Source organism: Dermacentor andersoni, chromosome 8, assembly GCF_023375885.2.
Source record: "Dermacentor andersoni chromosome 8, qqDerAnde1_hic_scaffold, whole genome shotgun sequence".
NCBI classification, from domain to species: Eukaryota; Metazoa; Arthropoda; class Arachnida; order Ixodida; family Ixodidae; genus Dermacentor; species Dermacentor andersoni.
The window spans coordinates 14,700,743-14,844,921 of NC_092821.1; the positions used below are offsets into that span (position 1 = coordinate 14,700,743).

A 144,179-nucleotide genomic window follows, 5' to 3' on the forward strand; every position below is an offset into this window, starting at 1 on the left:
GTAGTTAACGTCCGACAGTTTTTGAACAATCCGTGCTGGGCCCTCCCACTGCACGTCGAGTTTGTTCTTTAGCGATGTGCGCAATATCATGACCTCATCGCCCACCTCAAAACGACGGGCCCTGGCTGTCCGATCATAATAAACCTTGGCCCTCTGCTGGGCCTTTGCCATTGCTTCACCTGACAACTCCTGTGCCCTTCTTAAGCGTTCGAGGAGCTTAAGCACGTACTCTACCACGACTGGGTCGTCGCCCCTGCCTTCCCATGATTCTCGAAGCATGCGAAGCGGAGATCCCAGCGAGCGACCGTACACCAGCTCAGCTGGCGAAAACCCCGTAGCCGCATGCGGCGCGGTCCTTAATGCAAACATCACTCCAGGCAGACACAGCTCCCAGTCAGTTTGATGTTCAAAACACAATGCTCTCAACACGCGCTTCATGACGGAGTGGAGCTTCTCAACGGAATTCGACTGGGGGTGGTGCACTGAGCTGTGTAACAGCCTTACCCCGCACCTTTCGAGAAAGGCTGTCGTCAAAGCGCTAGTAAACACTGTGCCCTGATCTGACTGGATTTCTGCAGGGAAACCAACTCGCGCAAATATGGACAGTAGTGCATTGACTATCTCAACTGAGCTGAGTTCTTTAAGCGGCACTGCTTCAGGGAACTTTGTCGCTGGGCAGATCACAGTCAAAATGTGTCGGTACCCCGTGGCTGTTACCGGCAGAGGTCCCACTGTATCAATAACGAGCCGTCTAAAAGGCTCCGTAATGATAGGTACCAACTTCAACGGCGCCCTCGATTTGTCCCCTGGCTTGCCCACCCGCTGACAGGTGTCGCATGTCTTCACAAAGTGGTCTGCGTCCCGAAAACACCCTGGCCAATAGTACTCTTGCAAGAGACGGTCCTTAGTTTTCTTAACTCCTAGGTGTCCGGACCACGAACCCCCATGCGACAAGCGCAACAGATCCTGACGATAGCATTGAGGCACGATCAGCTGATCGAACTCCACTCCCCTGCGGTCTAGATACTTCCGGTACAGGACCCCACCTCTTTCCACAAAGCGAGCATTTTTCTTGGCGATACCTTCCTCGACAATGCAGCGTATGTTTTCTAGGCTGCCATCCTTCTTTTGCTCGGCTATCAAAGCCGACCGGCTGACTTTTAGCAACCTGTTAAGTCCGTCTGACGTAGGCGCGATGAGCAAATCTGGAGACAGCTCTTCTAACTTTCCCGTGTCGGGATTTTCCTCTCCAGTATCTGGTGCCTTTAACGCTACAGGCTCAATTTTATTCAGTTCGGGTGTGCTCTGAATACCAGCTTGCTGCGCCTCTGACCCTTTCTCATCGTTCAACAACGTTGGCCCCGCAACTACCGCCTTTGCAGCGAGCTCCCGAACCTTCGATCTGGTTAAGGCCTGAACGCTAGCCTCACCAAACAAAAGCCCCTTCTCGCGCAGGAGGTGATCGGACCTGTTCGAAAATAGGTACGGGTACTGGGGGGGGCAGCATAGATGACACTGCGGCCTCCGTCTCAAGTGCTCCGAAAGGTCCTTCAATAAGCACTTTTGCTACCGGCAGACACACGCTATGAGCTTCCACTGCTTGCTTGATCCATGCGCACTCGCCCGTGAACATATCGGGTTCTACGTAAGAGGGGTGAACTACATCCATTGTAGCTGCGGAATCGCGAAGCACTCGGCACTCTTTCCCGTTCACGAGGAGGTCTCGCATGTAAGGCTCGAGAAGCTTCATGTTCTCGTCAGTGCTGCATAAAGACAAAAACACGACTTTTGTTTTTGTTTCTGGACACTGCGCTGAAAAGTGACCCGGCTTCTGGCACGTATAACAAACGCGCGCTTGCCTCGTCTCGAACCGCTTTCTGCGTTCGGCTTCGGTTGCCGCCGTCTCCGTACGTTCGGTCGGACTGCTTTCACTCGCATCCGAACTACGTGTGTCCCCCTTTGCTCTCATGGGTGTGAACTTTGGCCTCTCAAACTTGGAGCCAAATTCACCCTTTTGACCGTCCTTAGCTCCACGAGCCCGACGCGTCACAAACTCCTCGGCTAGCTCAGCGGCTCGAGCCACCGTACTAACGTCTGGCCTATCCAAGACCCAGTACCGCACGTTCTCAGGTAACCGACTATAAAACTGTTCTAGCCCGAAACACTGCAGAACTTTCTCGTGGTCACCAAACGCTTTCTCTTCTTTGAGCCACTCCTGCATGTTTGACATAAGCCTGTAGGCAAACTCTGTATATGACTCACTTGTGCCTTTCTCATTTTCCCGAAACTTCCGACGGAACGCCTCCGCTGACAGCCGGTACTTTTTTAGCAGACTCGATTTCACTTTGTCGAAATCCTCTGCCTCCTCTCTATTCAAGCGAGCGACTACGTCGGCCGCCTCGCCGGGTAGCAAAGTGAGCAAGCGCTGTGGCCACGTTTCCCGAGAGAACCCCTGCTTCTCGCACGTTCGCTCAAAGTTAACCAGGAACAAACCAATGTCCTCTCCAAGCTTAAACGGCCGCATCAGGTCAGTCATTTTGAACAATACTCGTTCTCCTGCACCGTGTGCCTGACTTCCATTACGAGCGCGTTCCATCTCTACCTCGAGACGCTTCATTTCCAAAGCGTGTTCGCGCTCTTCTTTTTCTTTCTGTTCTTTTCGTTCACGCTCATCTTTCTCTTTCTGTTCTTTAAGTTCACGCTCCTGTCTTTTTGCCGTCTCCCTCTCCTCAATGGTCTCAAGGCATTCCGACAGCTCGTCATCCTCAGCTTCTAACTCAAGAATAGCCCTTAGCAGTTCTGGTTTTCTGAGTTTGTCTGAGACATCCAGACCCAACTCTCTTGCAAGCTCCAGCAATTTCGGTTTGCGCAACGACTTCAAATCCATGGCTGCTCTGAATGCTGCTTTCTCTACTGCCTACTATTGTCTTGCCGCAAACTAACCCGGCAGCAACGACAACCACAATTACCAGCTCTGTTTCTGACACTAACAAAAGCCTGGCAAAACTCAGAAGAAGAAAGTCCCGCACTCACCAAACCTCGCAGCCAAGAATTCAGCGCAGTCGTTCCGCTGCAGGCAACCAGTCATCACACAGGGCTCGTTGCACTGCTCCCGGATGGTCGTTGTGCTGCTCAGCATACATTCAACCGCATCTCTTCGCTGCTGGCCTCCGTTGTCGCGATCTCACCGCTGGCAACCAGTTGTTGGGGTCTCGGTGCTGACGCCCGTTATTGATGATGGGTCGCAAGCCCCAAGGGTAGCGTTGGCCTGGCGGCCTGGGGCACTGGAAGCATCCGAAGGTCCCGGCAAAGCAAGAGAAGACTGGTAACAGAACAACTTGTTTATTCTAACATAGCAAAAGAGCGGCCGGTCAGGTCGACCGAAGTGGAGAGACGGGAGAGCACGTAACTCAACAGTACAAATCGGAGCCTCTCTCTCCTGGCGTCCGGGGGCAGCTGCTCTTATACTCTCGGCGTCGCGGGCCAGAAGGAAGGTCACGGGATGAGCCCACGCGACGGCGGAGCATGAGCCCACGACGGCGCGCACGGTCGAGCCGAGAGACATGCTGAACCGAGTGTAGTGACGCATCGCCAACCCGCCGACGGACAGACCTCCTGGCACCTCACTTGGGGAGCTCCGCTCCCCGGCTGCCGCGCTTTGACAAGCGTGGGCACACACACACACACGCACATACGAAGACACGTGGCACTGAAACACGCCTGGACACGCTTGGCGGGGAGGCGTTGCGGCGGCGTCGAACGGGCCAAAATGTCCGCCGCTTTGAACGAAGCCCCGGCGTCCGTTGCATCCGCGCCGGCATTACCGCGCGTTGTAGGCGAAACGTAACATTATCTTTATCGGGCGACCGCGTTTCGCCGCCTAACAAATGTAATCGCACAGCGCTGGACGCGCCTGCATGTATCCGAAGTTTCTGGAAAGTTATCGATGATTCTACCCGGCTGTCTGTTGTCGCCAAACCTTGTGTTCTCTGATTTCATCGCGTGACGCGAATGGTGTAGAACTTTGTGGAAGGCACGCGGGTCCGAACGATTAGTCTGGAACATTCGACGACTGCTGTATAAAAGCCGACGCGCTTGACCCGCTGATCAGATTTCCGACGATCGCCGACCGTGTTCGCCGCTATCGTTGTGCTATAAGTGTAGCCTGTTTTGTGGGCACAGGTTCGCCCAATAAAAGCTAGTTTTGTATTCCACCGCATTGCTGCTTTTCTTCACCGTCACTACCACGTGCCATCTGGTGGAGGTTCTGGGTAAGTCCGGTCATGAATGGTTATTCTTGCCGTGCACATTCCAGTCGGCGTGATGAGGTGCCCTCCAGCGGTCCGAAATTGAGGGCCTTCCCATGCAGTTTTAACTTTCTTCAACTGCGTGGCCATGGGTCCACTCATGACGCAGTAATCGGCTCCTGTGTCCACTGAAGCGGTGACTGCGTGGCCGTCGAGAAACACGTCGAGGTCGGTGGTTCTTTGTCTGGCATTGCAATTAGGTCTTGGCGTCGGATCACGGCTGCGTCATGTTGAACTGAAGCAGGAACGTCGCGTCGTCAAATCGTCTTTCGTCGGTGTAGTCTTGGCTTCCTGACTTCGTCGGCACGGCGGCGTGTCGTTACTATGTCATCGAGATGGTCTCTTCGTCGTCTTCGTCGGCGGCGGAGGATCTTCGTCAGTTCGACGAACAGCAACCGCACCTCCATCGGTTGCTGCTTTTAGTTTTCCGGATATGGGCTCGCTGACCGGCCCCGGGCTGAGCCAGTGTATGGTCGGCGCTGCGGAGACAGGTAGCGGCCTGGTGACGGCGAACGGGACGGTTGTCGAGGGCTCCACTGAGTAGCGGCGAGGTAGTCGGCGATGTCACGAGGGCGTTCACCTTCCCGAGGGCGCGATGAGTCGACGGCGAACCCTCGCAATCCCAGGTTGCGGTATGGGCATCGGCGGTATACATCGCCGGCTTCGCCGCAGTGGAAGCAGAGCGGGCGGTGGTCGGGGGCTCGCCAAATGTCCGTCTTCCTCGCGTAGCTGCGCTGGGCGACGGGTGGGCGTGCTGGCGGCGGCGGTGGCGGACGACCGAAATTGCGGCGTTACAGGGCCCTGGGCTTGTCGGGGAGGGGTACCTTGACGGCGGGCGATGGCGGCGTAGGTCATCGCTTCCGGCTGAGGTTGCGGTGATCGTGGTTGCACCTCAGGGACTCCAAGCGATCGCTGAACCTCTTCTTTAACGATTTCAGAAGATTGGATCCAGTTGGGACTGCGTCCTTGGGTAGAACTTCTGCAGCTCCTCCCGATACGACCGCTCTGATAATCTCGCGTAGATCGTCGGTAGCCAGTGATTGAAACCCGGCGTAGTTTGTAGAGTTCGTGCGGCGATCGAATTGCCGGTTTCGGATCTCTAGTGTCTTCTCAATGTTCGTCGCCTCACGAAGAAACTCTTCGACGGTCTTCGGTGGGCTTCTTACCATTCCGGCGAAAAGTTCCTCCTTTACACCACGCATCAGTAGGCGGACTTTCTTCTCCTCGGCCATATCCGGGTCGGCGTGGCGGACCAAACGGCTCATTTCTTCCGTAAAGATGGCAACGTTCTCGTTTGGTAGCTGCACTCGGGCGTCCAGCATAGCTTCAGCCCTTTCCTTGCGCACGACGCTTGTAAAGGTGCGCAGGAAGCGTCTACGGAACAAGTCCCACGTTGTCGAAGTCGATTCCCTGTTATCAAACCAAGTTCTGGCGGCGTCTTCTAAGGCGAAGTAGACATGCCGCCGCTTGTCGTCGGAGTCCCAGTTGTTGAATGTCGCGATTCGTCCGTAGGTCTCCAGCCATGATTCCGGGTCTTCAGTCGCTGCTCCATGGAAGGTTGGCGCTTCCCGAGGTTGTTGTAGGCTAACGGGGGACGCTGGGGCAGCCATTGGGGTTGTCTTGACCACGATCTTCTTTGTCGTCTCAGGTAGAAGTCCGTGCTCTGGGGGCAGTCCTTGCAGTCTGCGGCTGGCACGCTGGTCTTGGGCGATGTTGGTTCTGTCCTCGGGCTTCGGGCTTGGATCGCGGCTTTGCGGGGGCGTTCGGTACATGAAGGCACAAGCATCTCCACCAACACGGCGGTGCAAGAAACAACACAGATCACGCCGTTTAAGCTGGTTTACGGCAGGAACCCGACGACGACGCTCGACGCCATGCTGCCCTACGTCACTGACGAAGAGAATGTTGACATCGCTAGCTATCTCCAGCGCGCCGAAGAAGCCCGACAGCTCGCCCGCCTACGGATCAAGAACCAACAGAGGACCGACAGCCGACACTAGAACCTCCGACGACGCTTCGTCGAGTACCAGCCCGGCGACCGTGTTTGGGTATGGACCCCAATACGCCGACGAGGACTCAGTGAGAAGCTACTGCGACGCTATTTCGGACCCTACAAGGTCATCCGACTTATTGGCGCACTGGACTATGAGGTCGTGCCAGACGGAATTTCGCATTCACAGCGACGCCGCACACAATCTGAAGTGGTCCACGTGGTGCGTCTGAAACCCTTTTACGGACGCTGACGAACTTCCTTATTTTTTTCTTTGCTGCAGGTGTTTTTCTTTATTACTTTCATTTGTATGCAGCATCGGGTCGATGCTTTTTAAGAGGGGGGTATTGACACGTGTACTTATCTTTATCGGGTGACCACGTTTCGCCGCCTAACAAATGTAATCGCACAGCGCGGGACGCGCCTGCATGTATCCGAAGTTACTGGAAAGTTATCGATGCTTCTACCCGGCTGTCTGTTGTCGCCGAACCTTGTGTTATCTGATTTCATCGCGTGACGCGAATGGTGTAGAACTTTGTGGAAAGCACGCGGGTCCGAACGATTAGTCTGGAACATTCGACGACTGGGGGGGCTGTATAAATGCCGACGCGCTTGACCCATGATCAGATTTCCGACGATCGCCGACCGTGTTCGCCGCTATCGTTGTGCTATAAGTGTAGCCTGTTTTTGTGGGCACAGGTTCGCCCAATAAAAGCTAGTTTTGTATTCCACCGCATTGCTGCATTTCTTCATCGTCACTACCACGTGACAATATTGAGCCGCAATCATCCGCTCACCGTCGCACACTTTCACTCGCACACACAGCCCACGGCGCGCGAGGACGGCGTTAAGCCGACGCGAATCCACTACGTACGCATCGCAAAGAAAACTATTACCAACTGCTAGAGGAGGTCAACCCAGTGCATAGGAACACAGCATAACAAGAAACAACACAAATCAATCACGCCCGTCAAGTAGGATTAATGAAGGAGCCCGACGATGACTCTTCGCGCCATGCTGCCGCACGTCACTGATGAAGAAAGTGTCGACGCCGCCCATTATCTCCAGCGTGCCGATGAAGCCGATGAAGCGTGCCAATGAAGTGGGCGAGCTGTTGGCTGGCCCGCTTGTGCACTGCCGGCGCTACAATCGTCGACGACGCTAGGTCGAGTACCAGCCCAGAGACCGTGTTTGGGTTTGGACCCCGATACGACGGCGAGGACTCGGCGAGAAGCTATTGCGACGCTATTTTGGGCCCTACAATATCATCGAACGTATTGGCGCACTACTACGAGGTTGTGCCGGACGGCATTTCGCAGTCACATCGGCGCTGCGCAGAATTTGAAGTGGTCTACGTGGTGCGTCTTGAGCCCTTGTACGCCCGCTGACGAGCTTTGTTGTTTTGTCGCATTTTTACTGCGGGCATTATTGTTGTTCGTTTTTGTGGTTCTTTGCAGCATAGGGACGATGCTTTTTAAGAGGGCTTTATTCACAACAATTAAAATTATAGCGCTGGGTTGATACGGACAAGAAAGACGACAGGATAGCGCACGTCCTGTCCCCTGTCCTGTCCGGGTCAATCCAGCGCTATGACTTGAATTGCTGGTACCAACCAACTAGCCCAAGAATCTGCACTCCTTTTTCGAAACGCCCAGTCACCCCTGCATTTGGGCTATAATAATAATTCTTGGGCTATAAATAATTCCTGGGAATGGAAGAATGCTTCGAAATCAGATATTTTCTTCATAATGCATAGTGCGGCTTGGAATGATTCGGGTATGTTCGACGCCATGCATGTGAAACCGAATTCATTTTGTTTGTATTGCAGCCCTTTCACCTCTTTCGCACGTTTCCACTGTACACGCAGTATTACTATAAAGTCTAAATATCAAAATGACATGCGCTTGTAATTTACTTTTTTTTTTCAGCTGATGCCGTCCGGTGGAGTTTCGTACGGTAACCACTGCTGCCTACCTGATGCCACAACGTTGGATGAACGCGTAAAAAGCCCGCAACGAGCATTTATATGGAGCGAAATAAACATATCTTCATTCCCAAGGTCTTTTACGTGTACTTTATGAAATCGCACGTGGCACCGATTCGGTGGAGGCTTCTAAACATCGTTCGCAATCATTTTGATTAAATAAACGATTCCGCGCGACTGTGCAGCAGAAGAAGAAAACTAGCAGGCGCCGAGTAGCGCAGCCGGTGCAGCGCGTGTCAGCTTGCCTTCAAAACGCCCGCGCCAAAATCCAAAACCGGAATGAGTTAATCGCATCCGCTTGGAGCGCTACAGGCAATTCGGCCTCTGGTCTCTGTGGGAGTGTCCGCTCTTGTCCAATGTATTTCTCAATGGCTCAGCGCTGGACGCGCCTGCACGCGTCGGAAGTGTCTTGAATGTTATCGACGGTTCTATCCGCTGTCTTTCGTCACCGAATTTCGTGTAATCTGATTTGCATGTATGCGCGACGCGAACTGCATAGTACTTTCTGTGAGATACGCGGGCACCAGCGATCCTTGCGTAGTTGCGAACTTCCAGATGACTGGAAAATTGCACGCGTAATCCCCATCTTTAAAAAAGGTGATAGGTCAATCATTTCCAATTATAGGCCGATTTCTTTAACTTCTGTCTGTTGCAAGTTACTAGAGCATATTGTGGCTCACAATATTCAGGGCTTTTTAGCAGATAATAACGTCTTATCTCCTTGCCAACACGGCTTTCGGAAGGGAATGTCCACGACGACACAATTGGTAACAAGTATTCACGACTTTTTAGCAGCTCAAGATCGTTCTGGGCAAATTGATATACTTCTCTTGGATTTTTCTAAAGCATTTGATAAGGTTCCGCACTGTAAATTACTTCGAAAATTAAATAACCTACGATTGCCGCTATATCTTATCAAATGGGTTGAGGCATATTTAATTATTAGACAGCAGTTTGTTGAAATCAAATCTAGTGTATCTAGGATCAGTGTTACATCCGGTGTTCCCCAGGGGAGTGTTTTGGGGCCATTATTATTTCTTATATATGTAAATGACTTAGTTCAAGTAATCCCTGACTCGGTGTCTATTAAACTTTTTGCGGACGATTGTATAGTGTTTAAAGAAATAACCTGCCATGAAGATCATAAGCTACTACAGCGAACGCTCAGCCACATTGAATGCTGGTGCGCAGAATGGGACATGGAACTAAACGTTAACAAAACAGTGTTATTAAATTTAACGCGGAAAACTAATCCTAGCATGTTCACTTACACTATCCATGGCTTTCACATTCAAGCAGTAACTCAATATAAGTATTTAGGGATTACTCTTTCTAGTCATATGACATGGGGAGCGCACATCTCTGCAGTTTGCGCAACAGCTTTTCGCAAACTATGTTTTTTAAAAAGGAAGCTTACAAAGGCAACGGTGAATGTTAAACTTCAAGCATACAATGCCCTTGTCAGACCTAAATTGGAGTATGCATCCGTTGTATGGGATCCACACACAAAAAAGGATATACACTGCTTAGAACGCCTGCAAAGGAAAGCTATCAGATTTATATTTAATAAATATAAAAGGCTGGATTCTCCAACTAAGCTCATGATTGCGCATAACATTCCCACCCTGGCTGCACGCAGAAAAATCAGTCGACTAAAATTCTTGCATAATATTTTGTCTGGAAAAATAAATATATCCGTACCCCCATATTCAAAGTCCACCGGAAGAAGACCAACACGTAACACTCACAAACACTCCCTACAACCAATTTTTGCCAAAACAGAGGCTTTTAAGCAGAGTTTTTTCCCACGCACAGTTTCGGATTGGAACAGTCTACCTGAGTTTGTTTGTCAGGCTGAAAATTTTGACGAAGCCCTTGAACTCCACTTGTCCCAAATATCAACGTAGCCAAACTGTTATTTCTGGTGCAAGTACTGTTGTAAATTATTGATGTGCTGTTCTTTTTACGTGTGTGTATGATAAATACCATCCCAGTGAAACCGATGTATTATATTGTCGTGCAAATGTTGTTGGAAATTATTTCTGTGATGTTCTTTTCGCATTTCATTGTAATTGCACTCCTGCTTGGGCCACATTGGCCTGCAGTATTGTGAAATAAAAGAAAAAAAATTTCTCTGGAAGCTTCCATGATTCATGTATAAAAGTCGACGCGCTTTACCCGCTGATCAGATTTCAACGATCGCCGACAGGGTTAGCCGCGATCGTTTGCTTTGAATGTAGGTTGTTTCTGTGGGCACATGTTCACCGAATAAAACCTAATTTCATCGCTCACAGTTCTGCTGCTGTGTTCTTTACCGTCACTACTACGTGACCGTAAACTATGACGTCAGATCTTATAACTGATTCAAAGGCATTGACAAAATTTGTAAATGGTGTGGGAAATTCGCTGATGCAGACAAGGTCGAACAACAGTGGACTGATTCGCATGACAACGGAATCACAATAATGGCCTTTTTCCCAAGCTTCGGTATTTAGCATTGCAGTAATATAACTCGAAGTGGCAGCACCATTGATGAAATAATGATGTCCACAAGCCGGCAGTATAGGATGTACCATGATGCACTTGGTGCACCCCTGCGCTTAGCAGCATTTTTCGCCGCTTGAACACAGGTTGGATACATCACGTCCGACAGCGTTGTAGCATATTCGCGAAAGATGTAGATACCGAGCTACTGCGACGAACGAATTGCTGCGCCACTGCATCGCGTAGTAACGCAAAGCTTAGCCCCAAGCTGATTCCGGCTCGCTAGTTGCTGCCGCTCCCTGTAAACATATAATCCTTATGCCTCAAGAAACACTTCTATAAAACCGGAATAAAAACAACACTGTTACAAAAACACATCAGCAGTCTTATGTTGTCAGTAACACATGGTTAGTAAAACCGTTCTGAAATATTTAGTGTACTTGAGCCTGGTAGTTGGTGGAATATAGCTTTTCCTCAAGAACCACAAAAAAAGCAACTCTGGCTGACCAATACTTTCCGGGATTCGAGCAAATAAAAAGATTTGCTGGTATCTAGATATTCCCATCAGCATGATTTCATCCACATTTTCCTCGAACATCGAAAATAATTCATATTTTCTCACCAATAATTTTCACCTACACGGTCCCCGTGATTCTTGCCTCATTACTTAAGATGTTGCGGGACTTTAACTGAACATTACCCTTTGAGATTGCATCGAAGACGTATTTATGCATATAATAATTGCGAGCTCGATAAACCAGTCGAGAGAGAGAGTAAAACATCTTTATTAATAATATTTGAATGGCGAGAGCAGCGTGGGAGGAACCCTCAGTCCAGGGTCCCTAAGATGATTCCGGCGATGTTTCGAGCCCGTTGTATCACAGCTCGTAGGACCTCGGGAGGTCCGTCGCGGAGGGCATCGTCCCACAGCTCTTTGTTGCGTAGGAGGTAAAGGAGAATTGGCAAGGGAGGAAAAAGGTTTGCAGTGCACTCAATCGTGACGTGGAATATTGAGGGCGAGCTGCCACAGCCAGGGCAACGATCTGCTTAACAGTGTGGGTAGAATTTATTGAAAGAGACAAGATTTAGAAAAGTTGCGGTTTGTAACTGGCGTAATGCCACTGCTTCCTCCCGCGAGAAGGATGGCGGTGGTGCGGCGTGGGTGCTACGAATGCATGTATAATGACGGAGTATGTCTTTGTAACGGAGCAAGAGATCCCCCCACTCTGAACTAGTCGCCTCACCACGCCGAGTCGCCCGGAGGGAAATTTCTCGGGCAACCGCTTGTGCGCGTTCGTTACCCGGCAGCGAGGTATGACCAGGGGTCCAGAGTAAGTGGATGCGGGGAGGTGTGGTTGGTGTATTTTGCGGGATCTGTTTCAGAATTTGGTGCGCCGCTCTCGGGATGCTATGTCCTGATAGGAACGCCCGGCATGCCTGTTGCGAGTCCGTCAATATATACACTTCCTCAGGAACACGGATGGCGTATCGAATTGCAAGAGCAACACCAAGAATTTCTCCGTAAGCGGCATTTGTTCCGCGCATTGCAGCAGAGTCTCTCAGGGATTCGGTGCCATCCAAAACTACCGAGGTAAAGCCCTCTTGAGTGCGTGATGTGTCCGTGAATAAAGTATGTGTTTCCGGGATGTTTGCAAGCATGCGGCCAATGTATCGCACACGGGCTTTGCGCCGCCCTTTGTCATGCTCGGGGTGCATATTACGTGGCAATGGATGAATACTTAGTGCTTATCGTATCGCTGACGACAAGAGCGTTGGACGGGTTTCAGACTCAAGGGGTGGGACAGAGTATCCTAGCCGTGTGAAAAATGGCGGCCAGTAGGAGTGAGTAAGAGGCGCTGGCGATGGCTGACCCAATGTGCCTCTAGCAGCTCGCCTAGTGTGTTATGTGTCCCTAAGTTAAGGAGACGGTGTGTGGAAGTATAGTTCGGGAGGCCATGGGCCAGCTTCGTCGCTTTGCGAATCATTGCGTCTATGCGAAGCTGTTGCGCTTGGGTCAACCGCTGAAATGGGAGATGGTATGTAAGGCGGCTGATCACGCATGCCTCCACCAAGCGCAGCAGGTGCTCTTCTCGAAGGCCCGAGCGCCTGTTGGAGGCCCTCCGGATCACGGCCAGAATTTGCTCAATCTATCTGGATAGAAGGGAAACAGTGTAATTTGACCTGCCATCCGCTTGGACGTGTAGGCCGAGGATACGAGCACGATTAACCTGTGGTATCGGTGTGCCATCCACGTGCACAGTTATAGGGGGAGTAGAGGAACGGCTCCGGGGGCGAATGATTATGAGCTCTGACTTTTCCGGAGCACATCTTAAGCCATATTTTCTCGCGTACTCGGAGACTGTATCGACCGCTTGCTGCTGTCGGTCCTGGATGGCTCCGTCGGAACCCCGTGTCGACCAGATAGTAATGTCGTTCGCATAAAGAGCGTGGGCGACATCAGGGATCTGGTCGAGTAGCCGGGGCAGCCCTGCGAGCGCGATATTGAATAGAGTAGGGAAAAGAACTGAGCCCTGGGGTGTCCCACGTCCTACAAGGCGAATCGTACCGGATCGAGGCGGTCCCATTCCCACGGTGGCTGTGCGATCTTGAATAAATGCTCGGATATAGTTGTACATACGAATTCCACAATGTGAATGTGCAACATTGCGAAGGATGAGGTCATGTTCAACATTATCGAATGCCCCTTTTAGGTCTAAGGCGATGAGTGCTCTCGTTTGGGCGGACGACGGAGTTCCTATGACTTCCTCCCGCAATTGTAAAAGCACATCATTGGCAGACAAATGAGCCAGATATCCGAATAGAGAGTTAGAAAAGAATGATTTTTCTTCGAGGAAGGGCTGCAGACGCCGCAAGAGTACATGCTCCATGAGCTTGCCAATGCAGGATGTTAGGGAGATGGGTCGTAAGTTTTCAACCTTAACAGGCTTGCCCGGTTTGGGGATCAGTGTGATGTCGGCGTGTCGCCATGCTTGGGGAAGCATGCGCTTGCGCCAGCAATCACTGAAGATATGGGTGAGGTGGTTAATATCCGCGTCACTGAGGTTACGAAGGGTGGCGAATCGAATGTGGTCGGCTCCCGGTGCCGTGTTGCGGCGTAGGTCTTGTAGAACCACCCGCACCTCGTCAGATGTGATGTCTGCATCGAGCAATTCGTTCGACTCGCCTACATAAGTAGTCAGGGTACTGCGGCGGCGGGCCTGCTGGTATAAAATGCTTCTCTAGCTCTCTGAGGAGTGTCGAGACATCGTCCCTGTACTCGTGCATTAGGATGTGCAGCTGTTGAATTGTTTTTCCCTTTGTTGTGGTCGGATCTGTGAGTGAGCGAACAATCGACCACGTTTATGCTGTGCTCAATGTGCCTGAGAGGCGATCGCAATATCCTCGCCAGTTATTCCTCTTAAGGATCTCTGCATACTCCTGAGATTCCCGTGTAATTTGATCTATACATTTCCTAAGTTAGCGGTTGAGGCGTTGTCGTTTCCATCGTCGTGTCAACCCTCTGCGGGCGTTCCACAGATGAAGTAAATGCGGGTCTATGTCTGGTGTCTCGGTTGTGGTGCGCAGTGTGCTCGTGGTGGCCTCTAGATCTTGTGCGAGAGAGTCAAGCCAGCGTTCGTACCCTTGGCGCTCAGGTGCGTCCTGGCGACTTTCCCTGAATTTCACCCAATCCGTTATACGCAAATTTCGCTCGGGTCTGCGTGCACCCCGTAATGGCAAGGTGGTCGCCACAATGTAGTGGTCACTACCAAGGTGCTCCTCTAAAGGCCCGTGCGCAACGACTGGGCCAGCATTGCGCACGAAGGTAAGGTTAGGGCAGGTGTCACGAGATACGCTGTTGCCCATCCGAGTGGGGTGCTCTGTGTCGGTAAGCAGTGTGTATCTCATGTTACAGATGGTATTCCATAAGCGGGTTCCTTTAGCCCGCGATTTAACGTAACCCATGCAGTACGCGGAGCGTTAAAGTCGCCGGCCACCACACAAACCCGTCCAAACCTACCAAATTCTGTTAGTAGGTGCTGAAAACAGTGCGTTCGCGAACGGGGGGAACTGTATGCATTGAGTATAAACAGACTCTCGCTGCGTTTACCTTGTGTAATTATTTCCAACATTTGGTGAGGAATGTAAATGCTAGTGGTATGCATGCGACATGTAACATGTTTCGAAACTAAGGCTCCCACAAGAGGAGAGACACCCGAGAGCGTGCTGTAGCCGGATAAAGAAGGGGTGCAATTGACTTCCTGTAAGAGGATGACATCGGGAAGGTTCGTGGATGTGGCGATATACTGCTGTAGGGAACACCATTTTCGGCGGAATCCCCTACAATTCCACTGCCATACCACTAGTTGCTCCGCGTTACGCGGCGCCATCATCATCGCGAGAAGAAGCAGGCGGTCGTGCATAGGGATGCGGGCGCCGTGTGCCCACATTTGAAGGTTGCGGCCGAGAGCCTTGGTCGGAAAGCGCGCTTTCGTTGTTACCGCTAAGCTCAGGAACTTGCATGCGTGTGAAAGTGCACTCTACACACTAAACATTTTACAACTTTATGAGTGTTAAGAGGGGTGCTTTCGACATTTACACCCATGTCAACACCCTTTTAGCACCCTTTTCCGTCTAAATACCCTATCACAAGGGTGTATACTACACATAAGGTGCGACTTTGCTAGAAGAAGGGTGTTAAATCGACGACTGAAGGGTGTTGAACGCATTGATGCATAAATCTAAGTAACGTGTACACGTCCACGCATTGAGCAATGTGTGTAGGTATTGCATTTTTAATGATAAAGCATTTTATGGCCTTTCAGGCAGGAAAGATGGCGTTCTCCGCAACAACAATCCATACGGGACCCTGCTCATGCCAATCTTGTCATTTCCCTTGAAAGCATTCAGAACCGCGCCGCCCTTTTATTCTCTCGCATTATTCAAGTCATTTTAGCGTCACGTCCATGAAAAGAAGACTAGGTCAACCTGACCTTTGGTTACGTCGTAGGTACCTTCGCCTGTGTATTTTTCATAGAATATGGTACTTTAACGCTTCTCTTAAAGAAAATATTTCACCACACCAAGTTATATCTCGTCTCGCATCGACCATCAACACAAAATTGATGTGCCATTCTTCCTTTTTGCCAAGAACAGCCACTGAATGGAACCGCCGTCCCGCCTCCAGAGTCTCAATTTGTGACACCACTAATTCAACATCGCTGTTCAAAGTGTCCTACAGTATAATTTTCTATTCCTGCCCTGCACTGCAAATATTGTATACTTTCACCCCTTCTTTCTGTTGTGTCTACTAGGCCTTGAAAGTATGTATAATAAAGCAATAAAATGTGATGTCATCAGTGTCTTGTATGACGTCAGTAGTGATACAGAAAGTAGTAAATAGAACAACGTTAATTATGAGCAATTATGGGTAAATAATGTGAATTTGGATGGAATAAATTCGGTTAGGGTTCGTACAAACTGAAGCAAGGTGGATTACGGCAGATCAAGGTAGAATTGTGAAGGACACGTGACAATGTATGACGTATCACGGTCACGTGATAATTGCAAAAGTACATCCATGAAGTCATTAAGTTTTCGCATTCCTAAGTGACTGTCGATCTTTTTCTAGGATTCTGATGTTACTGGCATGACGGCCACTCCAACATGTATCATCGAGAAAATCTACGCACTTTCACTTACAATTTAATTATCACTATATTTTGTGCTCACAATTATATTATCATGCAATTAAACACTTCTAATACAAACTGCAGTAGCAGAATGCGCGCGAGCAACTTGCACAATTCTGCACGAATATTTCGGTGCCCTTAAAAGCCCAACAAAAAGTGGCGAAATTAAAGAAGGTGTCTGGATACATTGCTGAACAAACAGGGACGTGCTATTAGACGAGCCTCTGCTGTACAATAGCATCAACGTACAATTTGCTTGGTGAAGCCATAACGAAGTCATATATAGCGGCGAGATCACGCTGGAAGTTCTCAAATCCGAATCTCCACGTACCTTGCCTAAGTTATTCAGAGTTTTACTAAACTACTGGTCTGCCTTCTAAGCGCATCCTCGGACACAGTTTGTAAGGCTCAGCCTATGTATTAGGGGCTGGTGTCGTCAAAGCTGTAATTGCTTATCCGCAGCATACGCTCTTACAAACGCATTCTTCAGTCGCCTCATGCATGCTTACGCGTCGCTGTCGCACGACCAAGTTGTGAGGGTCTTTATCCAGCCAGGATATCGCTGTAACTACGCTGTGACCTCGCAAGGTTGCTTCGTTCGGACGCAGCGAATAATCTAATTGCACCAGCAGAAGAGCGCCGATCGTCTCGCTCACGGTCCCGATTTGTGTACTGTACCCTCAGTCATGCAGCACAGACTGCGCCCCCGCCCAAAAAAAAATGCTCGGCACGAAACCTAGTAGCAACTACCCGCCTCACCGCTCTAGTTGGAGACAACAACGAAGCAGCAGCAAACAGGCGGCCAGCAAGCAAACCTGCCAGAATAAACGTTCAATTTGCGCGCCCGCCCCCTGCCCAATGAAAAGCTCATGGTTATATTGCGCTCAGTTTTACAAACACGATATTAAGGAAGGACAGGACGTGGACGGATGTAGCGCAAATACAAGGAGATATGGAGCGGGGGGGGGGGGAGGGGTTACATATAAGATATGACAAGGTGACGACGTGTGATCATAGTTCGGGTCAGGCATACATTGTTCACATGCACCCGTTCGCCCTGGCAAACTCGACCTCAGCTTTGATAAGCGCGATGGACGGGGTGCTTACGCACATCTCTTTTTCTTTAGCTATCGCAAGCGCCTCCCATATTTCTCGCTCCGTTTTTGTTTTTGATGTTCCAATGACTGTGGTGCTTTCTATTAGCGGGGAGCATTTGCATTGTTTGCAATGTGCGGCCAAGTTGCTAGGTGCTGTCAGAAGCTGACACGTGTATTTGTGCTCCCGTAACCTATCATTTAGACAACGTCCAGTTTGCCTAATGTATACTTTCCCGCAATCTAGTGGGATTTGGTAAACAACTGAAGTAGCGCATTCCACGTACTTTTTCGCGTGCTTAGTCTGACAGACCGTAGCACTGGGGTTGGCCTCTTTGGATCCTGCGTTCACCCTCTTGCACATGCCTTTTAGTTTTTGCGGGGCGGAGAACAGAACTTGAACATCATGGCGTTGGGCTGTCTTTTTTATCCGATGTGACACGCCATGGATGTAAGGCAACACCACGCGTTTTTTCAATTTTTGCTGTGTTTTCTGCCTTTTCCTGTTGGCTCTGATTTCGGGCAACAAGTTTTCACAGATTTGCACCACCATGCTGTTCGGGTACCCACTGTTTCTTAAGCGGCTTACTTGCAAATCGATGCTCTCCCTCACAGCATGGTGGCATGATTTTTCAATTGCTTGACTGATGCAAGCCTTGGCGATGCCTCTTTTTATGATTTTAGAATGGCCAGAGTCATACCTCAGGATTTCTTTTTCTCCTCTAGTTTTGTAGCACCAGCAGATGTGGGAGCCTCTGATCCTAATGTTTATATCAAGGTACTGCAATCGGTTTTCGGTAGGAGTCTCGTACGTGAACTCTAAACCTTCATGCGCTTTTTTGAACATGCTGATGACAGTTTCTACGCTAAATGGATCGGTTTGGTTTGCTTGTTTTTTGGTTTGCAAATGCTCCCCGCTAATAGAAAGCACCACAGTGATTGGAACATCAAAAACAAAAACGGAGCGAGAAATATGGGAGGCGCTTGCGATAGCTAAAGAAAAAGAGATGTGCGTAAGCACCCCGTCCATCGCGCTTATCAAAGCTGAGGTCGAGTTTGCCAGGGCGAACGGGTGCATGTGAACAATGTATGCCTGACCCGAACTATGATCACACGTCGTCACCTTGTCATATCTTATATGTAACCCCTCCCCCTCCCCCCCCCGCTCCATATCTCCTTGTATTGCGCTACATCCGTCCACGTCCTGTACTTCCTTAATATCGTGTTTGTAAAACTGAGCGCAATATAACCATGAACGTTCACCAACTAGCCCCCTTCATTGCTTTACCAATGAAAAGCGACCGGAAGTGACCGGACGACGCTGTACAGTCACTTCGGCGCGCGGCACGATGGGAAGGCGGAAGCTACGCCATTATTGCATTCTTTAGCTACATGAAATGCGTTCGCGTCTCGCGCAGGCCCCGCACACTCTCAAGTTCAATGGCCACAGAGGGCGAAAAAATCGACCGCGCGCTGCTGCTAACAAAACCAGCATAGTAGAATTACTTCGGGATGCTTACGTTAGTTTGAACATTTTCCACTGGAGGCGCCGCAATAAGCGCAATTTTTTCTTGCAAACTTTCTCCTACAATTACCGAAGCACGTTTATTACATGAAAAAGAGGGCGAAATTACCATTGCTAATTTGATATTGTATTCTTTGTAAGTAAGTTTATTGTTTTTTTGTCACTATACATGCAAATAGCATTCAGCATCATCGATCTTTCACGTGACCTCTGGCCTGCATTTAAAATTTTTACCGGTATTTTCGAGTGCTGGTGGCACGGATTCATTCGTTCGTGCACTCAGACTAGTTGCTTCTTTTTTGCTAAAACTAGTTTATTGCGCTTCGAGGTCTCGCGTTATTTAACCTGGGGTGAAGTGACGTGTTTGCAAACGGACATGTAAGCCTGAAAGTTGGGTATCGGTCGTGAACCATTCGGAACACGTCTGCATCGAAACGGGAGCTGGATTCTGGTGCGGCTGACAACGGCAATAAAGGTGAGTCGTTTAACACCGCTGCTTGAATCGTTATATAATATTCCTCTCATTAACTTACAGGCGGAGACAAGTTAACGAACTAGATCCTGCACAACATATGACAGTCGGGATCCTCCGTTGCTGTTTCCTAAATAAACCGTTACTTGCGAGGCTGTCGTTATACGCACACAATCGGGAAAGAAAGAGCGATATCGGAACGCGCGCCTCATTTTTCATCTTATTGTAGTCGTGGCCATACGTGACTGGGTAGCCTTAACTATATACATAAAACTTTTTTTTCGAGTCCGCCGGCAACTACTTTCTTCCACAAAACCGAATAATCCTTTGGTAAAATGATGTGAAAGTACAAAATTTAATGTATTAAACAGTTGCAAGCGTGATAATTCACTCATATTTCGTACTTGTTGGTTCCAAATGTTCTCGCTGTTCACTTTGGTTTACCGTAGGGCATTTATTTTTGCAGTAGTGCAGCAGTACATCACGCTCGTGCAGAAAAATAATGCATCAGTTCTAATAGCTTCATGACTTTCATGCATTTGCTTGTGGAACCAGCAGTGTGATCTCTTCGAGGGTATAAATGAACGCACAAATGTTCTCATTTCTGATCTTAATAATACTTAAACTATTAACATGCATTGTACAGTTGCGCAGACATAAATTTATGGACAATAGCAATATTTATTTAACGTGCTGCTTAAGCGCCCTTGAACAGACAGGGTACATTTGCATGTGTTCTGTAGTCGCAAACCATTACAATATATATGTCACACCTTTTTGCATTTCATATTGCAAAATTGTGCTTTTTCAATTTCTGATTCAGTCAAAATTTCTGTTTCAGACATGAAGTAATGAGGATGGCACCACTATAAAGCAACACACTCCACGCACTAAACGGAAGCTGCTGCCTGCTACAACAAGGCCATTGTGTGGACATTGGCTGCTACTACAAGGTAAACAACATGTGGTTCAGAAATAAATATGCCTGATATATGCTGTATTGGCTTGCTAGTCTTGAGATACATGTCATTTGTTTGCAGCAGAAATGAATGTTTGTTCATGTTTATGGTTCAGTATAATTGGTTCGAACATAAAAGAAAACACACATGAGTTTGGCTAATCTGTGCTGTATCTCATGTGTCACCGTTCTGCCCCAACAGAGTCCATGCCAAGCATACCTTGGTCATCACAGGAGCTCCTATCCACACCAACAGAAAGGGGCTGCAGCTGAATTTGCAAGGCTTTTACACCACGAACAAAGAAGTGCATGCAGAAGAATTTGCATGAGATATCAAGTCTGCAGAGCACTGTGTCAAGACTGAAAAGAGCTTCAGCCACCATTCCACCAGCACGGACAAATCGGCTGAGTCATCCAGGTAACTCAACAAGGACTTTATAGAAATTCTTCGTGTTCAGATGCACCTGCGACTTCTGATCAACCACGGACGACGCTGGCCAAAAGAATACCGTGAGTTTGCCCTTAATCAGCTTCCTGGCCATGTCGATTCTATTTGTGCCAAGTGTAATTTTTGTTCTTTAAATGCAAGCTTTTTCATTGCCCATTCTCGTTAGAGATCATTCATGCTCATCCAAACATAAAGGTCAACTGATTCTTCGCTGATACTTAATACCAGTCACTGTCTAGTAGCATAACATATCTGTAGCAGTACCTTTTAGTGCATGTTGTCATGCACAATTCCACTCCTGAAATAGCTGATGCAACATCGACATGTGTCTTGCATTAACCTACGCACTGTTTGCTATGCACCATTTTACTTTCTTTGATGTTTTTGGCCTTCAATGCTTGCAGAGCAGAGTGGCTTCTCTCTTGAATGCAAGTTTTCTCATTTTCCATATTCCTAGTGTCGTTGATGGTTGCTCTTCTTCCTCGATAGCCTGGGTCTTTCCGCAAGCTACACCGAATGATAAATTGCAGAATCTGGTTTTGTTGCCCCACTTGGTTGTGGTCGCCGTGTTACATTTCTCAGATGTGGGGGCCTGGTCAGTTGCATTGGTAAGCAGTCTCTCGAGGTAATCATTTGCTCCGGCAGTCCGCACAGCGACATAGACTCCCAGTGTACACACACCGTAACTGGTGCTGCCCGTTCGTTTTTTCCTGCTGCAGCCATGGGCAAATTGTGCTTGTGGCCTACCTCAGAAATGATTTGCTCAAAACTGAGACCAGCATATGTGCTTACATGGTTCGAAGTGTATGAAGTTGATAGCCGTATGGGTGGAAATGCCCGCAAAATGGCTGCCAAAGGTGATGCCCACAAAAGCGACTTGTCCATGTGCTTGTCCATGCGCTCGTCCTTGTGTTGCCCCTATTCTTCGTCCCTGTTTGTTCGCGCACAAAAAGTTTTAAGATGAATTGTCCATATTGAGACAAAGTGGGACACCAAATTTGAGCCACACATTAGCGGCTCTCGACAGAAAAGAAACGTGTAGGTGGGAAAGAAGTTAACACTAAAATGCCGGATTAGTTGATGTTGGTTGCGGCAGCAGATGCCTGCGCCACCTGATTGCTTCGCAATGGAAGTTGCTCATCTTCAACGGTAACTGTCGGTTCAAACAGGTGCGACGCTCTGTCCAATCTGTTTGTACTGCTGGTCGTCGCTCGTTACCAGACCACCACATGCAACGAAGGCAAGCATTATGCCTGTAAGTAGGCGGCTGAATGTATCCTAAGAGACCCGTGTATGTGAATGCTCACTGTTGCCATATGGTGTGTAGCCAATGTATAATGTATTCTCTGAACACTATGTGGTGAATTATTGCTGTTTATTTTGCTGTTATCTCACTTGGTTACGGTCGCCGTATTATGCTTATGGGATGTGGGGGCCTGGTCAGTTGCATTGGAAAACAGTCTCTCGAGGTAAGCATTTGCTCCTGTGGTCCACACAGCGACATAGACTCCCAATTTGCGCACACCGTCATTCGTGCTACCCGTTCACCCTTTCCTGCTGCAGGCATGGGCAAATTGTGCCTCTGGCATTTCTCGGCCGCGATTAGGCATGAACGGAGACCTGCATACGTGCTTACATGGTCGGACGTGTATGAAGTTGGGTGGAAAGGCACGCAAAAGAGGCTGATGCAGGTGATGCCCGCGAAAGCGACTTGTTCATATGGAGACAATGTGGGACACCAAGTGTGAGCCACACATTAGCGGCCCCCGAAAGAAAAGAAATGTGCAGGTTGGAAAGGAGTCAACACTAAAATGCCGGGTAGTCCATGTCACTGTGTAGGCTGCAGCAGCAGATGCCTGCGTCACCCGATTGTTTCGCAATGCAAGTTGCTCATCTCTAACGGCGACTGCCGCTGCAAACAGGCGGGACACTGTCCAATCTGCATGCGCCGCTGGTTGTCGCTCGTTACTAGACCGCCATGTGCGACGACGATGGTGAGCCGTTAACGAGCTCGCGTCAAAGATTCCAGTGTATCTCGACATACAAATTTTATTTCTGCTATTTCACGAGAATGTACACACACTGCTTGTCTTGTGCCAATAAAGTCGCACGTTCTGTTCACTCACTTGTGGCTTGTTTGTATGGGCGTCAGTAGAAGCTCTTTGGTCTCCTGGCAATTAAAACGCACCGACTACGCGGCTGCCGAGGCATCGAGGCATGCTGCACAGCCGGCGGGACGAGTACGGTGCGTACGAGCGGATACAAGCGTACACGACCGGCAAAAAGCGGCCACATTGAATAGTGCTCTAAAAAAATGCGCATTTCCGCTTCCTGTTTTAGCAGCGCCATATGGCGTCCACCTAGGTAAGTTCCATGCGCTGCCGCTGCTTATTTTCGAACCACTGCGGAAGGTACAGTTTCCCTTCTCTAAGGTTGTTCTTTATTCTATGGTCTCGCGCTGTGCGAAATAATTTTAAACGTGTGATTAGTTTTGTGCGCGGTGTAGAAAATGGTGTGGCCCGTGCTTTGTGTATTACTCGTGCTCGACTTCAAAGCAAAGCGTTCGTACGCACTGGAAGATGGATCCACGGACGCTGAGACGAGCAGTTGCAACGTGCCCTGTGTCGGCGGTCGGTAGTACTGCCATAATGGAAATTTTCAGGCAAGTGCCCATTTATTTGGTATTCCTTTGGTGGGTTACATGTTTTTGTTCGCTCTAGAAGTATCTTACTGTGATCTCGTAGCATGATTCACTAATGTAAGAGCAAGAGCAGCTGCACTCATAGTAGGGCAAATTAACTACCTCGATCGCGCCCCGTCTTACATCGGGCGTGATGCGCCTGCATAGTTATGCTTTTCTCAGCGCTTGAACGTTCATAGATGTGATTATTTTGTGCGTTCAGCGCAGCTTCTTGTAATACGATCGCTCGCACTTAAGTTAAATGTGGTCGACCACTTCTGCGTCGCGTAGAAAAAGGACGACTGACTTTGCCACCTTTCGAAAGAACTGGCGCGGTATTGGTTCTCCCTGATGCGGTCGCGTGCTGCTGTTGCTGCTTGCCGGGCGCCTTTAACATGTTTTCGGCTCGCTTTGTCTGTGCGTGTGTGCGCGCTCGCGCTCGGCTCGATTCGTGTGTGTGCGTGCGCTCAGCTCAGCTCGCTTTGTGTGTGTGTGTGTGTGTGTGTTGGTTGAAAGGTTGATCACCTTTCTAGGGTTGACTACCCTTTGGCCTTAATTTCAGCCATAGTGGAACAGCTTCTGAGGGGCACAAACCGTGATGAGCCCGCTCAGTCAAGGAACCAGCCGGCTGAAAGACATAGGTTCGCAGTGCCACCGTATCTGCATGATGTCTCCGATAGGCTAAAAAGGATTCGGCAACCTCCAGGAATCACAGGCCTTTTCTCAACCCCGGAAAAGCTGGCAAAGCTCTGTAAGTGTGTAAACGCGCCCAAATCACGTCAGAGTTCTTGCTCTGTCGGGCACAGAAAACGTTTTGCGATATGTGCAACGAATTTGGTTTACCATATTCCCATATTTTGAGGCAGTAAATATGTTGGACGGACAAGCAGGTGCCTAAATGATCGTTTAAGAGAGCACTATAACGTCCATAACACTGTTCAAGGCCACTTGGGCATTCATTGCCCCGCGACTGTGACTGCGAGCCCCTCTTAGAAGATACGGAAGTTCTAGTGAGACACAGCTAACAGGTCATCCGGGAAATTATAGAAGCAAATTTCACTAGAAAACTGGGTAGTGTGTGCGTTAGTGCCCCCTCTATCACGCTGACCCTAGTGAAGTCTTGTATCTCAAGAGATAGAAATTGTAATGTTTTTTTTTTTCTTCAGGTGACCACGTCCTTAGTACAATGACTCGCTGTTAGATGCCCCTTGTGACTCATTTTCTGCGCATGCCCGCTCTTGTATACATACACACAATGTGGCAACGCAATAAAATATTATTGGAAGTCAGCGCACTCTATGTCGTCTCTCGCAGTCCTTGTAATTCACGCTGTACGTAATTTTTTCGCATTAATTGCCAACTATCCAAAGAAAGCACCTTTTTCAGTATATTTATAATGTTTGATACGACCATTTGCTGGCCAATGTTAACACTGTGATATTTAACTTGAAGTTTTACATGACTGCCTGTGCCTGTGTTCTTTTAGTAACCAGAGTATGGCTAATTTATTAAACCATATTTGCTAGTTTGCATACTCACATGCTACAGCAAGCCCTAATCTTGTATTACTGCATCTAAGTGCAAATAATTTAGAAATTTACTATGTGTTTTAAAACACTGTCCACCTTTCGTGTTCAGCAAAATTGTTTAATCAACAGTGGTTTGCTTTTATTGGGCCTTTTACTGCACCTTGCACCCACACAATAGTAAATGTGGAATACTCACTCTTGATTTATGGTAAGAAAAGAACCTATTTTCAAACTGCATATTGTATATGTACCAGTGCCTTCGGGTTACAAGACAGAAATTTATAGAAACTGGAATTGTAGTTAGAAAATCTGCTACACAGCACTTTTAGCACAGAGAACTCTCGTTTAACAAAAGCGGACAAACTATGTAGACACTAAAATTCTACATATTTTTCGTGCTCAAGTAATCTTGTTGGAAAGAGAAAATTAGCAATAATGCCGCTGGCTTAAACCTCACTTAAAGCACGTCTATGCTTGGAAAGTATTGTTTCAGTCCGAAAAATGTTGGCCAGTTATGCTTACATCGACTTTCCAAACTTTTCATAATGCTTTGCGATTACATTAGTGTACAAAGTAACAGGTGTCTTGTGCATTTGCTCTGCATTTCAATTACTCCCCTAATTCACCTTTGCAATTCCCTTTTTTTTCAAGGCATCAAAACTTGAATTTTCGTTCATTGAGCCTTATACTGAAAATTTATTCCTTTATGTGGCCCAAAACACTGCGAGGTCAACTCAGGCTCTTTCAGTGCTGCTATACATAGTTTCTTCTCTAATAACAGATTTGATCAATACATATATTTTAGATACCTTTGTGGGAAATGTACATGTTCTTGTACTTACCGATGTGTTTGGTGATTGTGCATGTTTATATTTCATGTGATTTATGTATATATTGTACTCTGTATTGCAGCATGCAATAAATATATTTACATTTTTCTTGAAAATGCAGCATATATCGTACCAGTCTGTGTTGCATGTTATGTGGATCTGGAAGTCGTGATAACCGTTGGTGTTGATATACATGCTCAAAAGTGACATTTGCTGGGTTGTATTTGTGCAGCGAAGACAGGTTTTGCAATATACACCATGAATTACTAATATGTAATGTGATCCACACGTATAGGTGTGTGTGTGCCCATCGAAGCTTCAAGGACGGCTGTTCGACGGTGCGTTTGGTAGCCGAACTTGCACCTTCTGGCACACGCGAGAGTTACGCGTGGATCGCTGTACATAGTAGTAATTGAAGGCGTGTACTGCCGAACCTGCCTTCCATACACACTAGACATAAAGGGTGTACACCCTTCCAACACCCACATAGATGGCTGTTAATATGAACTTGCACCCCTACACCCTAAATTTATTTTGCTGGACACCCTTCCTCTAGGGTGCTATAACTGCACCCCAACTGTAGGGTGTAGACAACAGCAGCCTTAGGGTGTTCGTCTGGCGACAAACTGATTTACACCCATAAGGGTGTTAAAATGTTTAGTGTGTATACATGATTTCACTTGCTCCGTAATCCCTATTTGAAGGGCCTCCATTTGGAGTTCTATCCTGTCCAGAGCCGCCTGCATACTAGTGCTCATGTCTGCCACCAGCGCGTCCATTTGTTTTTGCAGGCGCTCACAGCGCGCCTCCATGTCACGACGTAGGCGGGCTATTCCTATTAGAGGATCGGGATTTGGTAACGAATTGGTAATAGGGGAAGTGGTAGGGAGAGATTTACGGGGCGGAGCGAGCTGTGGGGGTCCCTCCGCCCGACCTACCTCCCGAGGCGCCTCCATTGCTGTTTTCTTCTCCGGGGTCCGCTGCACCCCTGAAGGGACCAGGGTCACCTTGGCTGGGGCGTTGGTCTGCAGGGCCTTCTTGTAAGGTTGTTGGGAAGATGGGGAAGGAGGGCGCTTCTCTGGGAGGCGCACCGACGCCTCGGGTGATCGGGACCAAGACTTGGAGCGGGTTCGGAACTTGCGACGGGTTCTCGAACGGTTCTCCGACCGGACTTTCCTGGTCCCCTTCGTTGGGGCGCGTGACGTTCGGGTTTCCGCCGTATGTGTGGTAGTGGTAGTGGTCGGGTCGCTGGAGGGTTGGAGTTCACGCTGCTCTTTCTCGAGAGCTTTCCGCACCCAAGCTTTGTTCAGTGTCTGCCTAGCAAGCCGCGGGCAGTTTGGATCCGCTCTAGGGTGGGTCCCGTCACAAGATCTACAGTGTGGGGTGTACGGATGTGACGGGGTGGGGTTGTCAGTCCCGCACGTCGCGCAAATGACCACGTGCGGCGTAGGACAGTAATCAGCCCAATGGCCGAGCTTGTGACATATCTTGCAAACCAGTTGGCGGGGTCGATGGGGGTAGCAGCGGAGTTCTGCACCATAGAAACGCATGTAGCGAGGCACTTTAGGTCCTTCAAATGGTGCCAACGCAACGTTGGTTTGACCCATCATTCGTGCTTTCTGAGTATTTGAGTTCCAGGAGCCACAAGCTTATCCACTAGCTTGGAAGACGGTGTACCGGGCAAAAGGCCAGGAACAATGCCCTTGCATGAATTGTCTGGGGCCGCAAAATATGTCGTGATGGGATAGACCCGCTGACCAAGGTTCAGCTTCCCTCACCTTGTACAATGCGTCGGCTACGTGTGACTGGGGTGCGCTGATGATTGCCAAGTTCTGCTGAGGTCGCAGTCGGAATATGATGTCCTGGCGATCCTCGGTGGTCAAGTCGGCTGCACTCCATAGAGCACTGGCGAGTTCTGGGCGCGTTCACTTATCGAGACAAAGTCATCCCTGAGGCTGCAGAATTATCTTTTCATCGTGCAAAGGAAGTTGAGGCAGCTTCTGATTCCGACTACGCTTGCGTACGGTAGGCTGGGAGGCGTCCGGAATGCCCAAGATGTTGTCGGAGGGTTGCGTCTTAGCGCGCGTTTGACGGATGCGTCGCTTATGTATGACTGTCTTCCAACAGCCACCTGTGTCGTCGTCAGTTTTGTCGTCGTAAATGTTCGGGGCAGCATCTTCCTCCATCCTTTCCCCGGTCGGAGTGTCCACCTCTCGCTGTTGGGAGGGAATATTGGCGACGATGGGATCGGCGGCCACTCCCGTGGTATCCACCTCCGGCGTCTTCGTTGTTGTTGAGGAACGCGCGTCGGCGTTCTCCGTCGCCAATGGCGTCTTCTGCTCGTTGGAAAATGACGTTGCGGTAGATAAATGCTCCATCGAAACAGAGCGGTGAATTGGTCGAAAGCCCTTTGCACGCCCGTTTAGAACATGGGCCTCGGAAAAGCTGGTCGCTTGGCGCTCTTGGGTCATGGTGTAGAAAACACGCCAAGGCAGCTATGGCCCCGGTAGGGGCAGCCGCGTTGGAACTGCTTCAGAGCTGTAGAGGCGCGGGGAGCGGCAACAAAGTCCCGGGAAGAAAAGGCGGTCGGTGGAAAACGGCGAGAAAGCCGCTTCCCATATGACTCCCGGAGAAAGCGGCCCGGGCAAGGGCGGTCAAGGGCGGTCGGTGAAGGTCGCGTAGTCTCGGTGGTTGCGGAGCGCGCCGACGACACGTCCGTTGTCATCTGCGGTTGAAGGCGTCGTGGTGACGCAGGCCAAGGGTGTAGCCTCACGGCTGCAGGCGGGAATCGGCGACGAAAACGGAGGGCGACTGCTTTCAACGAGAATCGTCAAAGAACTCGTTTTATATACACATTTCCAGGTCCACATGGCTAGACTGCGAGGTAGAATATAACAGAGTGCCTCAAGGTGGCACCACCCAAAGTCAGCCGAGTGAAGAAATGCGAAACCGAAGCATCTCATCACGCCACCATTCAAACGATGCGAGAGTGGGTGATGAAAATTAAAATGTCAATATACTGCTTTAATCAATATAACAAGCAAGTATTCTTAATTGTAAGCGTTATTTACAAGTATTCAATGAACGCAGCGAAATCGTAGAAGGTACAGTCGTTTTAAAACACATGTATATGTGTGATTACAAAATACCGAGTATACTGATGCTTTTTTATGGAACAATGAACAAGGAAGTAACTCATGCATCAAAAACATTTAAACTGAGCAGGACTCATTTAGCTACAGTCTTTACGATATGTTGAAGGTCAGCTACTTCGGGTGCACTTTTGAAATATTTCTTCACGTCGCGATGCAGAAGTGGCGCTGCTTTCGCACATTTCCGACAGGTTGTTCTTTCCTCTGAAGCAGAAGACAAATCACGTCTTCCTTCGACGGCCATGCTATGAGGCGCAGCGTCTGGGGCTCTGCAGTGTTTTCTGGAGACGGTGAACATGTGCCACTACCTTCGTTCTCATGCCCTGGAGAAGGTGAATGAGTTTTCTATGGGGGAAGTCGCCGAATAACTGAGCACGTGTCTCCTTCCTTCGTCCGTTGTTTTATTTGGCGCCTTCGTTGTAATGGCTCAATAATATGTTCACAATAGTGACTAACGTTATTACGCGTTATTTTTCCGTCAGACGACGGAAGGTCTCGGCCATTCGCAGCTGCAGCATACTAACAAGGAATTCCAAGGAAGTTTTCATGCTAAGGCAAGTTATAGGTATTCTGCTTTGCTTCCAAATGCAAATCGTATTTAAAGAAAGCTCTTAAACGTTTTACTAATAAGTGACCGGCTTGAATATGTCTTAGCGAAAAACCACGAGCTCATTGCCGACAACCGCAAGACCTTTGGGATTTACTCACAATTTCTAAAACCACCCCATCAGTTCAAGCAGGTTGTCGTCGCTGCATTAAACAAATCTGCTATATTTGCGGCCACATGACTACACCAAAAGATTTTCCAGCATTTCACTGAACATCTCATTAACAACTATCCGCGACCACAAATGTGTTAGTACTATCCTCTTCTTCTATCACGAATATTCAACAGGCAAAACACAGTACACTGGTCAAATGTAAACTACTTTTATGAAAACTTTTCATAACCATTTTACCTTAAGCTGTGTTTTAAATGCCTGAGGATTTCTATGCCTACTCAACAAGGAAACCCGTCCGTCCGCCAGCCACGTAAGACGAGATCGCTTTCAAGATAGGGTCCGCAGCAGCGAGCGAATCAATTTCGTGCTGCCTCTCGCTTCGACGCGAACTAAGCTGAGATGACAGAGCGCACACGAAGCTGTCAGCACTCGCCGCAATCTGTCCCCATCGCAGATCGCTTTCAAGATGGGGCCCGCGTGGCCGTGCCATACAAAGCCGCTGCGGGAGTTTGGCTGATCATTGTTAATAATGGTTCGCATCAAGAGGAGGCAGCGTCATGGAAAACGTTTATTTACGGGGTCTACCAAACGCGGCAGTGTTTAATTAGGTCACGTGCTACAGCAGGCATCAACCAGAGCTCTTCTTCCAGGAAGCAGCGGTATCATCCAAATGCACCATCGTTTATTTGTTTTTACTTATTTATTGATACCTTAAATACGCCATTTGGAGTTTTACATGATGGGAGGGCACATCTAGGTCGTATTTTGAGTGAATGCATTGAACGATAAATGACTGGAGTGGTGCACCGCTTCAGCAGGTAGATGATTCCTGTCTTTCGCTCTTCGAACGAGGAAAGAGTAGAGATGAGCGGTGGTGCAAGCTGGAGGGGGATAAACGGCCTTCGAATGGCGATGACGGGATGACGGATGACGATGACGGTGCTGTTGCCAGGTTAGGTTGGTACGGGTCCCACACTGATCATGCGTATTCCACCTTGGGTCTAACGAGTTGTAAGTAGGCAATCAACTTTAGTGAAGGGGGAACAAGACGTAGATTACGGCGCAGTTAGCGCAGTACACGATTGGCATCGTTCTCAAAGCTGCAAATGTGTAGGTGTCGCAACACATAATTCAGAACCGGTGATAACGTAATCAGCCGGAATAAACGACTGGCGACGGGGCAAAGTAAAAAGCGACGTTTTTTTGAGGTTGAAAGAGATTAGCCAATTATTACACCAAGTTTCAATGATGTAAATATCAAACTGGAGAGCACAATAATCAGCGTCCTTATTAATAGGAAGGTCGATTACGCAATCATCAGAAAATAAACGAATTTTGGAAGAAAAACCTCTCGGTAATTCATTAATGTATGTTAAGAAGAGTAGTGGCTCCAGGACAGTGCCTTGTGGCACGCCGCAGATAAAGGGTGATAAATTGGACGAGCATTGGTTAGAGTAAATGAACCGTTGACGGTTAGTCAGAAAGTTTCGTATAGATTGTAGAACACAAGGGTTAAGGTTAAGACTCGATAGTTTTAGGAAGAGTCGTTCATGAGGAACCTTGTCGAAAGCCTTTTGTAAATTTAGGAAGAGGGTATTTATGAGAACGTTGGATCAACATGGGCGCTGATGCCATTAATGAAGAAAGCTAGTTGAGTCTCGCAGGGCATGCTTTCTGCAAACTATGTTGGTCAGGATTAAAAAAAAATGTGGGTGTTAGATACTTTGCAATATGAGAGTAAGTTATATGCTCCATTAGTTTCGAACAAGCACTGGTGAGGGGAAATTGGACGGTAATTGTGGCACGATGATAAGGATCCTTTCTTTTGAACTAGAATAGTCTTACCTATTTTCCAGTCTTGCGGCACCACTCCATATGATAATGATTGCTTAAATATATTATGCACAAATACACTAGAGATGTGTGCAGTGTTCTTAAGCATTTGGGAATTGATTCCATCGATGCCGGCCGATGACGTTAGTTCGTGGGATTCTATTAGTTTGGAAATACCGTATGCCTCAAGTGTTATGTCTGGCATGATTCGGTGGTTGAGGTAAGGATAGTCTGTGAGGTCAGTGTTAGGTTCAGAACTGAACACAGATGAGAAGACAGACTTTACTACTTCAGTTGCTTTATGGTTCGGAGCACGGTTATTGTCGTCATCATATAATAACGGTTTACGGTTATTAGGGTTAATGTATTTGTACAATTGTTTGGGATTATCTTGCAGTATTTTAGGAAGTGTCGTTTAGTAAATGGTTTATTTAGCTGTTGCGGCCACAGAATCAAACGCCTTTTCACTGGCGTAATGTTATTTTTCCAAACAGGAGCGGTATTGTAATGTTTGGATTTGCGAAATAATCTTTTCTTTTTATTGTTCAGTCCTTTTAATACGTTGTTAAACCGTCGGGACGAAGGTCGCTAGATTAAGGTGATAGCTGCTATGTAAGCTTCAGTGAGTTCGATCACATCATTTTTAAAGAAGCGTCCAGTTGGTGTCTACTGCACGCTTCGGGAAATCTTTAATATACCAGCTGTAAAACTCGCTTAGTGCATTGTTAATACTGATGTAATGGGCTTTATCATAAAGTGTTATTTTTTTGTTCGCTCTGAGGCAGTTTCTAAAATAATTCTGCATGCAGTACGGAGTGGTCACTTCTGGTAGATGTGTTACAAAAGCAACACTGTCCGGAGGGGATAAGGTCGAATATGTTAGAGCAGTGTTAGGTTTTCGCGTTGGGGTAGGTACTAGCTGCGTTAAACGAAAGATGAGGCATGTGTTGGGAAAATTACATTCGAGGTCATTCGTAGACAGCGTTATGGCTGGTTCAGATCATGTTATATCATGTAGTTGACGTCACCTAAGAAGAGTTGTTGCGCATGACTAACTGACGTCGTAACAATTTTCAGTGCTCAGTGAAAGTGAATGGAAAAGGAAGCATCTGCGTCGGGGGGGGGGGGGGGAGGGGGGGGCGAGATCGATAGCACACACCAATAATAATTTGTAGGTAAGAAGGACTGCAGAGTGCGAATAAAATTTCTAGAGAAGAAGTGATATCGACAATGGAGCAATAAAGGCTCCGCGTTTGCTTACACGATCCCGCCTAAGAATGTCAAAATTAGGGAGGAATTAATTAAGTTGTGTGTTATCGTGGGTGGAGTTCAGTCTTGTTTCTGTTAGTACGAGAAGCTTACAATCAAAAGAATCCACGAGTGAGCATATACCACGAGTGAACATTCCTTCCACTCGCGTCTTGTCGTCGTCTGATGCTGGTCTCAGTTAACATTCTCGTGTTGCAACTTCGCTTCTCCATTTCCTGATTCAGTCACGGTGTTCCTTGCAATTATGCCAAACACAGCTCTATACGACAACGAAGCAGCACGTCGCTAGTATCAAATGGTTATGCATAATTTAGTTAACTCCCACAGGAGATTCTGCCTGTATTTTTTTTTATTACCAGTCATACTAACAGATTAAGACAACGGTAGATTAGGAAACTGTAAGCATTCCTAATCTACCATTTTCCTTACCTGTTGGCATGCCAGGTCAAAAATATGTTCCGTGACAAGCGGTTGCAGCGCGTACGACTACCGTGCTTACCATACGGTAAGCACGGTAGAGACCACAGCGCTTATAAGAACCAAGTGTCTTTATTTTTCAGTCAGCATATACATATTCTACCGCTATCTCAAACCACCGAATCAACAGAATTCAGCATGCGCAGGGGAAGAATTGCAATCAATGCGATAAGAAAGGCAATCTCCTTCGGAAGGAGAGAAATGGAGGAAAGGCTTACACATGCTTCGCCGCTACAATCAATTCGGAAAGCTTCGGAAATAAGACGTCCGCGGTTATCGCGGTATTTTAACAGATCGGTCACATCTTTAAAAGACGGCTTGCAGCCACTTTCATTGCAATGCTGTGATAATTTACTATCTCTAGCTCGTTTTCGAACTTTGTTTGAGTGTTCGTTCATGCGGTCACTGATGCATAGCCCAGTTTGGCCGATATTGAAACGCTTGAATGAAAGAGCCATATAATAAACTACACAGTCACAACAGTCCACAACAAACCTCTGCCTGTGGTACTTTTTACTACTTTTTTTGTTGTTCTCGATCACCCGACTGACTTGGTGGCACAGGCTACCTAACTTAACTAGCAGTGAACAGCAACCTAACGCCTGCACTACTGACAACCTTTTTGAGATTGGTGCACATATGGGAGAACGACAACCATTTGCCGTGAGTGATTCTCAGATTGAGCAGTTGCCGATTGCTTTGTTTTAAGGCTCTTGCGTGGCTTTCAGAGATGGTAGTTAAAATCGGTAACGGGAAACGTGCGAGCTTCAGCCTCGCTACTTGCAGTTCGAAGCTTGCACATTCTTCATGGTCACAATACCGGATGAGGGCCGCCTTCATGCAAGATCTTGCAATACCGCGCTTAACTTTCTTTGCGTACGCGGAGGAAAAGGAAAGAAGGCTCTTATAGGACCGAGGAGCATAACCCCAACATATATGATTGGTCGAGAACGATAGCTCCAAGTCTAAGAAACTCAGCTTATTGCCTGGTGGATGCCCCGTGGTCAATTCAAAGGAATCTAAAACTATGTGGAACACGTCAAATATTATAGTAGGAGCAGGCTGCGCGTCCGGAGTGTTAGTATGGTAAAAAATTAAAAAGTCATAAACGTATCGCATCACTTTTACAGTGCTCATTTGGCTGAGCTTAGTGCTAAGATGGCGGTCATAGCCAGCAAATAAAATGACGCTAATAACAGGGGCTATACACACAGCTTTCTTTTGTAAAAACTTATCCTCCATGAAGATGAAAGTGGAAAATTTGATCTCCATGGAGCTATCGCACTGTTCGTGACGTCGCATGAAAGACAGTCGTAGTGGGGTGGTTGACAAAAAGTTTTTAACCAATCGCGGAAGGCTGATTGCAGAATTGGAATAGAAAAGTTTCGAATAGCCTTAGGCTATAGCCTCCCATGACGACAAGAAAGTTAGGCAGCATGTTACGCTCCTGTAACACGTGAAGGCGAGAACCTGCTAGCACACTTGGTAATGCAAAAAGCTGTACGACAGGAGGGGTCATATTTCCTCCAAGACATAACGATCCACAGTGTTAGTAAACGTGTGGCAATCCGTCGTCTGCGAATTTTGCCCATTCCTCTACGTTGCCATATCGCATCTCCGCGTTGCTGCTTTCGCAGTTTGGCATTCCAGCTCATTTTCGACGCTTACCTGCGGCTTTGCGTTCGTATTGCGCGGTGATACTCGCGCCAACGACGTTTCTGTTCGACTTTATGTTGCAACCTCTCAGCCGAAAAAAAGCACTCGCGGTGGAGCGCCTTGCTAGCACCTCCTCGCACATGTCGCACCTCGTTTCTTGCTTGAGAAGCATTCTCGGCCGTAGCGTACTTCCGAGGGGGTATGCAATACTTCATATTTCGTTTGGACGCTTGTTTTGAGCTTGGCCTTTACTGAAACGCATACTGTTCTCTTTGTTGCATGAATGTGCGCACTGTTCACTTCCTCTGCCGGGCGCTTCTAGCATCTTGCTTAAGAGGGTATGAGTATTGCATTTTTGCTTGCTTTCGGGGGTATGAGCCATTGCTTGACTTGACCAGACGCAGCGTTTTTTTGGCATGAGCCATTGTAACGAACCACTTCAGATTTTCCCCTTAATAAGTGCACGGCATAAAAACGGTTCTGGACGAGATTTCCGTGTGATGACGTACAAATATTTGGTTTCCAGCTCGGGCACACAGCGTTGAAGGCAAAAGGGAGGCGTTAATTAGAAAGATGGTAATTTGGCTTAAATATGACACATGTTCGAAATATCTGCACCTAGAATAAGGCTGCTGGTGAAAAACAACGAGGAAATCGTCCATGACGTCAGTGCCAACTACGAGGTTGCGATAATTGCAGCCTACATAGGTTATTACATTACAACTCAAAGAATTTCCAGCCTTCAAGTACTCATGCAGCGGCTAAGTAAATGCACAAGAAAAATACACTTGAAGGTTAAATTGCACCATTGTGCTCGTGAAAGCTAGATATTGTCACGTGGTGGTGACGTTGAATAACACAGTAGCAATACTGTGAGCGACGAAACTAACTTTTATTGGGCGAACCTGTGCCCACAAAACAGGCTACACTTATAGCACAACGATAGCGGCGAACACGCTCGGCGATCGTCGAAAATCTGATCAGCGGGTCGAGCGCGTCGGCTTTTATAGAGCTAGTCGTCGAATGTTCCAGACTAATCGTTCGGACCCGCGTGCCTTCTACAAAGTTCTACACCATTCGCGCCACGCGATGAAATCAGATAACATAAGGTTCGGCGACAACAGACAGCGGATAGAAGCATCGATAACTTTCCAGAAACTTCGGATACATGCAGGCGCGTCCCACGCTGTGCGATTACATTTGTTAGGCGGCGAAACGTGGTTGCCCGTTACAGATATGTACACGTGTCAATACCCCCTCTTAAAAAGCATTGTCCCGTTGCTACAAATATAAGAGAGCGAAACACAAAAGGACACTTAGTAAACATAAGTAACAAAACAACGAAAAGAAACAAAGTCCTAAGGTCAGTTATGCGAAGCCCCAAAGTTCATTAACGCTGGTAGTACGGCTTGAGTCGCACAACGTGGACTATTTGAGGTCGTGAGCGGCGCCGCTGTGATAGCGAAATGCCGTCTGGAACGACCTCATAGTCCAGTGCGCCAATACGTCGGATGATCTTGTACGGTCCGAAATAGCGACGCAAAAGCTTCTCGCTCAGTCCTCGTCGGCGTATAGGGGTCCAAACCCAAACACGGTCACCGGGTTGGTACTCGACGAAGCGTCGTCGGAGGTTGTAGTGTCTGTCGGTCCTATGCTGGTTCTTTATTCGCAGGCGGGCGAGCTGTCGGGCTTCTTCGGCGCGCTGCAGATAGCTAGCGACGTCAATATTCTCTTCATCAGTGACGTGGGGCAGCATGGCGTCGAGCGTCATCGTTGGGTTCCTGCCGTAGACCAGCTTGATCGGCGTGATCTGTGTTGTTTCTTGCATTGCCGTGTTGTAAGCGAATGTTACGTACGGCAGGACGGCATCCCATGTATTGTGTTCGACGTCGACGTACATCGCTAGCATGTCGGCGAGGGTCTTATTCAGCCGCTCCGTAAGACCATTCGTCTGCGGATGGTAGGGAGTTGTCCTTCTGTGCCTTGTCTGACTGTATTTCAGAATGGCTTGGGTGAGCTCCGCTGTTAAGGCCGTTCCTCGGTCGGTGATAACGACTTCTGGGGCGCCATGTCGCAGCAGGATGTTTTCGACAAAGAATTTCGCCACTTCGGCTGCGCTACCTTTCGGCAGTGCTTTAGTTTCAGTGAAGCGGGTGAGGTAGTCCGTCGCCACGACGATCCACTTATTTCCGGTTGTTGACGTCGGAAAGGGTCCCAGCAAGTCCATCCCGATCTGCTGGAATGGTCGGCAAGGAGGCTCGATTTGCTGTAGTAATCCGGCTGGCCTTGACGGCGGTGTCTTGCGTCGCTGACAGTCTCGGCATGTTCTGACATAACGGGCGACGTCGGCGGTCAATCGCGGCCAATAATACTTTTCTTGTATCCTCGATAGTGTCCGGGAAAATCCGAGGTGTCCAGCGGTCGGATCGTCATGTAGGGCATGTAATACTTCTGGACGAGGTCCTGACGGGACAACAAGAAGGTAGTTGGCACGGACTAGTGAGAAGTTCTTCACGAGTAGATTGTTTTGAAGCGTGAAGGAAGGTAATCCGCGCTTAAATGCCATCGGGACAACGTCGGTGTGCCCTTCCAAATATTCGACGAGGCCTTTTAGCTCCGGGTCTGCCCGTTGCTGTTCAGCGAAGCCTTCCGCACTTTTCATTCCAAGGAAGGCGTCGTCATTCTCGTCGTCTTGCGGCGGCTGGTCAATGGGGGCGCGTGATAAGCAATCGGCATCGGAGTGTTTTCGTCCGGACTTGTAGGTTACAGTGATGTCGTATTCTTGTAGTCTGAGGCTCCACCGTGCCAGTCGTCCTGAAGGATCCTTTATATTCGCTAGCCAACACAACGCGTGATGGTCACTGACGACTTTGAATGGCCTGCCATAAAGATAAGGGCGAAATTTAGCTGTAGCCCAAACGATGGCGAGGCATTCCTTTTCGGTCGTAGAATAGTTGCCTTCCACTTTTGACAGCGACCGGCTAGCGTAAGGTATCACTTGTTCGACTCAGTTTCTCCTCTGGACTAGAACGGAACCGAGGCCTAGGCTACTGGCGTCAGTATGGATTTCTGTATCGGCGTACTCGTCGATGTGCGCAAGTACGGGCGGCGACTGCATGCGTCGTTTGAGTTCTTCAAATGCGTCGGCCTGCGGCGTTTCCCACTTGAACTCAACATCACATTTAGTTAGACGTGTCAACGGCTCGGCGATGCGTGAAAAGTCCTTGACAAAGCGCCTGTAGTAGGCACACATGCCAAGAAATCTACGCACTGCCTTCCTGTCGGTGGGCTGCGGGAACTGTGCGATGGCAGCTGTCTTTTGCGCGTCTGGACGGACACCAGATTTGCTGATTACGTGGCCTAGGAACAGAAGCTCATCGTAAGCAAAGCGGCATTTTTCCGGCTTCAGAGTAAGCCCTGACGACTTGGCTTCTAGTACTATCGCAAGCCGCTTGAGGTGATCGTCGAAATTTTCGGCGAAGAAGACGACGTCATCCAAGTAAACCAGACAGGTCTGCCACTTCCATCCTGCTAACAACGTGTCCATGACGCGCTGGAACGTTGCAGGCGCCGAGCACAGTCCGAATGGCATAACCTTGAACTCGTAGAGGCCGTCTAGGGTGATGAAGGCAGTGTTTTCGCTATCTCTTTTGTCGACTTCTATTTGCCAATAGCCAGACTTGAGGTCCATGGATGAGAAATATTTAGCGTTGCAGAGTCGATCCAATGCGTCGTCTATTCGTGGGAGGTGGTATACGTCCTTCTTCGTGATCTTGTTCAGACGACGATAATCGACGCAGAAACGTAGGGTTCCGTCCTTTTTCTTTACCAGGACCACAGGGGATGCCCACGGGCTTTTCGACGGCTGGATGATGTCGTTGCGCAGCATTTCGTGGATTTGTTCTCTTATAGCTGCACGTTCTCGCGGCGAAACTCGGTAAGGGCTCTGGCGGAGTGGTCGAGCGCACTCCTCGCTGACTATGCGATGCTTGGCGACTGGTGTTTGTCGATTCCTCGATGACGTCGACAAGCAGCCTTTGTATCGTTGGAGCAGACTTCTGAGCTGCTGTTGGTTAATCACGGGGAGACTTGGATTAATGTCGTAGTTTGGTTTGGGAACCATCGTCGTCGGGTTAGATGCGGCGGAATCTGAGAGGACAAACGCATTACTGGTTTCCAGAATTTCCTCGATGTAAGCGATCGTCGTGCCCTTGTTGATGTGCTTGAACTCCTGGCTGAAGTTTGTCAGCAACACTTCAGTTTTCCCTCCATGCAGTCGAGCGATCCCTCTTGCGACGCAAATTTCACGGTCTAGCAGTAGACGTTGGTCGCCTTCGATAACGCCTTCTACGTCAGCGGGTGTTTCCGTGCCGACAGAAATAACAATGCTGGAGCGAGGCGGGATGCTCACTTGGTCTTCGAGCACACTCAAGGCGTGGTGAATACGAGGGCTCTCCGGCAGTATCGCTTTATCTTCCGACAGCGTTATTGACTTCGACTTCAGGTCGATGATTGCGCCGTGTTGGTTCAGGAAGTCTATACCGAGAATGACGTCTCGTGAACACTGTTGGAGGATAACGAAGGTGGCAGGGTAAGTCCTGTCATGAATGGTTCTTCTTGCCGTGCAAATTCCAGTCGGCGTGATCAGGTGTCCTCCAGCGGTTCGAATTTGAGGGCCTTCCCATGCAGTTTTAACTTTCTTCAACTGCGAGGCGATGGGTCCACTCATGACGGAGTAATCGGCTCCTGTGTCCACTAAAGCGGTGACTGCGTGGCCGTCGAGAAGCACGTCGAGGTCGATGGTTCTTTGTCTTGCGTTACAGTTAGGTCTTGGCGTCGGACCACGGCTGCGTCATGTTGAACTGAAGTTGGAACGTCGCGTCGTCAAGTCGTCTTTCGTCGGTGTAGTCTTGGCTTCCTGATTTCGTCGGGACGGCGGCGTGTCGTTATGTCGTCGAGGTAGTTTCTTCGGTGTCTTCGTCTGCGGCGGAGGATCTTCGTCATTTCGACGAACAGCAACCGCACCTCCATCGGTTGCTGCTTTTAGTTTTCCGGATATGGGCTCGCTGACCGGCCCCGGGCTAGGCCAGTGTATGGTCGGCGCTGCGGCGACAGGTGGCGGCCTGGTGATGGCGAACGCGATGGTCGTCGAGAGCTCCACTGAGTAGCGGCGAGGTAGTCGGCGATATCGCGGGGGCGTTCACCTTGCTGCGGGCGCGGAGCGTTAACGGCGAAACCTGGCAGTCCCATCTCTCGGTATGGACATCGTCGGTAGACGTGACCCGCTTCTCTGTAGTGGTAGCAGAGCGGGTGGTGTCAGGAGCGCGCCAAATGTCCGTCTTCCTCACGTAGGTGCGCTGGGCGACGGGTGGTCGTGCTTGCGGCGGCGGCGGCGGACGACGGAACTGCGGCGTGACAGGGCCCTGGCGCGGTAACGGAGGGGGGCCTTGACGGCGTGCGACGGCGGCGTAGGTCATCGCTTCTGGCTGGGGCTGCGGTATTTGAGGTTGTACCGCAGGAACTCTAAGCGATCGCTGAACCTCATCTTTCACGATGTCGGCGATCGAGGCCACTTGAGGCTGCGACGAAGGCAGGACCTTGCGCAGTTGTTCGCGCACAATGGCCCTGATGGTCTCTTGAAGTTCGTCGGAACCCTGTCCTTGGATGGCGTACTGCGGCGTGAGCCTCTGGCGGTTATATTGCCGGGTGCGCATCTCCAGAGTTTTCTTGATCGTCGATGCCTCTACAGAAAACTCAGTTACGGTCTTCGGCGGGTAACGAATAAGTCCGGCGAAAAGTTCTTGCTTGACGCCCCGCATCAGGAAGCGAACTTTTTTCTCCTCCGACATTTCCGGGTTGGCGTGCCGGAAAAGAACGGCCATCTCCTCCGTGAAGATCGCGATCGACTCGTGTGGCAGCTGCACTCTGGTTTCTAGTAGAGCTTTGGCTCGCTCTTTACGCACGGTGCTTGTAAATGTTTGCAAGAAGCCGCTTAGGAACAGGTCCCACGTCGTTATGGTGGTTTCTCGATTCTCGAACCAGGTCCTGGCGGCGTCTTCCAATGCGAAATATACATGCCGCAGCTTGTCGTCGCTGTCCCAACTGTTAAACGTAGCGACCCTCTCATACTTCTGCAGCCAGCTTTCCGGGTCCTCAAATGTGGATCCGCGGAACGTCGGTGGCTCCCTGGGCTGCTGCAGAACTATTGGGGCTGCTCCGGCTGCCATTGGGGCTGTCTTCTTGGTCGTCTCTGGACGAACTTCTCTGTCGATCTTCTTGGTCGTCTCTGGTAGAATTCCGTGTTCCGGGGGCAGCTGCTGTAGCCGGCGGCTTGCTCGATGTTCCGGGACGGTGCTGGTGTTGTCTTTGCGGTCCGGGCTTGGATTACGGCTTGTCGGGGGCGTCCGGTACATGAACGTAAAGCACCTCCACCAACCAGATGTCACGTGGTGGTGACGTTGAATAACACAGTAGCAATACTGTGAGCGACAAAACTAACTTTTATTGGGCGAACCTGTGCCCACAAAACAGGCTACACTTATAGCACAACGATAGCGGCGAACACGCTCGGCGATCGTCGAAAATCTGATCAGCGGGTCGAGCGCGTCGGCTTTTATAGAGCAGTCGTCGAATGTTCCAGACTAATCGTTCGGACCCGCGTGCCTTCCACAAAGTTCTACACCATTCGCGCGACGCGATGAAATCAGATAACATAAGGTTCGGCGACAACAGACAGCGGATAGAAGCATCGATAACTTTCCAGAAACTTCGGATACATGCAGGCGAGTCTCACGCTGTGCGATTACATTTGTTAGGCGGCGAAACGTGGTTGCCCGATACAGATAAGTACACGTGTCAATATTACGTTGTGGCTTCGCAGTAGGACGATTGTTAATTTCGCGAATGATTTATTGGGACCCCACAAAGCAACTCTCTGATCGCCTATGGCTTGCACACTGATTTCAACAAACACTGAACCCGCAATTTAAGATTTAAAAGTAACTTGAAATGCGCCACTGGTGACGCGTCAGGCTGGTTGGTGTTTTAACGTTGGCTTTTTTAATGAGTTACATTGACAGTAAGGTCTTTTTACACAAATCATCGAAATTTAGTACACTGAGCACCAGGTGACCTCTCTATCACAAGGCCGCAATGGAAACGAAAGTAAACATGATGCACCAACATTGCCTCAATCATATATTGTAATAGTGAAATGATGGACCACCTTTAGGAAAGAAAGGTAATCGGCGTCTCCATTAAGCCCAAAAGCTGCGAATGAAATTGCACAAAGCTGTACATTTCATCTAAATAAATGTAACTTACTTATATGCAGGGAGACTGCAAGCGTTTTCCATTTAGTTTACATTGAATAGCACGCATAACTATGCGATACAGAAAATAAAATTTATAGATTGTAATGTAGTCAAATTCACAACTTACAACGCTTTTGCTCTCTAACATCGCATAATTTATCACTGCCACTGAGTCGTGTGACATATATCTTATTTTTTCACATTCTTGCATAAGATAATCAATTATTCTACGACCGCTCGCATTCTCCACCTCAACCAAGGAACTTCTAGCCACTGATTTCTTGCATCGCTGGTGCGGTCCACTATAGTGGAAAACACAGGCAGGTGAAATTGAGATGGTAAAGTAAGAAGCTGCCGTCGTAGCAGATGAATTCATAGCCGAATGCGTCGCTGATGTTTCCTTAATTCATCTTGCTAATAGTCTTTGTGGCGGTTTTCCCAGAACACTCAACTTCGTCTGTGAAGCTAAGTGATGTACGTTTCAGCATATTAGTTCGCAGAATTATGTTGGATATATATATATATATATACATACACACATGGTCTACTTGGCCTAATGAACTCTTGCTCGAGAAATTATTTAATTCTATATTCAGATTGTAGAGAATTACAACATTAGAAAAATTAAATTATGGGGTTTTACGTGCCAAAACCACTTTCTGATTATGAGGTACGCCGTAGTGGAGGACTCCGGAAATTTCGACCACCTGGGGTTCCTTAACGTGCACCTAAATCTAAGTACACGGGAATTTCACATTTCGCCCCCATCGAAATGCGGCCGCCGTGCCCGGGATTCGATCCCGCGACCTCGTGCTCAGCAGCCTAACACCATAGCCACTGAGCAACCACCGCGGGTCGAATTACAACATGAATCTCGACAAAAATGCACCGGCTCCCTGAGTGACGCGATCTGCTTTCGCTTTATATTTCTTGAAGTGATAATAATACCTATAGCAATAACTTCAGATGGAGCCAACAGTGCATCAAATTGACAGGTGATCGAGCGTAAACACAATAAACACAACTAGAAGGTCCTGTTAGGAACGAAGTACAACAGGTTTCGTCTGTTTTGAAGCCCGTTATAACATGTGAAGCTGGCAGAGAGCTGCAAAGTGGGAGCGCTAGTTATTGTGGGTGTAACCCTCATGCAAGCAGTTGAATTCAGAGCGCTACTCTCTTCTTTGCACCTAAGAGCACTGCGCGTCTCTGGCGTCTCTAAAAAAGTTACAGTGGTATATTCGGGCGGTCTTTTCGGAGTGCTTCAGAGTGTTCTGGCGGCACGTGTTACACAAATGGCTTGTCAAAATCAAAGATCTCAGAACTCGTTCGGCTAGTCCTTCCGGAGTGCAGGACTCCACTTCAGAGGCCGCTTAAACAGACGGCGACAGAGATAGACGGAAAGTTGGGCTTGCCAGTATAGATCCGTGGTTAAGAACAAAGCAATGAGCAAAAGCTAGGAATGAAAACTTAAGGCAGCTAGACACCATTCTTGATTATCTATGCACTTCGAAGCATTTCTGAAAGGCGTAGACGGTACAAAAGTGTGGAAAGTGTGGCGATGATGTTATCACGACGATCTTGTGACTTCTCCATTACGACCATCAGGTGACGACGATGGCATGACAAAGGTGGCCTGACAGCAGCGAGATGCTTATCTGGGAGTGGTGCCGATGGGACGACAATGGTAAAATAGTAACAATGGTAGGACGACGACTACATAACGGTGGAAGGAAATGGGTTTTTTTTTTTGGCGCAATAAAAACACACACAGAAGAGAGCCACCTAAACGACAGCACGGGCTGCAATACAGAACTGTTTGTTGGCTTGGTTGGTGCTTGCAGAAAGGTATGTATTTCGTCGCAAGTTAACACACCCACAAAAAGAAGACACATAGGTGACGGCACGGGCAGTTATGTCTATGTGTCTTTCTTTTGTGTGTGTTTTAACTTGCGTCAAAGAAAAAAAGCATTTCTTTCTGCCAGCACCAACCAAGCCTACAAACAGTTCTGTTGAACAGCACGGGCCCTTATCTTTCTGGCTTTCTCTTCTGTGTGTTTTCATAATCATAATAATAATAATAATAATAATAATAATAATAGTAACAATAATAATAATAATAATAATAATAATAATAATAATAATAATAATAATAATAATAATAATAATAATAGTAACAATAATAATAATAATAATAATAATAATAATAATAATAATAATAATAATAATAATAATAATGTTTATTGCCACACAATATCCAAAACAACACAAGCAGGCCGGTCGAAGCCTTAGTTAGCTTGTAGGACCGTGCCAATGAATATGATAGACAAGGCAAATTGATGAGACATGAAGAAAAAAATTAAAATATAAAATGAATGGCAAAAGATTGAAAAGAACAAGATAACATTTGGTTATCTACATATAACAAAAGTTGAAGAGATAAATATTGCGATGAAAAGAAATGTACAAGAGGTAAATTTTGCTGTAGCTGCTTTAAGAAATGTTTGAGCGTGCTTTTTGATGTCGGGTTAAAAATTTCTTCTGGCAGTGACAGTGACAAGAACTTTATTAAGAGTGTCCTGAGGAACTTGACTGGGGGAACCGAAGGTTCCCCGATCAAGTTGGTGGCTCCGCCCACGACGGGACAGCGAGATGGTGACTCTCCGCGACGTCGCGGGCCCTCTGGACGGCCTGTAGTTGGTTTGGGAAATCCGAGCTCTTCAGCAAGGCGTCCCACTTGGACTGGTTATGAAAGTTGGAGCCCGCGTTGTACGGGCACAGCCAGAGCATGTGGTCGAAGGAGCAGCACGCGTGACCGCATTTGGAGCACGATTGCGGAAAGTTTGGGTCTATCCAACTAAGCGCTCTCGGGGTGAGGTACTATCTCGTCTGTAAAAGCCTGAAAGTAACAGCCTCAGCTCTGTTCAGTTTCGGGCTGGGGGGAGGGAATTTTCTCCTGCTGTGTCTATAATGTGACGTAATTTCGTGAAAGGTTGTAAGTTTATCTTTGAAGGGGCGATCCTGCGGGAGAGCCGGACCGCTAGCTCGGGCGCGGTTCGTGAATTCACGCGCCAGGCAGTTGGCCCGCTCGTTAGGGTAGCAACCCGCTCGGTTAGTTACATCGTCCATGTGGGCCGGGAACCATGCTTTAGTATGACCTGCGGTTTCTTCTCGCGTATTAATACGAAAGCATCTGTTAACGATGTCGGCTGCCTGTTTACAAACTAGAGTGGACGAGAAAGCCCTGACCGCCGTGCGCGAGTCGGAGAAAATGGACGCCGGGCCTTTTGCGGCTTGAAGAGCCAACGCTATCGCGGTTTCCTCCGCCTCGTTGGCGTGTTTAGCGTAGATTGATGCGGCGCTGATAAGTGTTCCGCGCGCGTCAACGACCGTGATTGCGAACCTGTCTTCGCTGCCATATTTGGCGGCGTCAACGAAGAATGCATCTGCCCCGTAAGGATCGATTCGTCGAAGGATGGCTCTAGCCCGCGCTCTTCTGCGACCTTCGTTATATATTGGGTGGATGTTCCTCGGCACGGGCTCAACCTTTATACCTTCACGGGCTAATTTAGACAGGGGGTGTCGGTTGAGCGGTGCCTGTATAGGGAGCTGACCAGCTTCATCAAGAATCTTGATTCCCGGCTTAGTTGTGCCGCTGCCGAGATAGCCGAGCCAGAGAGCTACTCGAGGCGTACCATATTAGAAAGAAGAGACTAGAATGTGTCAGTGACACCTCAGTTTATTTACATAACAGTGAAATGAAGTTTATTGACGAGCGTAGGTAGGTCGCGTTTCGCTTATACAAGGTTTTACTTGTCTTCTACCTTGCCTTTTTTTGCGCACGCGCAGTGGTGTATGTCAGGTGGGTACTTATATGTGTACGTTGTGGAATAAACTTTAGTTGCAAGTCTGCGCCCGTCCTTGTCCCTCGCTGTCTTTGTGGTTCGTTTGTTCGCGCAGTTAAACAATGTTCGCTATTTGACGAAAGCCTGGAGATCTGTGCAATAAACTGTGCTTCAATTAATTCGTCTGTGGTATTGTGAATTCCGAGTTCAAGTAGTTTTAATGTGCTAGCGGATTGTGGAATACCGAGTATTCTTTTGACGCCGGACCTGATGAGCGTGTCGAGTTTGTTCTTTTTAATTTTGCTCCATTTGAGGTACGGTGCCGTGTAAGTAATGTGACTGATGAAGAAAGCTTGGAAGACCCTGAGTAGCTTGTCCTCCTTGAGTCCCCCCCTTTTGCTTGCGATTCTAGTTATGAGTCTTAGTATATTTTTCCCCTGCGCGCCCAGCTTGTTTAGAGCTTCTGCATTACAGCCTTTGGCGTTGATTAAAAGTCCTAAAATTTTCATGAAGTTCACCCTCGGAATGGGGTGCCCTTCTCGTGTTGTAATTTCGACTGGCAGAGTTTCCAGAGGCTCGAGGTTCCTAACGCCCTGCCTTGACTGTCTGTAGAAAAGGAGTTCGGATTTGGTCGGTGACAACTTGAGACCCGTGCATGTAAGAAATTCTTCCGTTACATCTATGGCCGCCTGGAGAGATTGCTCTAGATCAGCCAAAGATCCCCCCGGGGACCAGATTGTGATATCGTCTGCATAGATTGCGTGGCCTATTTTTGGGAGTGCGGCCAGCCTTTCAGAGAGTTTATGCATGGCGATATTAAATAGTAGCGGGGATGGGACCGAGCCCTGAGGGGTTCCGCAGTTTCCCAGTTCGTACGGACCGCCCGAGATCGTGCCCAGTCGAAGGAACGCTTTCCTTTCCGATAGGAACGAGAGAGTGAAATTAAGGAATTTCCGCCCTAGGTTGAGATGGGAAATTTCGTTCAAGATGTGTTCGTGAGCCACCTTGTCAAAGGCCTTAGCCAGGTCGAGTGCAATGATACCTCGTACGTCCCGCGTCTCGTTATCGAATATAGATCTTTTCAGGAGGAGCATTGCGTCCTGTATGGAGAGTCCCTTTCTAAAACCTATTAGATTATGCCTAAATAGTTCGTGGTTTTCTACGTGTTCGACGATTCGATTGTGTATTGCATGTTCTGCCACTTTGCAAATGCACGATGTTAGAGAGATGGGCCGCAGGTTATTTATGTGCGGAGGTTTCCCCGGCTTGGGGATGAGCACCAGCTTGGCGGTGCGCCATTCCGACGGGACCTGCCCCGAGCTCCACACCTCGTTTATCTCTGCCGTTAGGATTTCGATGGCCTTGTCGTCCAGGTTCCGGAGGAGCTTGTTGGTGACCCCGTCTGGCCCCGGGGCCAATCTTCCATTTAGGTTGAAGAGTACGTCTCCGATTTCTGAAATCGTAAAAGGTTCGTCTAATTCTGGCCTGTCCAGCCCCGTGTAAGCCGCTCTCGCGCTTATGCCTTGCGAATCTCCTTCCATGACGGGTAGGTAAGTTCGCGCCAGGTCGTTGACAATTACATCGTTTGTGAGGCCTGAGGTGACCTGCTTATGTATGAGCCTATCGACGGCGAGATTTAGCGCATTCCGGGACTGTTTATCGTTTAGGAGGCTTTTAAGCAGATTCCACTTACTACCTCTTCTCATGCGACCGTCCGTTTCGTTGCACGTTTCGTCCCACTGTTGCAGGGCCAGCTGCTTGGAATAGCACTCTATTTCCTTGTTTAGTGACGTTAGTTTTGCTCGTAGTCGGCGATTTAATTTCTGTATTTTCCACCTCTCTCCAAGAGCGTGTTTAGCCTCCAGGAGATGCGCTAACCGAGAGTCCATTTTGGGGACTTCAAGTTTTGTGCTGATTTCTTTGGTCGCGTTTTTGACGGCCTGTTTAAGATTGGTGATTAGTTCTTTGAAGGATTCGTTTGAGGGGGCGGTTTCGGCTCGAATTTTCCGGAAAAGATCCCAATCGACGTATTCGTATTTGACCGGAGGTTTGGGTTTGACCTGCACCGCGATTTCGAGAACGTAGTGGTCACTACCCAAGTCCTCCTGGAGATTATCCCACGTGCCCTCGATATTTCGGAAGAATGTGAGGTCTGGCGTTGTGTCTCGACTGACCGAATTACCCCTTCTAGTGGGAAACCTAGGATCTGTAACAAGCGTGAGGTTAAAATCGGCTGCACATCCGGCTAAGTTTGTGCCCTTCTTGCTGTTAAAGCCGTATCCCCATTCCGTGTTCGGAGCGTTGAAGTCCCCCGCAATTAAGAGGGGCGTTTGTTAAATATGTCAGGCATATAAGCACAGCGTCTGGCCGCGCCATACGTTGTGGCTGAACGCGGAACTACATAACGGACATGTTTTCTAAGCTCCCTTGCGGCGGCACTTTTTTGTTTGAAAGCGGAATTCCAGAAATGTTTAACGACAACTGTTTCTATAAGTAATGAATGGAAGTTCGGTAGACGAAGTTCGCGGAAGATATTTGCAGATGTTACTATTGGGGAATCGTATGCAACTTTTTTAAGAATATATTTTATAATCCGGTCTACCCTGCATCCCCAACGATCATAACAAAAGCCAAAGACTGTAATGGAGTACCTCAACACATTGTAACCTAGTGCATGTGCTATAATCTTTTTTACAGACAAGGGTGCAATACTTCTTATATTAAACAACAGCCATGCTACTGACCTCAGTTTAGAACAGATAAGTGATAAGTGATGTTGCCAAGATAAATTACTATCGAAATAGATTCCCAGATATTTCACACAATCCACGTATGGAATAGGCGCACAGTTACAATGAACACAGTCTGACTCATGCAAGTAGAGAGGCATGTTAATAACAGTAGTCTTAAGTGGGAAGCGAAAACAAACAAGTTTTGTTTTTTGGGCATTTACAACAATTCCATTATTAGAGAACCAAAGCATTGCCTTGTAAACGTCATTTTGCAACATTTCAGTGGACTTTTTATAAGAAAGGTGTTTCGCTAATAATACAGTCTCGTCAGCATACTGGAATACTGAACGTTTCGAAATTGCCAAAGTGAAGTCGTTAACGAAGATATTAAACAACAATGGCGACAAAATGGACCCCTGAGGAACTCCAGCTTTTACCGACAGCTTAGAACTGAAAAAGAATGATAACTTTGTAAAAAGGGCCACGAAATCCCCCAAAATGCAGTTTACTTAGCAAGATTTGATGATTCAGAGTGTCAAACGCTTTCGCTACATCTAAAAATAGCGCACATGTGAAAATATTCTGATCGAATGCAGAGAACAGTTCATCTGAAAATTCCTCAAGCAGTGCCACAGTACCACGCCCTGAAATAAATCCAAACTGTCGATTGGTCAGGATAGAAAATTTGTTAAGAAAAGAAGACATAGTGTGGAAAAGAAGTTTTTCTAAGACCTGAGCAATGATCGGCAATATTGAAATTGGCCGATAGTTTTCAATACTATCTTTATTCCCTGACTTGTGTAGTGGTACAACAACTGCAGTTTTTAAGCATTCTGGAATTTCGTCGCCTTCCAAAAAACCGTTCAGTATATGCAGGATAATATCTGACAGCGCATTGAAATTGCTTCTGATGGTGTGTAAAGAAATTCCATCATATCCAGTGGGCTTGTTAGGACGGAAACTGAAAATAATTTCTTTCAGATCACCCTCCGACATTCTCGGAAGAAAAGAAATAATTATTATTATTATTGCGAATAATGATAATAATATTAATACTGATTTATGTCTACTGCAAGGACGAAGGCGTCTCCCTGCGATCTCCAAGTACCCCTGTCCTGTGCAACTGATTCCAATTAACTGTGTGTATGAAGTTGGGGCAAAAAACATCTCTTCTAGGAAGCACCAACTAGGCGAATATACAGTTCTGTTGATACATGACGGCAATATACGACAACGACTTTATGACGCCGGTGGCGTGTCATCGTCTCATGGCGTGCCATGAGGACAGAGGGCTGACGAAGATGGAACTCCCACGGGAGTGAGCCCAGAAAGGTATGAGGACGCTGGTTTGATGACAGTGCAATTGCTGCTACAAAATGACGATGAATTTGTGATGACGACGTATATGCACAATGACACGACGATGATAGAATGATTACGAAGTTATGACAACGACTGCTCGAAGACGGCGTGATGACGCTGACATGACAGCGCAGTGACAACAGAGTGAGAACGGTGGAAAATTCAGGAAGAGAACAAAATAATGATCACAATATTATGAATTTAATCTAAGGACCAATTTCGAATGATGACAGCATGATAACGACCGCGACAGTATGATAGCGTACTTATAGAGCTCGCACCTGCGTTCACGTACATTACCTGCCGCCATGGGTCTCCTTATTTCGCACTATATAGGGTATTTGTTTACACAATGTCCGGTGGCTTTTCGAGCTGCACTATTTTTGAAGTTCGCGTGTATTTTCGCAGACAAAATGGCTGCGTCCTTCTGCTTGACGTTTCTCTGACCTGGGCTCCGACTAAGCAAAGAAACGCTTCGCGTTAAAGTCGCAGTATTGAAGAAAAGCCGAAGCATCGATTGCGAGAGCCAATTATAAATGAGCTATACGAAGTAATGCTAGCAGCTTTATTGGCAATGTAAACTTTAGATTTTTTGATTTGATATAAACATTTCATTGCTACCTAAATTAACAAGCATGCTGCCGCGCGTGCTCAGGCAAGCATAAACAAAACCAAGCCAATGGCCACGGACACTCGCTACGAAACGCTGGCATGATGAAGCGCGGCAGCAGCGGCGAGTGAATCGACCTCCGTGGGGCCTCTCGCTTCAACGTGAACTGAACATACAGCACGCACGAAGCTCTCAGCACGGCGCACCAAGACTGTCCCCATAGTAGATCGGGTTAAACATAGGGCCCGTGCGGCTGCGCTCGGCTGCACCATAAGGAGGCATCACCGAAATATGATGCCCCCCCCCCCCCCAGCCCCCCCGAATCCTTGAGGGTTAAAGGAGATGGGGCGCTTCTTGCCCGACTTCTTCCCTTGCGCGCGCAAGGTCCAGCCACGGTCCTCGGCTAAGCCTCAGAACCTTTCAGCCTCACATACAGCATACAGTGCGCGGCAACTATGTTATTGCACTTGGACATAATACGGAAGAAAATGACGACACCGAAGACCGAAATGTGCCTGCAATGTGAACATAGTTGTTATCGCAATAAGCGAACTAGACAACAAAGGAGCTATTATTGTCTTATTTTCCTTCGTGCCCGTGCCTTTCGCATTTTATTGCGATATAATTTATTGCGAAGGTCAGCCGAAGATGACGACCTGATCTCGTGAGCGGATGGTAAGCAGGGAGGAAGCACGCCGTATTCCACCGACCCCAAAGCACCGGGGCGAGGGCGGCTGCTGTACTGCGGTGGTGGCTCCGTATGGGAGGGCTGAGCGCGACCGCGCAGGCTTTACCTTGAATGCGATCTGCCATGTAGCGAACTTAGGTGCGCAGAGGGTTCTAGGTGCATGTGTGCTGTGTTCTCGTCCACTTCGTTCGCGAAGAAGTGAGAAACACTACGAAGGTCAAATCGCTCGCTGCTGCTGTTGCTCTTGCTCACGCCAGCGCTCTTACAACGAGTGTGCGTGTTCGTCCGATGCGATGTGCTTAGGTTTGTGTGTTCGCGCGTGGTACTATGCTTTATAATTTTGTTGGTAAACAAATGGTTACGAGTTTATACGGCCGATCAAGCTACTATCCTTACTGTCTACTAATTAGCTTTCGCAAACGATGCAGTCGATAAACAAGATAGTTCCACTCACGGTGCCTGTGCAGCAATTATTGTTGACGTGTCATCTACCACAACTACATACACGACGCTGCCTCGCGGCAAGCGCGCCTTGGGCACTATACTGTAAAGCTATTTAATTCTGATTTTATTTAAATGTGCCTTCACCGTTTTCACGAAGCCGCCGACGCAAGTACGAGTAGTCACCTGCAAAGTTGTTTGAAGACCCCAACTAGCAATATCTCATATCTTAGAGGCGGTGACACTTGTTTGGCATTAAAGCAAACAGCATTGCCTATCGTGACAAGTTTTGTTTACAAATTCACTGACGAGAGACTAGGGGCGTGCAGAAGTGGAGAGGTATTAGTGGGGCCGAGCTAGCACAGTGAAAGTTCTACTTGTGCCAGTGTCTGCGATGGGTTGTCTTCCATTGCTTAGGTGGCGGTGGCTTATCGACGATCGCAGCGCAGGGAGACGGTTCGCTAGAAATGCTATCAAAACGGATTGCCAGCGAAGAAGACTTGCCAGAGCGATGCCCTGGATATGCCGAGAGTGCTCGATGGTATTGTACTGGCAATGGATGGATGGATGCAAAACTTTAATGAAGGTCCTGAGGTACGCTCCTCAGCGCGCAGCGGGCCGCTCCCACGTTGGGACAGTCAGGCCATGCCCGACAGCCGCATCGTGGACCCTCTGGACAGCCCACAGTTGCGCCCCGGCATCAGGGCTCTTGGCAAGAAAAATTTTTTATTGCACTGAAATTAATTCTGCTCGGCAGACCGACTAGCCAGTGCTATAGCAATTTGAATTGCACAACAAGCTCAACACCAACAAGCCCGAAAAGCTACGCTGCTATAACGATTGATGGGCAGCCATCTTTTATTCCTTTTGGAATGCGGCAGTCATCTGTTCTTCCCAAAAAAAATTCATTTTCCTCGGCATATTAAGCCATCCTTAGTGCGTACACGATACTTTGACATGTTGAGTTCTCGCGCTTTCGTAAGGTCACGCAAAAGATAGGCGCAAGAGGCGTGGTCCTCAAAATTTTGACAAATTGCAATCGGCTGATCGCGGGAAACGCGTAGAATCGGAAATACTTTTTATGGGAATGTGTCCAAGGCCCATGGCGCTGAAAAGCCGGAGTCTGTCGTCTCCAGTAGCGAAATGGCTGGTGAATTCCCATTCGCTACGACGCCACGTCGCGAGCGCGCCTCGACGCAGCAGAACGGGCGAAAGGAGGCACCTGCTGGGCAGTAGCGCGCCAGGTGTTGCCTGAAGGGAGTGTGCATCGCCACGATGCCTTGTCAACCTCGCTCTCACTCTCAGAAGCCTTTGTTATCGGCGCGTTCTTTGTCTTACGTTGCACCTCATTGAGGCCACATCAAAACGCGCCAAGCGTCTGGATGCTCAGGCCTTCCCGTGAGGAGTTCAGAATTCGAAAGATCTCTCAGCGGCGTTCAATTATACATTAGTGCTTTTCCATTCACAACTCATAAGCGCTTGGGTGTCCCCCGATACTTTGTATTATTAAGCATAATTGTGCGTAATCTGGGTGCACACGCTGTTTAGGGATGGATAGCTTTTATGGTTTTGTTGACGTGGCATAACAGAGAGACGAAGTGCATGGGGGCTAAAATTGTTTCACTAATCACGGAATCGTATTGAGGGAAATCAAACAGAAACAGACTGGAATGTATTTAACTTATACTGGGGCTCGTTTCTTCACAAGAGAAGAAGCACTGAGGTGTTTCCTTTTTTCGGAATCTGATTGTTCTGTGAATGGCTGGACTTCCTGCTGCGGTACGCTTTCTCTGACTCCGATCAAGAGCGGTATCCGCATTCTTGAAATACGAGTACGAGAGTGGCGGGGTCCAGTCTATTGTACTGTAATTCTCCATGCAAGAGCTGCGTACGCACAATCGATAGAGTGACATAAGGATGAGGGCGGTTCATAATTTCATAATTTCATAATTTCATAATTTATTTATTTATTAGTATTATTACAAATAATTGCATGTGCGTAGTATACATAAGGAGGTCCCATAGTCAAAGACTGTATCGGGACCTCCTGCTAAAGACACTTATGATGTTATACAATGTTTAAAGCAACAGTAGTACAGATGAGAGCGAAGAGTAATATCAAAACATGTTTATAGCATATGAGTAATAAGAACACTTGTTAACAGCAAGACAGTATAAAACAAACGGAATAAAATAAAAAAATTAAAAAAAACAAAAAAAAAACAATACGAAAGCGAACGTGCTATCGGAATAAAGCCGACAGCATCATGTAAATTAAAATTCCAACTGTGTCCAAAATGCGTCGTTGCAAACACAGTGGAGAAAGTCGCAGCCTTGAATGCCTGACTATGAAACTTTGTGGGTAAGTACAGGTACCTCAAAAGCTTAAAGCGATGACTGCTCGCTTGACCTAATCCACGACGGGCGACCATTGATTTTGTTGCACTGTGCGGAGAACAAAAGACCGACGTTTGCCCGTTTACCAGCGCTAAGACAAGGCTCTTCAGGCTGGTACGTTTGACAGCTGAGCCAACGCCTGAGCTCGTTTCTTATGTTAGAAACTGCTCATCTCAGGCTTTTGTGCTTATTAGACTGAAAAAAGTGAATGTAAATTTCCGCGAATGTTTTGTATGAACAAACGTTGCGGAAAAGTCTCTGCTTTAAATTCTTTATTTTCTCTGGTTCGACACGCTGCAATGAATGCCGAAGCTTTGTTGAAGAGCGAGGACAAGGCCGTCGGTCAAACTTCCGAGATCACTTGTCTGCTTCCCAAACAAGATGAACGGAAGTTCTGCAATATAGCAGACCAATTCTTCCAGCGACCCATCTAAGCCCAGGTTTATAACGGTACGCGTTAGGCACTGCAAAGGAAAAGAAATCAACGTAAGACTTCGTTGGCTGAATGTGGTTCTCTTGTTCGCATCTGCTTTGCACCTTTTTCATCTGCTTTTTATTTTTCAGTCCACAGAAAATCTGGCAATTGCAATGTTTTACGTGTCTCTCTGTAATTAGCACACCATATTTTTTTGAAGTAGGCCGTTTTCACTTAAGCACTCAAAGGCTTCCTGGCTGCACGACCCACCCTTTACAATGATATAAATGAAAGTAAGCTCTGGGTGTTCCAGTAACACAATTTCCGAATGGAGTCAAATGAGTAGATTCAAGCAAAACTATCTCAGTCAAATAAATCAAATACCATATACTTTTTAAACACATTTAGACAAAACCTGATATAAATGTTGGTTGTTGTTTTACAAAAATACCGTATTTATGTACCTTAACACTTCTTATGCAATTCAGAACAGATGGTCCGGCCAAATTAAGGGTTTCTGTATGAGAAGCAGCAGTACGTTTCTAAACGCTCCTAAGGTGTTGTTCTTTTGTTTCTCAAAAGAGATACGTGAGAAACTACAGCACCGTAATTAAAGGATGCAAACCTAGTGAGACTTATAAAATAATAAGTTAATGTGCCAATATGTTGACAACATAATAGTAGGTTTCCTAAGTAGGAAACACCCTTTCTCATTTAGTGTGCAATATTGAGCGCAGTCAACTGCGTTATCCACTCACAGGAAAACTGTTAAATTCAGCATCTTCATTCGGAACCGCCAGCACGGAAATGTATATTTCGCTCTATGTACTTTACGTAATGCTTTTGTTATCCGTTTTATTTCCACAAAAACGAATATTTTCCAATTTATGTTAGCGATTTCTTGAATTTAATATGACTGAAATAGCAAGTACTATTCAATTTGTATTGAAAGTTCCGAATTGTAGCACACCTCAAAAATTATACGGCTTTATTTTCTCATGCAGCATTTCACCTCTTGGGCAACGAATTCATAATTGCGTATTACTAACTTATTCAACAAACCACAGTTTTAGAGCTCGTTTGATTTATTTACCGAACATGGTAGTTCATGAAATTGCAGGATTTGCACTAAGGCAAAAATCCCTACAACAGTGCTTGACATGAATTTCGCTACATTAACATAAGCGTTAATGCCCATAATATAAAAGAAAATTCTGAATATATTTAGTTCCCCACTTCAACGTTGTTATTTTCACAGAAGTTGAGTCCACCACTTCACCTAATCCACCTTCACAGGCGGAATTATACATTGTGTGACAGACAACGAAAAAAAGCTATGCGGCCACAGAAAAAGACTACACCATATACTTGCATCCAAGCCTCATGAGAAATACTGCAATGCTCACAACCAACGTACGACGTCATCGATGTCTAACAGCCAAACTGCGTGATTGTAGGCCTTCAGAATTAGCACGCTGAAATGCATCCCTTAATTTTAATGAAGATTTAACCTCATCAAAATCACCCACATTTCATCGCCCACCAGTTGAGTGAAAACGTCGACATTTTTTTCCCTCACATGCCCTGAAGTTCGTAAATTCCAGCCCAGCTTACAACGTTGCTTGATAACATTGACACATGTACTTATTTATTCTTTTCTCGGCGACTACATTACGCCCACAAACAACTAGAAGTTATCGTTCAACGCAAGGCGCTCCCACATGATAAGACCTCACGGCAACGTTTTCGAGGGTGCTACGCGTTGTCTGTTATCATCGAAGCTTATTTAATTTCATTATATACAGGACGCGAATTGCGTAGTACCTTCTGAAAGACGCGCGGGCACCAGCGATTACGTTGGAAACTTCCACGACTCATGTATAAAAGCCAACGCTCTTGACCCGCAGATCAGATTTCGACAATCGCCGACTGTGTTCGCCGCTATCGTTGTGCTTTGCGCGTAGCCTGTTTTCTTGAGCACAGGCTCGCCCAACAAAACTTAGTTTTGTCCTTTATACCTTTGCTACTGTGTTCTCTACCGTCGCCACTACGTGACATCTGGTGGAGGTGTTTTGCGTTCACGTACGGGACACGCCGCAAAGCCGTGATCGAAGCCCGAACGCGCAAGACAACACCAACGTCGCCCAGGACCAGCGAAGGAACCGAATACTGCAAGGACTGATCCCGGAGCACGGACGTTTTGCGTGAAACGACAGGAAAGTCGTCGGCAAATCAACAACAACGACAGCCTCAGCGTCTCCCATCGTGCTTCAACAACCCACGGAGCCACCTACCGTCCATGGAGCTTCGTCGGACGATCCAGAAACGTGGCTCGATACTTTCGAAAGGGTCTCACCTTTTAATAAGTGGACCTCGGAGGATAACTTGCGCCATGCGTACTTTTCCTTGAAAGATCCCGCGAGGGCATGGTTTGGGAACTGGGAGTCCACCATTACAACGGGGAACTGATTCCGCTGTAACTTCTTGAGGACATTACGAGCGTCGTCCGGAAAGAAAGGGCCAAAGCTCTACTGCAAGCGCGAGTGCAGCTACCAAACGGCAACGCTGCCATTTTTACAGAAGAAATGGCCCATCTGTCCCACCACGCCGATCCGAAAATGTCCGAGGAGCAGAAAGCTCACTTATAATGCGTTGTGTGAAGCAAGAACTTTTCGCCGCAATGATACGAAACCCGCCAAAGACCGTCGAAGAGATTGTTCGCGAGGGCACCAGCATCGAGAAAACTCTGCAAATGCGGAAGCGGGAATTCCCCCGCCGCACGATCCCTACAAACTAGGCCGAAGTTGAATCGTTGGGCTCCAACGATCTGTCCAAGACCATCAGAGAGGTCGTGCGCGAAGAGCTTGAGAAGTTGTTTCTTCCCTCATTGCCTCAAGTTGCCTAGAATTCCGACGTACTTCACGAGGAGATCGAAAAGTCACTAAGGCTCCCTCAATCGCCGCTGCCTTAGCCGGAAGCGATGATGCGTGCCGCCGTAGCCTGTCGTCACAATCCCCCACTGCGCTTGAACCAGCGCCCGGTATCGCCGCCGTTCCGTCGTCCACCGTTCCGTCGCCAGCCCGCCAACCCGTTTCCCCGCGTAGCATTCCAAGGAAGACTGACGATTGGCGCGCGCCCGACTACCGTCCGCTGTGCTATCAGTACGGAGAAGCAGGCCATTCCTACCGCCAATGCCCGCACCGTGAGGTGTGCCTACGAAGATTCGCCTTCAACGCGCCACGCCCGCAGCTAGGTCAGCGGCCGCCTGAGATCGCCGACTCTCTGCAACGCAGTGGAGACAACGGATGGTCTTCGCGTGCTTCGTCTAGAGGGTGCTATCTGTCGCCGCAGCGCCAACCCTGCACTGGCCCAGCCAGGGGTCAGTCAGTAAGCCTATATCTGTAAAACTAAAATCAGCAACTGATGGAGGTGCGGCTGCTGTTCGTCGAACAGACAAAGGTCCTCCACCGCTGACCACCACGCTTCAAGATATTTCTCGACGACACAGTAACGACACGTCACCATGCCGACGAATCCTGGAAGTTACGAATACGCCAGAAGACAGACAGGACGTCGAACGAAGAAGGGATTCACAACATTACAACATTGGCGTCCTGTGTTTGTGCGCGCACAAGTTTCTGAAGAATCATGTACAACAAACTCGCCCAAAGCGTAACGCTTCACAAAGAAGACCTGACGACGCGACGTACCAGTCATAGGTGAAATGCCACGCAGCCGTGTTCCGACGCCGTGACCTAACTGCAACGCAAAACATAAAACCACCGACCTCGACGTATTTCTCGACGGCCGTGAATCAACCACTCTTGTAGACACTGGAGCTTACTTCTCCGTAATCAGGGGACTATTCGCTGCCAAGTTTCAAAAATTGAAGACGGCATGGGACGGTCCTCATATTCGGGCAGCTGGAGGACACCTGATAACATTGACTGGAATCTGCGTAGCAAAAATTACAGTCCATGACCAGGCCCAAATTCTTGACAAAGTTGTTCCTCGGAATTTTGGGGATTACAGCCCAGAAACAAATTTCATGAAACGAAAAACCGACAACGTAGCCTTTTCTGTGAAATTCTGAACCACATTTTCCCTGCTTTATATCGTGCCGACCATGCCCCTGCGGCAGATAGTTTGTTACCATTGCTATTATAGTTACGAGCAGCCGGTCAAAGACGATTGAGTAGCCTTATTTTTATTTTAATAGCTGAAGTATGCTCAGGTATAACAACGGGATATTTATAGAACAGTTTTTACTGAACTGCGTTATATCTATGCAACAAATGGCTTCGTGGAGCTTGATCTACCACTACGAAATTTCAACTGCTGCCGCTATTATCAATTTAACTTAGGCACCCCATAAGATTGTCCTTCAGAAAAAGAAAATGTACAAACCGAAAAGACAGAAAGGCAGAGTCGGCGTTACCTAGGAATATTGCGTGCGTCTACATCCCACTGAGAAAAAAAAGTGCAGTCTCGCAAAACGTGCAATCGAAGGGTATACACACTCTATAATAAATTTGCAATGGGTGATAAACATTTGAATTGATGGCATGGCTTCCACCAACGTAAGACAGCAGCAACTTACCGCTAACAATACGGTAAATCCTTTCAGCAGCGGTTCCTGTATGAAAAAAAAATATTTGCAGCTGTGATCGAGCAATCTTTGCTTTATACATGGGCTCAGTTCAAGAGAAACTCATTCAAAAGTCTCACCGTCAAAACATTTCCCCTGATGCATGTAAATGGCACTTGTCCAAAACACTGCATAGAATGAAAATTAGACATGGAAGAAGGAATTTCGTCTCAAGGTTGAAGAACGCCAACAACCACCAAAATATCGTTAGCACACCACAACACCACAGGCACACAGCCACAAAATGCCAAATATTGCCAGAAAACAAGGTAGATACTTGAAATAAGTGAAACTAATCGAAAGAGAGAGAAGTACGAATAGGGAACGGAGCACCGTGACCGTAATTTTGTTCCCTGATTTGCCTTCTGGTAGTTTAGGCGGAGTATGACTTACGTAGTGTAACAGCATTTACATGGCAAAACAAGAAGCCATAAAATTCAATTCTGGAGTTTGAGATAGCAATTTCAATGTTTGTGTGTCTTAATGCTCTGTTGTATAGACAAATTTATTTGCTAGGGTCCAAGCAAAGTATTTTATTCTGAAATTTTTATTCATTGTACCTACAGCGTAAAGCTATGCGAATATGTTTTTATTCAAATCTCCTGACGTGAAATTTGCGTAAGCGCCGACGCAAGTACCGGGCAGTGACCCGCAGGGTTGTCTAAGCAGACCAATCAAACGCTCTTGTCACTTCTAGGCGGTCACATTTGTTTGTTTTAAAAACGAGTAACATTGCCTACACTGAGCGGCTTGCCTTATCTAATTGGCTGATAAGAGGCAAAGAGCACGCTCAAGTAGAGAGGGATTCAATGGGGCCCAGCCACTGCACTGAAAATCGATAACCGGAGGAAGAGGGTGGTGCCGGCGTCTGCGATTGGTCCGTTTTCCCTTAGTTAGCTTGTGGTGGCTGGTCGAAAATCGCGGCCGCGTGCAAGGGAAGGGTAAGAATGCCGCTAAAAAGGATCCTCAGCTAAGGAAAGTCGGCTGAGCGACGTCGTGAACATGCAAAAAATGCTCCAAAGCATTACACAGCCACGCAAATTTTTTTTTTTATTATGCGCAAATAAACCCATGCTCTCCGGCAGGTGCGAGTAGCCAGTCTGAGCGATCGGCGGCAGCTATCTTTTATTCCTTTTGGAACGGGGCAGCCTGCGGCTATTCAGAGACAACTTCAGTTTTGTTCGGCATATTAATGCATCTTTAACACGTGATCACCACTTTCACGCCGAGAGTTTTCCCCGTGTTGTGACGTCGCGTGACAGGCAGGTGAAGTGGTTGCAGCCCGAAATCCTTTTACTATTATCCGAGGGCTAGTGGTGAAAAGGCGTCGAATCAGAAATAACTAATTTTCTTTTCTTCGGTTCAATCATGCATAACCAGTGTGTACACGTCATATCAGATGGGGAGCTATCGCGGTTTGCGTGACGTCGCGTGACTGACTAGCGAACTGGGGGTGGCCCAAAAAAGTTTTTCACCAATCGCGGAGGGCTGATTGTAGAATTGGAATGGAAAAGTTTGCAATAGCTTTGCGCTATAGCGCCCCATTCCTATGGAATTCTGAAGAATGTTTTTATTTGATCCAATAAATTTATTGTCCTTGACCTTCACAGAAGTGTGAGAGCTCGACAAGCTTTACTTCTATATACATAACAAGGAAATGAGCCCGTAAATGGCGCAATCGTCCCATTGAGCTTGTGTGTAGCTGCGCTGCTGTGTTCTTTCTTTATTTTTTTTACTGCAAATGAAGCTCGACTTTTATTGGGCAAGAAAGAAAACTCTTTCTCGAAAACGAAGTTGTGTAGACCGGATGCCGTGTCGCACCTGTGCTGCCTGCAGCATATCGCGTCATCATGGGCGTGCTCGTCGGCATGAAAGCCTGTTTCAAATATGTAAATGACTATGCGGTTATCGCTGATGAGAGGCCCGACTTCACAGTAACTCCTGAAATCGACGAAAAATTATTTCGAAGAACTCATAAGTGACTTAAATTCACCTATGAACTCCTAGAAGGAGTCAGGTTGGAGTTTTTTCTTTAATTCATAAATAAAAATGAGGAACACCATAACTGCTGATTATATGAGGTACGAGCCGATAATAGCCGCTGCGCTTCAATTTGGGGCACTCTTGAATATTCCAACGAGGAATATCTCTTACGCGCACTGACCAAGCCACTTGGAAATCATGCTACCACAGAAGTGCAGATAATGTGCCGGCATAGATGAATAGCCTTTACAAGAGTGGCTTCCCGATAGGGATTATCACAAATATTAGCAAAAAACTGCTCATTGAAATGAAATGAAACAAGAAAAGGAACAAAATAAAAGCGCTAGTGCATAAAACCAACAAACAGGTCACTGTATCGTGCAACTTGTTGCAAAAAATGAGAACTACGGCTTAAGACGCAATCCGGCGCGATTCGGCGCAAAAGCAGCTTCAGGCGTCATCATCATCATCATCAACCTGGTTACGCCCACTGCAGGGCAAAGGCCTCTCCCATACTTCTCCAACTACCCCGGTCATGTACTAATTGCGGTCATGCCGTCCCTGCAAACTTCTTAATCGCATCCGCCCACCTAACTTTCTGCCGCCCCCTGCTACGCTTCCCTTCCCTTGGGATCCAGTCCGTAACCCTTAATGACCATCGGTTACCTTCCCTCCTCATTACATGTCCTGCCCATACCCATTTCTTTTTCTTGATTTCAACTAAGATGTCATTTACTCGCGTTTGTTCCCTCACCCAATCTGCTCTTTTCTTATCCCTTAACGTTACACCTATCATTCTTCTTTCCATAGCTCGTTGCGTCGTCCTCAATTTGAGTAGAACCCTTTTCGTAAGCCTCCAGGTTTCTGCCCCGTAGGTGAGTACTGGTACGACACAGCTATTATACACTTTTCTCTTGAGGGATAATGGCAACCTGCTGTTCATGATCTGAGAATGCCTACCAAACGCACCCAAGCCCATTCTTATTCTTCTGATTATTTCCGTCTCATGATCCGGATCCGCCGTCACTACCTGCCCTAAGTAGATGTATTCCCTTACGAGTTCCAGTGCCTCGCTGCCTATTGTAAATTGCTGTTCTTTTCCGTGACTGTTAAACATTACTTTAGTTTTCTGCAGATTAATTTTCAGACCCACTCTTTTGCTTTGAATCTCCAGGTCAGTGAGCATGCATTGCAATTGGTCCCCTGAGTTACTAAGCAAGGCAATATCATCAGCGAATCGCAAGTTAGTAAGGTACTCTCCATTAATTTTTATTACCAGTTCTTCCCAACCCAGGTCTCTGAATACCTCCTGTAAACACGCTGTGAATAGCATTGGAGAGATCGTATCTCCCTGCCTGACGCCTTTCTTTATTGGGATTTTGTCGCTTTCTTTATGGAGGACTACGGTGGCTGTGGAGCCGCTATAGATATATTTCAGTATTTTTACATACGGCTCGTCTACACCCTGATTCCGTAATGCCTCCATGACTGCTGAGGTTTCGACAGAATCAAGTGCTTTCTTGTAATCAATTAAAGCTATATATAAGGGTTGGTTATATTCCGCACATTTCTCTATCACCTGATTGATAGTGTGAATATGATCTATTGTTGAGTAGCCTTTACGGAATCCTGCCTGGTCCTTTGCTTGACAGAAGTCTAAGGTGTTCCTGATTCTATTTGCGATTACCTTAGTAAATATTTTGTAGGCAACGGACAGTAAGCTGATCGGTCTATAATTTTTCAAGTCTTTGGCGTCCCCTTTCTTATGGATTAGGATATGTTAGCGTTCTTCCAAGATTCCGGTACGCTCGAGGTCATGAGGCATTGCGTATACAGGGTGGCCAGTTTTTCTAGAACAATCTGACCACCATCCTTCAACAAATCTGCTGTTACCTGATCCTCCCCAGCTGCCTTCCCCTTTGCATATCTCCCAAGGCTTTCTTTACTTCTTCCGGCGTTACCTTTGGGACTTCGAATTCCTCTAGACTATTTTCTCTTCCATTATCGTCGTGGGTGCCACTGGTACTGTATAAATCTCTATAGAACTCCTCAGCCACTTGAACTATCTCATCCGTATTAGTAATGATATTGCCGGCTTTGTCTCTTAACGCATACATCTGATTCTTGCCAATTCCTAGTTTCTTCTTCACTGTTTTTAGGCTTCCGCCGTTCCTGAGAGCATGTTCAATTCTATCCATATTATACTTCCTTATGTCAGCTGTCTTACGCTTGTTGATTAACTTCGAAAGTTCTGCCAGTTCTATTCTAGCTGTAGGGTTAGAGGCTTTCATACATTGGCGTTTCTTGATCAGATCTTTCGTCTCCTGTGACAGTTTACTGGTATCCTGCCTAACGGAGTTACCACCGACTTCCATTGCACACTCCTTAATGATGCCCACAAGATTGTCGTTCATTGCTTCAACACTAAGGTCCTCTTCCTGAGTTAAAGCCGAATACCTGTTCTGTAGCTTGATCTGGAATTCCTCTATTTTCCCTCTTACCGCTAACTCAGGCGTAATTACAGCTTAAGCAATGAATGTTGTTTCCACAGTTCAATAAATGCCGAAAGTATTTGGAAAAAGTAAATGTCAACGAAAAATATAACTGTGAGCACAGCTGCGACATGAAGCGCAGAAACAAGTTCGTGAGTATTTGAAAGCAGTTGTATATGGAATCTCATTTTCATGTGGCAAAGGCACCATCGGACAAACGGCGCACTACCTCTGTGACAAAAATAAAGAACATATATAAACGTGCTAACAGCTGGTTGTGTCTAACAACCTCCATGCGCAATGCAAAATGTGTTCAGGTACACGACGTCTCGAAATGCTGGTGTCGCCAGCTGTAATAAGAAAAAAGAAAGGAATAATTGGAGGCTCTAAGGCTATGGAAAAAAGCTGAGGCGTGCGTAAGCGTTTATTTTATTGTGCTCAGGGCACCGACATAGAGCGGGCAAGAAATGTCACTTAACAAAATATCAAACACCTGGCGATATTTAACTATCGAATGAGTTCGCTATTGTATGAAGGCGTTCTTTTTTAAATTCTAGGATCTTACGTGCCAAAACTATTTTTGCTTATGATGCATGTTGTACTGGGGTACTCGGGAATAATTTTGACCACACGAGGTTCTTTTAGCTTACTCCTAGTGCGCGGGACAGAGGCGTTTATTAATTTGACCCGAATTGAAATCAGGCCGCCGCAGCCAGGATTTGATCCCGCGACCTCGTATTTAGCGATTAGCGAGTAACACCTTAGCCGCTCAGCTACCGCAGCGCATAACGTGTTCTTTTACTTCCAAGCAATCCATATCTTCTTGCGGTCTTTTTAGCATAGTCACCTGCACATGCTGAATTTACTGCAGTCGATGGATCATATATTTCTTCTGTGACAATTTTTGCGCGTCCCTTTGACCTTTCACGGAGCTGTGATAAACACGTCCATCGCTCAAGCCGCAACCAGGGCAAATTGGCGCCTGAAGAGAAAGCTCTTAAGAGTAAGCTTGAGGAAGCCTAAAGTTGCAATGACTATACACGCGTTGTTAGTTTGCGCCTTAAAATTCTGGGCCTGTATTCACGAGAAGTTCTTGCCCTAAAAGCTTTCGTGCCAGCTAGTAGCGATGTAGGACATATTATAAGCGAAGGCGATACCACCAATGAAAAACAGCACTTACGAACGAAATACTTTGTGAATTGGACCGCTGGTGTTTTACGCGCCAAAACCACGATATGGTTATGAGCCACGCTTAGTGGGAAACTGTGGAATAATTTTGAATACCTAGGGTTCTTTAACGTGCACCCAACGCACGGTACACTGGTGTCTTCGCACTACCACCCTCATCGAAATGCCACCACCGCGACCAATGCCACTTCGCCAGCATGATGCGGCAGATAGTTTGCGCCATCTCGTCCTGTCGGGTGGGTCGTTTTGTGTTACTTGCCAGTGAGTGCTTTCACTGAGAGCTGTCGCAGGTTAATTGGTATGTACATGCTAATTTCCTTGCGTGCTAAGGATTGACCTTTGCATCTGCTCATGTCGCAATGGCAAATTTGTAGATTTACCAAATTCCTACGAAGTTCGTTCACTCTTTACAATATAAAAACTTGTAACCAATCACTGACCTTCACGCTCACCGTGTCACCTCCTTTTCTTCGTACGATTTTCCTGTAGTGTTTTTGCATTCGTGAACATATGTCAACTCAAGCAACAACTTACATTGCTGTCACAATGTTTTTTTAGTTGTTTTGTTTTCTATAATTGGGTACGCCAGCAAGAAGCCGCATAGCTTTGGTATAAAACCAAAAAAAAATAAAGGCTAACTGAGAACTCCCGGTCCGGCATGTTGCTATTTGCGTTCTTGAAGAAACGAATAAACGAGCAAGAAATAAACTAGATACCTCTGTTAGGTTGAGAGTAGCGGGCACCGTTAACTTGATCTTGTCTTCACACAGAGCCTGAGTGTCTAATTGCAGCAAATTGCAGTCAAGGTCTATTGCAATGACGCCAGTCACAGAGGAAAGCGTTTCACAAAGGCCCCCAAGGATCTCAGGAATAGGATCTGCAAAATAGAAGAGAATGGTAGTGGTGATCATGACGAGTGTTGCTGGCAGATTCAACATACATTGGCATAAGGCCTAATTTTACAACATCTTTGATAACAATGTTCGCAATTTATTTAGACATTTGTTCCTCAATTCTGCATATTTGTATTACTAGTTCATAAATGTCGCTCGCAGGGGTAGCAGACAATACACTAATGCATATGCCTTCGTGTTATTTCCATATTTTCTCATTGAAAAACATTTATACTGTATTGTTATTATTATTTCCTTTTCTTTCTCGCCTTGTGCATCATATTCATAAGCACGGTCCTACAAGCCAACTGAGGCTTAGACCGGCCTGTTTATGTTGTTTTGTATTTTCATGGCAATAAACATTATTATTATTATTATTATTATTATTATTATTATTATTATTATTATTATTAAATTCACGGCCTTCCTGCTGCACCTAATGAGGACTTGCGCGCTGTTGCGGCGAATCTAGCAAAAAAATTTACCATCAAAGACTTCGACAGCTCTGGCGTTCTTGCCATCCATCGCTTAACGAGCAAAAAGAAAGATGAAAGTCCAGTCATTCTGATTAAATTTGCTTCGGTATCCGTAAAGAAAACTTGGATGGCTTGTCGCCATAAACTGCAGAACTTATGCAAAACTGATACTGACCACAAACTTTATTTTAATGAGAACCTTTCAGCAACAAACCGGGAACTGTTCTGGCTTGCCAGGAAAAAGGGAAAGGAAAACAAATATAAGTATGTTTGGACAAAGGACGGAAACGTTTTTGCTAAGAAGGAGCAGGGTGCCTCTTTAATCCGTGTGAACGACGTGAATGATCTGTTACGCCTAACGCAATTGGTTCAAAGCTGTCTATCATTCACTACGGCGATCTTTTTCAAAACAGCCTCATGGCTATATGCGAGAGTTTGGTTGATTTTCAAGCACTTGTTCGTCAGTTTTCCTTTCCATCAACAGTTGCCACAGTTCACGTTAATATCCGCAGTTTGCGAAAGCGTTGGGACACATTTTGTACTTACGTTGATAGCATTTTACATAAAGTGGACGTTTTTGTTCTTACTCAAATAAATATACGCTCGGCCGAGACTAACCTTTTCACCCTTCCAGGATTGGTTTCCTTTTGGTTCACTCGAGACACTCAAAGAGGCGGAGGGATAGCGATTTTCGTACAGGATACTTGGAGTGTGGAACAGGTAGCGGCTAATTTTTCTAGTGCGGAATCTTTGGCACTGAACATTTCAAACCAACTTAGTCACATTTCACTCTTGGCAATATATAGACCACCCTCAAGTAACCTGTCCTTGTTTCTCAATGACCTGGAGGCACATTTACAAAGGACGACGTTAGTTCCTAACATATGCCTAGTAGGCGATTTCAATATAGATATTCTAATCCCATTGCAACCTAGGTATGTGATTATTTGGATATCGTTGCAAAACATGGCCTTGAAAGTATTATTAATATTCCAACTAGGGAAGAATTGCTTCTTAATAATTTAGTAAAGTCTTGTATTGATCACTTCAACATCCGCTCGGAGTGTGCTTCAGTTCATGGTGCCGTGTTACAACAGAAAGCTGCCGACCATTACTTCATAGCTTGTCAGTTCCGCTTTCCTCCTCGGTCGTTATTATGTTCTAGCCCCAACACTTGCCACGCTGTTACCGATACGGCTACTTTTGATAAACTGGTCGCCTTGTTCGACTGGCCAGGCCTGCTTGAAAATACCGACAGGCTCGAGCTATATAATGAACTTTCACGTTCGATGGACCTTATATATCATCATCATCATCATCATCAGCCTGGTTAAGCCCACTGCAAGGCACAGGCCACTCCCACACTTCTCCAACTACCCCGGTCATGTACTAATTGTGGCCATGTTGTCCCTGCAAACTTCTTAATCTCATCCGCCCACCTAGCTTTCTGCCGCCCCCTGCTACGCATCTCTTCCCTTGGAATCCATTCCGTAACTCTTAATGACCATCGGTTATCTCCCCTCTTTCTTACGTGTCCTGCCCATGTTCCTTTCTTTTTCTTGATTTCAACTAAGATATCGTTAACTCGCGTTTGTCCCCTCACCCAATCTGCTCTTTTCTTATCCCTTTACGTTACACCTATCATTCTTCTTTCCATGGCTCGTTGCGTCGTCCTCAATTTGAGTAGAACCCTTTTCGTAAGCCTCCAGGTTTCTGCCCCGTAGGTGAGTACTGGTAAGACACAGCTATTATACACTTTTCTCTTGAGGGATAATGGCAACCTGCTGTTCATGATCTGAGAATGCCTACCAAACGCACCCCAGCCCATTCTTATTCTTCTGATTATTTCCCTCTCATGATCCGGATCCGCAGTCACTACCTGTCCTAAGTAGATGTATTCCCTTACCACTTCCAGTGCCTCACTACCTATCGTAAACTGCTGTTCTCTTCCGAGACTGTTAAACATTACTTTAGTTTTCTGCAGATTAATTTTTAGACCCACCCTTCGGCTTTGCCTCTCCAGGTCAGTGAGCATGCATTGCAGTTGGTCCCCTGAGTTACTAAGCAAGGCAATATCATCAGCGAATCGCAAGTTACTAAGGTATTCTCCATTAACTTTTATCCCCATTTCTTCCCAATCCAGGTCTCTGAATACCTCTTGTAGATATGCTGTGAACAGCATTGCAGAGATCGTATCTCTCTGCCTGACGCCTTTCTTTATTGGGATTTTGTTGCTTTCTTTATGGAGGACTACGGTGGCAGTGGAGCCGCTATAGATATATTTCAGTATATTTACATACGGCTCGTCTACGCCCTGATTCCGCAATGCCTCCATGACTGCTGAGGTTTCGACTGAATCAAACGCTTTCTCGTAATCAATGAAACCTATATATAAAGGTTGGTTATGTTCCTCACAATCTTCTATCACCTGATTGATAGTGTGAATATGGTCTATTGTTGAGTAGCCTTTACGGAATCCTGCCTGGTCCTTTGGTTGACGGAAGTCTAAGGTGTTCCTGATTCTATTTGCAATTACCTTAGTAAATATTTTGTAGGCAACGGACAGTAAGCTGATCGGTCTATAATTTTTCAAGTCTTTGGCGTCCCCTTTCTCATGGATTAGGATTATGTTAGCGTTCTTCCAAGATTCCGGTACGCTCGAAGTCATGAGGCATTGCATATACAGGGTGGCCAGTTTCTCTAGAACAATCTGCCCACCATCCTTCAACAAATTTCCTGTTACCTGATCTTCCCCAGCTGCCTTCCCCCTTTGCATAACTCCCAAGGCTTTCTTTACTTCTTCCGGCGTTACCTGTGGGATTTCGAATTCCTGTAGACTATTCTCTCATCCATTATCGTCGTGGGTGCCACTGGTACTGTATAAATGATATAGGCGGCTTTGTTTCTTAACGCATACATCTGATTCTTGCCAATTCCTAGTTTCTTCTTCACTGCTTTTAGGCTTCCTCCGTTCCTGAGAGCATGTTCAATTCTATCCATATTATACTTCCTTATGTCAGCTGTCTTACGCTTGTTGAATAACTTCGAAAGTTCAGCCAGTTCTATTCTAGCTGTAGGGTTAGAGGCTTTCATACATTGGCGTTTCTTGATCGATCTTTCGTCTCCTGCAATAGCTTACTGGTATCCTGTCTAACGTAGTTACGACCGACTTCTATTGCACATTCCTTAATGATGCCCACAAGATCGTCGTTCATTGCTTCAACACTAAGGTCTTCTTCCTGAGTTAAAGCCGAATACCTGTTCTGTAGCTTGATCTGGAATTCGTCTATTTGCCCTCTTACCGCTAACTCATTTATCGCCTTCTTATGTACCAGTTTTTTTCGTTCCCTCCTGAAGTCTAGGCTAATTCGAGTTCTTACCATCCTAAGGTCACTGCAGCGCACCTTGCTGAGCACGTCCACATCTTGTATGATGCCAGGGTTAGCGCAGAGTATGAGGTCTATTTCATTTCTATTCTCGCCTTTCGGACTCCTCCACGTCCACTTTCGGCTATCCCGCTTGCGGAAGAAGGTATTCATTATCCGCATAATATTCTGTTCCGCAAACTCTACTAATAACTCCCCCCTGCTATTCCTAGTACCTATGCCATATTCCCCCACTGCCTTGTCTGCAGCCGGCTTCTTGCCTACCTTAGCATTGAAGTCGCCCATCAGTATAGTGTATTTTGTTTTCACTCTACCCATCGCCGATTTTACGTCTTCATAGAAGCTTTCGACTTGCTGGTCGTCATGACTGGATGTAGGGGCGTAGACCTGTACAACCTTCATTTTGTACCTCTTATTGAGTTTCACAACAAGACCTGCCACCCTCTCGGTAATGCTATAGAGTTCCTGTATGTTACCAGCTATATTCGTATTAGTCAGGAATCCGACTCCTAGTCCTCGTCTCTCCGCAAGGCCCCGGTAGCACAGGACGTGCCCGCTTTTTAGCCCTGTATATGCTTCTTTTGGCCTCCTAACTTGCCTGAGCCCTATTATATCCCATTTACTGCCCTCTGATTCCTCCAATACCACTGCTAGACTCGCCTCACTAGATAACTTTCTAGCGTTAAACGTTGCGAGGTTCTTATTCCAATGGTGGTCTGTCCGGAGCCAGGGATTCTTAGCGCCGTCTCCTGCGTCGTAGGTCTGACCGCCGCCGTGGTCAGTTGCTTCGCAGATGCTGGGGACTGAGGGCGGGGGTTTGATTGTTGTGTTCATATAGCAGGTTGTCGCCAAGTCCTGCACCAGGGAGGCCAATCCTGCTCTGGTGAGGGAGTGCGTTACCGGTTCTAGTCACCGCGATCAGGCCACACTCCGGGCCTGTTTATGCAGTTTTATCAACAAGCGGATTTTTTTAAAAATCCGGTGGAAAATTGCGCGGCACCAGGATTCGAACCACGGACCTCTTGCACGCGAGGCGGGTATTCTACCTCTACGCCACCGCTGCACATGGCTATGCAGTGTACAGGACAGTATATATAAATCCAGTGAAAGAAGAATTTACGTTCGCCAACGCCGCCCGAACCAGCCCTGGTTGAACAGCGTGATATTATCCGCTAGCAAAGAAAAAGACCTGCTTTGGCAGCGGTGCAGACGTTCGCCTAGTGATTGCATTCTGCGTACACAATTTAAAACGTCTCGAAATAAAGTAAATTCCCTTATTCGTGCAGCCAAGCGTTCGTACAGCAGAAACCGCCTTTATGAATCTCGTAGAAATCCTAAGAAAACATGGTCTCTGATAAACGAGGTGAGAGGACTACCTTCAAATTTGGCTTAAGATATTCAGAATCATTTTGACTCAGATTTATCAACAGTCGTTGACAATTTTAACCAATTTTTCTCGCAGTTTTCTGGGGTGTTTAAGCAATCATGCTACACTGGTAGCACTGCTACTCCTGTAATTGACTCCGCTTTTCTACCCACTATGACGGAAGAAGAGCTTTACTCGTTATTGGGCAGCTTTGGCAGGCATCAATCACCAGGTATCGATAAAATTCGCATGTTTGATCTATACAGGAACTTCTGCGTTCTGAAACATGTCTTGCTAGAAATCCTAAATGGGATAATTACAAGCGGAAGTATTCCTACGCGGTTAAAAACGGCCATAGTTCGACCACTTGTAAAAGGTGGTGATGCTAAGTGTGTGCATAATTATCGCCCCATTTCTATCCTGCCTAGTATAGCAAAAATTCCAGAAAAACATATATTCTTAGTAATGAACAGCTTTATTAACAAAGCGGGGGGTTCTCCGACTGTCAATATGGTTTTATTGAAAAAAGGAGCACTCAGGCTTTATTAGAAGAATTGAGTGACCATTTATTTTCTTCACTTGAAAAAAATCTTTTATGTTGTGCACTTTTTTTAGATGTGGAAAAAGCCTTTGACACGGTTTGCCATACGATTATGCTAGAGAAACTCTACAATTTAGGTTTTCGAGGACCTTTCTTCCGATTGCTGCGCAATTTCTTTACAGATCGCTCCCAGATTGTTTCAATTTCAGACATTTGCAGTTTCCGTGTTTTTCTGAAGGCCGGTGTGCCATAAGGTTCCATACTGTCTCCCATACTTTTTAATATATATGTTAAGGACATGTGCAACATGCTATCTGTCTGCAAGTTATTTCAATATGCAGACGATACTGCAATTTTAGCCACACATGTGAATTTTCCAGACGGATCCTCAATCCTTCAAATTGACGTCGGGAAATTAATGGATTATTTTGGTGCAAATGTAATTGACATCAATCATTCTAAATCAAAGTTGGTTTGCTTCCATAGCCCACTCAAGCGTGTTTCACTTTCTTCTTCACTTTACCTGCACAGCTCTCAATGTATTAATTGTTCCTGCCCTCCAATAAATTTTTCTGACTCTGTGAAGTAGTTGGGCATATGGTTTGATTCCAGTCTTCTTTTTTCTACTCACTTATCTTACATACGTGCCAAACTTCGTAAAATCGTCTGTTTACTGTACCGCATCAAAGTGTTTTTACCCTTGTATGTTTAGGAAACTTTTGGTACACTCGTTGTCCTACAGTGTGCTCAGATATGGGATTACAACATTTGTACATTGTTCTGGTACCTGGCATCAACGTGTAAATAGGTTGCTAAAATGTATGTTAAAAAGTGTTACTTATGACGTATACAGACCACAAGAGATCTACCTTTTTCAGATGCTAAAAATACCGAACATGCGCCCACTGTTTGTTTAAACAGTGGTACTGAAACACTTCTGGACGGATACCTTTAAAATCCGCACTGTACCTTGCCGTCCTTTACGGCGTGCACCTGCTTTTTCAGTTCCTCACACACGTACTAGATATGGCAGATATACTCGAGCCTTTTATGTTCCAGATATATTCAATGCCCTTCCTCCTGAAATTTCTTCCTGGAAGTCTGAACGCGACATTGGCAAAATTTTAAGGGCATTGTACACGGAATGATTATAGGCGGCATATTTTTATTTTTCCTGTCATTGTTGAAACATGTCTTCGCTCTCTGGTCGTTTCTTCGCTTTTTAATGTTTTCTTTGTTGTTGTTTTTTCGTGATTCTCTCTTTTTCTTTTGCCTTGTACTTTATCACTCGCTACCTTAGTTTTCAATGTCTTTTTATTTTTATTTCTTGCAAAAGAAAGAAAAGTCCGTTTCTGCCTGAGTCTTGTTATTGACTGCCGGGTTTCGCGTGACAAGCCACTGTGATGGCTTAGGCGAACCCGATTTCTGTGCTTATACTCGCAGATATGATAATAAATTATTATTATTATTATTATTATTATTATTATTATTATTATTATTATTATTACTTGTTTTCGCGAACAATGACAACTTATCTAGATTGCGTCTCCAGGCAAGCGAAGCCCTTCATATCTGGTCGACATGTCATATTACTGCTCCTATCAGACATAATCTATCTATTATCTAAAATATTTGTGTCATTTGTAATCAAAGGCGTAATGGCACCGCTCGGCTGCTTAGCGCTTGTTTTCCGCAAAATGAGAAACTTTTCACTCTTCAAGTATCAGTGGTAAAGAATTACGTTTAAACTCAAGATTACCGGTGGGTACGCCAAGGATACGTCAGCACGTAACTAATTTTTAGACAAGTGGACTTCTCGTTGTTACGGAAGCAACTGTGTCGAGATGTTGTAATGGTCCTGCAGGACCTTCCAGGTAATATGGGCCAATGTAATTCAGATGGAAAAGCTAAGAAATGCGAACGTTTTACCGGCTTTTCTCAGCCACGCGTCGGGGTTCCCAAGGTTGTGCACTTCTTATGTTACCCGCCATAAATATTTCGCTTAAACTAACGATTGCATTGCTAGCGATGATTGTCTATTTACAGGTGAAGGCTAGCAGAGAATGATTCACCGAGAAGATAGGCGTCGAAATGCTGCCGTTTGCCCCAGGTACCGTCATCGTCGTCTTGTTCTTCAACCTAGTTTACTCGCCGCGTTACACCTCCCTTTGTGCATGCCCGCTGGGAGAGTCAGTGTTCAGTTACGGCATATTAGCGGTGTCTATATGATGACGAGCAAGAGAAGACCGAAGAGTGGTAGGGTTTTCATCTTGGAAGAAGTCAAACATGAAAGCATACCGAGATAGCATTTGTACGAATGCTTTCGTTCCCGTAAAGACAGACTATCTGACCATGTTCTGGATTCTTAGCTCAAGGGGCAAACAGGTTGTACATTTGGGGAATTGGTCTCACGGCTGGCGACCGTAACGGTACTATAGGCGTTGTCGTCGAACACAATGGTATTCATATGTTTAGGTAGTATTACACCAATCGGCCAGTGGTCGAACCATGGCACCAAATGAACCACCGGTATCAACAGGCGCGATAGCAGGAACAGACGGTAGCGACCATGTAGGCAGCCTCACCACATCAGCAGGAGCAAATGTGTTTTATGGACGTGGTCGTTCATCAAAAATTCCTGGGACAAAGACTCTGCTGACAGAAAGTTCACCGGTACCGTGATCAACAGGTCCCCCGCGTGTTTGCAAAAAGTCAATCCCCAGGATAACACCTTGCGTGCACCGTTCCAGAAACACAAATGCAGTTAGGAAACACTTTTCAGCAAGTAAAACATTCCTACACAACACCAAGGAACGAAGCATCTCGCAGCTTACACAAAAAAATCTAGTATGACCATCCAAAAGAAACCTGACTTTACGACGAAGGAGGTTCTTGAAAAAAAGCCTCATAACAAGTACCACAGTCCCTGCGTCCACCAAGAGAATTGTAGACGCATCATCAATTAACACTTCCACTTTGATTCACAGCTTGCGGCAGAGGCATCTGTGTCATATTGTCTCCGGCGACCTCACCTCCGTTGGTCGCACCAGCTAGTTTTCCGGCAGAGGTGGCGGGGACAATGAACGTCGCCGCGGCGAGGGAGAGCGATGCTGCCACGAATATGGTGTAGTCAAGCTGCGGTGAAAAACGGGAGAATAACTACGGGGATTGTGTCGAGGACCTTTGTTGGGGAAGGTCGTCGCAAATGATCGTTGAGACCACCGACGGCTGAAGATTCGACTGCCGCGTCAAGAAGACATCGATGGGGCTTCGCACAACGTTGGTGTTGGTACCCCCTTCGTGTAGGTTGCAAGGTACCTCGACCATACCAACACGGTTCTCCAACTGCCTGATCTTCGAGGAAGCCACGGCCTTGCTGGCTGCCTGCATTACCACTGGTGGTACAGAGATGTCACACGATGTAGACGGATCGTCGGGGCCAGTTTCACAGGCGGCTGATTGATGGCGACGTAAGCACCTCATAGAGCCTCGATTTATCACAGGCAAGTACGGCGAGGACGTGGACGAGTGGCTCACTCCCTACAAAAGGGTCTACAACTACTGGCAATAGTAGGACGGAGTAAGTCACCTCTCAAGTGCTGCGCGTTTCTTACGGGCATGGCGCTCATATTATTTGATAACCTCGAGGATACACCTACATATAAGAATATATATATATATATATATATATATATATATATATATATATATATATATATATATATATATATATATATATATATATATATATATATATATATATATGTAGGAGTCCTGCTGAAGCATGCTCGCATGTTAGAGGAGGACAAAATTGGCCACTTGTTCAAAGACATCGGCGAGGATGTCTATAAGTTCTTCGTCGCCAAAGAGAGCCTCAACTCACTCGCCAAAGTAATGCTTCATTGCCTTACGTTCCTAGCTCACAAATGTCGCAACCATTGCCAGCGTAGCCCATTGCCCATCCCTTGATCTCACATCCACTATTCGGCAGATCGTGTGGGAGGAGCTGAGTCGACACACAGAAATAACCAACGACATGCGATTCCGTGATGAACAGCAGCTTTACCGTTTCATACAGGCTCTTCTGGCCATTGTTACAAAAGGTTTCGAACGCTATCCAGCACCTCCACTAAATACGGATCATTGTGTGTTCATTTAGATGATCGATCTGGAAGACATAGCCATTGAAATGCTGCTGCACGCGCCAGTGACCATTGTCGTCCTCTTCTTCAACCTTCTTTTTCTCGCCATGTTACAATATTATTTTTTGCTTTACTTACTTGAGGGTAACGAATGTGGGCGCTATTAAAAAAATAGCATATTGGTAACTATTAGTCTACGACAATTAATTATTTCTTTCCGTGTTTCGATGCACTGGCGCATAATACAACAACAAAAGAAAGAGAGAGATCTGACACGCACCCTCGAGACGCGCGTCATTGTTGAGGACAAACGTCAAAACAGTGACTTGCTGCGCCGCATCGGTGTCGTGCGCTGGCATTGAGAACACCGTAATTGGAGGCTGGCTGACGCCAGCAAAGGGCACGCCACCATGTCAGAAAACATGGCGGCGCAAATGCAAACACGGTGACGAGAGAGTGTATTCCACGCGCAAGCGTAACTGACCAGCTCGCAAAATCGGCTGTTTCTCTCTGAAGCCACGGTGGAAGCGGACGAGGAAGGCGCCTGAAGGTGAAGAGAATTGCGCACCGGAGAAAGACAGAAGGAGCACGCTGAACGTGCAGCAAAGTAGCACTATCTTGAGGATTGTGTAGGCAACGTTGAGCGAAGTGGGGATGGAGAAACTAGAGGAAGTGTCGTGGAGGGGAAAGTAGGTGGAGGCGCGCAGGGTTGACATCCTCTGGGAGTTGCGACAGGGTTTCCCTGCGATGCATCCGTGCCGTGTTCGTCTCACGCTAACATCACTCTCGAGTGCCGTAGGCTGTGTGTGCGAGTGAAAGCGTGGGACGATGCCGACGATGGCAGCTCAATCTCGCGTGTGCAAGGGCGGAAGCGCGCCGCATTCCGTCGCGCACTTGGGACCGCGGGGAAGGAGGAAGGGGGGCATTGTCTTTCGGCCGCGCGGGATCTATCTTGAAACTGATCTGCTCTGGTGGCGATGGCTCGTAGCTTCGCGTGCGCTGTGTTCTCACCGCTCAGTTTACGTTCAAGGAAGGGACAACACGAACGTCACTTCGCTGGTTGCTTCCGCCGCGATTCTTCATGCCTGCCTTATGACAGGGAGAGTCCGCGGTTATTGTGTGTGAAGTGTTTACGTTTGCCTGAGCGCGCTGACACGATGCCAGGTAATTTACATTGTAAGCGAATGTTTAGAACGGGGCTTTCTACTCCGGCGGCTGCTGCGTATGGTGCTGCCGCACGAGCCCTCTCGTGAACACGATCTGCGTTGCGGGCAGTGTAGGCACCTAGGCGCACCGAGGGCCGATAGCGTCGTGCGCACTGTTAACCCCGAGAACTGCCTACAGGGGCGCTGCGAGTGCCGCTCGCGTGACGTCAGCGCACGGACTCGCGCCTGTCGTCTGCTACAGTTCGGGCGGTGTCCAGACGCACGCTGCAGTGTTTCCTCTTCTTAAGAGGAAGCTTTAGCTCGGGCCCAAATCCGACGCGGCCAATTCAAATACATGTAAAATGCAAAAACGTTTTCCTGAGACAAGCCCTGGACTGATTTTAATGAAATTTGTTGTATTTGAGAGAGAAAGCTAAATTCTTGTGGCTGTTGGAAGCGGAACTTCGATTGATTTCTTGAATTTTGTTAAAGGAATTTTCAAAAATTGTAGAGTTTGAAAACGATAGACGCACGAAGTTTACAAATTCATAGCTCTACATAAAGAACAGATATCGCGGTGATGTATACGGCATCCATCAGACCATTGAAAGCGCACAAATTCGATATTTCATTTTATATCTTTCATAAATTTGTTACGTTGTGTGCAATGGTTCTGCAAAAGCTGCATTTTCATATTACTAACCTTTTTGAGATTCATGTGTAACTTACCAATTTTGTCCGCTTTAAATGTGCTATTAGATGAAATTCACAGAATTGTGATATCATTTTTCATTCCTGAGTTACAGAGATGTGAAGATGAAAGTTCTGTTTCCTGAATATTGTCGATTTTCGACAATTCTCAATAAAAAATTTACGACCTAGATCAAAAATTCTAAACAAACAGTGACTAAATTTTAAGTTTTTCTTTTAAATGCAACAAACCTTGCTAAATTTGGTGCAGTGGTTGCCGAGAAAAGCAAGTTCTCCTTCTACATGTATTTAGATAGGGGCGCCCCAGCTAAAGTTTCCTTTTAAGCTCTCGTTCCCTATACTTGTATCCTTATCATAGTTCTCTCAAATCGTAGATACCTGAATATCCACACCTTCAAAACCAGCATTCATGAAACGCCACGTTGAATATGTCCTTGTATCTTGCCCAATTTTATTTTACGTTCACCCACTCCTTTCTGTAATGTGTTCGGCCCTTGAAAGTATCTTAAATAAATAAATAAATAAATAAATAAATAAATAAATAAATAAATTTTTACGACTTCGTTGTAAAAATTTATTCAAAGAGCTTATTTCCCAGACGGCAATATATCTATCAATAGAAACACTACAACGCCAGACGAAGGAGCTCCGAACAGCCCATTGCGGGCTTTTCATGCACGCATCTAGACATTGCAGCGGTAGCTTACGCGAATAATGAAAGCACAAACGCAATAACATAGCACATATATCTGCCGTGGTGCAACAACCATGTCAAAACCACTGGCTGTATACGACTTCTTCAACATTTACCTTGATTTTAACCCTCTAAAGCGTGTTGGCTCACGACGACTATAGTTCACTGTGGCATATCGAATTTTTCCATTTCTTCACAGAAACGCTCGGCATTGACATGCGCACTTAACTGACACTGCTGTTTGGATTTTACCAGCACACTTGCTTCTTTAATTTCTTCTAAACATTAGGCCGTTCTTCACTGGTTAAACTTAAGTGGCGCAAACTTGAAATACAGCTAATTGAGGCCTACAGCTGCCTGCAACATAGGGAAATGCATGTACCAATGTTTATTTTCTATTCCGCGCTACATGTTCAACTCACTTCGGAAATTTACTGGTGCGTGTTGCTTGCGAAACAGACACAATGAAGCTGTTTGGCGAACTGACACAGGCTGCTCCAACTGAAGATTTCAGTGAAATACACCTTTTGTACCGCGAGACTGCAGCCAGGAAGAAGCCAAAGCCTCATTTATTAGTAATAGGGAACATAATGAAGTTATCACTATTCCAGGGTGGAAGTAAAAAATCAAGTCAATTCATGGGATTCTTCTGGTGTCTTCCTTATGAGGCGGGTGTGCGAGGTTGCCTTTTATGTACTGAGGAAGCGACTAGTTCTCAGTTTGCATAATTAAACAATGCAAGATCGCGACATGGTGAGGCAGAAGGTGTTTAAATTTTCCTTTGCAAGGCAGCGTAGGTTGTGCTGTAGTGCCTCGAGTATGCTTTAGGCGTTGCAATTGGCATTGTAAAGAACCGCTTCATGTTTTCAATTCGAAGTGGCAAGAAACTAGTGGGTTTCGGGAACAATACGTGCCTCACCATAACGATAGTCAGTTGCTTCCGTTGCGTGAAGGGTGTACCGTAGCGTCGATAAAGGCTACAGAGGGCCACTGTGAAACATTCTATTGCGTCGTCTTAATAGCCACGAACTGTGAGTTTTCTGGGTGCCTGTTACAGAGAATGGTGAAAGTTGTAGTAACCTTTTTGATACAAAATGCGTGCCTAACTCTTCCTTTTACGAATTAATAAAGTGGCCACATTTGAGTAGAACTCACCAGAGCGATAAGAATCGCGATGAAAGTTTCGCTGGCAGTGTCCTTCCAAGACGGATTTATATTGTTGACACCAAATAACAAGATTTTTCTCCCACGTAATACTCAATGTCCCTCATAGCTAAGTACTGAGGAAATATTTTGTTAACTGTTTAGCCGAGCGTCATACTGAATTCCGAGCGTTGAATTCACAGACCTTCTATTTAGGCAAAATTTTTGGACACACATAGCGGATACATGCATTCAAAAAATAGTAGACCATTTCAACGCTGCATAGCTTGCGTTATCCAAGCCGGAAATTTTCTCGACTCACGCGTTTTTCAAGAAAATAACTGTGCTTGAGGCATGCCAGCAAAAAGAAGCCAACGTATTCGTGAACAAGAACGACTCGAGCCACCAATAACCCCAAGCGTGCACAAGGGGAACGAGTGCGCGTGGCAGCCGGGCGAGCTGGAGGGAACAGCGTCGTACCCATGACGTCACTCGCGAGAGGGCGCCACTGGAACTTCTCGCCGCTCATAGCATTGCTACGTGTGCGCGTTACCGGCGTTCACGAAGTGAACCGTCACCAGCTTGCTTTTTTTTACTGCACTTGCGAGAGTGATGTGCTTACCTGTTTCCTGCAAGAGTTCCTTGAGAAATTCTATGAAGAGGTATATTTGCGTTGGGAGGTCAAAGTTCAGCATTCCGTTCACGAAGCACTGAAACAAAAGGCATTAACCAACCAAGGCAAGACATCGGAATTAGTAGCAGGGCAAGACTATCAACACTTACTTCGAAAATTTATAAATAGTTTACACAGACTTGAATCGGGGCTCACCTCTAAAATTCGCTGAACCAACCCAGTGATTCCAACCTTGAAATACATAAATAAGGATGGTGGGTAACTGATTAGCCACCGCAACTACACATAACGGCATGGAAACAAAGGAAGTGTTTGCTTGATCATTACTATACTAATATTTGAATTTGTACACGCGAAAGTCTGAGACAAGCTAATGCACGCCGTCAAGTGTATCGAAATAATAGAAGAGGAATGTGCTGACCGTTTGTCGTACTTACTACTGAAAAACGAATTTGCCATCAATACGTTTTTGCTTTTTACTTAAAGAGAAATTTAGTACTTGCTTGAAACTTCGAGACCATATTATGCGAAAGCGTTCTACCCAAATGATTACATTCTAGTGCGGTTCATTAACGTTTTCCGTATTTCATTTTAAATCAGAAATACAAAAATGATGGGGCTCTATCGTTTTCTATTGTGGACGGCCTTTTCCTTAGCATAGTTTTTCACTGTAATGAAGTAGGTATGAGGTGGGTCACACAGGGCTTATGAGGGTAGCGATTAGTTGCTTAAATGTGTCAACGATTGTCTGGTATTTAGGCAAGTATTCATGCTCGCCTATCAAGTTTTCCAGGTTCGTTATTTATATTTGAAGGTGCAAATTGTTTCTAAGCTACAGTTCTCAGTATATAAGTACTGGTTCTCTTAGTGAGTCCTTGTAGAACAGCACAACTTGCCTCTTTTAAGACAAAATGTTTTGGAAACTGCAAGCATCCTTATTGTTCATTTACTTATAACTTTAAAGAAATATGCTTTCTATAATGCCGTATTGTTGATTGTTGCGTAGTGATGATTTACTGGTAAGTGTAAAGAAATAGGCTTTCTATAATTCCGTGCCAACCACAAGCCTTCCACTTGGACACAGAGCACAGCTGCCGCTATACTTCAGGTTTTCCACTCGCTCAAATTGTTTGTCGTGTACAATGATGCACAATTAAACGAAAATGGAATGACGTCTAAGCCTTCAATCCTCATGGAGAATTTCAACACGAATGTCGTCAAGCAGTGCAGCTCGTATTAGCAGACCACCAAATTTATCGTTATCTTGTACTCAGTAGACTCGCCGTCTGGCGCATCAACCAACAAGAACAAATGCACGCGTTATTCTTTTCATGCCATACTAAATATGAGTAAAACATTTACTTTCCAGCCTGACTTGTCAGGTATTTTTCAAATTGTTAACAACCCTTTGTTCAAGACACTAACTAGTACAAAGGGTAAAGTTAGAAGACGAAAACAAATATTTTCCTTATAGTACGTATTACATCCACTTCAACTACGTAAAATACCCCGCGTTGTACAAGCATGAACTTAATTACCATGAAAGGTGTCCGACTTGATGGACTTACAAAGTATAATAACAAGAATAGCAGACACGACTGTGACTTGAGAAAATTAGGATTCTGGCTTCGCATATGTAAGGTAGTCCATGTGTTCACTCACATAGGTCTTTTAGAGCCTTTCGCTTATTTTCTGAAAGCAGTGCACTCTTAAAGTTTTCACACCCGTATGGGTGTATTGAGGGTGTTCATATATTTTTACTATTGTAAACCCCTTGCAACACCTTCATTTTACAGGAAAGAGTGTTCAATATGAAAACACCCTCGGAACACCGCAGTCGTTCTCATTTACGCACTAATATTACGGGAGTAGATGAACAAGCTTATAGTATATGATAAATGATCGTTGGCAGTTGATATTGATAAATGATATTGGCTCTATATGAAAGCCGCGCTACCTGCGCTCGAATCAGGTAGCTGGAATGATTAGATCCGGGCATCTAGGCAGCAGCGCATTTTAGTAAATATGTTGTTTAATACTAGGAGTAAGCTAATGGGCCTATAACTTTTCCAGTTCTTTAACGTCTCCCTTTTTGTGGATTAGTATGATGCTTGCATTCTTCTAGTTTTCTGGGACCATTGCATTCGATACACTTCGTATAAATAGCCAACAGTTTTTTTAGCTTATGTCTTCTCCATCTTTCATTAAATCGACTGATATTCCATCTTCTTCTGCCGCTTTTCCCAGTTTCATGTCTTGCAAGGCCCTTCTGACCTGACCTCTAGTTATAGGAGGAGTTTCTGTATCCTGTTCATTATTCTTTCGAATGGAGTGCTCCTGAGTCTTTTAGGTACTCTACAGGTTAGTATATAATTCTTCCGCTCTTTTTACTATTCCTTCGAGATTGTTGATGATATTACCCTGCTTATCATTCAGTGCATACGTCTTGGTTTGTCCTATGCCAAGTTTCCTTGTCACTGATTTTAGGCTGCGTCCATTTTCCATGGCTTTTTCAGTCTTTATCACGTTATAATTTCGAATATCACTTGTTTTCGCCTTGTTGATCAGTTTTGACTGTTGATTTTGCGCACACTCAAAGCACAGAATGCTTTGTAGACACTGTATTCTCATAAAACACAATAAAAGATCCCTGTGTGCGCGTCGCGACGTGGTCCGCTAAACCAGCTCCTTGAGCGAAAAAAGCATTTGTTGAGAGGTCAAGTTAAAAACAAATTTAGAGGGCACTTAGGCTTCGCCCATCAGATTGGAACGCGATAACATTCAAAGATCCCCGACTGCTTCTCACGCTTCCCGACAACTGCAGCTTATGTAACCTTAACGCTAACCAGGAAACGCTGGCGGCGAACGCTATGCACGAAGGCGAGCTTTTTGATAGAAACGCGCCCTCTTGCGTGGGCCGATCCCGGAGGTTGTGTACAGCCGCGCCAATAGAAGTTACATCATTTTCAGGTTTGACAGTTCCGCGAATTCTATCTTATCCCTTGAGTTCGGTACTTTCATCCTTTGTCGTTTATTAATAGGTACTTTGTTACTTGGGAGAGCTTGCCTACTGGCTGTCTTGGTGCCTTGCCACCCACTTCAATTGCGGTCTCTGAAGCCAGCCTCGTTATGGTTTCATTCATCACCTCTATGCCATCATCATCATCTCTCTGTTATAAGGCTGCATATTCGTTTTCAAGTACCAGCCTAAATTTGTCTGCTTTTGCCCTTACTGCCTCTAATTTGACCTGCTTTTTCTTGACCAATTTTACTCTTTCTCTGTTTAACTTGATGTAGATCCAGGCCCTCACTAACCTATGATCACTACTTTTTACCCTACCTATTACTTGAACATCCTGCACTATGCTGGGATCGGCAGCAAGTATGAAATCACTTTCATTTCTTGTTTCACCATTAGGGATTTTCCAGGTCGATTTTCTGTTGCTACATTTCTTGAAAAAAGCGTTCATTATTCCCAGCTTATTTTTTTCTGCGAATTCTACCAGCTTCTCACCTCTAGCGTTTCTAGAATCGACACCGTAGTTGCCAATTGCCTGTTCACCCACCTGCTTTTCCCCATATTTGCATTGAAGTCCTCCATTACTAGTGTATACCGCGTTTTCACTTTTCTCATCGCTAATTCAACATCTTCATAAAACTGAGGCGCGATCGGAGATATTTTGTTCGATACGCGTTCTGTTCGGTTGCTGCAACGTCACTAAGTGGCAGTACGCAAATTTGTGACAACGGGCGGAGAGAGCAGCCAATCAGGAAGCGGTGACCTCCCCGGAAGTTTACTTCCGTCGTTAGTCGTCTGCTTGCAGACAGTACACTACAAAACGAAATGTTTCTCGTCTTCCAAATGAATGAAATCTTTATCCAAAAAATGTATTTTTTCTTCTCAAGCCCAAACACGTCTTCAGATAGTAGTACGTGTGACTACTGCAAATTATAACTATTAGTTTCTTTGCGTCGTCCCTAGGTGGTGTCGCGCACAGAGAGAAGAAAAAAGAAAAAGAAACGACGAGAATAGCGCACATTTCAAGAGGCAGTGACAACATTCTAGTGGCTCGCTGGCACCGATGACGGGGTCGATTTCGCTGCACAACCAACGAATTATTTGTTTCGAGAAACAAAAGTGACGCCGCAATTCACTTTCTGTCATTTCTTCAAACGCGTTTCGCACCGCCAGCCGCTCTCCTCCTTCCTCTAGAAACGCCAGCGCAACAACCTAAGTTCCCAACGCAAGCGCCATTTTCTCGAATTAAACTATGGATAGGATCCAAACGGGCCATGCTGCAGCCGCCGGTTGGATCTAATCTAATCCACCCGACGCGCCATGCGAAGCCATATGATCGCTTCAAACTTCCCAGCTCCCGTCGGGTTCGACGCATAGCAGACGAAATGCTTGGTGGGAGGATGATTGACAGGAGCGTGTCTTCAGTTTGACGTCACCAAAAACGTGGCCGCGCCCCGCGGCTGGCGACGTCGGCGCGGAGTAGGCCAATCGCGCGCGCTGGTAACCGAACGAACGCGCCGAAAAACCATCTCCGGTCGCACTCCTGATTTACTTCCTCATCGTCGTGACTGGATGTTGGAGCGTAGGTTTGTACTATCTTTAATCTATACCTTTTATTGAGTTTGATTACGACTACTGCTACCCTCTCATTAATGCTGTAGAATTCGTCAGTTTCCCGCTATGTCCTTATGGATGAGGAATCCTACACCTATTGTTTCTATAAGCCTCAACAATTATTCTAATCTAGCTAAGGTTGATAATATCCCAAACGTCTAACAGTTCCTCATATATTCCTGCTAAGTTAGCCTCACTCGACAGAGTTCGGCTGTTAAAGGTTGACAGGGTCAGTTTCCTGTATACAAATAAAACTGAAAATAAAAGTGGCTATATTGGGCTAGAAACTTTCTTGCTCATTTTTTTGTTTGGCTACATTTGGGCTACAACTTCTCTAGCTTTGTGCTACGCCGTCTTGTCCGACCTGGGAACACTGGCATAAGGTCGGACCGAACAGTTGGCAACCTTGATGCGTGCGCTATATTCCCGCTTTTCCGCTACACCACTGCTTCGTCACCGCAACGGGAGCCGTCATCTTTTCCTGCCTGTCGTTGTCTTTTCTGGAAGCCCGTGCACGCCGCTCAGCGGTAGATGCACGGCAGCGCGGGGTCGCGTTGCGACCTCGTCCCTTGCGTATGACCACTCGCGTATGGCGTATGGCTTCTCGTCACTCGCGTATGGCTCAAGTATGGTGGTAAGGGGAGCAACTGCCGCCCCCCCCCCTACCACACTGTGCAACATAGTGTCACATTCCAAAGCATGCTATACGCACGTTTTGGATAGCAACCAGGGTTGCTTTCAAACAATGTTTTACATAGTGCTGCCTTAGTCTATTCAAACGAGGAATGTCAGAAACAAACCTTTAGTCCTGGGTACACTGAGACACCCTTCACGGGTGCAACTGAGGGCCTTGGAAGGGGTGATACTTCATTAATTTACTGTAATTTTTGAATATCGCCTGCGACAGATAGCATAATTTTCGTCCTTGAGCTGGATTATTAGAAGAAGAGGACTTACTGTCATGAGAAATGGATACATTTTAGCCTAATTGCATAAAACTCAAAAATTAACCATTCTATGTCATTATTACATTGCGCCAAATATTACTATTTACGAATTCTAGCCGGTGACTTTGCAAGACATCTACTTGTAATTAATTTCTTGGATGGCGCCAGTTAAGAGGATAGGCATTCTTAAAGTGTGCGGCGATATACATGGGCGTTCCCACTACTTTTGCGATTCCATGCATAAAGGAGCTTCTTGTTAAAAAATTAAGTAGGTTAACTGTGCCTTTTTACGGCGTGTTGATGGCGCATCTCTCCAAAGTGTCGTCATTCTCGTGATTCATTCCAAGGTGATACGGTGGAATATACCGTGGAAAGTAACTAGATAACAACTTAATTACTGATTTTTAATTAGTTGAATACGTGTTTCCATTTATCGTGCTAGTAATGGCCGCTTAACTAATCTTCCAGCTGAAGAACAAAAATTATTTTATCTGCAACAGACAATTTTTCAAAATTTAGGAAGGGTTATAAACGTTCACCCCGTGTACACTTAGAAAATTGTATCCGTCATTTTAATAGGAACGGTAAGTACATATGCGGATGCCGGTTGTGCGGCTGGTTTATGGTTCTCGGCCGCCCAAGTTTTCGAAATCTGGTAGAGTGAGTGGGCACATAATCCCAACTTTAAAATCATTGTTGCACGTACACCTTTCAGCATGTCATGTAAACAAATACATGCAGTCCTTTTTGGTGAAGCATCTGACGTGAACCATCTTCTCCGTCGTTGGAACCTACTCTTCATAAGTGAATGTTCGTTCTTTGTGGATTGGTCTATCCGCATTCCAGGCCTTCTAAGTATTTTCTCTCGTGCGTCTTCACAAAACTTGTCGTTGGGCTAGTTGGCTCATATTATGGAGTAAAATTACAAGAGCGTAGTAAGACGATGAGCAAAACGACACTAACTTGAAAACCGGAGCCAACTTTTTGACAAATAGACTGGTCTTTTTCAAGGGAGCGTATGCTTTAGGTACTCGCCTTGAAAAGAAGAAGCCCACTTGTCTCCGGCTTTCAACTTGTTCTCGTGTTGCATATTATCTTTCATTCCCGTCTTGAACCTTCCGTAGTAAGAGACCGATAATATTCAGCAGTTCGAGTGACCTTCATCCCTTGTGCTGTTAAGTGTTCTGCTTGACTCGGTTGCGCTGCGGTATTTTGCTCTTTTAAGCGCTTGTCCCTGGACCCAGACACAGCAGACGGCGATAATCGCTTGACGACGCTCAGGCAAACTTTTAGAGCGAAGTTGTTAAGAGCTACTTTCCTCAGGATCGTGTCCGTTTGTGAACACCAAACTATCACCATGCAATTGGCTCCAGCGTCTTCTTCCACATCTGGCTCGTTGGTGAACCTCGGCCCTGGCGCGCGAATGCACTCGTGCCAGTGCTACCACCTCCATCATCGTAATTTATTATTAGCTACATATTAATTAATTATTTATTCAAAAAAACAAAGACAACCAATTTTACAGCGAAGCTGTTAAAGGCTACATCCTCGACGATCCTCCCGTGTGTAGACCCAGATGCGTAGTCCGATCCCGAAGATACTGCAATGCCGAGCCGACCTCCTTTGTCAAGCGGTCGTATAGACTGCCTTTTCTCTCCTACGCCCAGTTTGTACTGCAAACTGTACTGCGAATTCAAATAAAGCCATGATTGATTGATTGATTGACCCTCCGTGGAGGATAAGCACACGTTAAGCACTTCCCATGTGTCGGCCGATCCCGAAGTTAGCGCAATGCCGGGACGACCCGCGGCTGAGGTACAGGTCGCGGTAAGCCATCCCCATGCGTGGGCCGATCCCGAAGATATTGCAATGCCGGGTCGACCTGCGGTTGAGATGACGCCGGCAAGCCTCCACATGGGTGGGCCGATCCCGTAATTAGCGCAATGCCAGGCCGACCCGCGGCGGAGGTGAAGCAAGAGTTAAGCGCTCCCCATGTGTGGGCTGATACCGAAGATAGTGCAATACCGCAACGACCTTCGGCGGAGGTGAAGCATATATAAACTCCCCATGCGTGGCCTTTCCCGAAGTTAGTGCGATGCCTGGCCGATCCACGGCGGAGGTGAAGCAGGCATTATGCCCTCCCCATTCCTTGGCCGATCCCGCAGTTAGTGCGATGCCTGGCCGATCCACGGCGGAGGTGAAGCAGGCATTATGCCCTCCCCATTCGTTGGCCGATCCCGCAGTTAGTGCAATGCCGGGCCGATCCATGGCGGAGGTGAAGCAGGCTTTAAGCCCCCCAATGTGTGCGCCGAAGATACTGCAATACCGGGCAGACCTTCGGCGGAGGTGAAGCAGGTTTATGCCCTCCCTATGCGTGGTCTTTCCCGAAGTTAGTGCAATGCCTTGCCGACCCGCGGTGGATGTGAAGCAGGCGTTAAGCCCGCCCCATGCGGGGGCCGATCCCGATGATAATGCAATGCGGGGCCGAACCGCGGCGGAGATGACGCAGGCGTTAAGCCCTCCTCATGCGGGGGCCTTTCCCAAAGTTAGTTCAATGCCTGGCCGACCCGCGGCGAAGATGAAGCCGGCGTTAAGCCCTTCCCATGCGGGATTCGCTGCAGAAGATAGTGCAACGCGGGGCCGAGCCGCGGAAGTGGTGAAGCAAGTGTTTAGCCCTCATCATGGGTGGGCCGATCCCGAAGTTACTGCAATGCGGGGCTGACCCGCGGTTGAGGTGAAGCAGGCGTTAAGCGCTCCCCATACGTGGGCTGATCCCGAAGATAGTAAAATGTCGGGGCGACCAGCTGCGGAAGGGAAGCAGGCGTTAAGCCCTCCCCATGCGTGGTCCGATCCCGAAGATACTGCAATGCTGGGCCGACCCGCACTAGAGGTGAAGCAGGCGTTAGACCCTGCCCATGCGTGGGCCGATCCTGAGGTTACTGCAATGTCTGTCCGACCCACGGCGCAGGTGAAGCAAACGTTAAGCCCTCCCCATACGGGGGCCGATCCCGAAGAGAGTGCTACACAGGGCCGAACTTCGGTGATGGTGAAGCAAGCGTAAGCCCTCATCATGCGTGGGCCGATCCCGAAGTTACTGCAATGCCGGGCCGACCCGCGGTTGAGATGAAGCAGGGGTTAAGCGCTCCCCATACGTGGGTTGATGCCGAGGATACTGAAATGCCGGGGTGACCAGCGGCGGAGGTGAAGCAGGCATTAAGTCGTCCCCATGTGTGGGCCGATCCCGAAGCTACTGCGATGCCGGGGCGACCCGCGGCGGAGGTGAAGCGGGCGTTAAGCCCTCCCTATGCGTAGACTGATCCCGTAGTTAGTGTAATTCCGGTCCGACCCGCGGCGGAGGTGAAGCAGGAATTAAGTGCGGTAAGTTCCATACCGGGCCGACTTGCGACAGGTGTGAAGCAGGCGATAAACGCTCCCTATACGTAGGTCGATCTCGCAGATAATGTAATAGTGGGCCCACCCGCGGTGGAGGTGAAGCAGGCGTTAAGCACTCCCAATACGTGGGTCGATCCGATAGATAGTACAATTGCGGGTCGACCCGTGGCGGAGATGAAGGAAGCAGGCGTTAAAAACTTCCCACACATGGGCCGATCCCGAATATAGTGCAATACCGGGTCGACCAGCGGCGGAAGTTAAGCAGGCGTGAAGCACTCCTAATACGTGGGCCGATCCCGAAGATGTACGATGCCGGGCCGACCCGTGGTGGAGGTGCATTTGGCCATTAAGGTACTCACATACACAGCTTCGCTATTGATCCTTCTTCAGTAAGTGGAAGGGCATTGCATTTTCTTTAAAGGTTACATTTATACTTTGGAATGTTTTCTGGAGCATGGCCAGGACAGACTATGGCAAATGTAATCTGTCAACGTCGGGGCACGGTTTCTAATTTGGTATGGCTAAAATAGTGCATATGCTGCGTAAAAAGGCAGAGCAACAGTCCCGGCAGGACTGTGCAAAGCGGTCTCAAAAAGTGGCGCCATAAGGCCAGACAATTTCGATAACGCGTTGGTAGCAGCAGCTACATGCATCGGCTTTCTCTAATAACCCTACTGCAAAATCAGTGGTATTGTTATTGCGAGGTGGTCCGCAACCCTAGGCCATTTTTATCAAGGATTGCTAAATCATGGTCAAACAAATCTGTTTTTTTATCAGCTAATGTTACGTGGAGCGAATGGAAAGCTACTTTGCTGGCTCTTTTTGAAGTCTGAAATAATCTTATTAGATAAACTTGGTTGCCAGCGCGCCTTAGGCGCCCCACACTCGTCTTGTAGTGGTATAACAACCGATGCGACAAATAACCATTATGAAATCGCTATCGGTGTGTTGTGCAGTTGAGCAGAAGTGATTCACTCGAGCAAGAAAGTTGTATAACTTACACTTCCCGGAGTGCAGAGGTTGCTGTACGACTTTGTACACTAGAAGAAACGTATAAAGAAAAATACCGTTGCATACCATGAAAATCAGCGTTTCCACGAAAAAATACGTGGCACAAACATAATATAATATGTATCATAATTAAAACTATATAAAAAGTTTGAAAGGTTTGGTATCACACGTATATTATAGCCATTACTGCAACTAACCTTGCTTACAGCGTTCTGATTATTACCCTCATGAGTGGTAAACATGAACATTTCAACCACATTTCTGCCTAGTTGCAAGCATACATCTGATGAAATCCTCTAAGTAAAAGGAAATCTATAAAGTTACAGATGGGTTTAAAAACGAATGTCTAGCTTTTCCTAGATATTTGGTAGTGGTCATTCGGTTATGCGTACTAAATGTGAAGACCATCAGAAAGGGAGAACACTAGCCAACGATAACGATACTGTCTCCAGGCCGTTTTCGTAAGAAGGCACTAAAGACAAAATGAACATATACAAAAGGGCTGGCGCTACTTCTAACTTACGTTTATTACAAACGGTCATCTCTTTATGCCCTGCGGATCAGGTACATTATGCTATCATCATCATGCACACAAAAGATTGCAAATGAATAAGATCATACACACGATTGTAATGTCAGTCAGTTCACGTTCCTAGATGCCTCGAAAGAAACTTCACCTATTTTTCTTTCAAAACCGAAGACTGACAGCCGACGCACTTGTAGCCTGCTTTCCTTATAAAATATGCTCCTACTATTTCGCGTTCGCTTATTGTGTTTTCTTTCCTGAATAAATTTGTGTCACCAAACATGGGTGTGGATGCGCACTTCTTTGCAATGTTCGGCCAAGCCACTGCCGTATCTTTTTCTAACGTCATTATTGTGCTCTCTAGCCCTGTCAGCGAAGCAATGGCTGGTTTGTCCTATATAAACACATCTCAATCTAAGGGTATCTGATACACATGTGAAGTGCGTTCGCTGTAATTGGTCCAGTGATTATTATGAAATTGCATGCGTCTCTGGTGCTCCCTGTTTGGAAGGTTACACACTGGTGACAATATACAAGGCGCTGAAAAAAACTTGAATGACATGATGTTGGTTCGCAACCTTTTTCAAATTATGTGAAACTTTATGGAGGTACAGGATTGCAGGGTCTGGTCTTTTGTCACAATCTTTGGTTGGCCACTTCCTTCCCCGTTTTAATTTTCCAGCAATGTTTCACAGACAGATTAAATCACAGACACTGGAAAACCTGCATGTTTCTATCGGTTTACTTGGCTAGGCACACTATGCTCAGTTTTGGGAACACATTACTTTTGCAAAGCATTCTGAAGGCATTTGGTGGTGACAGAGTGCTCGCTTTAGACTGTGGACGTGTTTATACAGGAGAAAGTGGCCAGTGCTTCAATGACAGGGCTAGGCAGCAAAATAAGGACGTTAGAAAAGGATGCGGTAGTGACTTGGCCGAACCGTGCAAAAAGTGCGCGTGCACACCCATGTTTGGTGACACAACTTTCTTCAGGAAAGAAAACAAAAAACAGAACGCGAAGAAGTAGTAGCATATTTTATAAGGAAAGCAGGCCACAAGTGCGTCAGGTGTCAGTCTTTGGTTTTGCAAGAAAAAGAAGTGACGTTTCTTTGGAGGTATCTAGGCACATGAACTGATTGATCAAATTGTGTGTATGATCTGATTCACTTACAATCTTTTGTTTCTGTGATGATGACAACATGATGTACCTGATGCGCAGAGCATAAATAGATGACCGTTTGTAGTAAACGCCAGTTGGATTTAACGCCAGTCCTGTCGTATATGATATTTTCGTCTTTAGCGCATTTTGATGAAAACTGTCAAGATGAACCAACTCATCCAGACCAAGGTATTGTTGCCTCCAGGCTTTACGAAGCTTACCAATCGGTGATTGAATGATGAAGGCTGAGGGAGTCGGCGAGGAAAATGAGCGCAAAGAAAAAAACAACTCACAGGGGAAGAAAAGACGAAAAGAAGCGCTACACTCACACCTGTGTATTAGTGCAAAAGGTTTCGCATATGTATATAAACCTGTCGCTTATGTGCACAACAAAAATACAGAAACATCGCAGACAGAACACGTGTAGGTAAAGAGCGGTTGCACAAAAAGGCGAACCCACAGTTAAGAAGTGTGTTCCACGGCTTAGTACAGGTGAGGAGCAGTCGATACGATCTATAAGTGAGCGCCTGCTGCAGCTGCTTGGTGCTGGCGGTCCTTCTAGACAAAAGGGGGCTTCCTGCAGCTATGGAATGTCAGCCCTGCTTCACCGCCCTTTCGACGCCAAGGAGCTGGCGACGAAACCTGAATCCCCTCAAGATGAATGACAAGGTATGTGTTGCGTCTTTGTCTGTTCGACGACCCAGAGCTGACGAAGAAGAAAAGCGCTTGGACCCCAAACTGAAATAGGTCATCGGCCATGTCTGTCCTTAAACGGCAAGGCCTCTCTCAACAGCGCCCGCATGTACGATAGGGCCGGGCGCAGATTATTGACAGGCAGGCAAAAAAGCTCCTTTCCTGATGACCCCAACCGGCACATTCTATGGTAACGGTGGTAACAGTCAAGCCTACAAAGAGCAACAGCTTACACTTTCCATGGAACAGCATCGACCCTGGTTTCATCTGAAATTGCCTCTCGATTGCATCGAGGTCAGGTCGAAGGTTGGATACCAGAAGTGCCGTCCGACGAGAAGGTGCGACACCATGGTTGGGATTTTGCGGATGGTGCAGCAATGCCGATCGGACGACAAAGAGATATGCAATATCCTCGATCGTCCAGCGAAAGAGGGAAAAGAACTGCATAAAAAGTCATAGCGCGTAGGTGTGAAGAAGCACGCCCTGAGATTTTTGAAGCTGGCGCATGTTTTGCCGCTGTCTCATATTTCGTTTCACATTTATTTTTGGTCTTTACTAATTCCGATGAAAATGTGAAAACAGCTAATTGTTCCTTCGCCAATAGTTGGCACACTTCAGTATGAAACATCATCTCGGGCCGGAAAGCGTTGGAACATTCTGGACAGCGACCTCACAGAGGGAACAGCGGACGTCCCGGAGGGATCTTCCAACCTCGGAAATCCAACATCATCGATTGCTCTTCTAAACTCAGACTTCGACCATTTGCGGCACCGCCTCTGACCTACACGTGTTCTACCTGCGACTTTTCTGTATTCTTATTTTCCACATGCGTGACAAGAAAATATATACGTGAAGCCTTTCCAGCTATTAAACAGCTACGAGTGCAGCACTTGTCTTTGTCCTTTATTCCCGTATGATGTGTCTTTCGATTGCGCTCATTTTCCTCGTGAGCAGTGCAAGGCCAATTGGACAAGCAATTAATTCTTACGGGGAGCTGAGTTCAGCTGTATATTCTGCGTTCTTGCAAATGCGAAAACTGCAATCACTTCTGCGATTCCCTTAGATGAAATACATCTGGCCTGCTCGAAATAAGTGTACAAATAAGCATACCTGCTACAGCAGTACAAAGGTGCAGGAGGAGGAAAAAACATTTATCGAAAAAAAAAAGGAGAAGCACGTGTCTTTCTGCTTCTGCGGGGAGGTGCTCTCAGTGTTGGGCTCCTGCGCCTCTTGCTGCCTCCTGGGCCCGCCGCACCAGCTGCTGCTGGTCACGAGGTTCTGTGTTAACATGGCGTCCCACTGCTCGGGTGTGGGTATCTACGAGACTGCCTTCACCTTGGGGCACGCCCATGTGGTGTCATATAGGGAGGCGTAGTCGTTACAAAGGGGACGTTTGTATGCGTATGGTGTAGGGTGTATTGCGTGTAGTCTGCTTAAATGGGGGTGTGTATTGGTTTGAAATCGTCGCCACGTTACGGCGTGTTCACGTGAGAGGGCCTTGTGTGGAGGTGGGTATTGTTGTCTGTTCAACCTGTGGTGTTGCAGTATGGCGTTGTATTGCAAGGGTACGCGCTCCATTGATGCGGCCGTATCCTCTCTCTTGTGGCGCCCGGGAGGCCTGAGCTCGGGCTACAGCGATCGCACGTTGATTTCCACGGAGGGACTCTTATCCTGGAGTGCATAGTATTTCAGCCTCCCGGAATTGTGAGGCTTTTTTGATAAGTCGGTGGGCGATGAAAGATATTCTGCCTCTCGCATAGCTACGGCAAGCTGCCTGGGAGTCAGCAATAATTGTGACGTACTCGTTGGTCACACTATAGGTGATGGCCAAGGTGATGGCTCTCTCCTCCGCTGCGACGGTGCTGGCAGTGCGGACCGTCATCGAGGCCCCCTCTAGAAGGTTATCGTCGACAACGCTGGCGGTCATGTCTGCTTTTTGGGGGTACTGCGCGGCTTCTGTGTATAGTGTGGTGGGGCGACTGCGATATCTTGTCTGGCGGATCCGGTTGTCGCCAAGCAGTAGAAAAAACCAGCGCCTAAATGCTGGGTGATCCAACAATGAGCGGCTGTATTCCCATAGCACGTATGCGTAAAAACTACATCAAATGTTCTGACCACTCGATGCGTGATTTCAGAGACTTAGGCCTTACGATGAAACGGTTAACGAAAAGGAATCTCTTTGTGTCAGAAAAACCGCCGTTTCGTGTCGCTATATTTGATAGTAAACTTTAGGTCAGTCAAGATTTCGAATTCCTTAAGCGAGTTCATGCAAAACACAGAATTCCTCTCACGAACGAGAGAACTGCTCAACCTATTTGAATGGAATTTGTCCCATTTGAGGGATAGAGTAAACTCAAGTGAATCACTGAAATTAGTTTTATTTATAGCCTTTAGCTTCATACAAGTACTCGTGAATCCTTGGAAGTTTTAACAAAACACTCAACATTAATTGGGACAGTCTATTAGTAGACAGCCATGCGAAGTAAGGATAGTAGTTTTATCGGCCGCATATACTTTTGAACATGCGCTGACTAAGTAAATTAACAAGCATATTGTCAAGCGCGGACAGGCAAGCATGAACACGTCACACTCGATGACCGCGCGGACACACGCTGTCAAAATGCTGGCGTGAGGAAGCGGGGCAGCAGCAGCCACCGAAGTGACCTTCTTGCTGCCTATCGCTTCAACACAAGGTGATCAGCGAGAACACAGCGCCCACGCAGCAGATCAGTTGGTGCGCCTGGAGTCTTTCCCCGTAGCAGCTCGCATTGCAGACAAGGACCACACAGCGGTGCGCGGCCGCGCCGTATACGAAAGCAGCAGCACCACATAGCACCGCTTCACCCCCCCCCCCCCCCCCCCCCCCGTTGTCTCGCGCGACTGAAGACAGCGCGATTCCTCCTCGATTCCTCCTCGCCACCGTCGGCTCAGCTTCGCAAGCTATCACTCGCACATACAGCATACGGCGTCCGGCGCCAATATTATCGCGCTTGGACTTTATATGGAACGTCACTGCGACGGCGACGGCCCCGCAGACGGCGACAGAGAGACAAATTGCCCCTTGAGTGTTCATTTAATTGCAGTGGCAATAAAATTGAAGTGCAATATTCCGAAATCCAAGCTCTGCTATCGAGACACCATATCACATTTCTGTAAAATTCTTTTAGAACATGTCAAGCTGACAAATTTGACGTATTTTACAGGTTACGAGGGTTTTACAAAGCTTGGGGCGCTATAAAGTAAAACTATTCCAAACTTTTCTATTCCAATTCTGCTATCGGCCCTCCACGATTGGTCAAACGCTTTTTTCTACAACCCCCACTTCACCTGTCTGTCACGCGACGTCACGAAAACCGCGATACCTCCCCATCTGATATGATGTGTACACACTGATAATGCATGATTTGACACAAAAATGAAACACAGCTATTTCTAATTCGACTCCTTTTCGCCATTAGCCCTCGGCTATTGGTAAAAAGTTTTCGGGCGGCACCCACTTCATCTGCCTGTCACGCGACGTCACAAAACCGCAAGAACTCACGGCGTCAAAGTGACGTGAACGCGATAAAGATGCATTAATATGCCGAACAAAACTCAATTTTCTTCGGAATAGCCGCAGGCTGCCCCGTTCCGAAAGGAATAAAAGATGGCTGCCGCCGATCGCTCAGACGCTGGCTACTCGCACCTGCCGGAGAGCGTGGGTGTATTTGCGTATAATAAAACTTCTTGCGTTGCTGTGTAACGTTTTCGAGCACTTTCGGCACGTTTACCCCCTCATTCTGCCAACTCTCTTTTGCTGCGTTTTGCTTTTTTGCTAGTGTCATTCTTGAGCTTCCGTTGCATGCCGCTGCGATTTTCGACCAGCCACCGTAAGCTAAGTAAGCGAAAGCCGACCAATCGTAGACGCCGGTTCCACCCTTTTCATCCGGTTATCGACTTTCAGTGCAGTGGCTCGGCCCCATCGAATCCCTCTCCACTTGAGCGTTCTTCTCGCCTCTTATCAGCCAATTAGATACGACAAGCCGCTCAGTGTAGGGAATGTTATTCGTTTTTCAAGCAAACAAAAGTGACCTCCTATGAACGAGGAGAGCGTTTGATTGGTCTGTTCAGACAACCCGGTGACCGCCCGGTGCTTGCGTTGGTGGTTACGCAAATTTGACGTCAGGCGATTGGAATAGAAACATATTGGAATAGTTTTACGTTATAGGGCTCTTGTACTTCCAAATTTGTACTATATATCAGACCACTCTATAGCGGCATTCCGTTCCACATGTTTAGAGGTGAAGTTTGCGAAGTTGAAATATGGTATTTTATTGCTTAGTTACGGAGTTCTAAACACGATAAAGTAGCTTTTTTAAGAATCTTTTACTGTTGCAAATTGTTCCCCAGATCGATGGCCTAAATAAACAAATCTTCCTTTTTTCTCATCATTTTGGCTTTTTAAATGCAAGAAATCTAATCAAATTAGGTGTAGTGTTTGCCGAGAGAAAGCAGTTCTTCTTTTCCGTTTATTTACAGAAACCCATGAGCTAAAGCTCCCTCTTAAATCTGCCTTTGGAGGCCTTGATTGTACGTGGTACTTTTGGGGCAGCTTCATGCTTGAATACTTATGCAACATGCTATCCATGTTACAAATGTTCCTATTGCCAATACATTTTAAAAATGACGCAACTGAAAAAAAAGGTAAAGTCATAAACGCGGGATGACATTTTTGTCAGTAAGATTTGTGCCGACCTTGCGGTCAAGAGCGGCGCTCATTCAAAGCGGTGTTTGATCGCGTTGAACCGTTCAGTTCTGCCGACTATTTTAATTCAGACAGTAACTTATTTTTGGACTACAACAAACTTATTCTAAAAATCCGCTAAACATGTCAGCTTTGCATGGGGCTCAAAGAATTGTAAAAAATGATGCCATCACTTACAGCTCCAATCCCAAGAAAATTTGGCAACGTAATGGTCAGACATTTGTTTGTTGTTCCGCTCGCTGGAAATAAGAATCAAATAATTAGGAAGCTTTTGACAAAGTTCATCACATACTTTAGTTTCCCAAACTAAGCTTGGCTAACATCGATTCAGTCGTGTTGATTGAATTCTTGGTTTCCTTACTAATGATACGAAGTTCACATCGACTAACGGTCACGACAGACCTACTGCTCCATTACAATTAGGTGTTCCACATGGATTCCCACTTGGTTCGTCACTTTTTCTGATCAGTATGAATGACTTCCTAATAACATGTCTTGAAATATTTGCTTATTTGCAGACTATTGCGTAATTCATCATTTATTGACGAATCTTAATGACGACAATGGACTTCAAGATGATTGGCATGCCACCCCTCCCGTGTTTAACTGCGATTGACTCGCATTCTTGCTTCAGATTATAGTAGTTCTATACCTCTGATCGATTATTTTTGCATGGCTTTACAGATCGGTCTATTTACTTTAAACTGCCCTTTTTTTCTTGTTCTTTACTTTTTGCTCGTGCCTGCTCCCCTCTTTAAGGCTGTAAAGCACTGAGGTTAAATGTGTCACGAGGATATACACAAAAAGGAACATTTCTGCTGGCCTACTAGCATGTCCTAGTCGATAAACTAGCTAACGATGTATTCCAAGCTACAGTTTGTATGATGCAATAATGACACAGACTAAAACATTGCGTGATGTAAAAAAACACGAGGCGAGTTCGTTTTTTTCAACGAAGAGGGCGCCACTTTGCACACCACCTAGTTGTGCACGTCTTCAGGGTAAAAAGACAACATAGGACGCTACCAACTCTCATACGTAACGTGCGAGCCAAGCAATTTCGAAGACTGTTTGCCATGTAAAACCTTGTACTCCCAATTCACAGAGAATTCCGAAAATTCAGAAGGTGCTTTCTCTATGTCAACAAATACCGACAATGAGGACTGCTTGTGCATAGAAGCATCCCGGATATTGTGCTCAATGCGAACTAGGCGATAAGTTGTGAATCTGCGTTCCCATTAGGCTTACTATGCAGGGCAAAATATTGTGTTGCTTCCAGTATAATAGAGCGGATGTCGGTTTAACAACTTTTCAAAGTTTACACACGCAGGTTGTCCACGTTATGGGTATGTAAGTGTTGGCTGAACACCTGTTTTTCTCTCTTCGAAAATTTTAATTATGTTTGCTTCTTTTCAAACGGAAGGGATGTATCTGGTAGACCGTATATCATTGAGAAGTGACAGGACTGTATGTGATTTCGGTTTTTGATCGCGTTGTAAACTATTCTCTCGGTTACTGCTGCACACGTGTTGCAGCAGTTTAGTGAAGCCTTAAATCTTAAATGCCATGTCACACAGACGATACTATGGTTCGTGTCGCATGCTTTACCGATCCAGGGGAAGTCGCGCAGCTGCTCGTTGATATCTTAGAAAGGAATTAGGATAGCACACAGAAAATTAGCTTGGTCTCCGGGTCTGTCATACTAGGTGTTAAGAAACGGTGTTGCAGGAGATTGTCGGTCTTTCGATTTGTTAGCTTTGTTTCAGACTTTCGTTTTGCCTGCCTGAGAAATAACAAGATTGATTTATTTTACCCACTCACGCGTTTAGCGTGGCGGCACGTTTTTCTATTTCGTGACTTATACTACATGAAGCTAATCTTCTTGTTTGTGGTTGGAAACTTAAGGAGCAGGCTTAAGCTTTGTTTTGCTCCTTCTGAACTTCCTTATACTTTTCATTCCACCACGTAATGCATGCTTTTGAAGGCAACCTGCTCGTTTTGAGAATATACACTGACGCTGCATCAACAACCCGCACTGTTAAGCACGCTATTGTATCGTCAACTGAGTCATAATATCGACAATATGGGATATCATCCCAGGTAAACTGTGTCAGTACACGAAACTGCGTCAGTTCAGCTGAGCCGACTTTCCATCTTGAAATATGTTTAGAGCATTCCGCACATTTCTTAGGTTTACAACGTTAGGGAAATGGTGACTTCAACAAGGGATTCACGTTCCACTGAGGATACCATACCATTTTACTGGACGCTCGGCTGAAATCTAGGAAAAATGTTTGGTTTATAGAGCTGTACGCAGAACGTTGGTTCTTTTTTGTTAAGCAAGCAGTCACTTTAGGATAATACGAAGCTTTCTACTAAGCGCCCTCTCTCATTACAATAGTCCTCCCACACGGTATTATGCGCATACAGATTTCCACCAACAAGCTAATGGTCAGGAACTTAATAAGCATCTGAAATTCTACTCTGATCAAGGCGCCCTGAACCACCCCTCGGGCTTGGTTATATAACACAGTCCGCAGGTAGCACATGCTGGTGTCAACATCTCAGCCAAGGTTTGCTGTCGTACGCGCTGCGTAGAGCTCGCACGTGGATCGCGAAGTCACCTTTCTCTCAAACGCTCTCTTTTCAACAGAAGGTCCTGTCCTTACTCTCTTCAAGACGCACTATTTCATGATCTGGCACACTATTTCGTCATTCCCTTAGACGGCTGCTATTGGCGGATAGCCACATGGCGTCGATACCGCGGCCGCTTTGCGGTGCCGTCACGAGTCCCCTGGCTAAGCGCACTGCGGCTCGGTGGCTCCAAAGCGCATCGTAGGCTCCAAAGGCGGATATCGCAATGTCTACGTTATTATCCAGAATGAAATTTCAACTGCGTGCCACGGTGACATTTAGAAGGTGGAGTGTTAAGGGCACGCCCCACTGCGCCGTAGCCATTGTAGTGGAAGGCATTACAGAAGGTACGGGAACACAGCGGAGGCCGTGTTTGATTGCGAATAACTCCGCTTCTGCTGAACGCACTGAAGTACTTCTTGCGGCAAAGTATTTCTGAAATAGCCTATTTTCACTTCCAATGCCTTTCTACACTTCGATAAAAAGTGGTCCGGGGTACCTTTAACGGACGTTCGCAGTTTCTGTCACCGGCAGGCAACCCATCGGTCGACTGTTATGATACATCACCGGACGACGTGACAGCGTTGTTGCGGTATTTTCAAAAAATGACTTATTGCCTTACAAATTTTGGTTGTGCACATGTGAGGCGTGTTTCCAGAAAATAAAGCAACCTCGGATGAAGTTTATGAAGGAGTCTTTTACCGTCCTCAAGATTAAATTTTATTGAACTATCTCTGCGCGATAATTGCAAAGGAGATTGATCTTGCTTGTTTGGGGAGCAAATATTATATTACAGAGACCTTCTGTAGCCTTGTAATGCACAATTTCTCTTTTTTGGAGCGGTCGAGAGAACTCTGATGCTACTTCATGGGTGGCTGCGCCGTTTGGCCCCAAGATGTGCAATACATCGCCTTTTAAGGGGCGCTGGACGCACACTGGTGCGTGCGGTGTGCTTGCCATGAAGGCCTCACTTTGGGACACAACACCCTGGACGCCACCAGCCCGGTGGTCAATGGCCCCTTCTGGAACGGCATCACAGCGCTGGCACGAGCCGCCAAGGGTGCCGGCGGCGTACCCACTGGCTTTCCGCGTGTGTGCCGGACTAGCGCTGGAAGCCGCTGCGGCGCTGCCTCCGCATGCACCACTTTCGCAAGGCTTGCCTTTGGCGGGTATGACAGTGGCCTTCGTGCCTGCTTGGGCCAATTTTTATTACGACAGCAATTATATGGAGACTCCAGGCGCGTTGTTGCCGTTGCCATCACCGTGATGTTCCCGTATAATGTCCGCCACCGCGCATTGTATGCTGCATGTGCGAAGGCGAGCACGCGAGTGAAACTGACGATCGCGGCTTAGTCTGGCGCGCGCAAAGAGGAAAGCGGAGAGCAAACTCACTCCCTTCCGTCGCGCGAAAGGCCTTGGGGGGATGGGCGGCGTTGTGCTCTGGCAGCAACTGCGTATTTGGCGACCGGGCGCAAGGGGAACTGGTGATCGGTATAATGATCGCTGCTCAATATCGCACGCGATAGGGAGGAAAGCGCAGAGGCAGCACGGAAGGGAGGGGGACGGCTTCGATTCCGCCGGCAAGTGCGTACTGCGCACGGCTGCGTGCGGTCGCGTGCGACGTATGTTGAGAAGGATCTGCAGATGGCTCATACCTTATCGCCGTTCTTGCGTTGACGCAATAGACAGCGCGAAGGTCACTTTGCTCGCTACTGCTGCCGCGTTTGCTAACACCAGTAATATTACAGCGATTGTCCACGCTCTTCGAGTGGGTTGTGTTCAGTTTGCTTGTGCGCGCTGACATTATGCTTGTTAATTGAGTTAGGTAGGCGCATGTTTACAAGTTCAGAGGGCAAATAAAACTATTATCCTTACTTCTAATTCGCCCTCGCGATCAATGCTTCCCCTTTCGGGTGAAACGGCGAATTTTTTCCTTTCACTTTAGTTAAGATTCGTTTCTATTTCTTCTATGATGGGCACGGCCGAGTGTATGCGACATGCTCTTTGTTGAACTTTTCACCCTGTGGACTGTTCTGTCATTTTGCAGTTTTTTCCTGTGGCGCTAACAGTACTAGGACGTAGAAAAAAAGAAACAGAGACAGACCCAGGCACTAACTTCTAACCGCCTGTGTGTGCCGCTGTTTTCTCTTCTACGTCCATGTGCTATTTGCGCTTAAGGAAAAAACTGCCAGATGTTACACCACAAAGCCAAAATATCTACACTGATGTTCTACCAAGTTTCGGATGAATATTTACTGGCTCTGCAATTACCAAAATGAAGTCGGTTGGTCTCGGCATTTCTATCAACCGTGGCTGAAACTTTAACACTAGAAACATCAAAGCTTCTTTGGCACGCGCGGCTTGACACGAATCTTGATCTGCTTATCCGGAATGGTTTCGGACGGCCAGTGAGCCGGAAGTAAGAATTATCTGCTTAGTTTAAATCTCCCTTACATTGCGCCTCCCCTGGGGCGGTATTCTTGTGGCGGTATTCTGTATGAGTCCACCTAGTGGACATGTCCATTTCATCTGCTGCAGAAGTGGTGATTGGCTGTGGTGCCTCGCTGGTGCGGGCGCGCAGCCCAGTCTATCGAATGAGAGCTTCAGCAGGAGGCGAAATGGACATGTCCACTAGGTGGACTTTTACATAATACCTCCCTTGCATTTGTCATGTACTGATCACGTTTTGGGGTTTCCATTAATCTAAATGTACCCCTTCAGTCAGCTCCATTAAATCAACTATATTACACGGCGGATGGTGTTCATGGTGTAGCGTACGGTGGCGGGCACACGAAGATCTCTAATTGACACTAGTATGAGTACCTTGCCATAATGCTTCTTAACGTGGAGTTCAAAAAGAAGGTCACCGCTAGCCTACTTTGTGACCTTAACCTGGTCCTAGAGTCTTTGTCATGGTCTTTGCAACACGAAAAGCAAGATCGCTCTCACAGTCATTTCAGGTGTTTCACTATGTAGTACGTGGTTGCGCTGAAGCTTCTCATCCTGCCAACCAAAACACTTGAATGCTTTCGGTACACCCCTTCTTCTAGGGCCGATGAGAAATTTAATGAAAAGAAGTATACATCAGATCATTCTTGTTTGCCCAGTAACGCTGGCCCCCCACTATGGAGCCCGCGGCAGGACCTGTGAGAATAGGTATTGCAAACGCCACAATACGTTGCCGCTGTAATAAAATTTGTCAGAAGCCAGGTTGGATACCTCACACAAAATGAAAACTTGGTTGCTTGGAAGATCGGAAGTAAAAAGAAATGAGCAGAAAACATGCAAGATTTTAGATGAGAGAAAAAGAGGAAGATTGGAGAGAAGGCTACGAAAAGGCAACACTACCGATTAGCCTCGAATAGATCAGTCCGGCGTGGCCGTCTATGCGTAGCGTGAACAAAAAGGTGTGATGCCTCCGCTGAGCGGCCTTAATGGTCTAAGCATTCGGCATCGGCTCAACCCCCCAGGTCCGCTTTTCTCTGGACGCGGCTAAGCTACGCGGGAGGGTTCCCGTGTGGTCGATTCTGGGCTTTCGCAACACACGAAACGACTAATGATGCAGACCCCGTTGCAGACCGCAATTCGTTTGTGTACGTTCGACACTATATGATCATTATTTGAGGTAGATTGCCGGACATTATCTGACGTACCATATTACTGCTTCGAATTTATTTACCGTACGGAAGGCTAGAAAAATACGATTCAGAGAGGATGAAGACAAAATATAAGAAAACATCAAATAATGTATAACCTAGTAAGCTCGCAGAATATAAATATGATTTATTATTAAGCTTAAGACATAAGGTTTCTGTACTACAACTGCAACTTAAAGTTCCGTAGCACGATGTGCAAATATCGCACTTTCAGCATCCTATGTGTAAAATTCTAAGTAGTTATTAAAGAAAAGCACATTCAGATTATGGTTTTGCGCTGCTAAGGTAGCGGTCGTGGGATCGAATCCCGGCCACGGCGCCGCATTTCGATGGTGGCGAAATGCGAAAACACCGGTGTACTTAGATTTAGGTACACGTTAACGAACCTCAGGTGCTCCGAATTTCCGGAGTCGCCCACTACGGCATGCTTCAAATCAGATCCTGGTTTGAAAAATTGAAAAGCATTGTATCTCATTATTTAGGAAAATCTCACTCTTCCTTCCTTAACTCCCCGGCATCAAGAAATATGAAGGAAAAGCGTGTACTTGCCCCTCGCTGTTTCGCTAACGAGTGCTTCGCAGTCGTTGTGCAGCTGTAGGGAAATGACGACGAAAAATACCGCTACGAGAAAGGACTTCATGATGCGAACGTCGCACCGAAAATCGCACGCAGCAGCCAGATGGATAGCACGGGACCGTTTGGCTCGAATGCATAAGTGAGTAGAGGGTTTTATGCCTCTCAGCTGGCGGTGGCGAAAACAACTCAAATATAGCCTTTTGCTCATAAACAGACCTACAAAAAACAATTGCAGTGACCTCGACACGGTTCCACATGTGAAATGCTTCCCATAGTGCAGTGACGTAGGTCTATTAATAAAAGCGGAAAATAAGAGCGATCAATAGGTAGATACGTCTGTGGCTGCTGCATTTTCAGTGATTTCCACGTTCCCACTATTTGCGTCACGTAAGGTGCTTATTCGATTGGCTCAGTTTACCCCTACATTATTGTATGTGGCTGTTTCATACTTTAGGCGGCAGTAGTCCTAATAACAAATGGGTGCGGCTACTTCGTGTCACCTGTTATGTAAAAAAAAATTGTAGATTCATAGCTACATATGGTAATAGTCAAAACATGACAAATATAGAGGTGTATTTGCTATCTCAGTATTATGTCGACGGTATGCCCTCCACAACTTTCCTTAGTTGCCAGTGAATGGCCTTTTTGCACTCTGCAGTCGTTAATCAGAATATGCCCCATCCGTTTGGGATCCTCGTCAAATCACATTAATGAATCAAATCAGTTCAAAACCGCTCGGTTCGTTTCATCTTAGCTAACAGCCATCACACCTCTAGTGTTACATTAATGGAGAGTACGCTTCAAATCCCGTTATTAGCTATTCGCAGAAAGGAATCACGCATTTCCCTTTTTCATAAGATCTACTACCACAATGCATCTCTCGCCCCCTTTGGATTCACCCTGCGCATTATTATTTGATTCGTCATGATCACGTACATAAAGTTAACGTACCCCGTCATAACACCGTCGCCTGCTCACAATCATCCCTTACTAGGACTTCAATCGACTGTAATAATCTACCTTCATCATTAGTAAGCATCAATGGCCCCGCGCTTCTTAGGAATGCACTAATCAGCATGGAATAATGTATAGTGGCAAATGACATAATTTTGTACTTATTCGTGAACATTTTTTGCTTGGTAAAGTGTAGTATTTCTGTATTTTCACATCATGTGGGTCTCTTTTTTGTTTCTTACGAATACATTACTAGTTTTTTTATAGTTCTTTTGTTCCCTGCATTGTGAATTATTAGAAAAAAATCCTGTATTTTTACTCTTGAAATGTATTCTCGCCCCCTCCCCTTTGCAATGTACAACTATGTACCCTGATGGTCTCACAAACAAACAAATAGATGAACAAACAAATAAATAAAGAAATAAAGAAATAAACAATAGCTATGTTAGAAAAGTGAATGGCGCGAAATGGCAAAACAGGATGGCAAAGTATGGGGTATGCTTGTGAAACAAAATTTAGTTAGGTGTTATTTTTCACGAATCCTTCTCGATTTCTCATGACACACAATACGTAGCTAAGAAACTCCGAGAAGTACGCGCAGGCATGTAGAAAATCCGATCAAATTTTAGGTGAAGAAGGCTCAGCAAAAAGTCCCTGGGACAAACTGCATTTAGCTATGGCATTACTGTCTACGGAATGGTTGAAAGGTAAGTGCAATGAAGAATAGTAATACAGAAAATAACGAATGCCATAACATATGGAACAATTAATAAAAATGCTGGTCACAGTGAGCTGATGGCGGAACGTGGTTTAATTCATATCAAATAATTTTTTGTTTTGATAGCACTTTAACTGCTGTATTTCGATCAATCTTTTAAAATAATTAAAGCTCGTGAACTGCACGAGGCTAAGACATTCGTTAGAGCTAAGGCATACCTGAAGTATGGCAACAGCACAAGGTCATTTTACCCATCTTTCTTTATTAAAATACCATAAGTTCCTAACGTTTAATTGTTTCAGGAAGAATAAGATTTTGTTCACTGCACGGTACTGACAAACGACGGGAGAGATAGATTGATTGATTGAAAACATCTTTATTTGCAGAATATTCGTATAACTCGTGGGTGGACCCCCTAATCCGGTAGTCCACTGGTTATTGCTGCTGCGCTGGCCCTCCCCACCAGCCAGGGCTGACGGTCAGGATCATCGCTGAGCAGAATAGCCTCCCGCTGCTCTTCTGAGGGATCTGGAATGGGGTCAACTATGGGATTAAATTGGCATGTCCACACTATGTGGTAGAGGTTAGCTACCTCTCCACAGTGTGTGCGTTGCGGGGAGTGTAATCTAGGGTACCACTGGTGTAACTTAGCTGGCGTTGGGTATGTATTGGTTTGTAGTCTCCTAAGGGTGTTCTCTTCTAACTTATTGGGGGATTAATGTGGTGTTGGGTACTCCTTCGTGGCTGTTCTGTAGGGTATGAGATTGTCAGCATACAGTGCTAAAGCAGTTAGGTCCCGACAAACACTTTATTGAGCATAATAGGCCAGCCGAAGAGACCCTCCATTCACAGTCTCGCTGGTGTGATCCTTCAGCGCTGCGCTGAGGAAATATACCATATACCAGCGCAGGGATAGTGGTAAAGTAAGGTAAGCCTGAGTCAGCCACACAGCAGAGAGAGCGGAAGGGATCGGGTATAGGGAGGAAGCGGTGGCAGACAGCGTGAGAGGCAAATGCTAGGAGGACGTGAAGTCGGGTGGGAGAGATTACGATATCTGGCTGGGCATGGCGAAGAAGGATGCCATGTCAGCGAAGCAGGAATGAATGTGGGCCAGGGAAGACCCACAACGCGAGAGGATAGTCCTAGGAAGACCAGCGTACAATGCGGTGTATGTCGAGAGCCTGACGTACAGTATCACCGGCGAGAACGTTAACCCACTCGTAAGCGGCGTTCTCACATAACCAGGGAACCACGAAATTTCCACTGAAGTATGAATGGAGTAAGTAATGATAGACGGGAATGTATGAGAAAAGGTTCCCAGTGTAGGCTAGTGGTACGCTTTTATGTAGTCGGTAAAGATGATGGCGGTGGGCGAAGAGTGTTGTGGTAACTACCGGAACGCGGCCGCAATGGCGTAGACTTTCGCATATGCAGGGTCTGTTGTGCGTGATGCATTGTCATCAACGCAACCACGTATGTTCTGTGAGCATTCTTAGTCATGTCGTAATGCTACAAGAAAGATTCAGAAAGCGACTGTATCTACAAAACGTTGTTCAATTTTGTTTGCGCCTGTCAGAACTTATAAGTGACGACGAGGCGATTGAACCAGTGGCCGCTCAGTGGTCATGGCTACGATGGTGGGCCGCCGGCCTTCAATGAGGAGATAGACTTCTAGGTAGCCTACAAGCTGCGCACGCAATTCTATTTCAAGGTCCACAACATCGCCCATGAGAAGTGCCAGGCGCTTTTGATCACAGCTTTGAGCGCCAAAAAAAAAACTTCACATCTATGCCACTCCCTGCGCGCCGGCTAATTTAGAAGAGCTTAAGAGCGAAAACCTGGTGAAGTTCGTGGGCTAGCAATTGGCACTAACGTGCAATGAAACAGACCAATTGTATAAATTTCTTTTAAAAACCAATCAGCCGTAAAGAGTGTCAGCGAACGAGTGTACATTGGTTATACGAAAGATTTCACGTCAGTTATATTTTGGCGACGCCCTGGACAGCATGCTAACGACCGGCTTGTTGCGGGTTGCGCGATACGAGTGTTCGTCGGAAAGCATTACCAGAAGTCGGGTAATACAAATGCTCCCCGAAAATAGCCCCCCATCTCCTTAACACGCGACTCTTGCAGAATCATGGAACAGATCCTCTACTCTGTTACGAGTAGTTTTATTTTTTTTCTTTCATTTGAGTCATTTTTGTCATCTTAGTCTATACTGATTCCGCAAAGGTTTCTCGCGCAAAACACAGCTGACCATTTTAGTGCACTATGTTCTAACCTACCGTGAAGTCAACGTACATACTGACGCAAATTTTTCGGGATTTCTCTAAGTCTGCTATGAAACCGCTCGTCACCCTGTAATATAGAAACTTGCAATCATTATTTGCATTCTGGTGTTTCGAAGTTGATTATCAAATTTCTTACTAACCCCCCTCCCCCGCCCCCACCGCGCGCCACAATCAATCATTAGAATTAAGCACCTATCTAGGCCTGCGCCAGTAACATTAGGTGTGCCTGAAGGAACTGTTCTCGCCCTTCTAGTATTTTTATTATATACGGATTGTTTCAGCGAACACTTCACAAATTTTTAAAGGCTGGGCCCAATTCTAGTTCATGAGCTGGTCTACTCGCAGAGGCGGACATTACTTGCAAAAAATTGCAATAAATAATCGACTAATCAACAAAGACTCACTAATTAGGTATTTAACTAACCACCTCATGACTCATATTGCAATTGACAAATTCTAGCAAGTAGAGTTCGCAAGGCTGATCCATTTGGGACGAATTCTCAGGAGGACACCAATTTCAAGAAATTCATTCCCGAACTTTCTGGAGAAATGCGTCGGCGTTCCAGTTACTGATTCAATGCATAAAACGACGTTTTGTTAAGAATCTAACATCAACGCCTGTGAATTTTTCCTGAAAATTCGGCAATTATTATCTCGAAACTGGTGTCATCCTGAAAATTTGTTTCAAGTGGATCTGCCTTGGAAACTCCACGCCTACAATTTGTAAATTGCAATATGGGCCATAAGGTTTTTACATAAAAACAGAATTAGTTAACTTTTGTTCAATAGTCGATTGTGCGTTTGAATTATTTGTGCAATTGACGTCCGCCTGTTCGAGTAGACCACCTCATGCACTAGAATTATCCTATCTGCCGCAGGCAACCTTTAACGAATTTGGAAAATGTTCGCTGAAATACCCGGTATATAATTAAATTACACTTGCATGTGCCCGGTAATATACGTATATTTGCATATAATTGTATCATTTCTCACTTTGTACCTAAAACGTCTAATCAAACAGTTGTGTTAAAAAACCTTGCCCGCATACTCATATAGTTTGAAGATTGGTTGTGACCCTTTATGCAAAAGAATTCGGCAGGATCCATCCCACGATGATTGTGTCCAAAAATTTTTTAAGCATTGAATCAATGCAGGCACATAACGTGTTGGTACCGTCGAAAGGAGTTATGTGGGGGGGGGGGGGGGCGTGTACTAAAGCGTGACTCATCATTCGTGCTTAAAAATGGTGATGATTGATTAGCATCCTTTGAAAGGGGGTAGTGACACATAGTCACCTAGCCGGCCTCAGCATTAAGGATGTTGCACATGACTTTCATTCTACAATCTTTCCATACCTCTCCGTAATGAATGTTCATTTCCTCAAAACTTCTCAACCTGCCTTGTAGCGCTGCCTACTCCTGTAACAGATTCGGTCGTATAAATCCCTTACATGTTTTCTTTTTCCACCAATAATCGTGGCGTCTCCTGATTATCTCGACTAGTGACTGGTTATTGTTCCCGTACACTTGAAATACAAGTGCTTCAGGAAGGTGTATGTTACCTACGGATTTTGCTGGCAGCTGTGAAGCCCGTGGATATCACATAGCATTCATTATCACAATACAGCATGGTTGCTTCACATTCTTCAGGTTGTGCTGAGCGATCTCCTGATTTTCGCTGCAGCAGATACATGCCTCAACTTGTTGCAAATATTTGCTCCAGTATATCGTTGTGCTTAGACAGCCAGCTCAGACCTCAAGCAGCAAGACATTGCTCTTTCTATTATCGCCCAGATATTCCCTCCTAATTTCTTTGGTCCAGTTGTACATCTCCCTGGTGCTTTTTCGTTTCTGTTCTTTGCATCTAATTCATTCTCTTTGTTTTTGTCGCTTTCTTTTTGATGGCTCCTGGTTGTCTATATACACATTCAATTACCTGTACATGTCTGGCAATTTTCTTCACCTATTTCTCCATTTTGTGTCCACGCTTTTCAGGTACAGACAATTGTGCACTTTACCCGTCCATTTCCTTTCATCCATGTTCCTGGGTGTTTCTTGAATACTTATTTTGTTTGGCGGTTCCTTGAGTATAAAAGATAACCAATACATGCCATTCTGCGCTGCTTCATTTGTGGTTTTACTGTGAGCTCCCAAAGCCAACCGGTCAAGTGATCTTTGTTGAACAATCAAACGCCGACAAAATATCCAGTGTTAAGCACAGAATGGCATTTTGCGAAAGTTATCGTTCGGAAATTATTTCTTTGCATACTTCATCCAGCAGCTCATTATTATTGTAGCCCCAAAGCGCTCTATATTTCAATATTGCTGCGGCCCCTTTACCCTCTGTTTTCAGGTAATTTTAGGTGGGTGTTCGAATAATCCTTTTATTCGTTTATACGCCGAGGTATTTATATAGCTGGACTATGTGTATGACATGTTGTTGAAGTGACACGACGTAATAACTTGTCCCTTTATTAAGATCTTTTTCCGAATCGATCTGTGCTAAACCTAATGTCTAGATTTGTTGTTGCGTTGCCCCCCATAGAGGACAGTCTTTGTATGTCTATTGCATTGCCCGCTATTAGTATTATGTAGTCCGCATACAATGGTCCAGGTACATTCTCATGCACCTTTTGCCTTTTACGGAGAACACTTGACGCCAGTTGCGCCGCATGCTATAGCGTCGGATTGCTGTCCTTGCGGAACGCTTGCGGCGTAGGTTGAATTCCGCTCAGATTCATGAAAATTTCAAAGATTTTTTTCGTCTTTGTAGAGCTGCACATTCACAGTGTCAAGTGCACAGCGCCCAAGTTGGCATCGAAGATGTTCATTGAAGACCAGCGCATATCACGTGCCATTTATCCTGTGCTTTGTTGAAGAGCGGTACGGTAAATTTGTTGAAGAGCGGTACGTACGAGCATCTAGGGTTTGTCGCCGTAAAGAGCTTCGTTGAAAAGTGGCACACATGTACACATTGCCGCGCAAACTCCCAAGTGTGTCAGACGGTGGGCTTCAAACACTGTTCCTCCAGCACAGCAGCCCCATGCACTCCCTAATCCACCATAGACTTCACAGTGATCTAGGTTGGTAGCAAAACGGTTAGAGGCAAACATAGCGCTAGATATTTCGTAAAGAACCATAAGAACGCCGATGCGTTACATGTCTAAAGGTATTCAAGTTGCTCTTAGCAGTAATCTCCTAGTATGCCCTTAAGAAATCGTAAGTATGCTCTCGAAATAGTATAGTCCTACGTCTCACTTTGTGAAATGATCTCTCCAGACATACACACATTTTCTAACGTCATATCATCTGCTAATAGGACGCTAGATTTTGCTCGATTAGCATTTTTCGCCTTGTTCAGCCAGGTATGCGTTATTGGTTGTGATACCATCGTTGTCATTACATCCCTGTCACTTCAACTTCACCGCTGGACTCTCGCCGTGCTGTCATAATCAGGCCTTCTAATCCAACGCAGTGGATCAAATTGTCTAATAACGTGGGCCACTAAGTATGTTCTCGTGGTCACCATGCCATCTGGGTCATTGCATCCTGCCCAAGTGGCCGAAGTTGTCTAACAACTTGGGCCACTAGGTATGGGATGGTGGTGTTCCACTGTTGATGCTTACGTCACCGTCATTTCAGCTTCGCAATCCCATTCTCTTTTTACCGTCGTCGTGACGCCGTCGTTATCACGCAATCTTCATCGCGCAACCTTCATCGTAGTGTGCTCATGTATCCGCTGTCATACCGTTTCGATGACGCCATCGGGGTTGCTCCGTCGTTGTTACCTCAGGTTTTTCACGCCATCTGCGTCAACCCTAGCTCAAGTTGTCTCATTGTTTGAGCCACCACGTTTGTGCTTGTCGTCGTGATTCCATCGCGGTTCTTCCATCGTCTCCATTCCATCCTTGTCCTCCGACTCTCGTCAGGCGGTTGTCGTCACGTCTTCGCCGTCATACACCCCTCATGCCTTAGTCGTTATACTGTCATGACGAATGCGTGCTCATTTCATTGTCATCATTATATCTTGGTCATTGGACTCTCGTCTTGCCGTCGTCGTCACACCGTCGTCATCATTGTCATCATATGCCATCATTGTCAATCAGTCGTTTCACCATCGCAATCGCTTCCAAAATGTCATCCCATTATCATCATGCCGTCGTCGTAATACGGCCTTCGTCAGTACATCGACATCATTCCTCTTTCATTTTGCTGTAATCACGATGTCGTTTTTCAATCACGATTCTTCCGTGGTTGTTCGCTGTCAAACATCCTCTGTCATACCGCGAACGTTATGTCGTCTGTGTCATGTCATTGTCATTGTGTCAGCTTCGTCATCCGGACGTCGTCACACTGTCGGTGTCACTCCATCGCCTTCTTACACGAGTAATCTCATACTCCTCGAACCATCGTCGTGACGCTGTCGTCACTATGCCATCCTTACATTTCAAAATCGACAATTCATTTTCATCAAGCAACCATCGCACTTTGTCGTTGCATCGACGTCCTTCCTTCGTCATTCCATCGTAGTAACTCCGTGGTCATCATTATACCCTTTTCCTGCTGACCTTGTCATGGCGACCATGTCAACCGAGTGCCACAGCAAAGTTGGTCGTTAGCACAGATAACGCATGTCGCATGTAACCGAAGCAATTGAAGTCTCGGAATGGCAACTGATAATTTTAAATAAATGTGATATCAGCAAGGCGGTTTGTCTGTCACTACATAGCTGCAATGTTTAGCACTGTTACGCTTCGCCTACGACGCGCGGTATAGCCGGCGCGGATGCAACGGACGCCGGGGCTTCGTTCAAAGCGGCGGACATTTTGCACCGTTCAGCGCCCCCGATACGCCTCCCCGCCACGCGCGTCCAGGCATGTTTCAGTGCCACGTGTCTTCAAGTGTGCGTGTGTGTGTGTGTGTGCATGGTGGTGCCCACGCTTGTCAAAGCGCGGCAGCCGGGGAGAGGAGCTCCCCAAGTGTGAAGCGAGGAGGTCTGACCGCCGCCGGCTCGGCGGATGCGTCACTACACTCGTCTCAACATGTCTCTCAGCCTGTCCGTGCCCCGCATCACGTGCACCTCTGACGAGGTGTTCCTTCTTCCCCTCAACTGCGAGAGTATAAAAACAGCTGCCCCTGGACGCCAAGAGAGAGGCTCCGATTTCTTCCGTTGAGTTACGTGCTCTCCCGTCTCTCCACTTCGGTCGACCTGACCGCCCGCTCTTTTGCGATGCTAGAATAAACAAGTTGTTCTGTTTCCAGTCGACTCATGCTTTGCCGGGACCTTCGGATGCTTCCAGTTGTGCCCCAGGCCGCCAGGCCAACGCTACCCTTGGGGCTTGCGACCCATTTGCAACAACGGGCGTCAGCGCTGAGATTCCAACAACTGGCTGGTAGCGGTGAGATCGCGACAACGGAGGCCAGCAGCGAAGATATGCGGTTGACTGTATGCTGAGCAGCACAACGACCATCCGGGAGCAGTGCAACGAGCCCTGTGTGATGACTGGTTGCCTGCAGCGGAACGACTGCGCTGAATTCTTGGCTGCGAGGTTTGGTGAGTGCGGGACTTTCTTCTTCTGAGTTTTGCCAGGCTTTTGTTAGTGTCAGAAAGAGATCTGGTAATTGTGGTTGTCGTTGCTGCCGGGTTAGTTTGCGGCAAGACAATAGTAGTCAGTAGAGAAAGCAGCATTCAGACTAGCCATGGATTGGAAGTCGTTGCGCAAACCGAAATTGCTGGAGCTTGCAAGAGAGTTGGGTGTGGATGTCTCAGACAAACTCAGAAAACCAGAACTGCTAAGGGCTATTCTGGAGTTAGAAGCTGAGGATGACGAGCTATCGGAACGCCTTGAGACCACTGAGGGGAGGGAGACGTCAAAAAGACAAGAGCGCGAACTTAAAGAGCAAAAAGAGAAACAGGAGCGCGAACGAAAAGAACAAAAAGAGACAGAAAAAGAAGAGCGCGACCACGCTGTGGAAATGAAGCGTCTCGAGGTAGAGATGGAACGCGCTCGTAATGGAAGTCAGGCACACGGTGCAGGAGAACGAGTATTGTGCAAAATGACTGACCTGATGCGGCCGTTTAAGCTTGGAGAGGACATTGGTTTGTTCCTGGTTAACTTTGAGCGAACGTGCGAGAAGCAGGGGTTCTCTCGGGAAACGTGGCCACAGCGCTTGCTCACTTTGTTACCCGGCGAGGCGGCCGACGTAGTCGCTCGCTTGAAGAGAGAGGAGGCAGAGGATTTCGACAAAGTGAAATCGAGTCTGCTAAAAAAGTACAGGCTGTCAGCGGAGGCGTTCCGTCGGAAGTTTCGGGAAAATGAGAAAGGCAGAAGTGAGTCATATACAGAGTTTGCCTACAGGCTTATGTCAAACATGCAGGAGTGGCTCAAAGAAGAGAAAGCGTTTGGTGGCCACGAGAAAGTTCTGCAGTGTTTCGGGCTAGAACAGTTTTATAGTCGGTTACCTGAGAACGTGCGGTACTGGGTCTTGGATAGGCCAGACGTTAGTACAGTGGCTAAAGCCGCTGAGCTAGACGAGGAGATTGTGACGCGTCGGGCTCGCGGAGCTAAGGACGGTCAAAAGGGTGAATTTGGCTCCAAGTTTGAGAGGCCGAAGTTCACGCCCATGAGAGCAAAGGGGGACACACGTAGTGCGGATGCGAGTGAAAGCAGTCCGACCGAACGTAAGGAGACGGCGGCAGCCGAAGCCGAACGCAGAAAGCGGTTCGAGACGAGGCAAGCGCGCGTTTGTTATACGTGCCAGAAGCCGGGTCACTTTTCGGCGCAGTGTCCAGAAACAAAAACAAAAGTTGTGTTTTTGTCATTATGCAGCACTGACGAGAACATGAAGCTTCTCGAGCCTTACATGCGAGACCTCCTCGTGAACGGGAAAGAGTGCCGAGTGCTTCGCGATTCCGCAGCTGCAATGGATGTAGTTCACCCCTCTTACGTAGAACCCGATATGTTCACGGGCGAGTGTGCATGGATCAAGCAAGCCGTGGAAGCTCATAGCGTGTGTCTGCCCGTAGCAAAAGTGCTTATTGAAGGACCTTTCGGAGCACTTGAGACGGAGGCGGCAGTGTCATCTATGCTGCCCCCCCAGTACCCGTACCTATTTTCGAACAGGTCCGATCACCTCCTGCGCGAGAAGGGGCTTTTGTTTGGTGAGGCTAGCGTTCAGGCCGGTTCGGGAGCTCGCTGGAAAGGCGGTAGTTGCGGGGCCGACGTTGTAGAACAATGAGAAAGGGTCAGAGGCGCAGCAAGCTGATATTCAGAGCACGCCCGAACTGAATAAAATTGAGCCTGTAGCGTTAAAGGCACCAGATACTGGAAAGGAAATGCCCGACACGGGAAAGTTAGAAGAGCTATCTGCAGATTTGCTCATTGCGCCTACGTCAGACGGACTTAATAGGTTGCTAAAAGTCAGCCGGTCGGCTTTGATAGCCGAGCAAAAAAAGGATGGCAGCCTGGAAAACATCCGCTACAATGTCAAGGAAGGTATCGCCAAGAAAAATGCTCGTTTTGTGGAAAGAGGTGGGGTCCTGTACCGGAAGTATCTAGACCGCAGGGGAGTGGAGTTCGATCAGCTGATCGTGCCTCAGTGCTACCACCAGGATCTGTTGCGCTTGTCGCATGGGGGTTTGTGGTCCGGACACCTAGGAGTTAAGAAAACTAAGGACCGTCTCTTGCAAGAGTACTATTGACCAGGGTGTTTTCGGGACGCAGACCACTTTGTGAGGACATGTGACACCTGTCAGCGGTTGGGCAAACCAGGGGACAAATCGAGGGCGCCGTTGAAGTTGGTACCTATCATTACGGAGCCTTTTAGACGGCTCGTTATTGATACAGTGGGACCTCTGCCGGTAACAACCACGGGGTACAGACACATTTTGACTGTGATCTGCCCAGCGACAAAGTTCCCTTAAGCAGTGCCGCTTAAAGAACTCAGCTCAGTTGAGATAGTCAATGCACTACTGTCCATATTTGCGCGAGTTGGTTTTCCTGCGGAAATCCAGTCAGATCAGGGCACGGTGTTTACGAGCGCTTTGACGACAGTCTTTCTCGAAAGGTGCGGGGTAAAGCTGTTACACAGCTCAGTGTACCACCCACAGTCGAATTCCGTTGAGAAGCTCCACTCCGTCATGAAGCGCGTGTTGAGAGCATTGTGTTTTGAACAACAAACTGACTGGGAGCTGTGTCTGCCTGGGGTGATGTTTGCATTAAGGACCGCGCCGCATGCGGCTACGGGGTTTTCGCCAGCTGAGCTGGTCTACGGTCGCTCGCTGCGGTCTCCGCTTCGCATGCTTCGAGAATCGTGGGAAGGCAGGGGTGACGACCCAGTCGTGGTGGAGTACGTGCTTAGGCTCCTCGAACGCTTAAGAAGGGCACAGGAGCTGTCAGGTGAAGCAATGGCAAAGGCCCAGCAGAGGGCCAAGGTTTATTATGATCGGACAGCCAGGGCCCGTCGTTTTGAGGTGGGCGATGAGGTCATGATATTGCGCACGTCGCTAAAGAACAAACTCGACGTGCAGTGGGAGGGCCCAGCACGGATTGTTCAAAAACTGTCGGACGTTAACTACGTGGGGAGTCTGCGAGCAAAGCGGAAAGCACAGCAAGTTTACCACTGTAATCTGCTCAAACCCTATAAACAACGGGAAGCAGTGGTGTGCATGATGGTAAACGTTCCCGAAGAGCTTCCGGTCGAGCTTCCGGGACTAGGCTCAGTGACGAACAGGAAAGACACCGATCAAGTCATTAGTGACTTAATCAGTAAAGCATCGCTGTCGCTTAGCAGAAAACCGAACTACACCAGCTCTTACAAGAGTTTCAAGGTCTGTTCTCTGAGAGGCCTGGTAGGACTTCTGTCCTTACTCATGACATAGAACTTACCTCCCCAGAGCCAGTACGATCCAAGGCGTACCGGGTGTCACCCCGCCAGAGCGATATTATGGAGGCTGTGGTAAAGAAAATGCTACAGCTCGGTGTTATTGAGGCGGGTGAGAGTGATTATACCTCCCCTTTGATTTTAGTTGAGGTACCGGGCAAGGAACCTCGTCCTTGCATCGACTACCGCAGGCTTAATTTCATCACTAAGGATCAAATTTATCCGATCCCTAACATCGAGGAGCGCATTGAGAAAGTTAGTAGCGCTCAGTTTATTTCCACCCTAGATCTTGTCAGGGGTTATTGGCAGGTTCTACTTACAGAAGAGGCTAGTAGGTATGCGGCGTTCATTTCACCAGTGGGAACGTTCCGTCCTAAAGTTTTGAGTTTTGGTTTGAAGAACGCGCCATACTGCTTTTCAAGCCTCATGGATAAAGTGTTGCGGGGACAGCAAGAACTCGCTTTACCGTATCTAGACGACGTAGCGATATTCTCCGCATCCTGGCCTGAGCATATGGCCCACTTGCGGGCAGTGCTAAGCCGCCTGCGCGATGCGGGCTTGACAGTCCAGGATCCCAAGTGCCAGTTAGCACAGGCCGAGGTTGTCTACCTCGGTCACGTGATTGGACGGGGTCGTCGCCGCCCCTCTGAAATAAAGGTGGCCGCTGTGCGAGACTTCCCGCAACCGCGCACGAAGACCGATATTCGGTCGTTCTTAGGTGTCGCCGGCTACTATCAGAGGTACATCCCCAGGTACTCTGATATCGCGGCTCCCCTGACGGATGCTCTAAAAAAAACAGAGCCCCAAACAGTCGTATGGGACGAGACAAAGGAAAGAGCTTTTAGCGCCCTAAAGAGCGCCCTAACAAGCCAGCCTGTGCTACGATCGCCCGACTACACAAAAGGGTTCGTTGTTCAGTGCGATGCTAGTGAGCGAGGCATGGGCGTTGTACTGTGCCAACGGGAAAATGGAGAAGTGGAACACCCCGTCCTGTATGCTAGTCGTAAGCTGACCAGTCGTGAGCAGGCGTACAGCGCCACCGAGAAAGAGTGTGCGTGTCTCGTGTGGGCCGTTCAGAAATTGTCATGCTACCTTGCCGGCTCGAGGTTTATCATTGAGACGGATCACTGCCCTCTCCAATGGCTGCAGACCATCTCTCCCAAAAATGGCCGCCTCCTTCGCTGGAGCCTCGCTTTGCAACAATATTCCTTTGAGGTGGGTTACAAAAAGGGGAGTCTCAACGGTAACGCCGATGGCTTAAGTCGAAGCCCCTAACGTAGGAATCAGCCTCAGAGTTGTTTGTTACTGATGTTTTTCTTCCTCAGGTAGGATATTTAACATATTGCTTTTGTTTAGTGTTTCAAAGTGATGACGTGCTTTCTAGTGCAATTTTCCAATTTGTGGACGCGTTCTGAGTGCTGCTAGACTACTGTAAGGAACTAGGCAGTGGTATAAAAGGGGAAAGAGCCTGGCAGGACTTGGTGAGGGTTGTTTCGTGCTTGCTGACTGAGCGGTTGAGTTTCGGCGTAGTTCTAACGCTTGCTGGGAACGAGAGAAAAATGGCAACTCTCCCGAAGTCACTTTGCAGTGTCCTGTGTGAACCTGAACGTGAGAACGAGGCCTTCTCTGTGCGCTGCGCTCAAGAAACGCCGAAGGACGCCCGACTTCGGTTATGAGCATCATCGAGCGACATCCCTCCGGACAGCGGATGCAGTCCCCTGACCATCGGGATCTCCTTCCCCCGGCGGGGCGGTCTGTTACGTTTCGCCTACGACGCGCGGTATAGCCGGCGCGGATGCAACGGACGCCGGGGCTTCGTTCAAAGCGGCGGACATTTTGGCCCGTTCAGCGCCGCCGATACGCCTCCCCGCCAAGCGCGTCCAGGCATGTTTCAGTGCCACGTGTCTTCAAGTGTGCGTGTGTGTGTGTGTGCATGGTGGTGCCCACGCTTGTCAAAGCGCGGCAGCCGGGGAGAGGAGCTCCCCAAGTGTGAAGCGAGGAGGTCTGACCGGCGCCGGCTCGGCGGATGCGTCACTACACTCGTCTCAACATGTCTCTCAGCCTGTCCGTGCCCCGCATCACGTGCGCCTCTGACGAGGCGTTCCTTCTTCCCCTCAACTGCGAGAGTATAAAAGCAGCTGCCCCCGGACGCCAAGAGAGAGGCTCCGATTTCTTCCGTTGAGTTACGTGCTGTCCCGTCTCTCCACTTCGGTCGACCTGACCGCCCGCTCTTTTGCGATGCTAGAATAAACAAGTTGTTCTGTTACCACTCGACTCATGCTTTGCCGGGACCTTCGGATGCTTCCAGTTGTGCCCCAGGCCGCCAGGCCAACGCTACCCTTGGGGCTTGCGACCCATTTGTAACAACGGGCGTCAGCGCTGAGATTCCAACAGCACACTACTGTCAACAGTAATTGTGAGATTGGCTCTGCCACAATTTTTAAAAATATAGTTTTAGCAAGCCGCACAAAACGTAAAATTGCTTGCCTATAAATAATTGTTCGCTCAAAACTGGCACGTGAATCTGGCACATGAATCTGTCAAATGAAGCGCACACGAAACATGTCCTATCGGCTGAATTGAATGTGTCTTGAACCGCCGCTCTAGCTTCATTTGCTCGTAATATACATATTACATCAGTAGTTCTAAACTGAAAGGTGAATCGAGCATAACATATGTATCTTTTGGCAGCAATGCACAACAGAGCCACATATAAATATTGTCTCTGCTTTTGCAAACACAAACAGCTTGCTTTCGTTCCATTTTATGCCTGCAGTGCCACGTGTGCCTGTACCACAACAGTGGACGGACGTCACGTAGGCGGGGATTCTGTTCTGCGACTGCGCAAGGGGCGGACGAGTAACAAACAGTAGCACAAAACCGCCAACGCAATGAACATCTTTAAAAGTTCGGCAGCAGTGTACTACAGAGCCACATTTAAATATTGCCTGCGATTTCGCGTGTGAGCGGTGTATCCTCATTAAGCCAATAATTCGTAGAATCTGTGCTCTGCTGCCAAACCTATCAGCTTTCTTCTCCTTGTTTGACATCTGTTGCCTATGTTTTTTAGTGCTTAGTCGTACAGTTGTGTTGAGGAATGTCAAAAGAGGCTAACTCAAAGGTTTGAGGCAGGAGCTCAGGGCAGACTTGAGGAATATAAAAGTTAACTTTCAATAAGTTCCTGAGCTCAAAGCAGAAATAGCGCAGGTTCTAAAACAAAACTAGGATCTTCGCGCTGAGAAGGCCAAGCTATTAAACAGAATTTCTATGTTCTGTATGCATACAGAATAAGGAACTAGGATAATATCAACGCATTAATAACATTGAGATAATGGGCATTCCACTTGAAGGCAAACCAGTAATTGTTGTAATGCAAATTGGCGAGATGATTAAGAGGAAGCTTTAGCTCGGGCCCAACTCCGGCGCGGCCTATTCAAATACATGTGAAACGCAAAAACGTTTTTCTGAGACAACCCCTTGACCTATTTTAATGTAATTTGTTGCATTTGAGAAAGAAATCTAAATTCTAGTGACTGTTGGAAGCGGAATTTCGATTTAGGGCCTGAATTTTGTTAAAAATATTTTCAAATATTTGACCGTTTGAAAAAAATGGAAGCGCGAAGTTTACAAATTTGTAGCTCTGCATTAAGAACAGATATCCCGGTTCTGTAAACGGCATCCATTAGACCATTCAAAGCGGACGAATTCGGTATGTCATTTTACATCTTACGTGAATTTGTTACGTTGGTTACAAGGGTTCTGCAAAAGCTGTATTTCCATATTACTAAAATTTTTTATATTCATGTGTAACATTTCAATGTTGTCCGCTTTAGATGTACTATTAGATGCAATTCACAAAATTGTATTATCCTTCTTCGTTGTTGAGTTACAGAGTTGCAAACTTGATAGTTTCGTTTTTTGAATATTTTCGATTTTTGTCAATATTTAGTAAAAAATTTACGACCTAAATCGGAAATTCGAAACCAACAGTCACTAGATTTTAAGCTTTCCTCTTAAATGCAACAAACTTCGTCAAATTCGGTGCCGTGGTTGCCGAGAAAAATCAATTCTCCTTTTACATGCATTTAGATAGGAGCACCCGAGCTAAAGCTTCCTCTTAAGGAAGAGGTCTCAGAGACTTATATTGACATCTACCACGCTCTACCTACTCTATTCTACTCTACTGCCCGACATAATCAAGCAAATATTATTCTGCTTGTCCTGAGAACAAGAGGAATACCTTTCTCCATAAAGCCAAAAAAAGAAAGGATGCAAAGGCAAAGCGCTTTCAATTATCCCCAAAGGTGATCGTAAACAAACATCTCACAGAGTACGGCAAACGGCTTCTTGGCGCCGCAGTGGAAAAAGAAAAGGAATGGCGATGACGGTTCTTGTGGACCACTGGTGGCAAGCTGTTCGTATGCAGGGATGAAAATTTGCCAGGTATTCGAATCGCCAGTTAGGAAGATGCTGATAAAGGACAACGTAAGCGCCACGGCTTTCTTCCCTTCGAAAGTAGTTATTTTCACTATTTGACGATATGGATGATGATGATGTCTATTCATGCAATATATTAGTCCTTAAAGGGACACTAAAGGTTACCAGAAACTCAAGTTAAAGTGGTAGAGCAATGTTCTAGAACGTCTAAGGCGTCAATATAATCGCGAACAGAGCTTTAGTAACCGAGAAATTGAGGTAAATGCATGGCACGATTTGAGACCCCCCAGCGACATTCCGGTACTAGCCCGATGACGAAAGCACTCCTCATAATTTGTATTACTAATACTCAACTACTCGTATTAAAAATATCATTTCATTTGATTATAAGACGGAAAAAATGCTACTTGTCTACGTCTATTCGATTCTAAGAAAAAATAACATTTTGAGGTTACCCTTCAGTAATATGGGTGTTCGAAAGGTTTCGTTTTCGCTCTACTGTGCGCGCTCGACTCTGCGCCGCGCACGCTTTGGAGTTTCAGTAGTTTCGTTATCGCGTCGTGCTGTGAGGGTTCTGCTGGCTCGCGAAAGTTTCATTTGGAACAAGCAGCGAGAATGCCACGTCCATGTGATGTCGTGGGAAGCCCTCGTTGTTTTCCCGCTCCGGAGAGCCGATGTCGAGGCCGCCGTCGTAGTACGCAACGACGCCGGCAGTGCAAGCCGTCAGCAGCAGGTCGCGCTCGTCGGTGTTCAAATCGCTGAAGTTGAGCCCACCATCGCGAGCCAATCTGTCGGTGTCAGGGTCCATTGCGACGAGCGTCGAAGTTTGCGTCATAGAATGAAGTACCAGCTTATGGGCGTCTTGCGCTGGAGTTTGAGGTATAGTAGCGGCGCCTGGTGGCGGTGCGGGAAACGACATCTGGGTCGTGCCAGCTTGGGTCGTATTGAGCCCTGGCTGTGGCGAAGCACGTTTCTAGGCAGAGTTTTGCGTCGATTCGCATTTTTTATGCCCTGTTGCAAGTGCGAAAAGGCTCGTCACTTCTCACAGACCACGCCGACCACGCTGCGAGCTCGCCGCAGCCTATAGTTTAACGAAAACGGACTCTCCGTGTGCCGTGGGACGTAATGTGGGACGTAATTCGTTTCTCCTTCCGCTAGCCACCATACTCCCGCTTTCGCTCTGCTGTCGGCTCTGTCTTGGCTCTGTTTCTGGCCGCGCGTTTGCGTTTTGCGCAGAAAAGCCGTCTGCGGACGCAGTTCTACTCACCGATGGCGCAACGTCACTATGAGACCATGATGTCAGTACTCCTCGATCGGAGGGCGGGCTATTTGAACTGCGCTAGAGGTACGCGGACGCTTCAGAACGCATTTTCTCTTAAAATAAGTCTCTCCTTGGCACGAAACAAGCGTTTCGAGGTTTCTGTGATGGTATTTCAACAGTCCACGTTGACTTAATGGTAACCTTTAGTGTCCCTTTAACACCAGTAAACTGATAAAAAATTTCACTTTAAGGTGCCGAACATAAAAAAAAGCAGTACAAACTGAATGACATCTTCGGGTAAATCGCGCATATTTTTTGATATCTTGCTGCATTGTGACACGTGCCTTAGTGTGAATTATAACCCCCCGTAGTGGGAAAATTAAATATACCATGGCTTAGTGAGAGCAAGGTGCAGAGGTGGTGGTGTGACTGTCTATGTTAAACAGCGATGTTTACATGAGTCAATTCCAGAATTTTCACTTGCTACGAATAATGCAGAATATGTATTTATGTGATTATACAATGTATTGATATGTCACAGTTGTAGTCTTGTGTTGCCCACCGTTAGGAAACAGACTGACGTTCCTCGATTTGCTTAAACCAATTGTACATTTCCTGGGTAATTCGTCCTCCTTTATTATAATGGCTCACCTAAATATAAGTATGTTCTCGGACGACATGTAATCGAGACAGTTTGCTGGTTAGATCAATTCGCTCATGTGCACAAGCGTAATCTCGGAGCCCCCAAGGCTCAATGGGCAAACGGCTACATTACTTGATATATTGACTCGTGTACTTCTTTATCTTTTTCGGATGACCGCTTTTCACCGTCTAACGAATGTTAGCGCTCAGTGTAGGACGCGCCCGCGTGTATCGATCGTAAGTTTCTCGAATGTTATCGATGGTTCCATCTGATGTTTATTGTCACCGAATCTTGTGTAATGTGAGTACATGTGCGACGCGAATTGTGTAGAACTTTCTGGAAGGCACGCGGGCACAAGCGATTACTCTGGCACATTCAATGACTCATCTATAAAAGCCGATGCGCTAGGCCAGGAGATCAAATTATCGACGATTGCCGACTCGCCACTATCGCCACTATCGTTGTTCTTTTAGTGTAGCCTATTTTTCAAGGCACAAGTTCACCCAATAAAATGCTAGTTTCGTCAGTCACAGTTTCGCTGCGTTCTTCACCGTCACTGGTACGCGACAATATGTATGAACAATATAAACCTAACTGACTGCGCTACGCGACTGTTATCCGCTGAGAATAATGATAATCACCATTTGATTAATGATCAAACATAAAGATACTGCTGGTTTTAGTCGAAAACAACTGCGAACATACTTCGTGCCCATGTAATCCGTATTTCTTCATATGTCGTTTAAGAAAACTTCTGTGTTATTGCTGTACTTGATTTGATGCTGTACTTGATTGCTGTACTTGATTTGATTTGATGACTACTTCTGTACTGCTATTGTTATTTCGTTCTGTCTGCTGCTGCCATGTAATGGTTTCCTGGGCCTTCCTCAAGCTGTCCGTACAGCTTTCATCCCAGGTGACCATCCAGATACTTGCTGGAGAATAAAATATGATTTGATTTGATCTCGCTGAATTTTGTTTCATCCCTTACGCCCACAAACGAGGAGACGTAGGGACCAAAACGCTCACACGTAGTTTTCACCCAAGAGGATCAAAGAATTCACATTCTCTGATCCTATCAACGGGCAGAACATGCGTATTTGAAAAAAGAAGTTCTGAATGCGGCATACTAGATGTTTTCTTATAAAATAATTATGTGCTACGAGCAGACGTTTCCGTTGAAATTGTGCGATCAGGGGAGCAGAAAAATACGAAAGCCTTGGATAAACGCCGCTTTTTTGAAAATGAAAAAAAAAAGCGAGATGTACCTCATGCTTGTAAAATGCAGGATTGCGCAACCGTTCCCGTACTTAAAAAAAAAGAACAGAAATATGGTCACAGTTGAAATGAAGCAATCAAAAATTAAGTGCTATGAACGTTTATGTGGCAAAATAAAAACGGCCATAGGAAAATTTTTAATGAAATTAGAGATCTAACTTCCACAAAAAGCCAGAACACCGAGATAAACATAAAGACAGCCATTGAAATATTCACAAGCAGAGAAGCAGCAACTGCTTTGAATGAATATTTGTTTCACTACCCAGCAACCCGACCGGACGGAACTCATGGTCACACCTATAGTGAACTAATTCCGTGTTGCTAACCAATACTTACGCCTGTTACACGTGCTGAAGTTCTGTTACTGCGCAAAGTAAAGAAACAACGTTTCTCAAGAGTATGATCATGTTAAACCAGTACCAAGAAGAAGAACAACTTTACTGAGCCATAAATCTGAGTGGTACATTCCCGTGCCCTACAGGCTTCTACAGCTCACCGGGCCTGGTCGAAAATCGCTAGCGGGCTTCTCAAGTCGAGTTCGGTGGGTCGCGCCTCCCACAACCATTTAGCGACTGAGTCCGGAATTAGACGCGACACGGCGTCTGCCGGGCGCCTCAGGTATTCATATGTGACGTGCTCGAGTATCGGTGTGTCTACAGACTAGACTGAGTAAAAGCGCTACTGCATTTGTGAGATACCCTGAGACACTTGTCACTAGCGGTTTCATTCAACGTCTCACTAACTGACCTACAACTTTACCTTGCTAAACTACAGAGCAGGGATATTTGCCTTTGTGTCTCTCGGTGTACATCTTGTGTAGCCTGTGTAAGTGAAGAAAGATGTTCGTCTGTAGTCTGCGACAGTCGATTGCCTGCCCTCTGTTGACCTTGTGGTCGGAACAAGCCTTTCTTCGTCAGCCGAGTATTTTTTGGATTTCCAGCATTTCTCGTGGCGTGGAGGGTGTGTATGGGGGGGGGGGGGTCCATTGGGGCGGAGTGGTTCGCGGCTCGGCCTGCCATATTTCAAGCCAGCCGGTCTACCCGTTCCTTGTCATCCACTCCGGCATGTGCCGGACATCAAGTGATCCCACGGTCTTGTATGTCTTGGTACAAGGATAGGCGGGACGCTCGCCAATGAGACCTGTACCAACGAAATATATTACGGACATAATTACACCTGTCATAGCTCACACAATAAATAGAATGTTTAAGAGTGGTACCTTTCCAGATATTCTGAAAATAGCACGAGTATGCCGCATATACAAAGGAGGTGATAAACATTTAATGACAAATACCGGCCGATACCTGTCTTACGTGTTCAATCAGAGGTGTTTGATAGTGCCATGAATGTTAGATTATAAATCATTTTTAGTAAATATAACGTAATCAGCGACATGCACTACGGTTTCCACGAAAAACTTATTCTAGAGCAGTTCTTCCTAAAGACAAAAAAAAATGATAACATTAAAAACAGAGTGTATACACTAGCTTTATTGTTATATTTCAGGAAAGCCTTTGATTCAGTATGTTATAATTTATTAATTATCAAATTGGAACAGTACGGTGTGAGCGGTATCGTACTGGAGCTTCTACGGCATTACTTATCCTTTCGTTATCAATATATCTGTGTAAATAATGATGTTTTATCTTACGCAGAAGTCTTAACGGTTGTTACAGAAGAACCAGTACTCAGACTTCTTTTGTTTATAACTTACAATAATAACCTCTCTGACGTCCCCGAGTCTCCTCAGTTATGTATGCACACGATAATGGCATGCTCTATAAAGCTGCTGCTTTAACAGAGATAGAATTGAAATTTAAGAATTATCTGAAGTAACTACCTAGCTGGTTATAACAGAATAAGCTACAAATGAATTCGTCCAAAACAACGTATGTGATATTTGCTGCTATATATAAACCAGGTAACTACAATGTAGCTATTGGTTCTGAAGATAGGATGACGAGGTAAAATGTTAAAAAATTCTCGTAGTGTGGTTCCAAGAACATTTGGCGTGGAACACGCACAATGCCAAATTGCTATTGAACTATGCAAAACTGTCGGTTGGTTATACAGACTGAGCACCTTGGCTCTTCCATGGTTGAAAGGTTCATTGTAGTTTTTATTATCTCTTAGCCTACTGCATATTAACTTGGGGCACCGCTACGAAACAAAATTAATAAGCTGATAGTACTGAAAAAAAGCATCTTATGTACATTCAAGGCATATCATGACCTTGTACAAAACGTCTGATCCAAACCATTTTGATAAAATATTCTAAGTTAACGGCAAAGTAGATGTAGTACTCCGAATTGATGCAATACATTGAACAAAACAAATCACGATCTGTCCTGTAATGTACCCACCAATCTGGACAACAGCTTCCACCAACATAATATCAGAACATCTAACCCATTACGGAAAACACCTAGTCAGCTATCATGAAGCTCTACCACTCAGCCACCTACATGATTTACATGAAAGTACGGATGATCCGAATAAATCATACAAAGCTTTCTTTCATTGCGAACAACATTGAGTTTGTCTGATTAGAATGGCAGGATAAACTGTCAGTCAAGAGTTTCTTTTGTTTTGAAGTTTTAGTTGCAGTTTGAAACAAAATTTATCTTAAGTGTATTCTGTCGGAATTTAAGATTATTGCTGTAGCTATTATATGGACAGCCCAAGCGAATTTGCACTGTTACCATCGCAGGGATGTTTCGTAACACGACAACATCGTCGCCGCCCGCCGTACGCTGTATGGGCGAGTGAAAGTTTTCGAGAGTCAGCTGACGATCGCGGCTAAATCTCGCGCGCGCGCCGTCTTCCGTCGCACGCGTGGCACGAGGGTGAGGCGAAGGATGGGGGGGGGGGGGGAGGGGACGTTCTACTCGGGCCGCTGCTCCTTACGGTCGGTCATGCGGGCGCCGTATCTTGAAAGCAATCTGCGACGGGGGCAAAGAGCGTGGCCGCGCGGTCCTCATCTTCTAAGCGATCTGCGGTGTTGGCAAAGTGCTCCTAGTGCCGGTAGCTGCGTATGCGCTGTGCTTTCAGCGTTTCGTTCGCGTTGATACGAGAGACAGCAGGAAGGTAAATTCTCTCGCTGCGGCTGCCGTGCTTCCTCACTCCAGCCTTTCGACAGCCAGTTTCGACGGTCATCGAGCAAGATGTATTCATGTTCATAGGTCGGTAGTGCAGTGTGGGAGAATACTCACTCACACTCACTCACCATAATTTTTCCAGGCCCTGCACTCACTCACGTTCATGCCCACCTTAAGCTCACGCTCACTATCACTCACTCGCAGTCGCACACACCTCCACTAACACTCACTGGCAATCACTCGCACTCACCTCCAATCACAATCACTGGCATTCACTCGCACTCGCAGTCACTTCCACTCACACTCACTGGCACTCACACTCACTGGCACTCACTCACACTCGCACTCACCTCCACTCACCCTCACTTGCACTCACTGGCAGTCACTCGCACTCGCCCCCACTCCCAATCACTGGCACTCACTCGCACTCGCAGTCACCTCCACTCACACTCACTCGCACTTACTTGCGCTCACGGTCACTGGCACTCACTCACAGTCGCACTCACCTCCACTCACACTCACTGGCACTCACTCACACTGGCACTCACCTCCACTCACACTCACTGGCACTCACTCACACTCGCATTCAATTCCACTCACACTCGCACTCACCTCTGCTCACTGTCGCTGGCACTAACTCGCACTCATCTCCACTCACACTGGCTGGCCCTCACTCGCACTCGCACAGAACTCCGCTCACAGTCACAGGCACTCACTGGCACTCACCTCTACTCACACTCACTGGCACTCATTCCAACTCATTCAATTGAATTCAATTCAATTTTATTTCCAGAATTACAAGTGTTCTGGTGGATACCAAAGGCTAAAAGCTATTGGAAAACAGCTTAACTAGGCCGATGGTCCATTACAAGGCATACATGGTGGTTGCATCAGAATTGTAACATTGTTAGACACTCAGAATAAATTAATTAAAAAAATGCACAATAACAAGACCGAAAACAATATAAAGACTAAGAGAAAAGACATAATTGACACATAAGAAAAATGGAAGCATGTGTGTAAGGGTTACTAACAAAACTAATACAAGTCGCTCTGATATAGAGAGTAGATAATAAAGACTAAAAAATGAAAAAAAAAAACATTCGATACACCAGAAGATAGAAATACATGTGTATGGGTTACAAAATTCGTAATACGTACAGTTGTCTCTGAAAGAAAGATAAACAATCACTGATCACATGTTTACAAAATGCATTCGCAGTTCCTTCGATGAAGAGGTATATGTACCTTTATATTTATTTAATATATGTGGTAGATTATGTTGTAATGACTGTAGGCTATATTTATTACGAAACCACGGGACATACCATATATCACTATTTCTTGTATTGGAAGAATTGAATTTTGGTGCCATAGATGCAGTAGACACTAGGAAATTTTTTTTTCCACTCAGAATCGCTGGTTCTCATTCTCACTCGCATCCACTCACAATCACTGGCACTCACCTCCACTTACACTCACCGGCACACACTCGCACTCACCTGTGCTCAAGCTCAACCCCACTCACGTTCACTCACACTCATTGACACTCACTCGCACTCATCTCCACTCCCACGCGCTGGCCCTCACTCGCACTCCTCTCTGCTCACACTCTATGGCACTCACTCGCACTCACATGCCCTCACGCCCACTCGCACTCACGTCCACTCACACTCGACGGCGGTCTCGGTCCCTCGTACTCATCTCCGCTCACAGTCACTGGCACTCACTCGCACCAGCGCCTTTGAAATGAGTGCGAGAGAATGTGAGTGTGTGCACTCATCGTGTGCCGCCCTCTGCCGCTCGCAATTCGTGTATATTTATAACGAAGCTTCCAATTTAGCACCTGTTACATCTGGAGAAGCCGAGGCACTGTTTTGCGCCCAGTTTTATGTTTAATATGCATAAACAAATTGCCTTCCCGATTACATGGTAACAACCGTCTATTCGCTGACGATTGTTTTTAGTACGGCGAAATTGATGGCAATGATGATCGCCACATACAAAATTCTACCTTTTTCTTGTGTCAGGAGTGAAACATCAGTAACGCTAACAGTAAGTAGCAAGAAACAGATATCTGATTTTACTTACATAATTAATGACACACCTCCCACTTGTGTATTTCAGGGTGAATATATAGGTGTCACTTTAACAGGCGCTCTCCGAGGGGAAACGCATGTTAACAACATAACCTCAAGTGGAAATCAATTTACATGCTGAGAACTAAAGCAACATATCTTTCTGAGAAGACGCCGTTGTCTCGCGCCTGCAGATTCAGATCTGCTGGCCTACAAAATGCTTGTTGAACCAGTGCTGGAATCCGCAAGTATTGTTTGATTTACGTACACAAAAGAACTCATAAGAGGGGGCGCAGAGGAAGGCAAGAAGATTCGTTTATAATGAATACAAATTAACGGATACATCGACTGAAATTTTATTAAAGAGCTCGTTTATTACCACGGCAAAGTAGGGCAAAGCTAGCACGACTAAATTTTTTGTTTCAATTTATTCATGGTGACAAAACCATTGACGCGTCCGCACGAAGTTCTTTGGATCATTCTAGATCAACCCGCCACAAACTCTCTAGAACACCTATGATTACACCATTACCTCAAATTTATTTAAATATTCAGATTTTCTTAAAACAATTAGGGAACGGAATGAACTTAGTCATTCCATTACTAACGCTCCATATTTGACTAACTTCATCACTTCGAGCGGCCGCAAACTTCAACAGCGTTCTCTTGGAGCTTGCCCCTCGTTGATCACCAAGGCGGGAACGGCAGGTAGAGGAGACGACGTAAAGGAGGAGACGACGTAATTGGGAGGACAAAATCATTTAATAAAAAAAGAAAGGACAAACAGGTGTCTTTCTGCCTGTGCGGCAGGCACCCTTATTCCAGGGCTCCTGCGGCTGCTGCTGTCTCCCGGACCCGCCGCACCAGTTGCTGCTGGTTACGGGGGTCCGAAATAGTCAGCATGGCTTCCCACTGCTCGAGTGTGCGGTTGCGTTTTAGCGGCGCTGCCTTCACCTTGGGGCACGCCCATGTGGCGTGCCCAAGGCAGGTGATATAGGGAGGCGTAGTCGTTACAAAGGTGACATTTGTATGCGTATATTGTAGGGTGTATTGCGTGTAGTCTGCTTAAATTTGGGTGTGTATTGGTTTGAAATTGTGGCCATGTGACGGCGTCTTCACGCGAGAGGGTCTTGTGTGGAGTTGTATTGTCGTCTGTTCAATCTGTGAGGCTGCAGTATGGCGTTGTATTGCAAAGGTACGCACTACATTGATGCTCCCGTATGCCCTCTCTTGTGGCGCCCGAGAGGCATGAGCTTCAGGCTACAGCATGCGCACGGTCATTTCCACGGAGGGACTCCTGTCCTGGCGTCCATACTATTTCAACGTCCGGGAATTGGGAAACTTGTTTGAGGAGTCGGTGGGCGATTGAAGATATTCTGCCTCTCACGTAGCTACGGCAAGCTGCTTGGGAGTCAGCAATAATTGTGACGTACTCGCTGGTCAGACTATGGGTGATGACCAAAGCGATGGCTTTCTCCTCCGCTACGAGGGCGTTGGCAGTGCAGACCGTAATTGAGACCACCTCTTGAAGTTTATGCTAGACAACGCTGGCCGTCTTGGCTGGTTTTTGGGGGTACTGCGCAGCATCTGTGTGTAGTGCGATGGGGAGACTGCCATATTTTGTCTGTAGAGTCCTCGAGCGAGCATGGCGACGACCGGTATGATGTTCCGGGTGCATCCTTCTGGGGATAGGGGCTACCTTGATGTGCTCCAGGAAGTTTGGGGCCAGGTGGATTGCTAGTTCGTGGCCTTTGTCGTATGTGAGGGTAGCCTAGACGCGCTAGGACTGTTCTTCGTGTTGGTGTGAGGGCTAGGCGTTCTCGTTGGCTTGTGAGGTGGGTGACTATAATTTCTCTTATTGTATTATGGACTCCTCGGGCTTCAATCTTGAGTGTCGCTGTACCCGGTGGTAGGCAGAGTGCTTGCTTGCATGCATTCGGCGTTAAACAAACTGGTTTATTACATCCCTGTGGACGAGAGAACATCGAGCAACAGAGCACCGTAGTTTATGCCAGCAATACCGAAGACGGCCCAACTTCAGACCATTCCATCTGCCGTGGTGTGCCGCAGGGTGGAGTGTTGAGCCCTATTTTGTTCAACCTCGTCCTGGTAGGACTAACGGATTACCTACCGCAGACAGTACATGTCTCAATATACGCCGACGACATTTGCATCTGGGCCTCTGCGGTGACTCGCCCTCAGCTAAGAGCCAGGCTTCAGCGGGCGGCAACCATGACGGCTTCTTATCTCCGAGAGCAAGGCCTCAGTGTGTCTACTGAAAAGTGCGCATTACTTGGTTTTACGCGGAAACAAATGTCATCGTATCCTGTTACGATCAATGGTCAAGCTGTACTCTATGTTAAGACGCATCGCTTTCTGGGCGTCATCATTGACCGCAACCTCTCGTGGAGCCCTCACTGCGTCTATCTGAAGAAGAAGCTAGTCGCCATTGCTCAGGTCTTCCGATTTCTATGCGGGAAAAACTGGGGTACACCAGTCCATTCTATGTTACAGCTGTACAGGGCTTTGTTTCTCGGACTCCTTCGTTACAGCCTACCAGTATTGTCAAATGCATGCAAGACGAACTTTCGCGCCTTGGAGAGCATACAAGGTCAAGCCCTACGCACGTGTTTAGGGCTGCCTAGGTGCACCTCAACAGCAGCGACAATCGCCATCGCAGGAGACCATACAATCCAGACACATGTAGCTGTCGACTCTCTCAGAGCGCACATTCGCCATCTGTCAAGGATCCCCGACCATCATTTGGCCTCCCTACCAGCCGAGAGACCTCAAGCGACCTTTTCACGAGTTATTAGCGCTCATCATGAGTACATACCGGCATCATTTACACCGGCGGCGAAGCCTTCCTCTCCCCTGTGGTGCCTGCGACAGCCTCAAGTGAATTTTGCTATTCCTGGAATTACAAAAAAGTCCAATCATCCATCGCCGGCTCTGAAGCAACTTACGCTCATATTACTGCATCAGACGTATCATGACCGCATACATATATATACCGATGGTTCCACCTCACCTACCAGCTCAACTGCCGCATTCGTCGTTCCAGCCAAGAACGTTACAGTTAAATTCAAATTGTCGCACACGACTACATCTACATCGGCAGAACTTGCAGCTCTCCATGCCGCTATGATGTACATCACCGAAGAGCCTACAGAGAAATGGGTCGTATTTTGTGACTCAAAGGCAGCCCTTCACAGCATCAAGTCCGCATTACGTCACAGAACTTACGAGCAAATGACATCTGAAATCAGGGAACTGCACCACCATGCTCTGGAAAGTGGACACCACATTATATTTCAGTGGATTCCTGCTCACTGTGGCATCGTCGGCAACAACCTAGCTGACAAGGCTGCCCGGTGTGCCCACGAAGATACCAAGACGCGTCCAACACCTTTGGCGAGGTCGGACGCTGCCAGAGAACTTCGCCAACTTGCGCGTAAGAAGTCCCAAGATCTCTGGATTTCAAGTGGCCTAAATTGCAGATTACGTAAACTGGACCCCACGCTACGGCTACAACTGCCATCTAGCCTTCCCCGCGGCGAAGCAACCTTGTTGTGTCGCTTGTGGCTGGGAGTGGCGTTCACGAACGCATACTCCTACCGTATGGGAATGGCCGAGAGCCCGATGTGCGACTCCTGTGGGTGCGAGGAGACCATCGAGCACCTATTGTGTACCTGCCCTCGCTACGATGTCCAACGCCTCTCTGCGGGCAACATTACGCAGACTGGACTCGAGATGTTTCACCGAGTCAAAGATACTCGGACCGTGGCCACACCCGTCACTGGCTCGAAAAGCGATTCGTGCACTAGTGCGGTACTTGAAGTGCACGGGCTTAACAGACCGTTTATAGTGTCCTTGTGTATGGTGTCGCTCCCACACGTACTCAGTGCTTCCTCTCTCCCTTTCTTCCTCTTTCTATTCCCCTTTCCCCCACCCCCAGTGTAGGGTAGCAAACCGGATGCTGTTCTGGTTGACCTCCCTGCCTTTCCTACCCTTGTTTTCTCTCTCTCTCTCTCTCTCTACGAAAGTTACAAGCAGAGTTCTTATCTAGAGAGCAGCGCGCTCTTTCTCTATATCCTGTACGGGGTTCGTCTTCACAGCACTGGAGTCCGGAACAAGCAACTCTAATGCGTATTTATGCTTGGAAGGCCGCATTGGCGTTGTGTACTCGCGCGTGGCGTGCCGTCCGTTCGATATATTTGAATTACAAAAAAAAAAGCTATTTCGCGGCGTAGCGCGCGCGCATAAAAAAGAACGCGCCGCGGGCATAGGCAAAAGCAAAAAAAAAAAAGAAAATGCGTGCGACATGGGCTTGGAGGGAGGGGGGAAGCGGGTAGCGAGCCGCACTAGTCGCTATAATAATTTTAAAAACCTGCTTTGGATAGGAGGTACCGGCCGGTTGCTGTGCCTGTTGCCACGACGATTTAAACAACCATGTGCGCCGCCACTCTCATAAAGTATCGCCCACCCGAAAGGGCCGTAACTGAAGGGCACCTTGGCGCTAGTGTCAAAAAGAGCGGCTGCATTAACTCGACCGATGGGAGCCATGCGGAGATTCACACGGCAATCTTGAACACGAGCACGGTTAGAGTCCTACAATTTGCTAGAGGGAACTCTGGCACTGCAGTCGTTGACCCATCATGGAAATGATGGGAAGCACATGGATTTGTCTGATCTTCGTCCTCGGGGATTCAGAAGTTCTTGTGACTGTTTGCTACGCTTTATATGCCTTATTGTCATACATTTCAAAGCAATCTATGCTCTTAGAAATGCAGAAGACGCTGCGAACACGCTGAATCACCACTAATGCAACGATTGAGCTTGTGGAGGTGCCCAAGTCCAAACGCGCCAAGCGTCTTAAGGCATTGGCACGCTCGCAATAAATTCATAGGGGCGTTTCAGATCGCCTATCAATGGATGCGTCCGTGGCTTAATATTGGGTACCTTTCCAACATAGAAAGAAAGCGTCTCATGAAAGATCTTATTGAGAGTGTGTTCCCTGTACCATTGTATCGGTTAATGTTTTAAGGACTTGCGTAAGACGTACTTAAAAAGGGTAAAAATATGTAGATACCGGCACACGTTAAAACATTTTTCTTCATACTTCACGCGGGAACCTTGTCTGTTAAAACATGGCCAAAGAAAAGAGGGGTTTACGTGCCATGGGGAAGCAGGTGCTTTCTGTGGAACAAAGCTGAAACGATGGAACATGTTTTCATTGAATGTTATAATGCCATATTCTTTTGGCATATATAACAGAGACATTTAAAGATAGACCTACCCTCAATGCACATGGCATTCGTTCTTTACATTCTGAACGCGAATTCTAACAAATGGGCGCTATCTTTTTCCTCGGTCTGCATGCAGTCTGTAGCAGTCTGTTAGCATATAGACACTGCGATGTTAAAGGTAGATCTGTGTATGAGTGTTTTGTGGAAATGATTCTGAAAGTACTTAACGTGCACAAGACGATTGACTGTGATGAAGATGTAGTGTCAATAGTGGATACTTAAACGCATACAAAACGAGCGTGGTCTGGGATCGCAAACTCATTTGAGGCTTGTAGCCAAGCTGGAAATAACGAAAAAAGAGCGTCCGTGGCGTAATGGTTTCAGTATCAGGCTTCTGTACTAGAGGTCCTGTGTTCGAATCGTGCCGTCGGACAATTTTAATCATGTTCATTTCATTATTTATTACGCACTACATTATTCAATATGACGAGCTTACAAAGTCACAAAGCCGTTTGAAGCCAGAAGGACGAAGTTTAGGCTAATCCATGTACTTCCCATGATTCCAATGCTAGTACGACCGCTCCTATTGCACCTCCCCTTGACACTAGCTCCAGAGTTACCTCTAGTAATTATGGTATGGAACTCTATGGTTAGAGTGACTTATACCCCTGTCAAGCGGGCAAGTTAAGTGCACTTACGGGGAGTGCACTTCGGTACCTTGAGTCACACTTTAGGCAACGCGCTTCTTAACGGGAAAACAGAGTGCACTCGCAGTAATAGCAAAATGGTGACAGACTAAGAGCGCGTTTTTAAAGATGTAAATTACCAAGAGAAAGCTGCTAAAAAGCGATTGTTTTAAGAAGAATTATATATAAAAACAAACTTCATCTATTTGTCTCAACAAAAAACGAAGAAGTTTTTATTATAAGTGTGTTGCAAGTCAATGCTGGCCAAGACGAATGCCTAGCCAATCCAAAACAACATGGCGGTGTGCGGCAGTTATTTCTGCTCATAATCCTGCTAGAACAGAATATGAGCGAGTATATATGAGCAAAGGCGGCAAGTTCAATGTTTAGCTACACTGCAAAATGCCACGCACACGGTTCAAAGCACGACCGGCGTGGTCAGCACGCTTTCACACCGAAATAAACACGAACTGAATGAGCATGGCGGCACCGCAATGCCGCATCATTCTGGCGCCGTTAGTTGCGTACATGATAAATTCGTTTCTTTATTGTGCTGTTTCGCTTCTCGCTAAACACAAATTATATTGTTAAAAGCTGCTCAATAACTGAAATGAACATTTGTGTCCTTTTTCTATGCATTACATTTTGCGTCGTTGAAATCGTTGGTGGCGAGGCTAGGCACTCCTTCAAACCGTTGGCGGCGAGGCTACGCACTCGGCCAGCAAAGTGCGTTCCGTGAACGTACTCCGTCTTGAGTGCACTCATATGAGAGTACACTCCGCTGCGACGTTAAGATTTGGGAAAGTGCACTTAAAAACCGAGTGCACTCGCCGTAAGTGCACTTAACTTGCCCGCTTGACAGGGGTATTATACTCGCGGACAACTTCATGTGGCAATGAATGGAAAGGTATGGGCGCGCGTGCCTACTACACATGTGTTACGGCGCCAAGTAGTCCGCCAGCGTTTGACAGCGCTTGTGGTTCCTCGGAACAGGCGCTGAATCGACGCAGCTTCACGTGCGACGGTTTCCCGTTTGCCCAGATGCAGAAGGGAAAAGCCGCAAAATAACTAAAGTTATACATTCATTGCTGTGTTTTATCTTATTTAACTGTTGCTAATAAGGTGTTTATATTTTCTGTTTCACAGCTTAAACGAACGTGGATGAAAAGACACGATTCTTTTCAGAAGCGCTCTCACTTGGGCGCACTTTACTCTCCGTAGCCTTCCCTTCATTGCCACAGAAAGTTGTCCGCGAGTATAGAATCTTCCATGCCTGGAATACTGGTAGTTTCCAAAGCGCCAGCTCCGGTGAGAGGATTTGCGGGGAACTGCCGCGCCACGCCGCTGCTGTGCCGGACCCGTTTAGGGCCGATTTACGCTCAAACCGCCCATCGCCGCACGCCGCACCGCATGCATGCGGTTCGTGAAAAACGGGCGGTCGTCGCGATCGGTCACAAAATTGCATTTACGCTGAAACCGCATGATGCGGCGCGGTTCGCATGCGCCCTCTGGTTGTCCAAATAGGTAACTAGCAACTGGCAACATGCATCAGCGAGTTGGCAGCCTCGAGTGCTGGCGACCAGCATTATTTCGCACCGTGCCAGGATTTTGTTATAACGTTTGCTGTATTATTAGTTATTTTTTTATTAGTTAGCTCGAGCGGTTCGAATGAGCCTGCATCCGCACTTCGGTTTGGGGACGCGATGTCTGTTGAAAGCTGGCAAACATTCGGCAGTGCGCAGAGCAACACTGTTTGAAGTCGGCAACTATCGCCAACAGCAGCAGACGACACTAGCATATTTTTGTCGATGTAGGTTGTAGCTTCCGCATCATGGTGAAAACGCGACTCCTGCACTTTCACTTTCTGCGCTGCATGTGTGGCATTGACGTGGTGACCCACTTTTGGAACACTGTGCAGTCGTCTTACCTGTGCCGCTTTTTTGTTATTTGTTTATTGCTACCGCATAATGTTGCGACAACATACGTCACTATGTTCTCGGTTGTGTACGGCGCGCTGGCGCACTTTTTGTAGCTGTGCTAGCGAAAGCTTGTGTTGTGGACAAGCGACGCACCATCGCTCCTCGGCTGGAAGAAGCACCAGCGCGGAGAAACGGGATGCGACCCCATCCCGAGTCGAGTTATGAGAATCCTCCGTCGCCCTCAGCGTCTCGGCTACCGCGGACAGGGACCGAGAGTTTGCCCCCTCGAACACATGCAGCTCGCGCCTGCGTCTTTTGTAGAAAATAAACGCAGTCTGTTTTCTGCCACCGACCGATGCACACTCCTTTCACGGATGGGGCCAGACCCCGTACGTAACACTGGCGATGAGGCAGGAGTTGCGAAGCGGATCTATAAGTTTTCGAAGTTGAGGCCATGGCTACAGGACGAATGCACGGCGCTGTCGAGCCTTTCTCGGGCAAATCATGGGAATCGTGGATCCAGCGCCTCGAGTTTTACTTCGTGGCGAGCGACGTCAGCGAAGAAGCGGGCACTTCTCACGCTTTGTGGAGCCGACACTTTCGAACACCGTGTGCGCGCGCTGATAGCGCCGAAGATCGCGGCAGAAGTCAACTTAAATGATTTAGTGACACTTCTTAGGCGGCACTTCGACAACAGGACATCCGAGCTTTAGAGCCGGTACGTGTTTCAAAGACCCGACCAACGGCCAGCCGAGTCCATCAGCAGCTACGCTGCGGCCCTGGGAACCTTGACAGCCGACTGCAACTTCGGAGCGCTGCCTTCGGCTACAATATCGACGGCGTCACCTGACACCCAAACGACCGCTTCAGCGGCGAACCCAACTATGCCGTCCCAAGATGTGATGCTGCTGGACAGGTTCGTCCGCGGCGTCTGGGACGAACATCTTCCGCAGAGACTGTTCGCAGAAAAAGCCTGACATTTCAATGCGCTGTGGACTTAAGTCTTGTCAGCGGAAAGTGCGCCAAGGCATCAGCGAGATATCAAAGGAGTGGCAAACTCGGGGAAATTAACAGGACGTCGCAAATCAAGCCAGGAGGCAAGCATACGTCAGCGCGACATTGCTATCGATGCGACGACGGCTTGCACGACCCTGAAACATGCAAATTCAAGACAGCCGAGTGACGTTTCTGCTCCAAGGAAGGTCACGTCGAGCATGCCTGCATCTCAAAGAAAAAGAAAAACACGGAACCACGCTCCGACAACTAGCAGCTACGGGCACACAGTGTCAAACCACCACCTGTCAGCAAATCCTGCTGCAAGCTGCACACAGATAGTGTACGTACACACTGCCCCAAGTTTCTCGTGGACTTGATAGTGGAGGGAAAGCCAGTCCAGTTTGAGGTGGACACAGGTACGGCATGCTCCCTGATAAGCGAGGACACGGACTACAGAAGGTGGAAGAAAAACACTCTGTGGCTTTCATGCGAGCCGCTCGATTTGTGCACATGGTCAGGTAAACAATTACACATCCTGCACTCCGCACAAGTTCATGTAATGTTGAGATCAAAAGACTATCTGCTGCCATTGTTGGTTATGAAGGGCACCGAGTGCAACCTCCTAGGAAGAGATTGGTTTTTGGCACTTCAAATTCAGATGAAGGGGATCAACCACGTTGGAGAGCCAGCACTAGAAATTACAGAGGTCGTGGGATGACACCCAGATGTCTTCAAGGAAGACATTGGAAGCTATACAGGTCCTTTAGTTCACCTGAAACTCGAAGACGGTGCGACAGCAATGTTTTGCAAGGCTTGTCCGATTTCAGTGGCGCTGCAGGCGCTTATGAAACATAAGCTTGACCATCTACAGCGCCAAGGCATCCTAAAGCCAACACAGCATACCAAATGGGCAACCCCATTGGTACTTATTCAGAAGACCGATGGTACACTCAATGTCTGTGGTGACTACAGGAGTACTGTTAATACTGTTACTGTTAATGCAGCAGCGAAGAAGGCATCTTACCCGCTACCAACTGCAGATGAAGTGTTTGCAAACCTACATGGTGGAACCCTCTTCTCAGTGTTGGATTTTTATCAAGCATATCAACAATTGAAAGTTGATGAAGAAACAGCAGCACTGCTCACAGTGAACACCACAAAACGACTATTCAGGGAGGAATGCCTCCCGTTCTGAATTTACGCTGTACCAGCTATCTTCCAGTGCCTGAGGAAGACAAAGATACCTGGAATTCCAGGGGTGAATGTTCACCTTGATGACATTAAGGAAATAAAATGATTGATGATTGATTGATTGATTGTCAACGGGAATAGTGCAAATGAGCACGCACAGCGTCTGAATCAGGTTCTGTCGAGACTAACTGAGAAAGGCTTACGCCTCAAGAAAGAAAAGTGCAGGTTCGGAATTACGTCAGTTTAGTTTCTGGGACATCGAATTGATGGCAGTGGTGTTTGCAACACCGAGAAAAAGGTTGAGGCTATACATCAAGCACCCAAACCATCTGACAAGACATCCCTAAGGGCTTTTCTGGGCCTTATTTCATTTGACGACTGCATTTTGGAGAACAGAGCAATGGTCGTGGTGGAATTGTATAGGCTCCTAGAGAAAAACATGCCCTGGAAGTGGAAGAGCAAGCATCAAGCCAATTTCGATCGAGGCACTTAAGGAGATGATTCGTGCATCTACAGTGCTCGCTCACTACGACGGGACGAAGCCCCTTCTTTTGACTGTGGACGCATCGCCGTACAGCGTTGATGCCGTCCTCGCTCGGGAAGATGCTATTTGCCGAGAGGCGCCCATTGCATTCAGTTCATGAACACTGGGAAGTGCCGAAAAGAGCTACTTCCAGCTCAACAAAGAAAGTGCAGCAGTAATATATAGCATCAGTCATTTTCATAAGTACATAGCTGGCCGGCATGTGACCATAACAGATCGCCAGGCATTGATTGGAATCATGAGTGAAACAAAGCAAGTACCCCGGGTCTTTTCATCAAGAATTACGCGATGGTGCTTTAAACTAACAACATACGATTACAAGTTGCTGTACAGGCCTGGCCTACTGCACCAAAATGCGGGCACTCTAAGCTGACTTCCACTACCGGCACAAGTTGAACCTTATCCCCCAAGAGACGTGCTCATGTTGGCTACCATGCTCAGCTTCGAGCTTTCACTGTGTCAACTAGCACGAATGACTCGAGAGGACTCAGTTCTGTCCCAAGTGCTGGAGGCTGTTTCAAACGGTGAAGTTCATAAACTGCCAAAAGAACGGTTTCCATTGTGCCGGAAACTGGAGACTGAACTTTCAGCGCAGGAAGGGTGCCTTGTTAGAGGTTCCCGGATGGTAACTCTAAAACAAAAGCGAGAAACTACCTTCTTAAACTCGCACCTGCAAACCACCATATAATTGTGGTCATGAAGGCATGTGCACGCAGGTACTTTTGTTGGGCAGGCATTGACGCAGATATCACACGGCTCACTAGAAGCTGTGCAACTTGTCAACACCAAAGGGCACCAGCCAGGGCACCAGTGCCCAAATGGGAACGCACCAGAACGCCGTGGGACACAGTTCACGCAGACTTCGTTGGTCCCATAGAAGGCAGAATGCTGGCTTATTGTTGTGCACACATACAGCAAACTGTTGGAAGTGTGCTCCATACATAATACACGGTCTGCCGCATTGATTGAGGAACTCCGGAACCTTTTCGCAGCTTTTGGGCTCCCCAAAAAGCTTGTGACTGATAACGGGCCATCCTTCGTTTCAGTAGAAGTTGAGAGCTTCCTAAAGAAGAATGGGGTGACCCATGTAACAAGCACACTGTACCATCCTACAACAAATGGCCAAGCAGAAAGGATGGCTTTTGAAACAAAATGAGCATTAGCCAAAAACAAGGACGGAACATTCGCGTGTAGGCTGGTCAACTTTTTCTAGAGCAACACACCACCTGCACATCAACGGGTGAAATGCCAGCTGCACTTGGGTTCGGGCGTGAGCTTGATACAGCTCTCACGTGCATTCAGCCCCAAGCAAAAGCGAACAAAATCCGTACCAACTGCAACAGGGACACAAAGTCGAGAGTACTCGCTGTCAGACAAGCAGTTTTCTTTCGAAACTTTAGAGGGAATCCGATCTGGACAGAGGGAACGGTTTTGGAAAAGCTAGGCCACAGATCGTGACTCATTAAAGGCCCGAACAGGTTAGTGTGATGCCAATGTGACCACATCAAGCCCGGTGTTTTGAGACACCCCACAGAAGATTCGGCGACACAGGATAAGGGCTGTACGTTAACCGCGAGCAGTGTCCCACTCCCATTTATGCTTGGGATAAAAGCAGATAACTCCACGTCGTCAGAGGCCACTCTCTCAGGAATGCTGAAGCCTTCGCAATCATCGGTGACCAAACCAGAGATTGGCACTGCCCCTGAGACCATGCCAAACACAACTGCAGAGTCATGCCCGCTGCGGGAATGACACCCTCCGGATCACTACGGCGACTCCATCTGAGAAGGGAGGAAAATGTTGTGTACAAGCGATGCACCACCACTCCTCGGCTGGACAAGGCACCAGTGCAGACGAAACAGGAAGCGACCCTGCTTCGAGTCGAGTTCCAAGAATTCTCCATCACCCCCAGCGTCTCGGCCACTAGACAGGGACCGAGAGTTTGCCCCCTCGAACACATGCGGCTCTCATCTGCATCTCTTGTAGAAAATAAACTCGGTCTGTTTTCTGCCATCAACCAATGCGCATTCCTTTCACGGATGGGCTAGACCCTGTACATAACAGCTTGGAAGAACGCGCATGCATGAACACACAGGTGTATCTAAGCCAATGAGCAAGGGATCTGTCACAGCAACAGCGTAGCCTGCTGAAGCGCCGCAGCATTATCTATTAACATACTCCTATACAGATGGTTCTATTATCACAGAATACAGCTGTGTTGATTGACAAGTCACTTCGTCACCGAGCACGCATGTGAATCATCAACAGTGGCTTGTTGATTTAGTTGCACTTTGCTGCTGAGGTCTCTTTAGTAGCTGTCAAGTTAATAGTGAGCCTACAATTGCTTACATGATGTAATATGGCATCGCACTTCTGAACAATGTTGTAACACCAAATGAACATACAGGAGCGCACAGAGCTAGCATTTGTTCATTCTATGTTACGTCATTATTTCAAAGTGCACTGCCATGTTAAGTCATGACTAAACAACTAGCCATCAGTACGTCTTGAGCAATTGATTACAATTATGACATACATAAAAGTGATATGTACATATCACAGTTACTTCTTCAGGCAGAGATGCTTGTCAGATATGTTTTCAAGAGAAGAATGTTTGCATGAAAACAAATATTAATTCATATTGCTGAAAAGACACCCCATGTAGGCGTGAATTAACCTAATGTTTACATTTCTTGTTGGTGCTAAAAATGTCCCTGCCAATAGAAGTAGTGTTATGTCATTCATGCCTTAAGAGATGACAGAGGTTTACAGGGCACACAAGGCAGCAATGCCCATGCATAAAGGCCTGGGTCACCAATCTGCTGCCCCTTCACTATTTATCCATACCTCTATCAGCATTTAAACAATGTACAGCCTGTGGTCGAAGTGAATACAGGCATGCTTGCTCTCTCAGCAATGGCGACAATCAAGGATGATTGCCTTGAGACCGTTTGCTGCTGTCAACATCATTTATGCATGCATTCTCTTTTTATTCTTTTACCTAGATAAAAAAGAAGCGTTCACAGTCAGTGAGCTATAGCAAAGTAATGTTATTTGATAGCGTTGGGCATGGCCCTAATCTCATTCATGTAGTGACAACCTAGCTAGCTAATGCACAGCCACATTAAAAAGAAAGAGAAGTGCATAGGCTAACAAACAGGTGCACAGTACGTGTACTTCATCTCAAAGCAAAGCAAGATCATCAAGCGACTATAGAGATCTAGATTAAGGGGATGCAAGCATTGAGGCCCCCTAGTACTTCGAGGCTCAATGATTGCATCCCCCTAATCTAAAACTCTCTAATAAGCTTTGCAATGAGTGCAGTGATTTTGCATGCGAAATGGTTGATGTAGTAAGTGGTTTTATTTTTGCCTTCCTTTCTGAATCAGTAACAGCTTAAACAGGTACACGACAATGAAATGAAATGCTGGCTCATATGGTGCACAAGACACAAGTAGGGGAGAACATTTGCCATGCCTGCTGTAACACCAATTCCAACATGCAGTAGCTTGTAGGCAATGAATGCAGGTTCATTGTGTCAGGGCAACTTGCACCTACCCCTAATGAAAGAACAGAATGTCTGCATCATAGACATTAGTTAATTAGCAGCATGTGCAGGGCAGCACAAGAAAGTAAGGGG

At 46.8% G+C, this 144,179-nt stretch overlaps 1 protein-coding gene across 1 annotated transcript; it reads right to left on the reverse strand.

Moving 5' to 3' along the window:
- Positions 1 to 53,715: 53,715 nt before the first annotated feature.
- On the reverse strand, positions 53,716 to 104,429 carry LOC126526648 (uncharacterized). The gene is made up of 9 exons (XM_050174514.3): positions 104,288 to 104,429; positions 97,626 to 97,687; positions 90,317 to 90,355; positions 80,538 to 80,573; positions 80,331 to 80,418; positions 65,928 to 66,088; positions 59,629 to 59,676; positions 59,501 to 59,536; positions 53,716 to 54,949 (listed from the first exon to the last, which is right to left on the reverse strand). Exons 1-9 carry the CDS (start codon positions 104,376 to 104,378, stop codon positions 54,758 to 54,760), a joined length of 753 nt encoding a protein of 250 aa, XP_050030471.3. The 5' UTR covers positions 104,379 to 104,429; the 3' UTR covers positions 53,716 to 54,757.
- Between the last annotated feature and the right edge of the window lie 39,750 nt (positions 104,430 to 144,179).

Coding starts and splice junctions, on each gene's coding strand:
- LOC126526648 (XM_050174514.3), bottom strand. CDS start 104,378: ATGAAGTCCTTTCTCGTAGCGGTATTTTTCGTCGTCATTTCCCTACAG. Junction 90,356..97,625: donor ATTTTCTTGGGATTGGAGCT/GTAAGTGATGGC, acceptor CGTTTCTTCTAG/TGTACAAAGTCGTACAGCAA. Junction 59,677..65,927: donor CTACTCTCAACCTAACAGAG/GTATCTAGTTTA, acceptor CATTCTATGCAG/TGTTTTGGACAAGTGCCATT.